Genomic DNA, 143,336 nt, shown 5'->3' with positions numbered 1-143,336 from the left:
AGTCATTAAGGGCATTGACTGCCCGGGCGAATGACCCAGGTTCAGTTCCCAACACCCACATGGCGATTCAGCTGTGACTCCAATTCTAAGATATCCAGTGCCTTCTCCTGGCCTCCAAAAGGACCAGGCATCCATGTGGTACACACGCATCCATGCAGACAAACACTCCTACACATAAAATAAATAAATTTACTTTAAAAAAATTAGCCTAGAATAAGTTCTTAGGGAACCTTTCAAGTTAATACATACATGTAATCCATACTTATAAAATTGATTGTTTATAAGCCACTGTTCTAGAATTCTCCAAATACACTTGAACATTTTCTTCTCTTGTTCCTTATATACTTAGTCCTGTCTTGCTTGTTATAATGGTCACTCTTGACATATATTGATAAGTAATGGCTCTTAATATTTTACCATCTCTGAGGGTCAGGACTCTGTATCTGGTTTCGGTGAGTCCCCAGAAAATGCCCTTACACAACGTTGAAAGAAACTGGCTGGGCCACAGTTAAGGATTAACTGGAGTGGAGCCACTTAATCTCATTCAAGTGGTTGTTGGCAGGATATTCACTTGTCAGGATGTTGATCTAGAAGATTCATTTGGTTTCTTGCCATGTGGGCTATTCACAGGACAGAACACAGCATAAGACAAGGTTAATTTGCTTATCATTTCAGAGGCTTTGGTTTCCAGGTTGCTTGGCTCTGTTGTCTTTGAGCCAATGGTGAGGCAGAGTGTGATGGTGGGAGCACACAGTGGCATGTGGTGAGGCAGTGTGTGATGGTGGGAAAACACAGTGGCATGTGGTGAGGCAGAATGCGATGGTGGGAACACACAGTGCCATGTGGTGAGGCAGAATGTGATGGTGGGAACACATGGTGGCCTGTGGTGAGGCAGAGTGTGATGGTGGGAACACACGGTAGCCTGTGGTGAAGGCAGAGTGTGATGGTGGGAACACACGGTAGCCTGTGGTGAGGCAGAGTGTGATGGTGGGAAAACACGGTAGGTAGCCTGTGGTGAAGGCAGAATGCGAAGGTGGGAACACACAGTGCCATGTGGTGAGGCAGAATGTGATGGTGGGAACACATGGTGGCCTGTGGTGAGGCAGAGTGTGATGGTGGGAACACATGGTGGCCTGTGGTGAGGCAGAGTGTGATGGTGGGAAAACACAGTGGCATGTGGTGAGGCAGAATGCGATGGTGGGAACACACAGTGCCATGTGGTGAGGCAGAATGTGATGGTGGGAACACATGGTGGCCTGTGGTGAGGCAGAGTGTGATGGTGGGAACACATGGTAGGTAGCCTGTGGTGAAGGCAGAGTGTGATGGTGGGAACACACGGTAGCCTGTGGTGAGGCAGAGTGTGATGGTGGGAGCACACAGTGGCATGTGGTGAGGCAGTGTGATGGTGGGAACACACAGTGGCATGTGGTGAGGCAGTGTGATGGTGGGAAAACACAGTGGCATGTGGTAAGGCAGAGTGTGATGGTGGGAACACACAGTGGCATGTGGTGAGGCAGTGTGTGATGGTGAGAAAACACAGTGGCATGTGGTGAGGCAGAGTGTGATGGTGGGAACACACGGTGGCCTGTGGTGAGGCAGTGTGTGATGGTGGGAGCATACAGTGGCATGTGGTGAGGCAGTGTGATGGTGGGAACACACAGTGGCATGTGGTGAGGCAGTGTGTGATGGTAGGAACACACGGTGGCATGGTGGAGGAAACCTGCTCACTTCCTAGTGACCAAGAAGAAGGAAGAAGAAGGAAAGAGAGAGAAATACAGGGACAAGACAAGAAATAAAGACAAGAGAGAGAAGGACGAAGGGATAAAAGAAATGTCTTTGAGGGCCAAATAGTCCCTTTGCATGTGTGATGCTTTCCCTACACATTGTGTTCTGAAGTGAGGAGTTTAATTAGGTCCCTGTATACAGTTGCTATGGCTGTCATCACAAGATGCCAAAGTCTGTCTAGTCACCTTCAGAAATGTCCTGTTGCCATTCCAGGGGCTGAAGACACCAGCTAGACTGCTGCTGAGAGATCCCAAGGAAGGGCCATTTCTGGTACTGGTAATATGCTGTCTGCCTTTGACATTGGTTTCTGGCTTTACACTCTTGTGGCACTGTGTGTTTGTGTGTGTGTGTGTATGTGTGTGTGTGTGTGTGTGTGTGTGTGTAAACTTTTCCTTTTCTTTCTTTTTTAAAAACATTTTCCCTTTTCATATGATATGAGTTGTCTGGGATTGAGGGCCAGTCTTACTTCAGTATGACCTCACCTTACCTAATTACATTGGCAATAATCCTGTTTAAAAATGAGATCACATTCTGATAGATCGAAGATTAAAGCTCGAGATTAATTGGGGGACGGGGTCGCTATTCAACTCCTAACATCATCTCCCATCTTTGTGAGCTCCCATGTTCTTTTTTTTTTTTTTTTTTTTTTTTTTGCATTTTTTTTAGATTTTTTATTAATTTATTCATATTACATCTAGATTGTTAGCCCTTCCCCTGTTTCCTCCCATTCTTCCCTCCCTCCCATTTCTCCCTTTCTCCCCTCCCCTATGTCCGTGACCTACGGAGACCTCCTCCCCCTATACATGCTCTCAGAATATCAAGTCTCTTCTTGGTAACTAGCTATCCTTCCTCTGAGTGCCACCAGGTCCCCCCATCTGGGGGACATGGTCAGAAAAGGGGCACCAGAGTTCCTGTGAGAGTCAGATCTCACTCTCCACTCAATGGTGGAGAGTATCATGTTCGTCGGCTAGGTCTTGGTAGGGGTTCGAAGCTTAGCTCCCATGTTCTTTAATCCTGGTAGAGGAAACACAGGAATGTTGGCTTTTGTGGTCCCCGGTATAGATTCAGATTCTGTTTTCCTTCTTCCATCAACCACTTTGGGCATTTTTTTTGGTCAGGCGAACATTATTTATCCTTCTAATACATTTCTGAGCAACTAAAGAGAAGATGGAGACCTTCTAAACAGCTGAACCCCCGATGAATGTGAAGAGTCAGCCGCACAAGATTCGTCACCTATCCTGTGACCCTGTAGCCACACAGGGTGGAATAGATGATGAGAATTAGCCAGTCACACCTAAGAGTTGCTGTGTCTAGACTAAGTCGGTTAGCAACCTGGCTGAGGCGGCAGCCTTCGGGTGCACAGTATGTTATTCAGTTAGGTCTGTTATATCGGATGCTTTGTGATGGATGGTTCCAGGAGGGGCTGGTGAATACGTTGGGAAGTCTTGATGTCCCTGAAGGCACCGTGAGCCTCAAACATACACAAGTGTCTACTGTGAAAGGGTGCTACCCCCCTCCAAGTCACCAAGTTTGTCTGAAGGGTTCTTCAGTGTGGGTCTCCAGCAACCCTCATCAGGGGTCAAAGGTCAGACATCAAAGCCCCAGCCCACCTCAGAGAGCTGGCTTTGTGAATGCAGGCAGCCTATCACCCCTCTGCTCAGTTTGCTGCCTTTATTTTGCAAATAACAAGTCTTCTAAAGGACTTCTGCCATGACAGTGATCCCAGCAGCTTGTCTTGGGGCTAGAAGATGAAATACTTTTGTCTTCTTTTTAGCTCTGTGTGGGTACGCTGTGTTTGCTGTTTCTCTTGTTTTTCTATTTGCTCCGTTTTTGTGTTTGTGTGTGTGTGATATGAGTGTGTGTGTGTGTGTGTGTGTGTGTGTGTGTATGCATGCTTGCTTGTGTTTACTAAGGTTCTTATGTATGTAAAACGCAAGCACGTGGAGGCCTGAGGTTCATGTCAAGTGTCTTCCTTGATCGCTGTCCACTTTATGAGGGTGCAAGAAGTCCCCAGGAGGAAGCTGGGCACACTGCACATTGGCAGTCCCTGGAACCCTCACCACAGCTGAACACTTAGTCCAGGCCTCCTTTTGGATTTCCATGGCCTGAAGGGTCCCTTTCCATTTTAGCATTTCAGAAACCTAGGTCAAAGACAGGCCCTGGCTCAGAGTTCTGCAGCTTAGCCTAAGACTGTGTGTGTCTGGCACAGTGCTCTCCAGCTTTGTTTGAGAGGCAAAGGAGGAAAAGCCAAAGGGAAGAGATGAGAACCACATGGGTGAGATGACGGCCACCAATGCAATGGTGACAATCACGTGGGTAGGATGATGATCATCAATGCAACAGTGACAACCACATGGGTGGAATGACGGTCATCAACACAACAGTGACAACCACATGGGTGGGATGACAGCCATCGACGCAACTGTGACAACCACGTGGGTAGGATGATGGCCATCAACACAATGGTGACTTCTATTGCTACCTTGTCTCTGACGAACTACAGATAGCCTGCCATTGTGTCCCTAGCCTTGATATGACCATTACAAAAGGAAGGAAGGAAGGACAGAAAGAACAGAACAGAACAGAATAAGAAGTAGTCAATGGTATCTGTTTTGCACCATTATAGATTGGGTCTTGAATACTCCTGGAAGACTCTTATGCCGAGTCATGGTCTTTAATCTGCAGCACTGTGGGAGGTGGTGCCCAGTGGAAGGAAGCTTTTGAAAGGATATTGGGATCTTGCTCCCACCCCACTTCCTGCCAGAAACCAACATCTGTGTGCTATCATGTGTCACCACCATGATGATGCACTGTCTCCACATAGGATCAAAATGGGCCAATTGACCATGGCCTGACTGTGAGGTGAAGTAAACCTCTTCCGTGTGTAAGTTATTTATCTCAGGCATTTGCTATCACAGTGGGAAGCTGACCAACACACGTACCCACTGCGTAGGAGGGCCTCTTCTGTCTCCTGGGACTCAGCAGTGAACCAAAGAATCTTCCTTCAAAAGCAAAAGTAGCATTCCAGAAACAAAACAAACAAACAGAATCTCCCCCAACATCTCCTTTGTTACCCACCTCAACTGAAAAGGCACACAAAGGAGGATTCTGGGGAATGTAGTTCAGTCTGGCAGGGTAACACAGTCAGGGTCTGAAACACGGGTGCATGGGAGAGCTGCTGAGTGGTTAGCTGGAGATGCGTCAGCGCTCAGGAAGGAGGTCAAGATTGAAGGGAGCGTTTGGTAGTCAATGTATGGTCACAACTTAAGACACCATCAGGGTGCATAACATCACCTGAGGAAAGCATTTGAAGAATAAGACACAGCCCTGAGATGCTTCAACCCTGAGGTGTTTGTATGGGGGTGGGGAGGGGTCAGTATAGGAGACTAGAAAGAGGCCGTTAAGATATGGATAAAGATAGGCAAGGGCGATTAGAGGTCTAGAAGAAGGGGAAGAAGCAGCCAGAGAGATGCCTCAGCAGTTAAGAGCACTGACTGCTCTTGCAAAGGACTACTAGGGTTTGAAGACCAGCACCAACATGGTGCCTCACGAACGGCTATCACACCAGTTCCAGGGGAATCTGACGCCCTCTTCTGGCCTCCGTGGGCACTGCATACACACACATAGGTACAGGGGGTAAGGAGGCAGCGGCTGGCTCACCACCCTGGCGACTTCTGAGAGTTCCAGAAGGATTCAGAGCGTCACCGTGATGATCCAACAGACAAGGACCACTTAGGGTCTCACCCAAGGGTAAATCCAGTGCTGAGGAATGGGAGCCACAGATGAAGGCCAGAAAGAATGAATTCACGTCTGTCCCTGAGTTATCGGGGCAGGCGGGATCATGAAGGTAGGTGGGCTTGGAGCGCTTGGGATGCGCAAGTTCTGCCGGGGGGCTTGCTCAGCTCTAAGCAGTCTCCAGAATCACTTCAAAGTCCTAAATTCCTAACCGTTTTTCCAACAGCCCACACAGGGACCTCTCAGGCTCCCGTGCACGTCTAAGAATAGCCCACTCGGCTGCAGTTGGCCTGGAAATCTTGCTTATAACGTTAAAACAGTTGGCCACTATTTTCAGGATGACACTCTTCTTCTAGAAACGAGCCGAGCCGCTGCTCACTGGACGTGTTCTCGCTGATTTGCCGTTGGCAGAGGAACGTGTCGGAACCTGGACTGTAAGTCAAAGAGCTTGCGGAGAGGAATTGCTTTGGTCCTCTCTCTGCCTGTGGGAGAATCTTGCTTTTGGTGGCTTTGGGGCAGGCAAAAGCTGGATGAAAAGAACTTAAACAAAAACAAAAACAAAAAACCTCCAAAGCTGAGGGGTTGTATGGCTGCCTGAAGTCCCTGAATTGGTGATAATTTGTTACAGTATAAAACATGTTTTAATTTCTTTCCAGAAAGAAAAATAAATAAATTCCAGGTCAAATAAGATGCCTACTAGATAAATCCTAAGAGTTGTGAAGTGAAACTTTTCATTGTTTTAGGGAAGAAGGAGCTCAGGCAGGCAAATGCAACACAGACTCGGGGAAGTCACATTGTGAGCCTGCTCTGAGCATCCGTGGTCCCCTCCTGTAGCGGCCTTGGATGGACCAGAACAGATCTGACTTGGAATTGAACAATTATTATTCGTTGATCAGCAATCTTGAAACAGCCATTCTGGAAATCTTTCCAAAAAGAAAAAGAAAAACAAACAAACAAACAAACAAACAAAAAACCCCAAGCCTCCAAAACTTGCCGTTTATTTAGCTTCAGAGTCATCTAGAGAGCTCCCAGGGAGTTTTTCAGATGGAAGAAATCTACAGCGGTGAGGAAAAGGATGCCAGAAATCCTGAAGAGGCTGTTTCTGGAGACAGGAGGCCCATGACCAAACCTCCTTGATCTTTAAGTCATTTGCATACATTTTGGAAAGTGGATTTCTGCACACCATTTCCCAATGATTTAAAAAACAAAAACAAAAACAAAACAAAATAAAACAAACAAAACAAAAAAACCAAACCAAAACAAAACAAAACAAAAAAAAACCACGCAGGTCCAAAAGTCTCACTGTGAAGTGCTGTGCTTGGCAACTGCATTTGACAGAGGCCTCTGAGTTCCTAGCAGCGAGCCGGTGGGCTATTAGTGGACTGCAGTGAACTAACTACCTCTTTCCATGCTACCAGAGGCCTCTCGGGACTTCGATTGCTCCCTGCATGTGTTGGGCGCTCGTGTGAGCACACCAAATCGTCCTCCAAAGACGACTGTCCTGGGTCATGATTCAGAAGGCCAAAGCTAGGCGCATGGGCCCAACCAACCAAGTTGGCCGATAATAAACCTGTCCACAGAGGTCTATGAGGAGAGGAAAGGAGCTGGTGCTATGTGCTTCAGAGAGAGCGAAGTTGTTAGCTGTGGCTCAGGTCAAGGGCCTGGCCAGCTCCTTTGCCTTCAAGACCCTTTCTCTTCCAACCTGGATTGATGGCTCTCCGGACTCGGAAGGCAGGGTGGTATGCTGGCATTTGTGGAGAGCTGGGAAGAAGGGGTTGAAGGCGGCGGTGGCAGCGGCGGCGGCGGCGGCTGCGGCAGCCTAATGAACACAGAATGTTGTTTTCACTTCATGCGTCCCTCTCCATCTGACATGGCAGGTGTGTAGAGGAAGAATGGTGTGTGTGAATCGATTCGGAGATCAGTGGCACGGCAGCGAGCCAGGCCGCGCCCCGAGCCATTGATCGCCTCCAAATCAATTCGCACACCGCTCCCTCTCAGGTCACCTGCCATTTCAGACAGGGCCGGGGACAGTGAAGTGAGAAGGAAACCGTTCCGAGAAGTCTGGGGACCCTCTCTCAGGAACGTGGCGGGTCAGCCTTCGGTGCCCTCCCTCTGCAGCCTTTGGAGGAGACGGTGCTCCCCAGCCAGAAGACCCTCTCTGCCTTGCTGGCCTCAGGCCCTGGAGAGAGGGGGGAAGCCAAGGCTGTAGTGAAACGGGGCCACTCAGAAAATCCATCAGCCTTGAGCTCACCTCTGGGGTTTGGGCTGCCACAGTCAGATCCTAAGAGCTATTTCAGAAAACCCAAATTGCCAACAGTAATAATCTCTCCGCCGCGGGACTGGTTTTCATTTGTGCCTCTCAATGCACTTCACAATTAATTCTCACCAACCTCTGCCTCCCACGAGCCCGCAGCCCAAGGGGACTCCAAGGCAAGGCTTGGAAACGTCATGGCTGCCCCATGGAGAGTGGAAAGGCTTCCCCACTGGGAAGATGAGGTGAGAAGGCCAAAGACTTCCACAGCGGTCTTCTTCATTGTGGTCTTGCTGTCGTTAGGCGGAAGGGAAGGCGTGGGGTGGTGGTGGTGGTGGTAGTAAGGGGCCGGAAGACCTCTCTGGCTCCTGATGTGTTGAGAAAAGCCTCAGGAAAGAACTCAATGGTTAAGACTGAAGACATGACCAAGAAGCAGTTGCTGTCCAAACACAGTGGTGTGGACGTGCTGTATTCTCCACGGTGATGTTAGTTAGTCCCAGCAAAACAAATGAGGGATTCTCTGCCTAACGTGGCTCAGGGTCAGGGTCTGCTGGAGGTGGGCCTGGGTCCCTTTCTCAGTCAGGTGCCTTAGATGACAAAGGCGTCACCTTCCTTCCATATCCATGGGCCATAACATGAAGCCAACTAGCTGTGAGGTGAAAATAGTTAACAAAATTGCATCTGTACCAGAACGCTTCCCCTGTCGTCATTTCCTGAATGCTACCACATAATAATTACTCACAAAGCCTTTACATCATCCTGGGTATTAAAAGTAATCTAGACATGATTTATAGTACTGGGAAGAGTATGTATAGGACACGTGCAAACACTACAGCATCTTCTATAAGAGACTTAAACAACCTTAAATTTTGGTATCCATAGGGGTTCCTTGAACCAATGCCCTGTGATTCTGAGGGACGATTTTGTTTTTCCCCTGACAAGGCAACACTTTCTACTTCTGTGAAAGGGTGTTTAGTTGTGCCAAATGAGGCAGGCAAGTGCACCCAGAGGGTCCCCTGCCTTTGCCAGGTTTTATTCCTGATACAAAGACATCCATTGCTTCAGTGTGAGTAGTCAGAGTTCTGGACAGTCTGTGTGTGTGTGTGTTGTGTGTGTGTGTGTGCAGGTGCTCGCATAGGTCAGAAGGAGGCACCTGATCTCCTAGAACTGGACTTACTCGCAGTTGTGAGCTGCCCAGTGTAGGTGCTGGGAACCAAACTTGAGTCCTCTGGATGAGCAGTCCAAGCTCCTAAGGACTGAGCTGTCTCCCCAGGCTCCCCCCCCCCCCCGGGACAGTTGTACACTCCAGTTAGCTGGGCAGACTTTCCCAAGGAGCAAACTACCTACTTTTGTATATCCCATTGGAAGCTCAGCCATGGACACTCAAGGTGGGTCTAAGAGACCATGGAAGGGTTACCCTTGCCTTAAGTTCTAAAGATGAAACAGGGAAAACAGTTAACTCATCTCATGCCTCGTGAGGTTTCTGGTTATATGGATCTGGCTTTCCCTCACCGAGAAGCGGTGCGGGGGTCGGGTATGGGGTAGGGTGGAGGATCTCTCCCCATGCTCTGCCCAACCTCCCCTGTCCATCTCCAGGGACTCATCTGAGATCTAGGACCAATTGTGTCTGGAGGCAAAGCCACAGCAAAACAGCCCTAACTCACCTGCTTCCCATATCACACCCTACACTCCAAGCTGGAAGACAAAGAGAAGTTTCTAAATGTTCACTGTAAAGCCCACTCATGTACAAGTTCATTTGTATAAGCATCTCTTCTCCACCTGAGGCCATGGCCCACAGTCCTGACAGGTCCGCTTTCCTGAGAGAGGCTGCCCCAGCCTTTGGCTCTTCTGCTCTCAGGATCCTAGCTGTTTCCCCTTAGAACGTACATCTAGTCTTCTTTAGGCTCAGGATAGCTTTGGCGCCTAAGGGAGCCATACTGTCCACATTCCCTGCAGCCCAACCACAGAAGTGCAGCCCTCACCTCAATATTCTCTATGCCCCTGATTAGGTTCTAGGCAGGCCACAGCTTTAGAGCTCAGTCCAGCATGGTGCTGGGCACTCCCTGGTTGGGGGTGGTCACAAAGAGGGGATAGCATGGCCTCTGCAGGTAGCATCTCTGCTGGCCCAGCATGCATGCCCTTGCTGGATGTAATGCCTTGGGGACTCGAAGGAGTTCTCTCTTGAAATGCTCAGTGCTGCAAATCTATCACAGAACCAATGTAACCAGTTCTTTCTTACTAAGTGGGCTCTGGGCTGCAGCTGTTGGAATGCTGTCCACCATGCTGGAAGGCAGGGCTGCCTTTTAGAAAGAAGGCTGGGTTTGAAGAAGCTATCTGGTCAGTTCTGAGCAAATCAATTCTAGCACTACCTTCTAAAACAAGCCAGCAGGAAACACCCCTTTCTGTAGGTCTTTCCAGGGGAGTAACATTTTAAATAAAAATCATGGCGGAGGGTCAGGGGTCAGGCACAAACACATTTCCCACCCCCACTAAGGCTACGAAGACTTTGCCTGCTGCACAGGGTCATTCAAGCTAGAAACACCTCTACTCTGAGTGGCCCTCAAAATACAGATTAATTTCATTTCTCTACCTTGTCAAACTTGTTCCTGTCTCCAGAGAACAGGGCCACAGAATTTTCACATCACATAAGCCTCAGACATATCTTTTATTTTAAATGAAATGCTTTAGTTTAGGAAGCGTGTATGCGGCCATAGCACAAACGATCATAAGACAGTTTCCTGGCAGTACTGGAATTTGGTTTTTTTGTGAGATCCCAGAGATATGCCACAAGGATCAGGCAGCCCTGCTAGCAATAATCTCAATCACGACCATAGATTTTTTTTTCACCGTACACAGACAAGTATGCCCGTTTCCTCTTTTTTCTTTTAGTGTTAGCTCATATTCCTTTGTTAGAAGTACTTTCATATTTACACAACACATAACGTGTATAACAAGGCATCTTTACAGCCAATGCAGTGGCCACCCTATGACACCAACATCCTGCGGTACTGCCAGGTCGTTCGTCCAGCCATGCCACCGGTGATGCAGTACTGGAATCTGGCCGCACGATGGCACCCGCCTCATGCAGACCCGGACCACGGCGGCCGACAGACAAAGGCGGGTGCCGGGCCTCCCGCGCAGGGGGTGGAGGCGCCCCGGGTGGCCATGGTCGCCCCCTGCGCGCTGTGCTGGGCAGCTGCCGCCTGAGCCTTTGTCCTGTGGTTCGCCCTGGTGCAAAGGATGAGGTGAGAGAAGGCTGGACACAGAAGGTGCTTTGCTTAGCCTGGAGACTTGTCCCCTTCATGCAAGTTTCTCTTTAGGGTCGAGGGAGGGAAGCTCCAGAGTGGGTTCAGCTCCCAAAGCATGCTCAGGAAGCTGCGCTCCCCTATATCCCCGAGCAATAAATAAATAAATAAACAAATAAATAAATACTGCAACAATAACAACAACGACAACAACAGCAATAATACCCCGTAAATCTGCTCTGTTGAGGTTTTTCCTGATCCCCAAATTTTAAGGTTAGAGGGCTCAGGTATCCTGAGCACAAGAGACTGGAAGGTAGCGGACATCTGGGCCTGCATTCCCCAAGCAGGCAGGTTCTGCAGGGCCCAGAAAAACTCATCTCTCTTATGTGACCGCTGAGCTAAAGTAGAATTTAAGTAACCACAGAGGCTAGCGGCCGCTGTTGCAGGCCACACCAATTTAAGGGTTAAAGCAGATCTGATGAGCAACTGAATTTGTAGTTTCGTTACTAAGTAAAAATGTTAAAGACTCATGAAGCACGTTTCTGTTACACGTGGAAATAAGGCCAGAAACTGCTTTGAGGGGAAGCAAACTCCACCTCTGAGTTAGCTGCATTGATTGGGTCTGAGGGGAGGAGTCACGGGTGACCTGCGAGGGTCAAGGGGGAAAACAGGGGGAAAGGAAGCGGGTCCTTGTCCCTTGTCGTATTCCACTGTTCTTACAAACAGGGACTACCCCATGGTTGATCTTATATTTAGGGAAAGTTTAGAGTGTGATCACCATCGTCTAGTAAGTGGCTAAGTCTGCCCGTCCACACCCTGAGTTTCTCAGGAGAAGCTAATCAGAGCCAGGAACACTTTTTCAGACCTTGGGACGTCGTCAAGCAGCCCCACGTGCTCATGAGGCGTTGGGAGTGAGGGGGGCGGGGGCGGGGGTAGCTCCTGGGTGCTGCAGTTCTTCAGCTTGGCAAAGCGTCCTGGGCATAAGGGGAGTGAGGATGCTGGGGATAACTGTTTGGGAGAGCTTTAGTGGCAAGCCTGCTTCCTAACTTACTACCATCAGAGCAAAAGTTGAAGCAACATTCAAAGTTGCCTGCAGGATCCATCAACAGGGCTTTGGTACCAAGACCAACCATGAACCAACCAGCCAAGAGTTCTGTTTATTTTTAAGGAAAATGGATGTGATTGTGTTTGGTAGATTCCCCCTTCTTGGTGCGTTGAAGGTTTGCAATTGGTGATACAGCTATGAGATTATTTTCTGAAGTCCGAGTTACATCTTCATTTTGATTGCCTAAGTCACGCCTTTACATGACGGTGGCAGTCAATGGTGGGGCGGGTGTAAGGTGAGGAAGAAAGCTGTGTCTAGCACAGCCCTGGGGACACAGTGTGCCCTTCATCTAGCCGACGTATCCAGAAGTGTATCTGTGACCACTGACATCTTACTTGAAGCACAGGTTCTTGGGGATACCCTGGCGGGGGCCCCTTGCCCATGCTAGCCACTCAACAATTATTTGGTGAATTTCAAGAGAGGAAGGAAAAGGGGACCACAGTCCCACACACAAGCTATCTTTTCAGGATGTCCATCCTTTTTGTGTTTTTTTTTTTTTGTGTGTGTGTGTGTCCCCCTTTTCCCAGATGTTCCCAACCACAAATAAGGGACAAGGGGGAGAAAACAGTTAAGCACCCTGAGAGGCATCCAAACAAAAGAGGCAAGAGACTAAACAAACCCAAGGTTTTCTATTCCTCCCTCAGCCAAGTAATCCCTTTGATTATATCTAATACCTGCCAAAACCCAGATGGTGTGCCCACCCATCTCCCGTGTGATAATGCCACATTGTGAAATCTACCCATTAATATTAATTGTCAGCGAGAGACTCTGTCTGAACTACTAAAGCTTGAGATTGCCTCGAGAAAGCAGTCCCTGCTTTGGCAGGGATTTTAAGATAATTCTCATCCTGTATCTCATATATGTAGAACGTTAAATAATAGCCTGAGAAGGCTTTTCTCGTTTCAGGGCATGGCTGTCTCTTGCTTTTCCGGCCTTAAACCATTGCTCATCTGGGGTCTACACCTGCTGACCAAACACATTGCCTGAAACTGTTGTGGGCTTGCCAGTGACGTGCAAGCCCACACTGTTCACCACACCGAGAGAAGGTGTGCTCCTTGGCAGCTGTTTGAATCGAATGTGCCCTAGCATGTGACATCCGACTTTTTCTTTTTCTGTTTCAGTAACTGACTTGGCAAACCTTGAAAAATACCACCCAAATCTCAGGTTCCCCCACCTCCTGCCCCTCTTTCAATTATTTTATAGGCATTCCTGAGGAAGGCAGGGGGAGCAGAAAGGCTTGTGAAGAGAGCTTGTGGGTTGGAGCGAAAATGCCCCAGTGGCAGTTTGGAGAGAAGTCCACGGGTGCTGCCTGGCTGCTTCTCCCCTTGGAAATATTTGTTTTGAACTGTGATCGGCCGCCTGCCCAAATCAGCCCACACTGTGATCTAGACTTCCAAATCACCGCTCTGGAGTACCTCGGTGCTGTCATCTCCGCTGTGGTCGAGAAGGGGGGCGGGGGGGCTTTTACAAAGCCACAAAATTTTAGAATCCATTTATGCCTGAAATAGATATGAAAATTTAGTAGGTGTGAGATTGCACATCTGAGCCCCTCCCCCTCGGTTCTCCTGGATTATGCTACAATCACCTTTTGCCAGTCGCTCTTGCAGCCAACACCTTAAACTTTATGAGTGAATGCAAAATCCAGCCCACACGCCGTTTTTGTTTTTGTCAGGCACACACACAGTGTTTGTGAGATGAATAGCCCATGCTTCTTGAGTGAAGGAGGCACTTCATCATCTGCTGTGTGATGTCCTGGGCTGGGCTGTGTGGGATAACAGACTAGCTGGGGCAGCCGGACACCAGGCGATGAAAACAGAAAAAGTACTGTTATTTTGGATGCATAAATGAGTGTTTACTTCAAAGTCTCGACGGTTCTTTTATTAGCAAAAATATTAATTTTCGCTGAAAAAAAAAAAAAAACACCCTAGAAGACCTTCCTGGTGCAGCATGTTTAAATAGACACTGAGATAATTTTAAAAATACCTATTGGTATGTAAAGCACCCTTCTTTGTGAAAAGAAGCAAACTGCACTAGTGGCAGAAGCCAGTTTATACAGTTAAATATTTTGATTATTTAATTTATTGCCATTATTTCAGAACATGTAAAAAAAAAAAAAAAAAAAAAAAAAAAAAAAAAGCAATTGAATTGAGATTTTGTTCCCGCTCCTCCTGGTCGACTCTGCAGCTCTGTTTATTTGCTTTCAGATGTGGGCTCAGGCAGAAAATGGCTTTTCCAGAGCAGAGGTGGGTCTTTTAGTGGCAAGCCTTCAGTTTCTGTCTGTCCAGGAACGTCCAGTGAAGGCACACCTAGGTGACAGGAGAAGGGCATCTCCTCGGGTGTTGGGCACAAGGAACTGTCGTGGTCACCTGACTCTGACTTTCCTGCAGATAGTCGGCACGCTGTTTCTCAGTGCCTTGCCAGTGAGCATGTCTGATGGACCCATGTGCTGGGTGAGGCGGCTGGCTCCTCTGTCAGGGAAGATAGGGGCACGCTGTTACAAAGGCACCCAGAAGGCAGAGATTAGTGCTTTTAAACCAAAAGTGAATCACAAAGCCTGTTTCTGCCTCGAGCGATTTTGTCCAAACACTAGAAAGACCCAAATTTCCTTTTCAACATGTCTGTTCTCTGCCCTCACCAGGGTGGGAGGTGCAGAACTCAGTCTGCCAAGCAGAGGCCCCCCTAAGAGGGTTTACACGGCTCTGCTCAGGTGTGTTTTTAGATGACCCCAAATCAGCGTATTTGGGGGCTTGAAATCATTTACTTGCAGGAATCTGATCCCATGATTCCTTAGTTTATCTCAGCAAATGTTCACAATCAGTTTAGAGACCTTTGAAGAAGATGCCCTTAATGGTTGCAAGGGTGGTGTTTGCGGGAGTCCATTCTCATCAGCTGAAGAAACGCAGCATCGCAGATGTTAGACAGAGAAGCCAGCTCAGCGTGGAAGACAGGCAAAGCAGAAGAGAAGCCACCGAAGGAAGGGTCAGCACGCCGCTGTCATCACAGGAGTCCTGCCTCAGCGGATAGCTCGGCATGCATCCCTACAGTGCTGAACTTGGAGTGTCCGTGCTTCCCGGTGGCAGAACTGTGGCATCCTAAAACTCTGTGTAAACTAGTTTTTACCTGCCTTTTATTCTGTTTGACCCCAATTTTCCAGCCACCTGCAAACATTCCAGACAGATATTCCAGCCTGCCCCAACCCCCCCACCCCACCTCACTTCTGCCCCGGGAGACATGCAGAGCCCTGAGTTTTCTGGGAACATCCTTGCTTGAGAAGAGCAGAGAAGTTTGCAAAGTCAGGGTGAAGATTCATCAGGGGTACCTATGGGTCTGTGGAGTCCACTGAAGCTCCACCCCCACCCCCCACCCCCCCACTCTCTCCTCGCACTCTCAGGTAGTGTCCAGTCCCCTGTGGAGGTCACTTACCTAGCTCAGGGTTGGAGCCACCAGCAGTCCTAAAAAAAAGCATCCAAGGAACAAAATGAGACATCCTAAATGTCCTGCCTGGACCCACTGTCTGCTTGCAGCTAGTTGGCACAGGACAGGATGTCCGAACTGACACCCAAGGGGTTCTAGAGACTTCCTCACTATGGTCATGGAGCTACTGCACTTTTATAGACACAAGAAAAGAGATCTAGTTGGTGTGTAGTCTTTAGTGTCTAAAACCAAGTTTCTTTTTGCATGAGTAAGAGGGTGGGGGGTGGGGGGTAAAATTCAAAATAGCTTATTTTCTCCCAAGTCAGAAACACAGACATGAAATCAACTGCTGTTTCAGGCCCAGGACCTAGAGAGGCTTTTATTGGCCAGTGGAAAGTTATTTAAATATAGTGGTCAGGACAAACTGAGCAAGCCACCCGACAGCCTGCTAGCAATCCTCTTAGCTTGCAAGGGGACAGTCGGTCTCTAATTTCCCCTTTGATTGTAAGTAGGAATCTAGTTTTATTAAGCAAAAACATAGATTATTAATAGGTAAACCGTTTGATTCCTGTAGAGCACTTGGAGGGTGAAAAGCTCCTAGTAAATGGCAAATATTATTATTTTTATTGCAAGCTAACGGGAGGAGACTGAGCTAATGAACGCTTGCCGATCTCTAAAGTAGTCATCACACTCAAATTGGCGCATACTGTAAACTATTAAACTTGTGTCTTACATAGAGAGCTTCCACATTTTTAAGTTGATTCTTTTTAATTCTTGCCAAGGATGAAAAGCAACACTTATGGGTCTGTAATTTAAACAAGGGGAACTCAAGGGAATAATCAGTTTTCACATTTAAGTAGACGTTATCTATAAGACGAAACACTGGAAGCACAGCTAGCAAGGGGAAAAACAAGACCTGGGACGGCTCTCTGCGCCAAGTCTTCAGCGGGAATGTCGCTCCTCTGAGTACTAGCTGAGGTAAGAGAATGCTCCATCCATAGAAGGGAAGTTGGCTGATCAAGGATCAAACCAAAGCCTTTCTTGAGGAGTAAGTCTTTTGCATTTTCTGTGATCATGTGGTAGACACAACATGTAAGTTGAATCGAACACTTCCTCTCTGATGTTTGAGGCAGGGAGGGACCCATGTAGAAGCAGCACCAAGTTACAATGGAGTAATTAAGAAGAGAAGTAAACTTTTGATTTTTGATTTTCACAATATTTTTGTAAAGTCAGATGATCCACATTAGTGACAGCGGACACACTATATTTTATATTCATTTAATAAAAGTTGGTAGCACTTGTGTGAATATGTGTTCCCAACTATGTGAGATATCTATCTATCTATCTATCTATCTATCTATCTATCTATCTATCTCTTCTTGTTGAGAGGTTTTTTTGTTTTGTTTCATTTTTGACAGGATCTCACTATGGAGCCCTGGCTGGCCCAGAACTTGCTGTGTAAACCAGGCTGGCCTGGAACTCACAGAGATCCTCCTGCCTCTGTCTCTCCAGTGCTGTGGTTAAATGTGTCACCACCACGTGCTGCCTAAGAAGGTCGTATATAATGAAAACCAATAGCATAACAGAGAAACAGATAGCAGTGATAAACATTGTAATAGAAACTATCTCGCAGAAATCTCACATAAATGCGTTCTTTAGCTAAATCCTGCATGAAAAATTCATGAGTGACTTCAGACTCGCTTCACTAAAAATGTCAAAGCAATCTGCACTCTCAGGAGAAGAAGGTTCTAGCCTGGAATCACGGCTGAGGTGTACTCAGATGAAGTGTTTGGGCTCAGCTTTCTTGTCTGCCCACCTCCAACACAGGCATACAGACAGCCAGTCATCTCCCCCCACCCGCCCCGCCCAGAAAATGGCACCATTATGTTCCATGTCCAGGGCTGGAAAACAAAGTCTCCTCCTATTTGACAAGATTCAGCCTGCAGTGGTTTTAGCAGCCAAGATACAAGACTTTTAAATTAGGGCCTTCGGAATGGAATATTAGCAGACCCATATTAAAACAATGCTGGCAGCCTTTGCAAGGATACAGGCTAATTTTCTAATTAGCAGAAGGCTATTTGAAATGCAGCATAGTGTCCCATTTTTCAGACTGTTATCTTCTGCCGAGCTGCAAGATTTAGACAAACTCTCAGACTCTTGCAGTGAAAGCGCTGGGAGGGGTAGCCTTGCCTTCAACACCGGTTGCTCTTCCAGAGGATCTGACTGGGATTTCCCAGCACCCAAATCACAGGTCATGACCATCTATCACTCCAGTCCTAAGAGATCCCAAGGCCTCTTTTGGCTTCTTCCAGCACTGGCTAAGCACATGGTGCACAGACGTATATAGGTGCAGACAAAACACACAAGCACATTAAAGCAAACAAGCAAACAAACAACAAAAACCTCTGTAGGTTGTTTTCTTTGTCCCTGTAAAGGCAAACTCTCATTTTAAAGGGTTTTATTTTTTTTTAAGGGTTTTAATTTATATAATTTAGCTTTGTTTTTTTTCCCAGAAAACTCACTGAATGGGCAGTCTCAATCGTCATTTAATTCTAAACTATTCTTAAAATGCACAACTGTAGCCAGGCGTGGTGGCGCATGCCTTTAATCCCAGCACAAGGGAGGCAGAGGCAGGCAGATCTCTGTGAGGTCAAGGCCAGCCTGGTCTACTGACTGAGTTCCAGGACAGCCAAGGCTACATAGGGAAACCCCATCTCCAAAACCAACCAAAACAGAAAGGCACAAGTACACAACTGTGTGTACATTCATCTTTGTTTCGTTTGCTCTTGAGTATCTGTGTGTGGGTTTAGTTTTTAAAGAGAGCCCAGGGAGGGACTGTGTACAGAGCGGTGGTGCACTGCTGGGCTGTGTGGCTAGAAGGCTCAGGTACCGTCTGATGTTTATTCTTCGAGGGGGGCGAGGGGATTCTCCTATAAATTTAGGTCAGCTTTCAGCAACTTGAGTCAAGAAGAGGCCTAGGGGTTGGCAAAAATTTCTACACTGACCCAGGGAAAAATGAATTTGGTTCCTGGACATGAAGATTTCAAACACGGGCAGAAGCCTTTAGAGACCAGGCTTTACGTGTGAAGACTCCAAAGACCAGGCGCCCTGCGCGTGCAAGCAGAAACTACCAGCAGGAGCGTCATCTTCAGTTGTGAGGTAGGGATCTCGCGAGCAGCCCACCCCTCAGAAAGTCTAAGCCGCTGCGTTGGCATGTGGGCATTTCTGCAGATTGGCTGATAGAAATAGGTTGAGTGGCAGAGGGCAACTTGCCCCCTGCCCCCCCAGCCACAGCCAGTCTCCAGCTTTCCTCCAAAACCTCACCTTGTTTCCTGTTGCCTGTAGATCAGGCAGAGAGTGAAGGGTGACATCATTCAGGGCCTACCCAAAACTTATGCCACCACCACCTTGTTTCGAAGCACATCCTTGCTATCCACACTGTTTGTTTTTTTACTTTTTAATTAAATTTTTTTTTTTTAACTGCCCTGGGTAACCTGCAATGCCTCTCCCTACCTTAAATGGGGAGACTGCCACCTCGAGGGCCTTTTTCACACCTTTCCCAGCCAGCCCAGCCCTGCACATTCTTTTTCAGCAGCGCCCCCTGCTGGAGGTGCTTGCTTGTTTTCTCATGTACTAGTTGTCTAAAAAAAGCCTGACTTGGTCTGCAGTGGACATAAACCACTGACTGCATCTTTCAAAAGGTCCTGGCGGGGGGGGGGGGGGTGTTCACACCCTCTGGATGTGAAATACGGTAGGTGTGACAACATGACTTCCAGCCCTTCTTCCTCCCCCAGGCGCGATGTGACTGATGCAGCCACAAGCATGAAGTGTTGGTTTTTGGTTCACAGGGCCAGGGTGTGTCTCCGTACAACCAATCAACAATCAATCAATCAATCAAACCAACCAACCAACCAACCAACCAACCAACCAACCAACCAACCAACCAAGGCATTTCCCTGTCCCGCCCCCAGCTCAGCCAGTCAGAAAGAAAGAAGCAAAGAGGGAAGATTCTATTCCTCGGTGTGAACGGATTTCTGTATTCTTAGGACTATGGGGGTTGGCGGTGTAGATCAGTGGTAGAGCACTTGCCTAGGGCACATGTAGACTCCGGATTTGATCCCCAGCACCACCACTTAAAGCAGGGGTGTCCGCTTGTTCCTGCCATGCACAGCTTGAGACAGTATTCATGAAGCTGCCTTCGAGGATCTCCTGTTAGGACGCCTTGCACTCATGGCTCCCGGCTTGTCATCTTCATTGTGTGAAAACCAGCAACAAGGTGCATCTTAGTTCTTCAGTTTCCGGTTAGTGGAATAGTGAATCCCACTGGGTCCTGAGTGTGTGAACATCAACTGTTGTTGCCATGAGGAACCACTTTCTTTTGTTTGTCAAACATCTCCAAGACTTTGTATCTAATCTATCTGGTGGGTTGTACTTACTCATCAAAACCTGATTTTTTTTTTTTTTTTGGACTTTCTTCTTATCTCTCTCCCCATCTCTGACATAGTTGGCTAGGACTAAGAATGATGGCTAGATAGTGGTGGACAATATCATCTCCACCCATAGGCTGCAGTGCCTGAAGAGCCAAACAGATCTGCACAACACGGGGGAAAAAAACACCAGGACCTGAATCTTCCCATAGAACATATGCAAGTAATTAAGAAAAACATAGTTGCACACAGGAGAAGGTGGACTCACCAAGCACTTGTTGAACTATAAAAATGTAGCCAGTGTAGACAGTTTCTTTTTTCTTTTTTTAATTATTCAGGAATGTTGTTTATGTTATCATGAAAAAAAAAAAAAAAAAAAAAAAAAGGAGAGGTGAGAAAATATATTCGGTAATTTTTGGTTTTCCCCCATTTGAGCAGATGGCGATCTGTAGTTCAAAATTTGTAACTCAAATTATTTCACATTTTTATTAATCAGTACAATATGTTTTTAAAGCAACAAACTGCACTTAGAAATATCAGCGTAAGTCCCCTGTTTGCCTAGCTCCATCAGAGAGCAGTTTGAGAATTGAATTTTGTTAGCAATATTGGAAAACAGGGTATTCTGGAATATTCAGTCTTTCAATAGTGATTATTTTTATTCCAGTGTTCAGAGCATCCCTTGTGGGGGAGGGGCAGTTGAAAAGAAAATTGCAATGGGGGAGCTTTAAGAAGCTGGAGAATTTGTTTCAAGATGTTTGCTTTTTTTGGTAGAACAAAAAGTGCATTTTGTTAGAGACAAATATTTTTGTGATAAAAAAAAAACACCTTATGTGAAGTGTAGATTGGACTTTTAATATAAAAAAGAAATGCTAAGCCGCCATATTTTAGGAAGGCTTGGCGTCTTCGAGGGGAAATGGTTCCGCCTGCGTGTACTGCAGCGTCCTCACAACTGTTGTCATCCCCAGCTCCTCTCCAAACCTATCAAATCACACAAGTGTAGAAATGAGGGAGCATTTTTATTATTATTAATTGACACTCATTTTTAGCTGGCATGTGCTGGCAGGTCTTTCCAGATAAACCTCAGACTGCACCAGGCAGAGCTTTCCCCTGCAAAGTTTGGGAAGCATTCTAAAGCTCTGTAGTGTGGAGGCTAGGAAGTGCAATATTAAAGTGATAAATATCTTACATTCGTCGTAATTCACAGTTTCTTTCATTCTTTTTACTATCTATAGATCGAAATCAAAACAAATTCCGTAAAAGACGGGGTTATTTTCAAGCCTTCAGAAAGCTCTTGAATATTTTATCATATCTATTTCTGTACATATGCTATACATTTCTACATCCCTGTTGAACAAAATCCAAGGTGATGATAAACACACACACACACACATGCACACGCACACACACACATGCACACCCAACATACACAAGACTACGGCATTAGAATTCCTAGGCGGTATAAAGTTAGCCTTCAAAAACGAAATAAACTTTGTTTTGGCAATTAAAGAATGCACAGAGATATTAAGTTAAAGAACAATATGTCTGAACTATTAAATTTTTTTCAGGAGGTTATTAAAAATGTATTTCAAATTACCAGAGTGGCAGGGAAAAAGATAATAAAAAAAATTACTTAAAAGCAGTTACATTTTCCTTTGCTCATGAGGAAGCCTACTGAATTTCACTCAATTTGATTTCCACCCAAGAAGAGTGTTCCAGATCAAGGAAGTTCCTCCTGAAGAGCCGAAGGTCCAGCCCCTTCCAGTGGCGACACATTTTAAGTAGTCCCTGCAGCCAACTGTCGCGGGGTGAGCACCTCAGCCCTCAGGTGCCAGGTGCGGGTGGGAATGTATGGATTTTCTGAGTTGCTCCAGTTCTTCAGAAGCCACAGATTAGGACTAACTCGCCAGACCAGAGCCTGGTGCGGTGCAGCCCTGGAACAAATGGGGCAGGAAGTGCAAGCTTATGCTGTGAGCAGCACTCTGGTGTCTGAACAGCCAGCAGTCTGGGTCTTCAAATGGTTAATTCCCCTAGGCTGTCATATTGCATAAACAGATCCTCCTTTAATAAAATTAATTAGGTTCTGAGCTTTATAGGGTGATGCCCACTGACCCTTTACAGGCCTATTGTTCCCAGATCCAAGAGAAAGGAAAAAAGGAGAGGCTGCCCAATGCCCAATGGACAAGAGAGGGACAAAAGTTGAAAGATTAGAAACCCCAGTAGGAGCTGTGAGCAGAGAGAGGAAGCTCGTGTTTGCTTCTGAACACAACTTAAAAACAAGTAGCCCTCCGCCCCAGTGCCCACCCCCCAAAGAAAACAAGAACGGGGTGGTGGGGTTTTGTTAATTTTGCTTTTTTTTTTTTTTTTTTTTTTTTACACGCACCACGGAATCCAGGCTGTGCCGAGCACTTTAGAAACATTAGAATAATTGCAGATTTCGGGGACGCAGCTCTCGTTAAAAAACAAAACAAAACAAAAAACCCCAAAAACCTGAGGCGCAGGGCGGGGTGAGGTGGAGGGCACCAGGAAAAACCACAAGAGGCCCGCAGGACCCTGCAAACCTGCTGCCTCCTTACTGCGGTCTCCCACTTCTTCTGGGTGTCCACCAAGTGCTATACTGGGCATTTCATGTCACAAGTTGCTTCGGATGGTCTTTTAAGTTTGCTGAGGGAAGTCCAAAAGATGGGAGCAGAGCTGAGGTAGACAGCCGTGCTTCCCCCTCCGTCCCCCTCCCTCTTTCCTCCCTTTCTTTATTATAAGAGGGTTGAGGTGTGGGTCTCAGTCAGGTTTAGATGAGAGCACCCCGGGCACTCCTTGCAGAAAATCTTTAGGCACAACAGCAAATGTCGGCCGATTTTGTTGGTTTTTTTTTTTTTTTTTTTTTTTTTTTTAAGGAAAGGAAGAGGGGGAAAATCGCAGACCGGATGTTTCCAATTACAGCAGAGACAGAGAACAGAAGGGGGTGCGCAGGGGTGGGGGCAGCTGGAGAGATGGGCAAGATTTGTAGAAGGTGTAGGTTGGAGGTGGGAAGAGACACGGCAGGGCAAAAAGCAAGAAAACAAGCCTCTGCGAGGAGAAGAGGGAAATGGGAAAATGAAGCAGAACTAGACAAATGACAAAGTGTTGAGCGCTGATTTATCGCAGAAGCCTCTGGTCATTTCCATATATTGAAATGCGCCCAAGCGGCCAGTCAGTCAATTTCTCCAGAGCTGCTGCCGCTGCTGCCCATGGGCTGCCCACGTGACTCCCCCTCCTCAGTCAGCCTCTTACCACCCAGCCCCCGGTGCAGAGACGAGGAGGAAAGAAAGAGTGTGAGGCACAGGAGGCGGCTGTGTCCTCCGGTGGGAGGTGTGGACAGGGAACGACACATTGTGTGTGTCTGTGGGGAAGGGGGTGGGATGTGGCCCAGGCGGGGAGAGGTGGGATCCAAGCGTCCCTCCAAGGTTAACATTCTTACCCCTCTCCCTGCGCCCCCCCCCACCAGTACCTCTTCTCTCTGACGTTCCTTTTAGCCTCCTTATCTTTCCCTTCTTAATGGTTTAGAATGGGGACAGAATGCAGACGGAAAACCTGTTCTGTCTCCAAACACAAAATGGGGATGGGTGTGGAGGTGGAGATATTTAAGTCAGGTTTGATTTTGGTGTCTTTGATATTATGCGTTGCTTTGGTAGTTTCTTAAAGAAAGGCACGTGTATGTGTGTGCGCGCGCGTGCACACACACACGCACACACACACACACACACACACACAAATCCTAGATAAAAGCCAGTGAGTTGTTAAAAATGAATTTGCAGCGTTGGAGCTGTTAGCATCATCCAGCAAGCAGCAAGCTTGATAATTTCCAGGTGTTGGGGAAAGCCGTTGTCCGGGAGCTCTTACTGAGCTTATAAATCCCTGTTGGGAGGGAGAAAAAAAATCTTTGGAGGTGAATGAAATCTCAAATCACAAGACTCCTATGTAGATTTATGATTGCATAAGAGGCTTGATCATTTCCATATCCTGAAATGTACTGTCCTCCTGAGTCTGCCCAGCCCTTCCAGGAGACTAAGCGCTCAGTTCTGCCTTGATCAATGTTGACTATGAGGCGAGAAGGGGAGGGGAGGTTGTGGAAAGCAGGCTGGCACCAGATGGAGCAGGGTCTCGGCAAAGGTCAAGGTTAGCCCAGGCTGCTATTGAGTCGGTAGCTGCCTCACAGATAGATCTCTGCCTCGAAGGCACCCACTGGGGCTTCTCAAAATCAAATCTAATAGAAAAGGCAGTCACAGAATGAAATCGCTTCATCTGAATGCTAAAATTGTTATTAGGCTACATTAGAGAGATATCAGGCACGTGGTTACCAAAAAAAAAAGAGAGCGTGCCTAGCAGTTTGTGTCTGAAAGAAAAGCTATGAATATGTTGATAGCATCAATAATGGGCAGGTTGAATATATATATAATATATTAATACATACATATGTCCTGAACACCAGATTAACATATTCAATGAACATGTCTTTTTTTGTCTTTTGCAGAGGTGCTTGTAGTTTGAATTGCTCAGAATTCTTTGCAGGGGTGGGGGTGGGGGTGGGAAGGGGTGAAAAAAAAAATGTCATTCTGGAATAGGTGACCTGCAATGAGTCTGAAGTGTGACTCCCTTCAGGATTTTGTCGGTGGCTTTGGCCAGGTGTGTATTGGAGATTTAGTCCATGTTCGTCACATGGTAGACGACCCTGCCACAGCACCCAGCCTTCTTCTGTCTGGCTTTGGATCACTGGCTATCTGTCAGAAGCTTTTCTCCCCCTTTCCCCCCCCTTCCCCTCCTTTCCCCCCTTCCCCCCCCCCCCCCCCCCCCCCCGCTGCTTTCCTCTGGCATTTTTTTTTTTTTTGAGACAGACCTGTTTCTGAAGAGGAATTTTCTCTTCCGGTCTGACTCTGTCCCCCAATTATCATAAGGCAACCCAGTTTAGCTGTGTTTTTTAACCCACAGCCCTTACCATGTCTTAAAGAAGGATTTAGTCTTGTAAAATAAACGCGGGCTACACTAGATTAAACATGATGGCTGCACTCCAAGGGTTAATAAATTTAGAATTAACAGATCATCTCAGCTTGGTGCAGCTACTATTGATGATTTAGCATGCGGCCCTAGCAGGATGACAGTCAGCTTACAATGCAGATAAGATCTAACAGTTACTTGATTCACCAGACTGGATGGTGGTAGTGAGAGTCCAGAGGATGCATGGTGGAAGGTGTCTGCTGGGGTCTGGAAGCGAGCTTCCTTTCCCCACCGCTGTCTGCACACTGCCTTTCCCTAAGAGCTCACCTTCTACAGCAATGAGACCCAGAGGGGACAGGTTACAAAGCCCTTTACCAAATATAGCCATAGATGCTTGTTTGGATTTTGAGGAGGGAAAAGATGACATCCTTTAATACCAAGATCTATTTCCAATTAATTCTGCCTGGCAGTGGCCAGCCATTGCTTTTCTTCTCTTTCTCCATGGCTCTAAGGTCCAGAGCTCAACAGACAGGCTACAGAATTCCTGGCTGATGCTGATAAAAGCAGGCTCATTGCCGAAATGATGGGGTAATTTCCTCAGTCCTCTGCCTTGCTCCGACTGCAAAGATCTGGATATGGAAACGAGATGCAGAGCTAAGTTGAAATTCAAACTCCAGCACATCGGCCCCGAGAAGTGTTTACGCTAGGAGAATGCTCACAGTTCTGAAACGGATAGTAAAAAACAACCAAGTTGGGAGGGTTGAGACATTGGAGGAAGGCTAGGGAGAGAGCCCACCAGAAAAAGTTAGGTGTCCGATGGCAAGGCTTGCTTTGACGGTTGTAATCGAGAGTCCCTAATGCACACTGACTTGTGATTGTGCGTGTTTGTGTGTTTGTGCGTGCGTGTGTGTGTGTGTGTGTGTGAGCGTGCGTGCAGGTTTAATTTCTTTTCATCTGTTCCAACTCTAGTATTTAAACAGGAAGACAAGAAACAGTTTTGATAGAAATGTATGTGATTTAATATGATAGACAAGTTTATAACAGTTTTTATGATTTGATCAAGAGCAAGGACTCCTCCTCAACCCATTAGATTCTGTCATGTGAATATATATTCAGGCAATTTAAAAATGCATATTATGTATTCAATAGACCGTCACAGGTCTGAATTGTACCGTGTTATTCTGCTCTGTCGGTCTCCCCATCGTAATATGAAAATCTGTAAAGAGCGACTATGGAGCCACTAGTTTTTCTATGTTGATAACTTGACTGCTTCGAGTATTTATTTATTTCATAGCGTTGTGTTTTGAATCTTAAAATGTCCACTCTGAGCTAATGACCCACAAAATTTTCCCTTAATAAATAAAACCATTTGAAACTGTACAATGGCTTCACGTGCCGTTAGCACTAACTTTCCCCTCCCTGCCCCAGTGTCCTAGTCAGTGGCACGCTACCCTTCTAACTCACAATTCGTTATCATTCTGTAATTGGGTGGAAATTCTTAACACATCTCATTCTTCGAAAAGGCTGTATTGGATCTTGACTTTTCTTTTTTCTTTTTTTCTTTTTCTTTTTTTGCTTTTGAGAAAATCCATCTTGATGTAACCTGAACATTAAAAGATTTTGAGACAAAAATGAAATTTCCAAATTTAGATTGGGGAAAATGATTAAACTGGGATTGCAACCAGCAGGGGAGGCTCTGGACTTGGGCATGGCTGCTCCTGGAGCAGGGGGCAGTGGGCATTTATTTCACATCTTACCCAGATCTAAATGCGTCAGAATTTTATTTTCCCTGCCTTGGACAACCTGTGATTGCAGCAGGGGGCACCACCAACATGCGAATTACTTGGACACAGGCAGCTCAGCTCTTTGCTTCCTTTAGTACTTGGAGACACAGCCACTGGAAACAGTCATCTTGTAGAAATTTGCATATTTATGATGCCTCCTGCAGGCCCCTATGATTGCTTTACAGTCAGGAAAGGTAACAGAAAAATATATATCTTCCTTTAAAACATGAAAAAAGGATCATATAGAACAGTGATTGTAATAGGAGACTAATCCTTACAAAGCGTATGGCATAAAAAACTGTTCGCTGAACATTTTTGTTGGCTTTTCTTTTAGGATTTTGAAGGGAATTTTCTGGAAGTTATGGAGATCAGGCTTCAATTCCCTGAAAATGTATGTAAGAAAATACTTAAAGTTTTGGGAAAAATTAGCATACTCTTATCCACTGAATGTGTCTAAAGAACAGGAAAATTGTTACAGGCAGGGAAAGGCCACTCAGCAGATCATTTAAAGGCCCCGGCACGAGTGTTTTTTAGTTGTCTTCATAAGCAATGAACAAATGTGCAGTGTACCTTTAGATATAAAAGTTAATTAGGTCTCAGAAGAGAATAATTTCATTTTTATTGGCTCTGAGTTCCAAGGATCCTTTGATACACCTTTTATTCCAGGCCTTTTGACCTTCGCTGTGGAAATTGCATCGTGGCCTGGCCTCCTAGGCCTCTCAAATTCGGAATCCCAGAGTTTTGTTATTGTTTGTTGTCTTGAGGGGGCATCCCAGCAAAGTGGCATCATAATTAAAATCACACTCAGAGAAGTCTATTTTTCCCCCCAACTCAGGAGCAGAATTCAGGCAATGTTCTGTTTCATCAGGGATTTTAGTTCTTAGGGCTTTCAGTGCGTAATGCCTAACTGAGCACATGATGTCCCGGGAAAGTGGGGGCCGAAGCCTTAAGTCAGAGGCACCTTGCTTCTTCAAATCGTCATCAAATTCTCATCCTTACTTTATCCTAAGTCTGTTGTGCTTCATTTCCTCCTTTCTTTAAGGGCCAGGACCACTGCCCCTGGGGCTGGTACCACCAGCAAACGCCCTCAGTGGTTATCCCATAATCTAAGGCTTTCTCTGCCACTCATCTTTTCTGTGGGAATGCCTAGCAAAGTCAAGAGGGTAAAAAAGAGTTTTTTCCCTTGCAATTAGAGTTTATGTAATAAAGATACCATGCAGTAAAAATAATGTGTGCTATCAATAATACATGGTGACATAGATGCCTGATTGGCTAGCGGAAGGGCTCTCTCCTCACACATCAGTCACCAGTGTGAGCCCGGGTGCCTGGATCCCACCTTCCGCGGTAACATTAGATGATGCATCTGTCTGTTCCTCTGGCTGGGAAAACTCTCATTAAAACAACTATTACCATTATCTTATGCTTACAGTGCAACTTTCCCCAAATATTTAGCTGTTTGGTACCACTCTGAAAAAACCATCAGAATTGATACATAGTTTCTAAGCTGCCCATTAGTCTGTCATCCTTAAAAAAAATCAGAGAAAGGTATCAAATGAAGTCAGGGACTCTTTTGCCCCTTTCAGCTCTCCCAGTGAATGTTTTCTTTCCTCTAGACTGTTTAAAAATTGGAACTAGTGAATCACAACTTTGCAAGCATTTTCATAAGTGTATTAATTTTGGATGTTTCTACAAACCAGATACCACGTCAGTCCTGCTGAGGATAAAATAGCTAAGCATATAAATCTAAGACCGAGCATTTAAGTCTCTTGTGTCTCGTTGATTTGAAGAGTCTGAAACTCTCGTGTGTGCCGGACGGTGGCCATAGGAAGCGACATCCTGGAATTCCTAAGACAACGCTGAAGCCAAAGCCACAGCAATTTATTTTTTAAGTTGTTCTGAGGTTACTCTTGTAGCTTGATGTATTTTTGCTTCGAGAGTGTCAACTTATAAAATGCATGTTTTTAAATGAGTGTCTTTTGAATATTTCAGATCTGTATCACGGGCAAAACTCTTTACACATTTACTATTAAGATAAAGGTGCATTGCCTCTAACACATTTGCAATGAGAGGCTGGGTCAATTCTGAAAGTCTATCATGGTCATGTCTTATCCCACTTATAATCAGGCTCTGGGTTCAAGACTCAAGATTTTTTAAGAAGAGTATGATTATTTATTATACTCTGTATAACACATAACTGATGTTTTCCATGCTCTTGAAGCAGGTCTAGCACTTGCCTCCACCCCCCCCACAACCCCCACCCCACCCAAGACAAATCCCATTTCAGGACTGGTAAGGCAAGGATTGCCAATCTAAAGTTCTGTGATCTTACCTCAAAGACCCGGTCTAGTCTCTGGCTGAGAACTAGGTGAAGTCGGCCTTACCACATCCCAAGGATGTTTTTCCAGAGCATCAGGCTGCAGGCAGAATCTCACTCAGCATTTGGCTGTTTCAATTGCTTATTTAATTTCAAAATTCAAGAACACAGAATAATAATAAAAGAAGGTATTTTTGTCAGTGGTAGGGTGTTTTAAACCTTCTGGGAATCTAAGTAAATCGTTTTGTAAGTTTTTATTTATATGGCAGACATTTTCCTGATGTCCTACTCTGTGCTGAGAGGTATTGGGGGGCGGGCAGAGATGCTCCAGGCTTTCATAAGCATGGACCACCCAGAACTTGGGGCAATTCAGTGGCTTTTATAACAGAAGTAATTCTTGGGGTGTGCATGTGTGGCTGTTCCTGGTAGGGACAGATGCACACTTAGTTCACGCCTGGTGATATGGAAAGTGGTTCGAAGTCCTCATTCTTCCAAGCTATTTAAAAAATGAAAAAACATGACCTCCTGCCCTGTATCTGCATCTTCTCACCCACAGCATCAAGCAGACGCGCAGAAGCCGTTCCTTGTTCCGAATGTACTGAGTGCCGATTCTGTGTTAGGGGACAGAAACAGTGTCAGTGAAGGATGGTACCTCCGCAGCTGTGTGCCAGGGACGGTCCACAGCACTGCCTGTGAGACGAACCAGAGTACAGAAACCTCACTTCCCAAAGGCACCTGGCTGGGGCTGGGCTGGTGGCATTTGCCCATAAACTTATCATTTGAAAGGTGGAGGCAGGAGGATCAGGGTTAGCCTCGGCAAGTTTCAGGCTGGCCTGGACCACACGAAACCCTGCCTCAAAAACAAAAACCAACCAACCCCTCTGCCCCCAATTCACTAGCTGTTGGTGACATCACAGAGGGTATGTAAACATTAGATTATCATTGCTCTCTATGCCCAAATGCCAATATCTACACTACATTCTTATTTCTAGAAAACTGAGCTGTCCCTACAGAAAGAAAACATCTGGTATCACAAGTGACCAGAGCTGTCTTGCTCCACACAGACTCCTGACAGAGCTTCAGAACCTGTTTAAGTCTGTGGCATGATGCTCTGGCCACCACAGCAACGCTGCTGGTGTCCCTTTGTATGGCTTTGAACATGTATGACAGCAAACCTAACTTCCATAGCATGTTTGTGTGTCTTAGTATTTTAAAAATGAAAGCCACCTCAGGCCGGGACTATGTCTCCTGTTTGTTAGGTGCGGTCCTCCAGCTGAAAGGTGAGCATGACCCACAGAGGCAGGTTCTTTGTCATGGGGAACTAGGGGTTTAGATAACTGACCTGCAGAGACTTTTTTTTTAAAGAGAGAGAGAAAACAGGCAGGTTGTTATACAACCAGGAATGGGAGAACAGGGAGTTTTTTGCTTATTCTTTACCAAATTGTCAAACAACAGCAAGAAGAAGTTAGACATTTTTTTCTACTGGAAAATTTCCCTGAGCTGAATTTAGCAGGAGATTAGAAAATGAAAGAACCAGTGACTATGGGGGTGGGGGAAGATGCCTTCTAGCTAGCCTGTGGGAGTGACGGCCATGTGTCTGTCATGGCATGGCAAGGCATTAGTGAGGTTTATAAAAAAAGCTGTCAAAGGCTCTGTGTGGTGGCGCACCCCTGTAATTCCAGCACTTGGGAGGTAGAGGCAGGCGGATCTCTGTGAGTTCAAGGCCAGCCTGGTCTACAGAGTGAGTTCTAGGACATCTGGAGCAAATAGTGAGACCCTGCCTCAAACAAAACAAAACAAAACAAAAACAACAAACAAACAAACAAAAAACCACCACCACCACCACCAAAACAAAACAAACAAAAGAAACTGGCAGAGAAGGAAGTTAAGCCTGGTGATGCTCGGAATAGCGCTTCTCTTTTGTCACCTAGCTTATACCCGGGGAGACCAACTGAAGATTTTGTGAAGTGAGACCAGCTGAAGCCGCCTGGTTCTTGCTGGCCTGGGTTGGCAGTGTGCAGCGCAGAGAGTAGAGAAAAGGAACCACTCTTTGGGAAGTGGGAAGCTTCCACAAGCAGGTGTGGTTGCTGCCCAGTTTCGGGGCCTTTCTGTGAGAAGTCAGTGGCCTACTAGCTCAATGGAAGAACCCAGGCAGGCCTGCCTCTCGATACTGGCTGAGGGCCTCATGCACCTGAAAGCTTACCTTAGACTAATCTTCCGCCTGCCTCTTATGGAATGGCTTTGCTAAAGCAACCAAAACTGGAGATGTGAACATTTGAACTTTTTACTCCATCTTTTATCCCTTTTCTACTATGTATTGATGGCACATTGAGTCTAGAAACACCACAATCACAACTTCCCACTAGTACCATCTGCATCTCTGTGGGCACCGCCATCACCCATCACCATTTCTACCACTACCATCCTATCGCTACCATCATCCATACCATCGCCAACATTGTGCCCTCAGCCGCCACCACCACCACCATCTGCACCATTATCCTCCTCCTCCTCCTCACCACCACCACCACTGCCACCGTTACTGTCTCTATCACCTTCATCTCCATCTCTGTCACCAACACTACAATCACCATCATTAGTGCCACGAGCACTGTCACCTTTGTTGTCTTCGCCCCAGCATTGCTGTTATACTTTAGTTATGTATTATGGTGGTGATGTGCCGGGCTAATACTACGTACTTCGTTCTGGTTCATTAGTTAATTCAAGGCAAATCCTTTATGAATTTGTTGACAAAGCCAAGCATAGGCTTCATCGCTGATTTCACATACTTGTGCTCCCTCCTCTCCTGTGGGTCTAGAGATGAAACCCCACACAGGACCTCACACATGGAAGCAAGTCCACGATTGGGATATATTCTCAGCCGTTTAAAAATCCCACTCTGAGACAAGGTCTTGCTAAACTGCCAAGTTGGCTTCTATTTCATGGTCTTCCTGCCTTATTTTAACAGATGACTGTGATGATAGGCATAGGCCACTATGTCTGTCTCTAGCTACTGCTTTCTGAATGGACCAGGAAGTCCCCAACATTTCTGAAATACATTTACTATTACTTCTTCACATTTTCTTTTTCTTTAAAAAAAAAAAAAAGATTTATTTATTTATTATGTATACAGTATTCTGCCTGCATGTACATCTTTAGGCCAGAAGAGGGCATCACATCACATCGTAGATGGTTGTGAGCCACCATGTGGTTGCTGGGAATTGAACTCAGGACCTCTGGAAGAACAGACAGTGCTCTTAACTTCTGAGCCATCTCTCCAGGCTTTGCATTTTCACCTGTGTGTATACTCTTATGCATAATACTTTGTTATTATACAAATTGTGTATAATAATTAAGAGGTGGAAATTAAGTGCCATGCACAGATGCAGTGGGATGCAATTTAGTCACAAAAGAATAAAACTCTGTCATTCATGGTACTAGAGGACATTTTTTTAAAAGTTTATTTATTTATTTATTTATTTACTTTACTTCCCAAACACAGCCCCCTCTCTCCTCTCCTCCTGGTCCTACCCGTTAGAGGATATTTTGTTAAGCAAATTCCTCCAGGCATAGGAAAGCAAATGCTGCATAGCCTGACTTACACTCAGAAACAAATGTTGGTCAGAGTAGAGGCTAGGCTAGGGGCTACTGCAGCCTGGGGTAGGTGTGATGGGGAGGAGCCAAGATGAAGAAGCAGCTAGCAGATACAAGGGTGCAGTTGGACAGGCAGGGTCACTTTTAATGTTACTACTACAGTGGGTAAAAGTGGTTGACAGTAATTAATTAAAGAGAGAGTTTTGAGTTTTTTTTTTCTACCCAGAGAAATACGTCGGAGGTTCTAGATATGTCAATTATCCTGATCTGACCATTGCACACTGTATCCGTGTACTGAGACACCACATTGTATCCTGTAAAGATGTGCAAGTACAATGTGTCAATTAAACATAAAAATATGTTTTGAAATACCAACTTTTTCATTTTTACTGCATACTTGATAGATGAGCCTGTGCCATGAAATGCTTATTTCTCGGTATTGGGAAATGCATGTGTTTTCCTCAAATTGTGACTCAGAATTCATTCTCTCTCTCTCTCTCTCTCTGTCTCTCTCTGTCTCTCTCTGTGTGTATAATAATGTGGTAACATTCCTGGAATATAGTCTTGATTCCTTCTTCTGTGTGTGGATGGATGGGCAGGCACATATAGAGAGATAGAGGCACACAGACCCAATACATACATACATATATACTCTAAGACAATAAAATAATAAAAACTCACAAGGATAGCAAAGAGTTCTTGTCCAAATAAAGGACTGTCTATAAAATTCCTTTCCAGAGAGTGAAGTCATAACTAGAAATTGGCAGCAAGACCATCTGAAACTACTAAAAATCATTTTTGAGAAAGAGAGAGAGAGAGAGAGAGAGAGAGAGAGAGAGAGAGAGAGAGAGAGAGAGAGAGAGAAAGATCTCCAAAATCTCCCACAGCTGAGTTATTTTGCCTTTTATAAAACAACTTCACATCTGGACTGATAACTTGAATTCCACCCAGTGCCATTTAAACAGCCCAAGTTATAAACCTCTTAAACTTGGGGTTTATAATAGAAACACTGACAGACCCTTAACTATAGTGCCTCGTAGTAATGAAAGCACAACTATTTCATTATAGCAGTGTCTGGCAAGGCTGCTATAATTAAGAGTCTGTCAGCGTTTCCATTATAAACCCAAATTTTAAGAGGTTTTTAACTCACATTGTTTTAAATCACACTGGGCTGAAACTTGCTGTACAAAATGTCAGGCCAGATGTGTGTATGTGTGTGTGTGTGTGTGTGTGTGTGTGTGTGTGTCCCCATACACGCATGTTGCTTTTCCTTTTGTTTACAAAAAGAAAAGCAGAAGAAAAGAGGAAGCAAATAGGCAAAAGTTGTTTTAAAGTTCGGGTGTGAAAAACACTTATTAAAAAGACAGTTTTCTTGTAACAGCACAAGATTTATGAGGAGAGGGTAGGGGATAAAGTCTAAGATATTTGTGATTGCATTTCTCCCCTAAATTAGACTGGTACCTACCCAAAAAGCAAGGTTAAGGGGAAAATGTATGATTTCATCCTGGGTTCTTGACACTGGCCAGTTTGGAAGATTGTTACAATGTAGGTTGCTGGAAGGGATATGCACATATGATCTTGTGTTTTTGACTGTCCTAGTGTCAGTATTTGGGATGATGTTCTTTTGAGCTGCCCTTGCTAGGAATCCCTTTAAGGCTTAGGTGAACTCTGACTATAGACTCCTCACCAAAGCCTTACGGGTTTCTGGGTAAATTAATACAGTTTGGAAGGTTATAAATTGGTTTCATGAGTGTGGTAAGAGGATTTGTGTTAGCTCATTCACTCTAAGACTGTTTATTGAGCATTTATTATGTGTACCAGGAATCACTCGTATGCAGGAATTATTATATGTACCAGGAATCACTAGTATGCATTCATTGGACAGTCAGCATTGTCTTTTGTTAAATTAAGGATTTTACTCAGCAATGTCCCAACCAGAACTTCTTGTCTCTTGAGAGGGTCCCCTTAACTGAGCTTATTGCTCCCCACTTTTCATGCATGATTGACTCAACACACAACAGCCTTGTCACAGGGCAGACCCACACTGTCCTTTCTTTTCCTTTTAGATAAGAGTGTCCAGGTATCTGAAACAACCTGCCAGCCCCCAGAAATGCAGGCAGTCTCTGGAGAAAGGCCAGACAGAGGCTCTTTCAGGGTGGGGGGAACTTGTGCCTTCCACCCCACCCCAGGGGGAGGGCTGAGCCTTTGAAGAAGGGACCTCCTTAGGTGCAGGCTTCAGGGTCAGGGAGCTGAGTTCCCCACTCAAACACAGCCTTTCAAATGCACTGTCTGTATAAGAGCACCCCAGCTAGCAGCCCTCCCTCAATAAGCCTCGGATTTAAATGCTGTGCTGAGTATAGGGTCCAAAACTAAAGATGACCGCCCACTCTCTATTTTCTGGTCTGTCAATTAGGGAGGGGAAAAAAAAAAGATAAAAAGAAGGAAAAGGGATGAAATAAAAAGCAAGATGGGACAATTGCATTTTAATCATTCACCTATTTATTTTCATTTATAAAAGTGTTTCACTCTAAAGGCAGACAGTGAATGTTTTATTTTAATCTTTCCATCGAGACAGACCTTGTAACCCCTCACTCTCCAGCCCATGGAGAGTCCCCGGTGTCTGGGATGCTCACAGGAGGGCTGGGGCTGTGTTAAGACTCCCCCTTGGAGCTGTTTGTTGCCCAAGTTCACGTTCAGAACCCTGAAGCTAAAAGCACTTTACACCATAAAATAAAAGCACTATCTTTTTTTCTAAAAGGTTACGTCTGGAGGCCACGCGGCTCATACTTCATACCGAAAACTACTGAAAGGACTATGAAACTCTCCATGATTTACACCCTCTCTCTGCATTAGAGTATAGATCTACTCGACTCTAAAAATACGGTGGGTTTCTAACCGACGTGAATATATGTGCATTATTTCAGAAAGTCTGTTAGAAAACTTGTCAACACATTATAAAGCATAAACCAGGACTTGGCTATTAAGTACGGAGATCAGAGGCACAATATATACTGCAGGAAGTATGGGGAGTCTCCTCCGCCGGCAAGATAAAAGGAGGGGGGGAGGGGATGGGAGGGGTCGTCTGCTGGCCTGGGGTTTACGCACTGTCGTCACTAAAGGTTTGGGAAAGAACCCACAGAGCTCTCTCAGGGCAAAGCAGCGAGGGCATCACAACCCCAAACGAAGTTAACAGAACGGCTAGAAAATAGTCTAACGTCATAATTTACTACTTTCTAAAAGCCATTTCTGGAAAGGTAAATAAATATACCTATTGTGTACCTGTGTGCATATTTAAAGTGACCTTTCACCCCGCTACACAACATCACCTGGCACCCTTACTCAATACTTATGCATTATTTTCAAATCTCTTAGAACACCACGTTTTTACTTCTTTAAACACTCATATAAACTTCCCCTCCCCCACCTTCGGGCGCTCGAGTGAATTTCCAGCAGCGACGAGGGAGGGGCGTCCCCGGTACCCTGCGAGCAAGAGGGACCCGGAGGGGGCCCCCGGCTAGGATAGACCAAATGCCTATGCACAGCCCTGGTTTTCTGGACTGCGTGAAATCTGGTTGGGGGAGGGGCGGGAGCGGAGGGCAGGTCCCATTTCACCCTAGGCATTTTATGATGGAGAATTAAATATATGTTAATCGTGAATACGTTGCCGCTTACCTCCGCACTGGCACCCAGGGCAAGCAGCTGCAACTGGCTTTTTAATGTACGTTTTAAGATGTGGCTTGCAAAGGAACCCCTGGAATCTGAAACAAGGGCAATAACACGGCAGACCTACTTGTAACTAAGTGCTTAATTCCCTATGATTTTTTTTTAAAAAAAAAGAAAATCAATAAAATGCTGCCAGTTATTTATTAGGAATAACCACAGATAGCGGCCCTGACAGGGTGCCGGTTTTAGAGAGCACACGATTGTGTAATGAATTGTAATTCAGAAGACTGTTAAACGTGAACCACAGAACCTTTCAGAGGTAATAAAGTCATTACTTTTTACACTACAGCCAACCCTGAAAAGCTTTATACACACCATTATATATAAATCACACATATACAGTATATATTCCTACAGCACAATTTGTCCATGCATCTGTCTCCTTTCTGTATAGACTTTTATGGACGAGAACACGATTCAAATCTGCCCAGCTTCCTCCTGAAGGAGTCTGGCTCACTATTGTTACCTGAAGGGGCATTTATTTATTTATTTATTTTTTCCCCCGAGGCCTCCAGGCTGCACTTTCTCCTACTCTCATCTCACCTACCCTTCCACCTCGGTGTCGCCCCCTCCCCTCCCACCTCCCGCAGCGACATTCATTTGGTGATTCTAAAGCTGGTTTAACAAGTAAAAAGCAGAGGAAGAGATGCTGACCTGCTCTGTAGAACTCAGTGAAAAGGGGAAACGGTGTCTTGTAGTTACGGCAATAGACTCTTCCTGCTCCACAAACAGAATTCAAGACAACCCCTCCTCCAAGAAAAACAGCAAGAGGGAAACAGCACCCCCCCCCCCCCCAGCACCAAACCAGTCTAGCCCACAGCTCTCCTAACGCTGAGCATCAAAACCTGTGTTTCTTCCTCAGAGGGGCCCGAAGCTTCGCCGAATCAGGCAAGCCATTTTCTAATAGGTTTGAAACTTTCCTAAGACACAGGAATAAACAGCCACAAGCCTGTGAGGCTGGGAGGTGGGCGAGCGCAAGCAAGCCCCGGGCTTTGCCTTAAAACAATACAATCCCCCGCCGGGTGGGTGAGTTTACGCAAACGACACCTCTCAGAGGAGGGGTGCGGGGACGCTGGGTACAGCCGCTAGAGCAGAGGGGAGGAAAGCTCCTAGCTCTGCAGAGACTCACAGATGTCCACCTGCAGCTCGGATCTCCACCCAGCACCCTCCGCGCATCCCGGGGACTCTGTCCATCCCCCGCCCCCGCCCGGGCGCTGCTAGATTTGGACTCGGAGCGCGGTCTCCCTGGTTGTGGCGGCGGCGGCGGCGGCGGCGGCGGCGGCGGCAGCGGCAACGGCAGCGGCGGCTGCAGGGTGGTGCAGGGAGGCTGGGAGGCTGAGAGGCGGGAGACGCCGGGGGACTTTGCAGCACGTTTCTGAATAAACTTTCCAATCGCAGGGGGTGCTGTTGCTGTACATTTTACGTAAAACTGAAAGTATCCCACGCCAGAGTGAAGCCCGCTTTTTGACAGCGGCAGTGCGCGCGCGCGTGTGTGCATTAAAGAGACAGGGGTATATTTCCAACAGGTCTTTTCCTAATTTCCAGGGAAGGGCTGCAAAGAGGGTAGAGGTGCCTTCGGGCTCCCGGATGTGCCGGGTGGCTGCTGGCGCCTGGGCAGAGCGGCCGTGACCCTAGGGCCTCATGACCGTGGCCTCCCCGCTGTTCCAGCTAGCTAGTTTCTTTCCTTTCCCCATTTTCTCTTTCCTTGAGTAACAATTGTGTTCTGTCCGTAAGAAACATTTCCTTTCCTTCGCTCAGTGCTTTTGCAGTTGCCTGGGAGTGGGAGGGGGTGTGTCCCTCCCTAGAATCAGGCTCGGGGACCTCCCGTTGCGCCAGGAGCAGGTTCCCAGAGGCCGGAGCTCTTGGGGCTACCGGTGCTTTGTCCTCCGGCCGGCGACTGCTCAGAGGTGGACGCCTGGGCGCCTCCAGCCCTGGCCCCGGGTGCTCCTCTCTTGGGACTGAAACACACCCGGAATCTTGGCTTCTCGGTCTTTATATTTCGACCTTTCTGTTTTTCTGCAACCCTTGGGAGCTGGGGATTCAGGGCTTCTGTGGCATTCAGACCCAGGCAGTTGTTGGGTCGTTCAGATCCCGGGTCCCTGACTTGGCCTTGGGGGCGCGCTCTCAGCCCTCCGAGTCCAAGCCTGTGCCGCCGGCCTCGCCCCAACCCCCTCTCTCCAGGCGGCTTCTGCTTCCCCAGGCCTCGGCGCTGGCCTTCCGGACACGCGACCCTCCAAACTTGGGCTGGATTGCGCTCTCCAACGCTCTCCCTCCCCTAGCCCGCCGCGGAGCTCTTAACTTGTTAGGCTCAGCTCTCAACTTCTGATTTTTTTCTATCCTAGCTTTCATTGGGCAAAGTTTCCCGAGCGCTGCCACGAGCTCCGGGCTTGCACTCCGGCCCTCGGCGTCCGCTGGCGGGGAGGGGAAGTGGGTGTGAGCACGGAGGAGGGTGTCCGGGACCTACTCTACCTGGTTTCTCTCTGCCCTCGCCTCTCGGGCTCTGGGCTCCAGCGTTCTAGAGCACTCCTGCTCTCCCCCCGCCCTTAAATAATTTTTCATTTTGAGGTCGGTGAGTGTGTGTGTGTGCCGGGGGTGGGGTGGGGAGTGGAGCAGGGCGCAAGTCTTGCTCCCCCTCACTCCTCCCTCCCACCCCGCCGCCCCTTTCTTCTCTCCCAGCCACGCCACCGCCGCGGCGCTCGCTGCGGCCACTGGTGAGCCAGCCGCCCCAGAGCCCCCTCCCCTCTGCCCGCCCCTCCCCCAGGGGCCGCGTCTGGCGTCTGCGGAGCCCCCCGCCCGGCACCTCCCCCGCCCCGCACTGGCCATTGGCTTGTCCTGGTCTCTTTTTCATGTCCAGCCCCTGATGTGTGTCCATTGGTGTGAGCTTCCCCTTCCCTCCTCCCCTTCTCTCCTGCTCGCCCTGCCCATGTTTTGTGTGTCTCTGTCCATCCAGACTCCTGACGTTCAAGTTCGCAGGGACGTCACGTCCGCACTTGAACTTGCAGCTCAGGGGGGCTTTTGCCATTTTTTTTCATCTCTCTCTCTCTCTCCCTCTATCCCTCTTCTCTCTCTCTCCTTTTTTTTTTTTTTTTTTTTTTTTTTTGCTTAAAAAAAAAAAAGCCATGACGGCTCTCCCACAATTCATCTTCCCTGCGCCATCTTTGTATTATTTCTAATTTATTTTGGATGTCAAAAGGCACTGATGAAGATATTTTCTCTGGAGTCTCCTTCTTTCTAACCCGGCTCTCCCGATGTGAACCGAGCCGTCGTCCGCACGCCGCCGCCGCCGCCGCCCGCCCCGCAGCCCACCATGTCTCGCCGCAAGCAAGGCAAACCCCAGCACTTAAGCAAACGGGAATTCTCGCGTAAGTAACCCAATAATAGTAATAATAATTATTAATAATCACGAGGGCGCGCGGGACGCTAAGCAAGAGTGAGGTTGAGAGAGGGGTGTGTGCATGCATTAAAATTTTTTTTCAGGTGAAAAACCTTCCGTAGTCGAAGTAAAAAGGAGATTAAAAGGGAAAAAGCCCCACATCCTCTCTCGAACGAGAACCGTATGTGCACTTTTGAGACGGCACGCACCTTTTAATTTTATAAAAAATTGACTCCTCCTCTTTTCTCCTCTCCGCCGCTTTATTTCTTCTTTCAAAAAGGAATGCAATGATTTCTACCCTAGTTTTGCAAAAATAATGAACAATGCTAAGGATGCGAACACTCGCTTGCAAATCTGGAGGTGGGCGCTGCAAAAAAAGGGGTTGTTTCGACTTCACTGTAGGAAAATGGAGGGGGGTAGGGAGGGAGTCAAGTCTAAAAAACAATTCCTGGGGAGGAAAGAGGTGAGACCGGCCTTAGGACACGAACGTGTGCACGGTCAAGTGTGCAGTGGGAAGAAAGTAGTCGCCCCCACAATAGTACGAAAGCGGGGCTGTAGAAGGGGACTCCTGGCGCTTCCCAGTCAGCCCAGTCCAGAGAGCGGCTGTGAGAGCCGGGCGACCGGTGAGGACCGGAGTCGCGCCCGGCGCTACCGTCTTTTGTTCCGGCCGGAGGTGGGTGTTTGTCCCGCCGCCTTTTGTGCGGGCTCCTCGCGCTTGCCCTCCTGCGCCGCCACCGCTGCGGAAAGGGCAGGAGCAAGAGCCGAGTGAGGAGGTGGCCTGGGGCACGCGGTAGAGGGAGGGAGGGCTCACGACTCGCCGCCGGCGGGTTGCAGCTGCCTGTCCTGCAGCAGAGGAGGCGAAGACGAGCAGAATAAATTTTTTAAAAATTAAATTTAAGTAACGCTAGAGAACGTAAAATTTCTTGCCCCTCAAAAGAAGCCAAACGTTCCGCTAGTGGTATTTTCACCTCTTTCCTGGGATTTGTTCACCCCCCCCCCTGCAGAAATTCCACAATCTTTAATAGAGAGAGAAAAAAAGGGGGGGGGGAGAAGAAGAAAAAAATCCCTGACACCCCTTCCCCAAAACGCCATCAAGTTGCAAACTTAGAACGCCGGAGGCATGGAGAGGGAGCGAGGAACTCCCTCCTCTTACTATTTTTTGGAAGATTTTCAAAAAAAGTGGAAGTGGATTTTGATTGGGAAAAATCTCGTGTCTGAATGTTTACAAGCACCGCGTGTGCGGGAGCCTCCTGCCAACAAACAGACAGAGGACCGAGCGCGCAGCGGCAGCCCGGGAGCAGGCGGCCGCAGCGGCTGGGCCTCGCCCGACCTCGGCGCGCCCCAGTCTGGAGTGGAGATCGCCCACCCGGCGCTCGCCGCCCACCCGCCAGGCGCCGCGGCAGGCCACGCTGCGACTCCGCCAGCCCGGCCTGCTCTCCAGTCCGCCCCTAGCACAATGCCCAACTCTCCCTCCGACCTCCCAGACAGCGAAAGCTGCTGGATGAAACTCGATTTTGCAAAACACTTTTATTTTGCAAAGCAACTGTAAAGGCGATTTCTGCTAGTCCCCTCCACGACACCCAGGGTACTCTTTTAGATCCTTAACTCTGGGCGGCGAAGAGGTTACCACGTGCTTTCCCTGCGGGCCCCCCCGCCCCCCAAATCTGGCCAGTAGCCTCTTGGACCTGAGCAGTTGCCTGGCTGGGTTGAGGAGGGGGCGGGGCAGGAGAGAAGTATGTTGAATATGTATTCTTGAGGGGCAGGGTCCCCGGATTCAGCAAGCACCCTTTGGATTCTTTGCCTCTACCCTGGGCCTGTCTTGGTCAGGGGTTTCTGTGAGTTTTTGTAAGGTATTAATGTTTGTGGCTACTACCTCCACCTGAGGTGTGCTGGGAAAGACGGGTGGTGGGCACTTAGGAAAGTTTGAGTCCAGTATAGAAAGTCCCCCCGCCTCCCCAACCCCTTTCATACCATCCTTTCTCATTCATGACTCTTAATTTTTGACAAGAGCTTGAAGGACCCCCTATGTTCTCGTCTGCATTTGTCGAGGGAGGGGTGCTCACTGGGAATTGAATTTTTTTTTTCTCCCTGGGCCCTGGAACTTGTCACACACTTCGGAAGCTCCCCCGCCCTGGCACGTTGCGGGGCCCTCCCTCTCCCCACCCCCGCGCATCTCTCCCTCTCCGCTCTCCCCCGCCCCCACTCCCACCGGCCGTGCCGGATACGGAGCAGACGCGGCGCGCGACGGTGTGTGAAGTTACAGCCCGGCCAGGTACCGGCGGGAAGGAAGGGCAGTGTTCGCAGGACTCGGGAAAGCCGGGACATTGGGACATTCGGAAGGATGCCATGGGGGGGGGGGGAGGTTGCAAGGGACAGTCTGGGAGGCTCAATCGGACTGCTCAGTACTCCCCTCCCACTTGGGTCCTTTCTGGGACTCTCCAGGCTTAGTGGGTTAGTAGTCTCTCTGCTGTCCCAGTGAGGACACTGGACTAGGCGGACAGATGAAGGGGTATGTGCAGGGATGAGTTCTTTCAATTTTCTGGGTGCTTAGAGGGCAGAAACCTACGGGGTCCTTAGGAACCCCCCCTCCTCTCCCTCCCCCACCCCGAAGCCCCGTCCTCAGCTACGTGGACGGAATAAGCCATTTGGTCGCTAGGAGGCAGACCAAGATCAAGAAAAGCTCCGCGAACTTGAACCTGTACCAGAGCCTCCCCCACCCCCTGCCCGGCATTTCTCGGCGGGGGAGGGACGAGCGTTGGGAGAGTGGGGGTGGGGGGCAACGAACGGTTAGGCAGAATTCCCTTCCTCCACCCCCCATTACCCCTTAGGTCTTTGTTCTTCATTTTGACTTTAAAAAAATGCTTTTGGGTAGGGCCGTGTAGAAGCACCGGGGCGCGTAGCCCGCACTCCCACGTGCGAGGGGACCAAGGAGCTCTGGGCCCGGAGCTGGGTGCACTTTAAGGTCCTTTCAGGGAAGGCAGTTTTGGTAACGAGAAGCGGGGAGTGCGCTCTCGAGCTTCGGGGCAAGGCCGAAAGGAGGGACGTGGGAAGTTTGCCCCTGGCTTCTAGGTTCACTTTTTCCACCCCCATCGCCGCGCAGAGCGCAAGTCTCGGCGGCCGCCGCGGGCTTACCGGACGCCTTGGCGCAAACCGACGCTCCCCCTCCCCGCCTCCTGCAGCTCTCGCCTGGAAGCCCGAAATCACAACAATAGTAATAGTTATCATCATAATGATGCGGGCTAGCAGCGTCATTAATAATGAATAACCGCGGTCGCCGCCTGGCGCGCACACGGTGCCCGGAATTGCGGGCGAAACACATTTGCACAGATCTTCCAAAGTAAAAGTGTTAGCCTGTGCCCGCAGAATGAATTTCTGGACCCGCGCTCGGGGTGTGCGCGATGAAGCTAAGACTTGATCAGGTGATCCTGCTCAGCTTTCTAAACCTTACTTCACCTTTTCAACAACTGGCGGGTTGAGGGAAACCCGCGCTCGGCGGCTGCCGGCCTGGATGGGCGTGGAGGCAGCAGCCTGGTCCCCGGGCCACCCGCTGCCTCCAAGCTGGGACTACTGGGCCCGGAGGCCGCTGCTGCACGTGTTCGCAGCGCGCGCGGCCTGAGTCTGCAGCCAGGAAGGAGGCTGCTTGCTTTTGCTTTGTGCCTCGGAGCCCGGACCCCCAACTTCACTTTCTGTGCGGCCTACTCCCGCAGGGCCCGGGTCCCCGGCCTGTAGCCATTGGCTTTGCTTTTGTTTCTTTGCTTTGCCTCTCAGATTCTCAGCCTCCGTTTGCTTTACCTTCTTTAAGGAAATCCACATGGAAAGCAAACTTGAAGACACAGCTCCCATGGCCCCCTCCCCCTCCTCCTGCGGTCCTGGTTTCCTTGCCTCTTCTCAACATTTCTTATAAGGATTTTGCCTCCTTTTTTTATGTTTGCAATGGGGAAGGGCAGCGGTGGGGGGCGGGGGGAGGGAGGGAGAGGAGAGAGAAACCAACACGAATATATAAATATATTTCAGTCTGATGCTTTGGGGGACACTGAGACCGTCCAGTCTATCTTGGTTTAAGCAGAAACATTTTATTTTGTCTCCCTCCCGTTGTAGAGAGAATTCGCGGCTAATTATTGTGATTATTTGTCCACTCCCTTCTACTTCAATCGAGGACTCCCCGCTTTGTACCGAGTTAGGCCCGAGCTTAGAAAGGGTGGTATTGTGGGGGAGAATTGAAGGGAGGGGGCAAGATGGCTGAGGTTAGGAATGTTTTTAGGGAATGAGGAATTTGCATTAAAATACAGAGAAATTATCTGATGCCCAGAAAGGAAATGTTGATTGCCACTGAGAGAAGATGTCAATGCCAATCAGTAGACTGCAGTAAGAGAATTGTATTTTCATATTTTCTTTGTGCCCCCCATTTGGTCTGATTTAAAAAAAAAATAATGCAGCAGCAATAATAAAAACACGTTTTGATATTTCTCTGAACATTGCTAGGCAAATGTTTTTCAGGGAGATGGATGTTAAATGCATTTCGTACATGAGGATAGAATTCTTGTTAATTAGCAATAATTTATGTTAAGAGCATAGAAAATGTTGAGGTTACAGGTTTTATATCTGTACATTTGATCATCTTGTTATTTTCAAGAACTTTGCCTCCTATAAAATTAATTAGGTGAAATGTGGAGGTGTAATCAGCAACCTGTGAATTACCACTTCATTTCCTGGTTCTGATTGTAAACCAGTTCAGTCACTATGTTCAGAAGACCAAGTCTGTTTTGTACCAAATTTCCTTTAACTATTTGATATCTAAGAGAACACCCCCTTTGCTCCTAAATACTGTTCCTAGGTTCTGAAATCCATCAGGCCCTGGGCATAACAACAATAAACAACAAAACCCCAAGTGAATCCTGATCATAGGATTTGAAGGAAAAAAAAAAAAAAAAGGTTTTACCTTTAATAAAACAAGATTTTTTTACCCCTTGAGTCTTTCAGTCTCTCAACCTCAGAACTTGTATCTAAACAACAGCAGCAAAACCAGTCACGATTGCCAATGTTCCTTTAAAATCCTTCATTGAAATAGCAGATAGCATGGATTATGACTTCCCACTCCTCACTTGGCCAAAATGAAAGCAAATGTAGGAGAAAATGACATAAAGGCACAAAGCAGGAGCGCTTCCGCCTGCCTCCTCTGTCTGCAATGCTCCTGCTTTCTCTATTTGTCTTTTTGATCAGGATGTTGGGCAAAGAAGCATCCAAGTGCTTCCTGTGCTGTCTTCATTAGTAGGGAGATAACCTTCTTATTCTCATGGTGACCTTATGTTAAATTAGGAGGCGTACCAAAGGCTAGAAATTATGACATGTCCTACTTGAGCACAGGTTTAGGCAGGGCTCTCTCAATATTATTTCACCCAGCACATCTGGGAGTTACTCCAGATCTCCCCCCTCAATATGCAGCCTGGGTAGGGTTGAAATAAATTTAACCTGAGTTCACTGGATTTTTTGCACTTTATCAAAATCTGTTCCAATATTCTACACTCAAATTAAAATCTATTTTTTGATTCTCTGTGGCTTTAAGTTCATTAAATGTGAAATTGGCAGCTTGCTAAAGAAGGTCAGACTGATTAACTGTTTAAGACTTGTACATTTTCTGCTTCACTTTTTATTATCCGCCAGCATCCTGGACATGTTTTGTATTTTGTGGGTTTTTTTTTTTTAAGTTTTAGTTTTTTTTTAGATGGTATAAACAAGATTTACCAGCTCTCTTTTCTCTCCACTTGCAAGGTTAAAAAAAATGATAGAAGCTGGTCAAATAGATATTGGAGTGCAAAGTTTAAAAAAAAAAAAAAAAAGGCAAAGAGGAAAGAAAGACATGTCTGTCTTGTTATAACATTTGCTGGTGATTATGTGTGCAGAAATAGTCCCGTAATGAAGCGTTTTGGAGCTCATTCAGAAAATTAGTCAACTTTGACTACATTAGGTGAAACGTCTCAACTCTGAAGGAAGGATGCTTAGCTTTCTGAAGCGTGGAACTTGGTGTCCACTCTGATTTTTAATGTCATGGATGCCACCAAACTCAAACACGTTTAGAATATTTTAGACATTTCTTTTCTTCAGGATGAAAAAAATGACTAATTGGCTTATTTTCTTAAGTACTCAAAAGTACCTCATTTAGCCAACGTGTTTGGGGAGAAGTGCCAGTGAATTTGGTATTTCTTTGATTTCGTGGAGTTGCTGAGAATGAGGGCAGGAGGATGCTGGCAGTGCCAGACTCACTGCGTCGTGGGTTAGGTGACTATTGTCACTTCCTTACAACTGCCGTGCAAATGTAGCAGTCCTGTGTGGTGCAGCAGCCTTCTACGCTATGAGGCCATGTGTGTGTAGTTCGTATAGACTCACACAAAGGGTGCGTGCGCCTCATTCACTTTTTTCTAATCCTGGGCACAATAGACAACCTACTGTGTGTGTGGGGTGGGGTGGGGGGAGGAGGAGGTGCATATTTGGTTTCAGTTCATGCTTTTCCCATAGTTATTATTTAAGCTTTTAAAAAAATATTTCTTGTATTAACTATTAAGTCACATTCTTTATAAAGAAAGGAATTTATAGTGTATGTGTGTGTGTGTGTGTGTGTGTGTGTGTGTGTGTGTGTGTGTGTGTGTTTTCTCTGGAGTTATCTAAGTGGGAGGGATTTCCTTCAGTGCATGATGGCCAGCCTCACTGATACATTTGATTATTGATATCCTCCATGTCACACGCTGCCTGTGCCCACATGTCCTGGGTGTCACATGGAGACTGCTATAAACACTTTTCATAGTGGGGTGGGGTAGGGTGGGGTTGAGAATGTATGTCCCCTTTTCTCTTCCACACTGGTTCCCTAATAATTGTGCTTTTGTTTCTTCAACTCCAGCCGAACCTCTTGAAGCCATTCTTACAGATGATGAACCAGACCACGGCCCGTTGGGAGCTCCGGAAGGGGACCATGACCTCCTCACCTGTGGGCAGTGCCAGATGAACTTCCCATTGGGGGACATTCTTATTTTTATCGAGCACAAACGGAAACAATGCAATGGCAGCCTCTGCTTAGAAAAAGGTGTGGATAAGCCACCTTCCCCTTCTCCCATCGAGATGAAAAAGGCATCCAATCCTGTGGAGGTTGGCATCCAGGTCACGCCAGAGGATGACGATTGTTTATCAACGTCATCTAGAGGAATTTGCCCCAAACAGGAACACACAGCAGGTAAATGAGAAGCAAAGGAGAAAAGCTGTTTGCATGTTTTCTTTTCGTTTGCAGAGGCTTTGTAGTCAAGCAGGAAGGAGTGGGGAAGTCTGTCTGTATTTCTCCATGTGACTGTCCATGACAGCCTTGTAATGTTAAAACCGTTCCCGTTGCTTCCGCCCAGAACGCTGAAAATAAATTGTTTTCTACCTTACTGAGTCAGAAGTAGGTGGGAAAGGTACACGTGCTTGACATCCTCTGCCTGGCTCTCAGGATCCCAAAGCACTCTTCTTCCCTTGCTTGCCTTCTCATCTTTAAGTGTTGAGCCTTGACTACACCTAGCTCAGTTGCCAGTGTCCACTTCTGGCCTTGGGGACCGCATCAGAGGCAAAGCATTTGTAGTAGAGCCAACGCCTTGCCTAAGGGGCTGGAAAGAGTTAAGTGAGGATCAGGGCTAGCCTTGGATCCATACTGGCTGTCAGCCTGTATGGGGCTGTAATTAAACACAGCCCCGTGGTGGGATGACACGGTGACCTTGACTTTAAGATGCCATTTTCGACTGGCCAGGCCAGAGTAGAGAGGGCAGTTGCTGAAGCGCACAGACATGCTTACTCGAAAAGTTTAAGGGCATGTTGGAAATTTCAAAAGGTTGGTTTGACAGGAACGGCTGCTCCCTGCAGCCTGCCTCTTCAGCTCAGTGATAAATGCTGCTCTGTGCTCTCTTGTCTCTGATGTGGTTTTGACAGATGTATCTTGATTTTGTTTGTGGTTTACACAGTCACCCTTACAAATGTCCAGTCCAGACTCCACTGTTCTTTCTCTAGCCTAATGTGAAAAATTTCTTGGAGAAAAATGCATGCACATATTTAGTAGCTCTCTCTCTCTCTCTCTCTCTCTCTCTCTCTCTCTCTCTTTTAATTTTTCCAAGGAGGTAGCTAGGTGTGTGGGTTTCTCAGCAGCTCCAGGGAAAAGGAATTAAAAGCTAACAGAGGGACTGTAATTCCCTGCTGTAGTGGTAAACAGCAACACTAGGTAGTGGCTCTTAAAACACTGTTTGCTTTAGCACGCTACACAAGCAAAAGCAGAAGCGGAGGCTGTGGTGACAGGACCACCACATCTGGCAGACAGTCCCCTTCCTGCATTGCCCCCACCTTCCAAAGCAGGTTTCTTTCTTTTTGGAGGGTGGTTTGGATAATCACAGGACTTATTGGAACTTGTCTCTCGGATACAGTTGGACCATAGAGTTGAACCATAATAATAGGTCAGTGATCCAGAGGGGATTAAATGCCATCCCCACCCCCTACATCTGGATTTTGATCGTTAAGATCAAGTGTGGCATTTTCTATCTTTTTTTTTTAAATAATGCTTTTTTGCAACAATACTCAGGTATTTTCCCTTTAGTGAAATGAGAAATCTGCTTGCCAGGAAAGCTTCATGCATAGAGTGTTTTTCTAGAGGCCACCACATTTAGCTTCTGAGACATGTAGGTTATGATTTTTATCTCCCCTGCCCCCCTGTAGGATATGGCAATGACCATTTCCATGTGCTGTCTTGTGACTGAAAGAAAAATGAACAGAAGTGTAAGGCATGATTAATGAAGCAAGAGCAGGCGGAAGGGGATTTGTCGTCGTCTTTGGAGATCCAAAGCCTTGCTAAATCACCAAATATGGAGTAAGGCTTGTGTGATGTAACATCATATTTACATATTGGGCTGCTCGTTTAAAAGACAAAACACAGTGTCTGTCAGGCAAGAATTAAAACCACACTTATCCGTGAGGGCCTACATAGGTTTTCAGTTTCAGGTTTAGCCAGTTTGAAAATCAGGGCCTCTGTATTTAGAAGAGGGATCTGAAGGCTGAGGAAAGCCTTATAAATAGTTAGGGCTTTACGCTGTTGCAGTTGTGACTCTACGTGGATGTGCAGGCAAAGAAATAGTTCTTAACTTCCTGGTTGTCATAATGATTGCATGATATTTTGAAACAATTATGATAGCAGTATCTAAAGAAGAAGGGAAAAAAGAAAGGAAGAAGAAAGTGAATTTGAAATATATTATTTCCTAGGGCTAGTGATACATTGTTTCTCTGAAATGGAAAGTTATCTAAGGCATCTAAGATGTTCACTTAGTATACACATGCAATTCAGGTGAGGCAAACGTTTCATGCACAAATAATTGCAACATCTTGATTCCTTTGCTTGTGTTTAATCACCTGTTCTTACCCTGGTATTGGCTGAGAATAAAGAGCATGGTCACATCTCAAAGTGAGATGTCAGCAATTAGAATCATGATTTCTCGTAATTCACGGTAGTGAAGTAAGGGATGCCCACAGTGAAATTAACATTCTGCCAGTGCACATAACTTATGATGCTCTGGACCTCAGATGCTCCTGAAGCAAAGATCTGGAAAGAGGATGATGTACTCCCAGCCAGTCTGTCTTTGCCAGGTCTCACACAGTTCCTAACAGGAACCATTCAGTAGCCATTTGAACCATGTGTCATAAAGACAGAACGCAGTGGTCTCTATTGGAGAAGAAATAGATTGATGAGTGTCTGTAAGCATATGCTTGGCAGCCACATGAGAGACAGTCACTTAAGCAAGCTGGGTAGGCAAGACTTCATGAAATGATATAAGTTAGGTTTGAGTTCACTACAGGCTCTGTGCTATTTTATAGGCAGGCAGCAGGAAGGAAGGAAATCTTCGTAAGGAAAGCCTAGAATGTGGGGACTTTGAGACAGGAGGGTTAACTCTTAAGATCTGCAGTACAGTAGCATGCATTCCGGCTGTGCTCAGGCCTCCCAAAGCTGACTGGTTTTCTTTTGCAGGATGCTTTTTACATGATGACTTGATGGATGTGTGTTCTCATATTTCATGAACATGCGTTGCCTATATCCATAGACACTGGCCAAGCTGGCTTTCCCATTTTGTTTAGATAGTCAGAGCCTTATATGATTATGAGCCACAGAGACCATTGGAATGGCACTCATTTAAATGGCTATTAACAGCTTACATTTTGTGGCCCAGTTCATCAGCATGCATGTCAGACACCCACCATCAGATAGGAGCAGCCTATGGCTGCTGGAGCTTTCTATATGGTTGGCTTTTACTTTTATTTTTCTGAGTCTTTTATTTTACGATGAGTAAAATATTCATTGAAGATTAGTGAGTATAAAACTGTTTTTCTTTCATAGAAAAGGCCCCAAACATTATCTCACAGTGTCAGTCTTGAAGTTTTGGCTCATTGCACGTGGGGATCTTTAAATTAGGATTAGCCTATCATAGAGTTAGCTTTTGGACAGAATGGGAAAACAGACGTCTGCTAAAATGCAAGGAGGCTGCTGCTACTGGTGCAGCACTGTCTTTCCCCTTGACACTCAGAACACAGGCATTTCCACTCGGTGTTTGGAGTCATCTGCCTCGACAGAGCAGCTGATATCCGGGTGATGGCATGTAAGACAGACTCTCTCGGGAGGAGGAGAACGTTAAAAGCAACGGTATTAGCATGTCACCTGCAGGCCAACCACACTAGTGCTTTTCACAATTTACAGAACCAACTTTCCTCTTCTCTTTGTACCCATCTTAATTCTTTCCTAGCACAAGAAAAAAAAAAAAAACCCACTGGAGGATGATGTATTTGTATATTAATTGTCAACGAGACTACAAATGACAGTATCTTATTATGACTACTTATTTTTCATTTCTCTTTATTTGTATGATTCTGAATAAAAAAAAAAATACTGATCTCTGAAGTCAATTTTCAGTGTGGCAGAAAACAGCGCCATTCAACAAACAAAGCAGAGCACTGCTGGACGTTTCTTTACCCTTCAGAATCCATAGACAGTGAGTGTTGTTTTGTAACAAATACTTAGCGTTTTCATAGGGAGGCTGTGTTTGTGAGGCCACTGCCCATAAACTGATGCTCCTGGAACTGGGAGTCCTGTACACAAGCTGTATTTGTAAATAAGGCAGGGAAAGGTTGTGGACTGGCAGCTTGGATGTTTTGTCGAAGTACCATGTCAGAGAAACTCTAAGACACGTTGTAAATAGAACTGTCACAGTGATTGCATGATTGAGCTGCAGAAGTGTCCTGCAATTGCTGGCATTGTCAGAGGACTTTTGAAAGCTTAATTAAACACAGTGGCCCGCATGGCTGCTAAATTTACTTTGGAAAGCCAAAAAAGAAAACCAGAAAAAAATTTTTTAAATGTAGAAGATCCCAAGGATCTCAAAGTTCCTCTGATCCTACCCTCTGGGTGGTGCAGAAAAGATGCCCTGTGCATCTTCCTGAGCGTCTTTCAGAAATAATAGTTTTGAGAATAGGCCCACGTGATATGGAGAGCTTCCTCTGTGTGATGTGGACATTGTGTTCGGTCTGCTGTCTCCTGCTGTTACAGACAGTTAATGTAAAAATGGCCTTTTATTGGAAACACAAATATGTATTCACTTCAAGAATGGGAGCAGAGGGGGGGACAAAGTTTCCCTCCCATCCTCTGTTTATTCTGTGAAAACTAAAACAAACAAACAAAAACCCCCCAAGTGCTGTAATTTCTCAAATCAACCCATCCTTTTTTTTTTGTGGGCAGGTTGTGCACTTTCTTTTTAAAGGATTTCGAGTACGTTCTGCACACCTTTCTCTCAGGGAATGTGGCATTTAATTTGTGGGGCTGTCCGTGGGGTGGAAAATACAACTGGGCATAGACATGTCAGCCTGGGTCAGGACAGGCACCTTCAGCTCTGAGGAGAGGCGAGCTGGATGCATATTAATGGCTTGTTTTAGACTCCTGGAAAACCATTAACTTTACACTGTAGCCTCCGTATTTGGCCAACATGGGAGAGCTAAGTTGGGGTGCATACAAACATGGAATGCAGATGTTAGGTTTTCATGTTGTCTTACTGGTGGTATTTAATAAAGGACAAGAGGCAAATAGCTTTGCACGACTGTCACTGAGTAAGGAAGTTTGGGTTTCCTATGGAGGAAGGTGCAAGGTTGGAGCGGGAGGAAAGCCGGGGAACCTGTCACTGGGTGTCAATCTGATGATCTACCTTGGTTGGTCGGTTTGCATCCTTTATTATACAAAGACATCACTTGGCAAAATTCTCCTCCAGCCCCAGTCTGTCCTTCCGTACCGTAGTACTAGCCCGGTCCGTGAGGAGCACTTAGCACCAAGCTGGACCCAGGGTGGCACCTTGCCACAGGGTTATCGCGAGATTTGATCGCTAAGGCTTTTCAGCACCTCTCTGCTACCACAGATTTCACTCGGGTCATGGCTATGTCAGCAATGTTGTTATTTCAAAGACAAAAATACATATATTTTTAGTGTAGGGCCCATTTTTAACATCTCAAATCAAACAGGTTTTTATTGTATGTGTCAATTTGGAAGACATTAATGAAGTTCATAAGATATGTGCAGACTATATAATTTAATGGAGAATGACCGCTATTTCTGTTTGTAATACAAATAGAAAATTGACCATTGTATCTCTCCTCTGTTCTTTTTTGTGGCCCAGGTAAATCAGCACTCTTAAACTGCTTTTCCCTTTTATTGCCAGGGTATGGAGCACTGGCCAATATCTGTAAATTTACCTTTGTAATTTGCCATGTAGTTTTTACAACAATGACCTAATTAATTTGAGCACGAACCATATTATTGCTTCTGGAGTCATTTTCTGTCACAAACTTAATTTCCAGGAAATGTAACCTGACGAATAAGAATTCTTTAGCTCTCCACATGTGTTCTCTGAGACCAAAGGCAAATTTAAAATAATAACAATACTAAAATGCCAGCGTTATTAAAGCCAGTATGCTTGATGCCAAACTCAATTTAAAGGCAGCAAACATCAGGCCGTATTTCTAATCAGTCTTCGAATGTAACGTATTCCATATTGAGTTCACCGGAATCTGTCTCTCTGGTTTTTACTGGCCAGCTGCACGCCCTGTGCATTTTTAAAACATTTTCAGCGAAGGATTTTGCTGTTCTTAGCAGGGTTAGTAACTTGGGGTCTATTTCTGAGCTCATTCGTCATTCTGCAATGGCATTGAGTTAGGTTGGCAAGGGAAGGATTTGAGGCATGGGGGGTGGCGAGGTCACTTCTGATCCCAGCAGGGAATAGGCGGGTTTCATTTGCCTTTACAATAGGCGCACAGTTACTGCACCTTGGAGGGGCTCTCAGGTGCCGCTCAGATGGGCGCATGTAAATGCCCTGTCAGATGTGGAGTCGGAATATTAATGCTTCCTCCACCACTGCACCATAATAAAGCTGTACACAGCAAGCTTAATTTGCAGCTAGTCCAGGGAACTGCATAAACTTAGATAGCCCAGTGTGAAAGACAGCAACGGAAGGATGCTGCTCTGCCACCGTTCCCATCATGGTCGCCTCTGATGTACAGCAAAATGAAAACATCATCCTTTCCTCCTCTCAGAGTTTGTCTCCCCAACTCTGCCACCTCCCAATCCATCACCGGTTAGGTTTTTTTTTTTTCTTTTTCTTTCCAGTTTTTCTTTTCTGCATGTGCTGGTATGGAGAAATGTGACATAATTTGTTTCATATGGTAAATGGCAGGCATTTGAATATTTAAAAATTTAAATAGCCACAGTTCCAGCTTTTTCTGTTAAAAGTATGTGATTTGAACAAAGGGATTACAGTGTAAATATTTGTGGTGATTTGCAACACCCTTCTTCTCTCATTAAACACATACATGTACGCGCATGCGCGAACACACACACACACACGCAGACACACACGCAGACACACACACAGACACACACACACAGACACACAGACACACACAGACAGACACACAGACACACACACAGACACACGCAGACACACACACACACAGACACACAGACAGACACACAGACACACACACAGACACACGCAGACACACACGCAGACACACACACAGACACACACAGACACACACACACACACACACACACACACACACACACACACCCCACAGTGCTGATTTAAGGACTCCTATACCTTTATTTGTTCTTTTTAAAAAACCTACTCCCAATTGGAGCTCCATTAAAATATTTTTCCATTATACTTTTGAGTCTGCTATTGCTTGAGGTTTTCTAGAGAATTTTTATGTGTTCATTTAACAGAATCAACAGCTGTCAGAACCAGTTGTGGTAAATCCACAAGACATACAAAGAAAAACACACAGGTTTCCTGAAACAAAACACTGGGAAATATAAGCTGCCAGAACCAGAGAGTGAGAAGTTTGCCGACAGGGAACTGAGGTGCCTCGTCTCTGGGGCGCCCTAGAGACTGAGGTGTCTGATGCAACTCTGTGGGAAGGGTTAGTTGGTCGCTCAGCTAAGGCAAGGTGCAGCTGATGTGCACACTGGAGGTGAGCTAGGCTTGCCATGGCTCCCTTGCTCCCCCCTTCGCCTGTTTTTGATCTACCTGGATAGGCACCAAGTTCTTAGAGTGCTAAACAACAAATTATACTCACCCAGAGGTGAGATGATCAGGTGGAAACTTCCGTAAAAGAGGTGAGAAAGGGACCTTCCACACCCTTTACTAGACAGGGTTGGCAGCCTGTTGCTCAGAACCAAGCTGGTCTCCGCCAAGCAATTCCCAGTGGGGCCCTGGAGCAGGTATGTTGACGAAGGGGATACCTGGGGACCTTTGGCTACTCACAATGAGTTTTCGTTTGTGTCCTCGCTGTTGTTAACATTAGTGAGAAACAATCACACCTACAATTTGATCTTGCTTTTAGATAGAGGCAAACCCACCGATTAAAAACTCCCCTTAAAATCAATAACGGACTGTCCGTGAAACCTGAAGAGGTGCTTTCAAAACCAACGCAGGTGTTGCTGTGCCCTGCCCCCTCAAACCCTCTCCTTCATTAAAAAAAAACCAAAACTTTCTAAAACATGCAGGGATGCCTTCTAGTAAGCACAGGCCACTGAATTTTATATTCATTGGTCATTTATTTTCTTGCTATGTGATGATGCTTTCAAGAGTGCCGAAGATTCTTACCCAGTTGGAGCACAACCTAGCTTGCTGAATCTGGTCTTTTATGTTTCAAAGACAGAACACCTCATTGGACAAAAGAACTTGGCCTCTCCCCCATCGGGACCCCAGGTCTATCCTGAGTTCATGACCCTGTTTACACAGAAGGGGCTGGCACCCAGTTTAGTAACCCCTGCTCCAGCCAGAAACCCTTTTGAGTTTAAGGTTAAACAATGCATTAACCAATGTTAAAATTTAAATCTCATGAGTTTTTCCTACTTCATCCCACCTTAAGATTAAAAAAAAAAAAAAAAAAAAGAATTATTCTTTTACATTTAAAAGGGAGCATTGACTACTGAAAAATCATTTCAAGGCTAAAAAAATTTTTAAAAAATAATAAATCATAACCTTCTCATGTTATGTTTTTGTTATGTTGAGGGGGAAAAATCAATAAGGAAAAATTTAATTCTGATAAAGATACTCATGGATCTTTGAAAACAACTGCTGTCCTTTTAACTAAGACATTTGAGCAGCTTCAAAGACGATGTATTTCTTCTGATCTTAGAGCTGTGTGACTGGTAGCAAGCAGGGGGAAAAAAAACCTTATTCTACATACAAGTGGATTGCTTAACAAGTCAGCACAGACATGTACTTGTTTGTACAATAGAGATAAAAATTCCTGTATAAAAATAATGCAGCTGCTGACAACAGGCATTGTCGCTGGACCTGTCTTTTGTGCTCGTCCCAGCTCTGCGCCCTCCTCCCCAGCTATCTGCTTGGGGCAGCCTGCTGCCTGCAGACTCCTGACCACAAGTTAATTGCTATAAAGTATATAGGTATTGTATTTAAAGAGGGCTATCCCAAGTCCTGTGTGCACGGTCCGGTGTGACTGTGGCCAGCAGGGGGATGGTAGGCAGTCGCTTTAACAGGAAGACCGACTCCAAGGCATTTAGGGGAAATTTGGCCTTCAAGTCCTATTTGCTCTGCAGTGCGGCATCAGTCTCTAAACTTTTGTTTTTAATCTAATTCTGATTTACCCTGTCACATCCCATATCGGCACTCAGTGAATTCCATTCATGTGACTAACATTAGCGTCAAACAGAATTGGTCAGGACTGTGGGCCTGTGGCTTGTACAGATGGCTGCAGATGAAGGGTCCATCCAGCCCTGTGTCCTATTATTTCTGATAAACACTAAAATGTGGCCCCCATTAAAGCTGGGCCTGCCAACATGAGAGTCAAGGAACCAGGACTCAACCCTGAGCTTTCCTCTGGCCCCTTCCTTACTTCTATACTTCAAAAATGCACTCACATTTTTTGGTAAGACTGACTATTTTAAAAGTCTGAGATGGTGATGAAGGGGTGGGGAAAGAAAGAGTGGCCGAGAAATCTCTGTAATATTTCTCAACAGGAGTTCAAACAAATCCCCATAGCACAGTGGAGCTCCCTCCTAGCATGGACGCTGTGGCCCTTGGAAAGCTTGCTATCCTCAGTGTGGCTAGGACTTGAACACACACCTGGGGTGTGGAGAGAGGGATACATTGGGAACTCTGCCACTAGGTTTTTTTTTTTTAAAACCTCGCAAGGTTGGTGAGGTGTCAGCACTCAAGGAGAGGCTTCTCCTCCAGACTGGTAATTGGGAAGCGAATGATGCTTCTCACTTACTGCCTGGGCTGGGCTCCTGCCGCTGAGTAGATGCACACCTTTCTGAATGTCAGCTGGTGTCTGCACAACCCCTTCGTCTTGAATTAAATGCTGCCAGTGTAGCATGGGGGGTGCGGGGGGTGCGGGGGGTGGGGGCAGTCCCGTATGACAAATACCAAGGGACAGGATGTTTGCTCCCAGAAGTAAACCAGACAGTGTTCTCAGCCTCGTCTTCCTTTTCTTTCCCTTCTTGCTCTCTTCCTTTCGGAAGCAGAAACTTCTCAAAGGCACGCCACTCCAAGCTGATGAAAAAGCTGTTTTTCTACCACAGTGGATGTTTACACAGGAGAGGCAACTTGAGGGGGAAAAGGCTTTCTGGGAGGGCGGGGGACGTCTGGTAATCTGTGCTGTTGGAGGACCGTGTAGTGTTGCCTATGAGCAACTCTGGGCTGTTTTTGATAAATTACCATGTTTAGAGATAGGTTTGGCTCTTAAGGGTTTAGTTTTATGAACAAAGTCCGTAACGATGTTTGCAGCCTCTGTCTGTCTCTCAGCCCCTTTGGCTTGACTAGGGGCTCTGTGTTTAGTTTAAGCTCAGTCTGGAAGATATAACAATTTTGCATTAAAAAAATGAGGAAATCATAGGAAGAAAAACCCTTTGCTTTTTGGATGAATCTTACTGATAATTTGCTAAAGCTCATTTGAATTTTAAGCACTTCTTTAATCTTCAAAGGCTAAATTGCTTTATGAATATGCATGGTGTGGGCAGACTTCAGTTCATTACCTAGTTGTAAATTCTAATGACCATTAGGTCCTTCCAGTAATTGCGAATTGTTTTGCATTTTTGATTGGCCTATTAACATGTACATTCGGTGCACATCAGGCTGGCCTGTCAGCCTGCTGAAGGAGAAAAAAAAGGTGAAAATTGTTTATAACACCAAGATTCTTAGATTTTCAATCTTGCAAAATTGATGATGTAAAAAAATTAAAGCCGTGTTTTTTCTTCTCAAGATTGAAAGTTCACCAAGAGATTTGACATATTTAATTTACATGATGACTTTGCACTCCTTCATTAATGCAATTTGCATATGAAGCTGTTGTTAATCACTTTTGATCATGTTTTGTGTATTGGCTGCCTCAGTGGCGCCCCTCCTCAGATGCCCCGCTAGAGCAGAGCAAAATGATGCATCTTCTTGCCAAGTTTCCTTTAGTGAATTGAGGAATTAGAAGTCTAACCTTGAGTAATTACATATGTTTTATCCGTTTTCTTTTAACGTTAAGTACAGTTTGTGGACGTGTTGGCTGGAGATGGTCCTCATTTGGGGAGAAGACTGTAAAATTTAAGTGTGTGATTGAGACATGTCCAGATTGGCTGTCCCTGTTCCCCCAGACACTGCTGGGCAGCTTCCTTGTTAGTCCTTGGATGGCAGGAAGGCCTGGATGTCTCAGTGCTGTGACCTCAGGTCCCCCTCTTGGAAGGGAGAAGCCTGCAAGCACCTGGAAGGTGCTTCTGTTGCTTTTAAATAAACTATCCCTCAGCTGTGTCTGGAGACTTCGTTAACATGGCTCTTTCATCTCATAGGCCCAGCAGATCTGCTGCTCTGAGTTTAAAGGGGAACTCTAGACTCCCCTGGTCCTCCATCCAGGTACATGAGGGCCCTGCTCCTGAAAACAAGGTGTTATCTAACGGTTTCCCATGTTGGAGAGCTTGGGGTTCTGGTGTTGCTTTTTCTGTGGGATAGGCTGTGCTGTATCACTGAAACCCGTCTTTGGCTTATAAGTTTACCACTGGTTAACAAGCAGGATCAGAATACTGGAACTGATATTCTGATGAAAAGGAATGTTTAATGAAAGAAGATAAATTGTGATGGAAAATGAACAGTGTATAAGAAACACAACTATAATGTTAACCTCTGAGGGCCTCTAGCCTTGCCCTACTGTGACTTCCATCCATACCATGCTAAAAGCATGCTTCAGTTCAAAGTTGTTAATATTCAGCTGGGAAACAGTATCCAGAACACAAATAAATTATTAAGTGCATGAACTTTTTAGGCAGTAAGATGAACTGATGGGGTCCATCTGTGAGATGCAGGGTCTTTTTATTTGTGTGTGTCGAACGATTCTGCCCTCTCCGACTTCACAGCCTTTGGTCTCCGGCCAACTGCATGCATAATTGATTCCACACGCACTATCATTTTCTTGATGTAATTGCTTTACTAAGATATGATGAAATCTAATGGATAATTTGCTATTTGAAAATGGGCAAAAAAATCTTCATATTTTTACATTATGGGCGAGAGGGGGCTGGAGAAGGGGGTGTTCAGGTGATTTAGTATTTAAGAAACAAAACAGAACGGGCAAGAGTCCCTTAGCCACTGTGCTTTGGTATTGTTGCTGTGGATAGGAGGGTCTTTGTGCCATGTGGATGTTGGTGTGTAAATCTCTCTTCCTCTTTCTCCCTTTCTCTCTCTCCAACCCCCTTCATTCCTTCTCTCTGTCTCTCCCCCCAAAACTTTCAAGAAAGCGGTCCTAACAAGGTAAAAAGTAAACAGTTTAGTCATCACAAGCCTTATTATTCAGTCTGTCCAGGAGTTTTGCCATGTCGGTTTATTTAACTTCTAGGAATGTAAATACTGACACAGCTCTGGAAGCAGTAAGAAGGAGGACAGCATGAGAGTTAAAAAACGTGAGCGTGGGGTAGCTGTGCTTTCCACCCGGCTACAATAACACTTCACACCGAAACATAGTGGCAAGTCAAAACCCACTGGAAACTTCTGCTTATATGGAGTACAAATTTCCTTCTAATAGATTGGCATGATCTAGTGTACCCAAGGTAGATTGTTATGTAATGGAGATACTGCATAAATGTCAAGCACGCAAACGATTCTGCAGGAAGTAAGTGAAAAGTCTTAGAATTTCTTAAATCACCATGAAATTTTGGTTGGTAGGACACTCTCATTAACTCCTTAAAAATCACGTGTGGTTTTGCACAAGCTGCTCAAAAATGTATTATGAGAGAATTTACAGATGTTGAGACACTGTTTTTATCCAAGCCAGTTCGTGCTTTAAATGTACCTTATAAAAACTGTCCTGTTTTTCAAAGTCCTCAAAGGGAGTAGAGGGGTGGAAGGTGTATGAAGTAAGTCCGTCTCACCGGGGCAAGTGACTTCAAGTAAAGTCATAATAATGAACAACACATCATCTGAAATTTGAACAGCAAACATACACTTATGCCTGGGAATTCTCTCTCTCTCTCTCTCTCTCTCTCTCTCTCTCTCTCTCTCTCTCTCTCTCTCTCTCTCTCCCTCCCTCTCTCTCCTCCTCTCCCTCTCACTCTTTCTTCCCTTCTTCTATTACATACCAAGGTTCTATACATCAATAAGCCAGGCAGACAGTAACTATTGTAAGGTTAAATCCTAATATGCAGATCGATGCAGAAGCCGTTGTTTTGAGGAAATATTAATATCACCATCCCCAAAAAAGCCAGAATAAAAAAAATACAAACAAACCCAAAACAAAACCATGATTAAGCCCCCCAAACCATCATTCTTACAAAACTTGAAATGACAGAATAATTTAAAAAAAGGGGGGGGGGGTGGTGAACACCCCTACCTTCTGAGTGCAAAACTTCAAACTATTAATAGACCACCAGTGAGAGAGACTGTCTTTGTGCCTTGAGATGCAAAACGAGGGGAATAATTAGCAGAGGAACAAAATTCTCAAAATTTGAAGAACTTGTGTGATTGCTGGGGTACAGTGAAAGGAAAATGCAAATTTTGCTCTCATCTTAATTAGATTCGATTGTTCTGTGGGTGTGTTGGATTTGGGGGGAGGGGCAGGGCAGCCTGTGCTGGGCTGAGGCAGAGGCTGGTGGCCACTTGGAAGACAGGTTGCTCTGGCCAGCGGCAGGGACAAAGGTGGCTTCCTGGGCTGGTGCAGGGCAGGCTGCCTTGAGCCCAGTGCTGGTGCCGAACCCTGATACTCAAAGCCAACTACAACCCTGTCCTGGGCTCTGGGTGTCTTGTTTGTCCATTGTGGGGGTGGGAGGGGGCTGGGATGTGTGTGGCCTGAGCAGTTAACCAGGCCTGGCTTAGGAAGGTGAGCTTTCCTTGACCATGTGGGCAATGTGTTTCCAATCCTGTCTTGGATAGAAGGGCCACCAGCTTCTCTTGGTGGCCTCTGCACCCCTCCCTGACTGACCCCCAATCCAGAGAGTAGCCAAAACATTGGAGTTTAATGGTGGCAGCCGGTCAGAGTTCTGCCAAAGTGCGTGGAACAAGTTTCCTTGGCTGCACCTTCCCCTTTCGTGAAATAGTAAAAGTCCAGGCCAAGGCTTGTGAATCTATTTTTGTTTCATTAATATTATTTATTATGCATTTTATTAATATTTTTAGGAGGGACTGTGCTCTCATTTGACCATTTGTAGTTGTAATTAATACATTCCGTACTGGTTGTAAAAAGTGTGCTTGCATTTAATTGCAAGTCAGGGTAAATTAATGGATATGATTTAAAACAAAACTCACTTAAAATAGTCTTGCAGGGAATGAAGGAAGGGGCAGTCCCTGCATTTCATCTATTTTTTCTGGGTGACAGTGGAGAGTGTGTGGGTCTAAGGGGATGGGAGAGGGGGTGGGGCACCTAAGAGCTTCTTTCTTTTCTTCGGATTTCTGAGGTTGCCAGGAGAAGCTTAAGCAACAGTGGTCAAGTCCATCTGCTCTGGCGAAGGTGGTAAAGAAAAGGTTAGTGGCGAGAGGGAGGGAGCACAAAGGGAAAATTGTATGTCGGGAGCCTTGCCTCCCTGGCTATGGTGTAGCCAGACTGGTTTAGCAGACAGAGTGATAGATTGTTTTGTCAAGGGTCCCAGGGTGCGCCCTGAACTTGAAGCACTTTGTTTATCTTGAATAGAAAGGGAAAAGCGCAGACATAATCGATGTCTAGTTTTTAGGAGCTCCAAAGAGGTAGGAGAACAGAGAAGACTTGGGGAGGGGCAGAGGAGGTGGGGGAGGGGCAGAGCTGGATTGTGGCTGTCCATTAACAGACGAACTTGGCCGTGGGCCAGCCTTTAGATGAGTGTGTGTCAGGGCCCCAGTGCAGTCAAGCCTTTTCAGTGTTTTCCTTCCCCCTCCCTTCTTTCTTTTTTTAAATACCTGCAGACTGTACATCAAATGCTCTTGGGTCTTTTGGCCAAAGGCAAAAGACACACACACACACACACACACACACACACACACAGAGTTCAATCCCCCCCCCCCCCCGCGCGCACCTCCCCCTCCGTACTAGTTGAGGCTGGTCTTTTGGCTACACACAGGGGTTCTATAATCTTTCCTGGCTTGCCATTGGGGGAAAAAAGACTTGTGATAAGGCCAGCACCCAGAGGGCTTGGGATCCAAAAGGATATGTGTGCTGGCAAGGCCAGTGCGTGTAAGCTCCTGTGTGCTGCTGGCATGGGCGTGCCCATTGGGCCTGTGTATGCAGGTAGGAAATTGGTGGAAACAATTTTTTTTTAATGGCTGAAGTTGAACTTGTTGGAAAGCACCTGTAAATTAATCTCTTGGTGGCTGAGAAAAGTAATGTGAAGGAAAGGCCCAGGGAGAGTCCAGGCATGGCAAGTGTGCGCTTGCTGGCAGCCCCACATTTCTCACACAAGCTGACTGCAAACCTATATGTTGGGGCTCTCTCTGATCGTCTTATCTTTTTCAGTCTGTTTCTGTGTTTTTGAGCTTATTGTGACATTATGCACTCCACATATGAGTGTTGGCAAGCATAAGCCATCAGCCCAATAACTTCCTGACATTTTTAGGTCTTTTAATGTGCCATCTTGGCCACGCCCCCCCGGTCCCATCATCCCCCCCCCCCCCCCCCGCAACAGCCACTAGTCAGGGAGGTAATTGAATTTCCCTGTTATGTGCTGGCAGGAGGCATGTTCTAGTCCCCACCAGAGGCACTGCTGGGGCTGGCTGAAGCAAAGCTTGCAGAGTCTCAGCTTGGAAACACCAGGACTTCCAAGTGGTTTAGGGACCTGTCTCAAATGCTGTTCACGCTTCCCCCCCCCCCCCCCACCATATCTTTGCAAAGACATCATTTCAAATATCCCTATGAAATGAGACGAATCTACATTTCTATCCTCAGCCTCAGAGGGAGATGGATTAAAAAGAAACCTCCTTATTTAGTAGGAAATAGGAATTGGGAAATTTGGGGGCCTGTGGGCTTCCACCAATAGCCACCCACAAAACTCAGGCTTAGATGTGGCCCGATTCTCTTCCACCAGGGCGTCTTTGAAACTGAATTGGTAAGAAAGGGAAGCAGGACCCAAAGGGGGGAAATAGGCCTTAAAAATTGCTTTTCATCTGCTTTCTTTATTTCCCTAGTATCTGAGTACATCAAACACGGTGGATCGAGGGTATAGAGACTGTAGTTTCTAGCTCTGTGACCTTGAACAGGTTTTTTTTTTTTTTTTTTGGTCTCTTCAGGCCTCAGTTTCCCCAACTGTCAAGTGAGGAAAGCTGTAGGACCTTCCTCCTGGTGCTGGGAACACCCAGTGGGACAAATGGGGTCCTCGGCTTAGAGGCAGGCACTTGATAAAGGCCAGTTCCCGTTATAAGCACTAGTCGGGGTTAGAACTGGGGTCTCTGTGTAGTGCGCAGGTGTGAGGTTAGGAGGTGCAGGGTGAGAGGAGAGCACCCGGGTGGGATACCTTGTCATAGGTGGGTAGTCATTTTGGATCTGATGAGAGGGAGCGTAAGGCCGTGCTCACAGTACGTGGGATTTCTTTCTTTCTCTTTTTTTTCCGCAGACTTTGGTCACTTTATGAGGAGTAGGTTCGTAGGTGTGTGATGGGTATAGGCAGTCATGCTTGTTTCACATTTTTGCTACACTACCAACTGGCTGGAGAGTTTTGGTACCTCTGTGTGAAAAGGAGGCAGCCTAAAGTTCCTACCTTGTAGAGTCCATGAGACGGGCAAAGAAGAACACACACACAAACCCCAATGCCTCACACACGGAAACGTGCCTTCTCAAGGGCACGCTGGAGAGTTGGTGGGGTGCTCCTTCCACATCTGATCCCCGGCTGCTCCTGGTGATGCCATTAGTTCTGGGAGAAAACAGACCCATCAAGGTTGGGCAGCTTCCTTGACGAGACTGTTCCTGCCTAGTCGCTGGGGGGGATGCCCTAGGCATACCTACTGGAGGACTGTTCAGGACATGGGGACACTGATGAAGGCCTTGCTTCACATCAATCCAGAAGGACCGAGACATTGGGTCACGGTCTTCTGAACTAGGGGGAGGAAATGTATTATTACCTGCTGTTGTGTGACTTGGGTAATAGAGGGCTGACAAAGAAACCAAACCGGCCTTTGAGGGCTACGAAGTCTGGCCTGCGGCAGTTCTGACAAGGAAACACCTTGCTCCACCTCCACGGGTGCTTGGGGGAAAGAACTACGGTACGCACGCGCAAATGCGCATGCGTGCCTGCTTATGTGCTTACGTGTGTGCATGCGTGAGCGTGCAGGAGTGCATGCTGGGGTAGGATGGTTCCTGGGGAGAATGGGTCCAGGAGGCAATAGCCTGCTTCAAGGACTTTTGTTTCTGGATGAAGACAGTTATGGTTAGGCAAGTCAGGAAGGCAGACGAGAAGATCCGAGTGGAAGCGTTGACTGGGAACTAGAGTCAACAAATCCATGGAGTCCACCTCTGGCTTTCTCCGAGGCACAGTTTTAGCTTCATCGAGCCCTCTCCCAGATGCACACAAAGCTCTGACAGACACTCTTAACATTTGCGGAAGACCTGAGATTTCTGGTAGTGGGATTACTTAACGTATCCCCAAACCAAATGGTGCTTTCTTCATTCGCATACTCAACACTTGTTTAGAGGCACCTACCACGCAGGTGTGGCAAGCTGGCAGAGGGGGAGCCATGGTCTTTGGAAAGCTCTGCTCCACCGCAGGGAAGCTGGGCAGCTCCACCACCAAAGTGTTGCCTTTGGCTTGTACCCAGGGGGGCCCTATGAGTTGGCGGTGGGGCTGGGACGAGGCTGCTGAAAGACAACACGGGTGGTGGGCAAGGAGCGCCACACCTTCGGCTCAGTCCTGCTGGCTGACATCGTGTGCACCTTCACCTTTGGTGGCTTCTGCTCGCTTTACCTTGTATCTGTGTATTCCGGGCCAGGAGCTCAGTAGGGCTGCAGAATTGCCCCAGTAGAGAAGCTCTTGGTTTTGTCTGTTGGGACTTCTAGACTGGAAGACAAAATGACAAAAGGGATACAACTACTGTAGAACCCCTCCCCCCACTCCCCATCCCCCAAAACCTCTTACCCTTTCCATGCTACTTGTTCCTTTATTCCCTTAAGAACCAGGCCAGATCGCTGATGGTGGCCTTTTGTTTCTTTTCTTTTCTTTCTTTCTTTCTTTTTTTCTTTCTTTCTTTTTCTGCCTTGCTTAAAGGTAAGCATGAATTTAATGTCCCAAGAGGCAGGCTGGTGACCCTTCAAGCCAAGTGCCTGGATGTGGCAAAGCTACAAAAAATACCGACTGGTGAGCACAATGGAAATTTAACAAAGCCGTGACAGAGGAGACCTCAGAGGGGCCGTGGACTAGGAGGCTGCTGGATGGACTGGGTAGTATTTCTACTGCGACCTGATTGAAATGTCGACTAAAAAATCAATGCTCTTGACTAGTGATAATTTACAACGTTCCTGGCGCTAAGTAGTTCCCCGTTTAAGAACTCGTTGGCTGCACAGACGTTAGTGCAGGGAGTCGCATGTGTCACGATGAGTCAGGCGCATTATAGGTCAGTCCTTTATTTGTCTCATCATGACTTTTACACAGTTGTCATGTAATTTATGGCTGCTTTCACGTTGTCAAACATTGTCATTGCATCTTTTTCTTAACACACTCCTGACATGGACGCGATGCATCTGAAGACTTGGTATTGTTTCATAATCTGAGAGGAGGCCCAGAAACTACCACATCGCACTATCTTAGGGCTAATCTAAATGCGCTGCAGATTAAAATCAGAGCTCATTTGTCCCTGATGCAAATTATTAAGTTCTAATTATAAATATCCACTTAATTACCCCATACATTTTTGTTTTTCGGACGCTTTTGAGGACTGCTGTCTTGGGTGGAGGGAGGGTGAGGGAAGGCATAGGAGACAAATCTGTGGTAATTAACGTACACGTCCCCAATGGCAAAGGGTAAACATATGATGCTTTGTCTGGTTTATTGTTTGATTAGAGGTACAGAGGATTTGGCATGGGTACAACCCAAAGTTGAAAACCTCTTAAAAGTGGAAATTATTTCAAAGTCTTTTGAGGAAGAAAGAGGGAAATATAGCTAAAGAGGAGCTGTCTGCTGGAACACGTTACTTACAAATATGCGATTCTGCATTTGATCCAATCTCCCAGTTTGGAAATCGATCCCATCTAGATTTTGTAGAAGTTGTTAGTTGGAGAGACCGTGTCTATTCTGTACCTAGAATATGAAGTCACTGTTATGGGCGAAAAGAGAGCACTTTGCAGGGGGTTGGTGTGTGGGCAAACCATTTACCCTCTTCCCTTCCATGGCCCTCTGCTAGAAAATAAGTCAGCTCACCATGTGAAGAGATTTTAGTGATGAGAAACTATTTTTGATCAACAACGAATAAAGTAGGATGATAACCATACAAAAATCATCAAGGGCTTTACAGATACATATTTGCTTTTCCATAAAAAATAATGGGAGAATTGCCAAGACCTGCTAAGAGATCATGGTGATCTGAGGTCTTTTGGCACTGTAGATTTTTCTTGACAAGAAGTGTTAACTTCTAATGAAATTAAAAAGACACTGGAGAGATGGCTCAGTGGTTACGAGCACTTGTGCTCTTACAGAGGGCCCAGGTTCAGTTCCCAGCACCCATATTTACAACCATCCATAACCCTAGTTCCAGGAATCCAACAGGCTTGCACGTGGTGCACGTGCACGCATGCAGGTAAAACATCCACACATGTAAAATAAATCTAAATACAAAATTAAAACAACATAAGACACTGGACTGATAGCCAGTTATATCTGAGTTCTGACCCAGGTTATATGGGCTCTTATTACATCTATTTTTCTAAAAGATTAAAGAAGTCTATATTTTCTCCCTCAATGACGTGTCTGTGTCTGCATGTGGGTACGTGCACGTGACTGAAGGTGTCCTCTGAGGTCAGAGGCTTCAGGCTTGCCTGGAGAGCTGGAGTTAAAGGCCGTTGTGAGCTGCTCAGGGTGCAGGGAGTTGAACACTTAACTGCTGTGCCAGCTTTCTAGCCCCTCTATCACATCGTGGCATCCTGTTCTTTCTCATCTTTGAATCTGGTATTTAGAGCTGCCTGGCTCCCTAAGCCCCGTCAGGAACTAGCAGCCCGCCACTCTTCTTCCTTCTTCCTTTGGAAGTTACTGGCCGAGTGTGTCACCTACAAAGAGGGCCGAGCGTTTTCTTGATTTGCCTCAAAGGTGGATGCTCTGGTAGCAGCAGATCGTTCAAAGCAAAACCCGAAACACGGAAAAAAAAAAAAAAAACCCAAAACACGGAATAATAGAACGGTGACCGTCTACAGAATTTTCTGCCTTACGTAGTTCTCTCTTTTAATTGTCGCAAGCTGTTTTTTGATAAACTACAAAGAATATGTGTATTTTCTCGAATCTTGCCTTTTTTTTTCTTGGCAGCTCTAACTATATCAAAATAGAAATACACTTAAAAAAAAAAGTCATTGCATTCAAACAAGCAGGTATTTTAAATTCAATTAACTGGCTGAATTCAGTGATATTTTGCTCCTTCCTTCCCCTCAAAGCTGGCTTCTCTGTATGGACATAGCCTGCATATGCTGTGTTCTTGGAGTTTCACATTCGTGCTTGTTAAAGGCATCCGATGCAACGTGTTTAGAAGAACTCTCCCTCTGTTATTGTTGGAAGACAGCATAAGTTGATGGGAGCTGTTCTTTTTTTAATTCCTCATGTAGGTAAAAGCATATGGCCTGTTCTAGGTCACGTGGTCCTTGCAGTCCATCTCTCTGAACACCGTGTTTACAATGGACTTTTATCATGGATGAGTCTACCTCCCACCCTATCCAGAAGGTGCCATTTATATGTCACTAAGTCACACGTGAGACAATACTTTCAGAAGTGTGCCAAATGAAAACATTTGCTATTATTCTTTGGGTAATGATTGTCTTAAACTTTCTTTTATGCTACTCTGTGCTCGGAATAAGAGGGAAATGAGCTCATTGTGAAATAGCGTTTCTTGTAGGTCACAGCCACACTTGAGATCTATAACTTTAATTAAAGGTAATTTATTTAAATTGCTGCCTCGCTAATTTATAATGTTTTGGTTACTTTTTCTTAGATGGGCTCTGCGAGGGCACTAATGATAAGCTGTTTGAGATTTTGAATGTTCTTCTATCTCTGGCAAAAATTAAAAAAAAATTAAAATTAAAGCCCTCTGAACAAAGAAGAAAAACGAAGTTTAGCCCCAACCCAGACCAAAGGAAGATGCCAGGCCAATGAAATGTATGGTAGCATCATGCCACTAAGACAGCGAGGATACACGAAGCCTAGGACTTCAGAGCCCAGTGGCCTTCTTTCTTCCCAGCCCCTCACCGTGCAGCTGTCTCAGCCATGTGCTGTTAACGTGGGTAGGAAGCTGCTGCTCTGCCAGGCCTGGTTCACTGATGGGGTCAGCTGTGTCACGGTGTGATATATGGGTTATGTTTACGATGGCATGTTTTGTTTTCAGGCTGGGTGGTGAGATGGGAGCAAATGATAAAAAAAGAGACCTTCAGTTTTCACACTAGTTCCTGTGGTCCTGGGTTCCCGAAAACAATAAGGCACTGTTGATAACAGATACATGCTGGTGAGGATGCTGATTGGGCTTGCAGTTAGATCTCTGAAATCTAAGCTATACCAAGAGTCCATTAAATCAATAGCTTTTCGTAAGTCTCCAACTTGACTTCAGCAAATCATTTGGGGTTGCTGTTTAAACCTTGGTAAACTCATGAACTCGTGAGTTTGGCTGAAAGACTTTCCAGTGGCTGGTTGTGCTATGTGAGTGCTTGTGTGTGTGTGTGTGTGTGTGTGTGTGTGTGTGTGTGTGTGTGTGTGTGTGTATGAGAGAGAGAGAGAGAGAGAGAGAGAGAGAGAGAGAGAGAGAGAGAGAGAGAGAGAGAGAGATCAGATGAGCTCATGTGGTATGGCCATAATATCTGTTATCAATCAATCTCAGTCAGTCAGTCAGATGTGTAGGAAGGGCCTTAGAGCTTGTCATGATTCTGTTGTCAGGGTTGAAGTTTTTAGAACGTTAGCCACGGAGACACCATTTTTCCTCGAGCTCAGCTTAGGCCAGCCTTTCGTCATGACAGTCTGTTACTCACAGACCCTGTCTGAAAGTCCCAGTTGTGTGAAGACATAGCTTCAGGCAGAAGTCTGCCGGGCCTCCACTAAGTTGGGAAGACTTCCCCCTGAAGTCTCTCTCCTTGAGAGGCCAGCCCTGAGTTGATTTCCTGTGATCTGCTCCTGCATTTGGTTAAATGGACATCAGTAATCTGCACACAGTTACTTCTTACTGTATATCCCGAAAGATATTAAGTCCAATGTGCTTTTACCAACAGTGTCTACAGAGAAAAGGGCCAGGCAATTTTTATTTCAATCTGTGTCTCTCTGGAGCACTAGTTCCAAAGGCTAATCAATAAGTTTTACTGTAGACCTCACTGTCTCTAAAAGCACTGTGACCTTATTCTGTCTAAAAATAGTATTTGCTCTTGCCTGCAGAACCTTGACCTGTGAAAACCCATTTGGAACATAACTGACATATCTAGTCAGCTGTAGATCTTAGACATGCTCTGTGAATGAATTCTGTGTAGAGCTGCCCAAGAGAGCATGGTCTTAGAGGAGTAAAAGCCAGCTCTGAAACACTGGGAGTGTGGCTGCTTGTCGGATGCGCTTCCGGGGTGTGGTGGAGGGTGAGGTAAGCCCTAGGCAGGCAGGAGCGGGTGCTGGTGTGCAAGGTGGCTCGAACCAAGGTCGGCCGTGTTTTCCCACACACGATTCTCTGGATGCTTTCCTTGGCAGCAGCAGCCTCCAGTGTGGGTGGATGGGTTTCCTCCAATGCTTACTCAGATGGGAAGAGGTAGTTTTGAGTTTAGAGTTGTTGTGCTCTATTTGATAAGGAATTATTGCCACGTGATTATTATTTCTGGGTGTGGTAATGGTTTTGTGGTGGTGCATAAGAGGGAAAAAAAAAAAGAACCCTTATCTTAAAAAATACATATATTGGAGTATTTACTGATGAGATGATATGTAAGGGATCAACTTAATTCACCAGGCCACAGAGGCGATGGGTTGCTGATAAGACTAACACAGATGGAGTTGGATGGTGTAAGTGTTCGGGCACTGACTTATGTGGTACTCTCTATTTGTATATATTTGAAGTTTTCCTGAAAATACAGTGAGCACCCGACTGCCAGGATTTAATCTGCTTTGCCTCCTACAGGAAGTGGGCTCAGGATCAGAAGGACAAGGTGTCCTGTGTGGAAGCAAGACCTGTGAGCTAGTCCAGTACCCAGAAAGGCCACTGTTAAGGGGGAAGGTTGGGAAGAGGATTGCTCCTGGGGTCCACGCCACCATCCACGGTATTGTGTTTTCCTAGAAGAAAGGAGAAGCCCTTGCCTTATGTGGAAGAGCTGAGGTGAAGTGGAGCTGTGTCAGGCTGGGGCCTGTCTTCTTGGGGTCTTGGGAAGCAGAGATGGGCTTGTTGATGGAGACAAGGTTTTGGGGCTGTGGCACTGGACAAAGACAGAGACCAAGACCATGGGAGGAGGGACAGAGAACTCGGTCAAGAGTTCTGCAGCATCTAGTGGCAGATAGGATTAGGGTGCAGCCCCAAGCAGGTGTGGGGAGCAGGTAGGATTGGGATATGGCCTCAAGCAGGTGTGGGGAGCAGGTAGAGATTGAAGAGGCAATTTGTTCCCCTCTGTGGTAAAAGCTAGGACTCACTGCCCGACTTGAAAACAAAGTCGGTGATGGGGATGGCCTGGGATGGCCTGGGGTGGCCTGGGGTGGCCTTTGCCTACAGGAGCTGAGGTGGACTCACTCTTAGCAGTGTCTGCCTACTGGAAACTGAGGCTAGGTTTCCCAAGCCCTTCCTGGGCCCAGGGCCCTCTGGCTTCACAAAATGTCTGCTCAGGCTTGTTTCACTCGGAGGCTATTATTAGCTAGTGTCATTCAGTTATCTGAGAGTGGCGCTTTTAGCTGCCATCTAAGTGCCTGACACTTGGGCTTACAGCAGATTAAATTAAATTTTAGGCTGGTTTGGCCTCACTGGCTGTAGACAATAGGGAGCAGCTGCGGAGGAAATGTAACCTGGCACCCTTAAGGGCCAGTTGTGTGTGTGTGTGTGTGTGTGTGTGTGTGTGTGTGTGTGTGTGTGTGTGTGTGTGTGTGTGCGCGCGCACGCGTGCATGCGCATGAGTATTCGTGAACACGCATCCCTCCCTACCTGTTTCTTGTCTGTGTTCTCATCTGTGCATCTAGGATTTTTGAGCATGCAAGTGATTCTTGGGGGACTAGGGACCTGATTAACCTACCACATGGCTGGGGTAGTGGGGATGGTGCTGGTCCCTGGCTTACCCTTCCTTTTGGTCCTGTCGCATTCCAAAAAGGCCCAAGAACAGCATTTCTTAAACCACCGTGCTTGATTGACAGGGAATTTACGAAGCTGGAGTAGTATTTTCCCCCCACTGTTTCACAGTATTTCCTTGTTGGTGTTTTTTCTGCAAAGGAAGGTCTAGTTTCCCAGGCCAGTGACAGTGAGGACCAACTAGATGTGAGCGTAGATGGCTTCTGGCCTGAGACTGATGGGCAAGAAGACTGTGGTGAGCAGGGTGTAGACTTCATAGGGCGAGCAGGCAGGCTAGCATGGGTGGGGTGGGGGAACATCTGCTTTTTTTTTTTTAATTCAAGTTTTTTTGCTCTCCTTGGTGTCCTATGGCTGTGCCTGAGGTTTTGGGACCTTTGTGTTTCATCATGTTGAGTTGGAGTGGAGCAGTGTACATCAAAGCCACTTATTTAAACATCTTCACAAAACTCTGTGAGGATAATTTTCTTCTTGCAAACAGAATGCAAATGTGTATATTACTCCTTCAAAGGGCAGTGCTCTTTATCGCTATGATCTGGATTTTTAAGAATTCTGTGGCACTTGATTTCACTTCTTCAGATACCAGAATTTACACTCACTGATTAGGAATGCATTATGCAAATAACTCAGTTTACATATCCAAATACTGTTTTGCATCATTCACACCTCATGTCTTGGGGAAAAAAAAAGTGAAATGTTTCCTCAAAATAAACAAAACCTGCAGAAGGGTCTATTGTAAGGGTGAAAATGAGACAAGCACCCATTTGCCTGGGAGCTTTTGAGAGAAACTTTAATGGTCTTGCTTAAATAACTTTGTAAGTTTGGGGGGGGGGCATAGCGCTTCAGCCCATAGAATGTGCCATGTAGAGTGTATTACATGAGCATTGGCTTTTGAATTGTTCAATTTTAGATGCCACAGCACGATGTCACATACACGCTTGTGCATAGATGGCTATAGCTACGCATGACAATTCAGGGGAGAATTGTGAAATACCATCGAGTTTCACTGGTGTGTCCTGTGTAAGAGAGGGAGACTATGAAGATGCCGAGAGAGAGAGAGAGAGAGAGAGAGAGAGAGAGAGAGAGAGAGAGAGAGTGAGTTAGCCAGGCACAACCATTAATTCCTAAGTTATGGGTTGGCAAATGGTAGTGCCAAGGCAAAATGTTCTCTTTGCTTTCTGTGGGATTTACAGTTCCTGGAGCGGCAAGCAGGATGAGACCAAGAGCCTGTTTCTGAATAGGTGTGTCCCCATGCCCATGGAAATCTCTGCACCAGTTGCTCCCAACCTCAGGTGTTGGAGCAGAATTGGCCCTGGGGTTCTGCACCAATTACAATGCTTCCCGCCTCACTATCTTGAATGGCTCATCTGCTATTGCAAAGCATGTCCAATTTCAGTAGCACTTTCCCTCACATGGAAGGAAGAGGAAGAGGAAGAGGAGAAAGCCAGTAGGGACTGTGGTTTCCTCCTCAGCAGAAATACTTTGTCTTCCCATTGCTACGCTTGAAACCCATCTCTCTTTACAAGTTATGGACACATTTTTGGCACCGCATAGAGTAAGCGTTCCGACATGTTTTTAATCTTTAACTCGCACATTGTTAAAAGTCTGATGCTCCGACTTTCATCTGCCTAAAGATGGTTCAGGGCCCAGCACCTGACAGGTGTAATGTTCTGTGTTTTATGCTGCTCCACACAGAGGGTAAAGAAATTTAAAAAACATGAAGTGCCTTAAAGATGTTGATGCCTAGGGATGGAAATGGCTGTGTTTCTTGCTGCACTTTCCACCCCCAAACCCTTCTTAGCATCTGTACTTAAATTGTTCTTTGGTGCACTTGGTTAAAAAGGAGCTTTCTGGCTTGGTGCCCCCTATCACAGACTCCCTGCACTCTGCAAGCAAGCATTGGGTGAAAGCCCCACATCCCTCAGCTGTGAGAGATGCACCATAGCATGGGTGATAGTTACTCTGGTGTCAGGTCTCAATCCAAGTGACATCATCATAATCTTTACACTCTGAGCAGGGACATTTGCATGGAGTCTGCCCAGATCATCATGAATTGTAACTCTTGGGTCCTAGGAATGCCCCTCCCAGCATTCCCTGTGGCACCTTGTCTCACATTCTGAATCTAGATGGATTTCAACCACCTGCCCCCCCAGCCCTCCTCCCCTGCCCCAGCTCCCTCACTCCCTCCCCAACCCCGCCGCAAGGAGGTAGGCAGGCAAATCACTGTGAGGCAACCCTGGTCTACATATTAAATTCCAGGCTCAAGGTTACAGAAGGATACCTCTATCTAAAAAAGAGTTTATTGGTTTGTTTTGGCACTTGAGGTAGAGTCTTCTTTTGTAGCTCTTGGCTGGCTTGAGCTTGTGAAAATCCTCCTGCTTCAGGTCTGGAGTACTGACTGGGGTTACTGGCACCCACTACTCCATTAGACTATGTCTAACCTTTTAGGGGGAATGCCATGGTGAAGAGCAGACTGCCAGAACCCTAACTGCCTTCAGCGTATCTTCGGAAGGCTAGTGGGTACCTCCACCCACTCTGGTGCATGATGAGGTCTAGTGATGCGGTGAGATTTGCCTTGTCCGCCATGATGTGAGAGGACCTGGCATTCTCATGGGTGATGCTTTTTCCATTCACAGATGTCACCTGGTTCCCATTTCTAACTCTTTCCCTCCACTGTGGTCCAGATCAGTCGATGCATTTTTACAGGCATGGTTTTAAATCTGCTCTGCATAATGCATTTTCGCAAAGTGTACACTTAAAAAAAAAAACTTGGTACCCAGCAGTAGCAGTCCTGAGACTTGTTTCAGATTGTAGCTAGATTTGATGTCTATGCAAAATGGGAGCTCAGAAGACAGCAGTGAGAGCACAAGGAGATGACCATCCTCGAGGCTTGCTGGGTAGAGTGGAGAAAATGTGAGTCTCAATCTTAGGTGAAGATGGCTGAATCTCAGTAATTATTTCAAACAGTTGTTAAAAACTGCTGCTCTGTCTTCTATGAAACTGACTTTTAGGGCAAGGCTCTTTTGTTCCTGTCGTTGTCAAGAGCACCTGAGGGATCATAGAAGAAAAGAGTAGGTGTTTGAGAGCAGGTCCTTTCCATCACAGAAGCCCCAAGAAAATGTATTGAATATTAGGGCTGGAATATAGCTCAGTGATAGATAGAACTCTTGCCCACCATGTGGGAAGCTCTGGGTTCCAGCTGCAGTAACTCTCTCTCTCTCTCTCCTCCCCCGTCCTGCCCCCTGGAGGGAGTGGTGGACAGCAAGATGGCTTGATAGGCAGATGTAGGCCAGAGCTAGATCGCCACACTTTGCAGTCTGGGTGCACAGGTTCACAGCCTTGTATCCAGCAGGAACCGGGAACGGTGGGTGTGTTTCCTCTTGGGTAGCCTTCAGTGTGTGATGGCTGGAGCCAGCCCCGTTCTGGCCCTGAGCTTTTGCAGTTTGCAGCGTTTGTGCCTAACCCGGAAAGACACTAGTTTGTTCTGAGTAGTCTCGCCTAGCTTCCGTCTTCTCTGTTTGCTCTGCCTTGCTCAGTCAGTGTCCCACCTGACACCTTTGGATATCTCTAGGGTTGGCAGTCCTGTTGTTTGCACAGCGTACCTCTTGGGAAGTCCGTCTTTCTTAATCAGACTGTTGGGCTTTGGGGGAGGATGGGGTTGGGGTGGTGACGGAATTGTGCCTTCTCTGAAGCAGACAGGTCTTGGACTCAGTCAGCCTGACCTCTTCCCAAGCATTTAGTTCTATTTTTAAAGGCGCCCCTCAATGGCAGGAAATGCTTCCTTTTTCTCTACCTTCACTGCCTCTGCATTCCAGAGAAGACGAAATATCTCTTCATTGTCAGCGGGCTAAAACCCCCTCATATTTCAGAGTTCGCTCCATTCTCTGCCATTGGGTCTTTTTGAATAATCTCTCTTCTCTTGGATTTGTTCTTCTTTACATCCCTTTCTGGAGCCTTCTGTTTCCTCCGAGCTGCTCTTCCCACACTAGTCACATGACTGTAGACTGCAGTGGCAAGCCAGCCACCCGAGTGCTTCCCGTGACCCTGCTCTGGACTCTCACCTCCCACTTGCTCTTGACAACCCAGCTCGGCCTGATGTCTGCAAGAACCCGGGTTCTTCATGGGCCATTCCCAGCTAGGCAGAAGCCTCTCCCTTCTGGTAGCCCCCTCTGTGACCTAGCTCATATGAACTTGGCTCTTCTGTCCTACCTATCTCTGGTGGAGAATTACGATCCTGTCCCTAAAGGTACCTCCTCCTCGGCTGCTCGGCTAGTGACAGCTTCACGGAGATGGAGAAATACAGAGTGGCCTTTCTTGTCTGCGCTGTAACTCAGCTCGGGGGAGACTCATTCATAACTTTCTGCTGACATGTGGAGAACAAAGGTTTTTGGAGAGGCAGAGCCCAGAATCCCCTGGAGCAGGCAAGACCAACCTTCTTCATTTCCAACAAAACCCGTGTTAAAACAACAGGAGTTGGTCATTGTGCTTAGTGGTACAACAAAGCCTAAACGCATGGAATAAATACATCTTTTCTGTGTGCTGGGGTGAGGAGAGGTGACGGTGAGTGTGTAGGATGCTAGGAAAAGCATTACAGACATGGGAAAGCATTTCAGAGTACACAAACGTGGCATGAGTAATCGCAGGCTTATAGCCACAAGGCTGGCTTTTCAATTCCTGTTTTCAATTCCCTTGTTTGTTCTCAGTTCGGTGAAGACAGATTAACTGAAGGGTCACCTGCCCTCTGACTTCAAGGACCCTGGGACCCCTGCCCCAGTGGAGCCTGGAGAGCATCTCCTGATGGAAGCGTCGTCTGATTACTTCCCATCCTGTCCCGCCCGTCCCCACAGGATGACCTCACAGAGGGCTGGGGGACTTCTGCCTCAAGTATCAAGTCGGGAGCAGAAATGGGGGAAGCTGAAGGCGGTCAGCAGTTACTAGGAGTCCCCAAGTCTTACGTCTGCCCTGTGTACAGATGGCCTGGCTCCACAGGTGCCTGTTCAGTGCCTCCTGTCTTTTCACAGGCTGAATGGGTGAGGCTTGGCCAAGGCTTGTCTTGATCGCCAACTTCCCCTTTGAAGAGAGACTTCTCTGAGATCAATAGAAGGGTGACCACACAAGGAGAGGTGATCACAAGGCTTCACGGTGTCATTATTGTCCTCCTTCTAGACTGTGCATAGCCTTTTTGGAGGACAGAGATCATACTTGTATTTTTATTGCTATTATATATTTGTATTTTCGTACCACCCCTCAGAATTCTGGTTTGTATTTAGAATTCAGTTTGTAATTTTTTTTTTTTTTGAGACAGGGTTTCTCTCTGTGTAGCCTTGGCTGTCCTGGACCAGCTTTGTAGACCAGGCTGGCCTTGAACTCACAGAGATCCGCCTGCCTCTGCCTCCTGAGTGCTGGGATTACAGGCCTGTGCCATTGTGCCCAGCTTTCAGTTTGTAATTTACTCAGGTAGATCGATTAGAGGCCTAGCCTTGAATATCCTCGCTCCCTGTCACTGAAAGGTATGAGACTGGGACAGTCATTGCTCTATTTTGTGCCCATGTCTCCTCAAATGGAGGGACTGGGAACTGGGGTGGCATCTTGGAGGCGGTGCCTCACTTCATGGCTAAGTATCTCGCACCTTCTGCCTCTGAAGCCCGAGGAGCAGAGGCAGCAGCCTGTCTTGTTTGGGGGCTTGGGAGGGGTTAGGAACTACAGCTCATCCTGTCCACAGCCCCGAAGCTGCCTGCCATGGGAGTGGGGGCGGGAGAGACGTATGGGCTCAAATGGACTGAATGAGGCTTCCCTCCCTCCCCCTCCCTCCCTCCCCCCTCCCACCCCCTTCTCCCGTCCATCTTCCCACTTTCCCCCTCCAATACATCCCTCCCTCCCTCCTTCTTTCCCCCTTCCCTCCCTCCTTCCCCCTTCCCTCCATCCCTCCCTCCCTCCTTCTTTCCCCCTTCCTTCCCTCCCTCCTTCCCCCCCTCCCCTCCCTCCCTCCATCCCACTCTCGCCCACCTCCTTTCTTTGTTCAGGTAGGGGAATCCTCTTGTTAATGGAACTCACTTACCTACTATGTCATGTTGTATAGAGTCAGCCAGGCCAACTAGATTGACTTGGTATGTCTGACACCATTCTCGAGGGAAAAAGCCAACAAAATTTAGTTCCAGTTTTAGAGATCCTGTTCTCCAAGACTTGGTACCGTTCAAAAAAAAAAAGTTGACCAAGAGGGGCAGTGGTTTCAAACTAAGAGCCCAGGTACAACTGGCCTGTCTGTCTTCACCTGAGAGTGCTAGAGGCAGCCCAGTGCGAAGGCCCCTTCTTGGAGAGGCACAGGGGTCAGGCTGAGGTTCTCAGGGAAGGAAGTGGCTTGTATGGCCTGGAGGCCCTCTGCGTGCCTCAGCCTGAGCCTGGCCTCTGTTGTGGACACTACAGACTGTGACAAAGAGGTATGATCCAGGGAGATTTGTTAGCCGCTGCTCTGGACGTTTAGTCTTGGATGAGCTCTGTCTCTGCAGCATCTATGAGCTAAAGCTCCCTTCTCCTTGTATTATCAAGAGGAAGCCACGTAGGTGGGCAGTGCAGTTGAGTTTGTTAATTCAGATTAGGTATGTAGTAATAAAGCCTGCTTGTTCTCCTGCGCCCCCCCGAGTCCCCCCACCCCCTCCCCCTTTAAAAATGACTCATAGATGAGAGGCCAGAAGAGAATAAAACATTTTCATCAGGCTGTGAATAGCACCAGAATTTCAACCGACTTCAAGTAACATAAGACTGTCCCCCACAATTATGTCACTGAAGCCAACTTAAGTTTGACTAGCATTGAGCAGTCACCGGGGGCTTGAGTCTTCTTCAGATCTTCTAAGGGTTAGCTTGAGAGGGGATAGCCTCTCAGTCTAGGCTTGTCAGCAAACTCTCGTCCATTCAGTTACTGAGTACTCACTGTATGCCAAGAGTGATGGTGCTGAAAAGGGAGGTAAAGGGGTCAAGGCAGACTACCTATATTGATGCCAACTTTCTCATTTGTGATCTGGATGTGCGTGGGGGGCAGCATTGGGGTGAAGTGGGCAAATCCTTTCTGCCTGAGACCAGGACATGGAGACAGAAAGGCTAACGTGCACAGGCCAAGGGAAGCCACGTGGCCTGTTCATGGCTACCCAGTTACCTAGCAGGACTCAGTCACCAATCCAAGCAAGCCCAATCTCAAGGCCATGTTTTTTCTAGGACATCAGGTTGCCACCTCCAGCAACTGTCAGAGTGGAGGTATGAATGATCTCTGAGTTGTCGCCTCAGAACTAAGTGGGTAGGCCTCCTCTTTTGACAGCCATTGAGGGTGGCAGAGCACAAGTTCCTTCCTGGCTGGCTCTTCAGCTTTGGTGTTTTGCCACTTTTTGAACTGGTGGAATGGTATGGCTGCACACACACCCATTTTGGACTTTCTACAACAGTGGGAGGAGCTGCCATGTGCTTGGTGCTGTCAGTCCTGCTGGATTCCGTTTACTGTCCCTGTAAACAGTTCCCCTTCCTAGTTATTGGGGCCACTTGGGGACTGTGCCAGCACAGTTGACTACAGCAGATCACACCCCCACCCCAAACCTCATTGATCTGCTCATTGTGGCTGAGGAGATCTGTTCACCCACTGCTTTACCATTCACTCTTGTTTTTACTGGAAGGAGGGCAGAGCCTGGAGAAGGGGCGTGCCCCCCCTCATGTTTCCATCATGAGCTTTCCCTGATGCGTTTTCAGCCTAATACAGCTTTTCTGTGGCTTGGGAGGCTACAGCAGCCGAGGGATGGCTGTTTTCATGAAGTTGTGTGGCAGAGGCATGGTTGTCAGTAATAGAGCTTTGTAGAGATGTGTTAAGTCTTCAGTTTTGAACTGGATTAGCTCTCTGTTAACTTAAAACAATCCCCCCCCCATGAGAGGGGGGGGAAGGAGGGAGGAAAGGAGGTGTCAGAAATGAGAGTTATTAGCAGTGTGAAGCATGGTTAACAGGTGGCCATTAGCACCTTGTGCCTGAAGGACGTTTTTTATTGGTCAGGAACTAGAGTCACGCGAACGGTACTCGTCACAGTATTCACGGCACATTCTTTCAGTCCAGTTTATGCTCCTTCTTACCTATGAAGGAGCATTTATGTACCTGTCGAAACGCATGCTGAGGTGGAGATGGGCACCGTGGACCTTCTGACTGCGTCCTGCTCCTCAGGGGCAGGAACTCTGTCCCTTCACCTTGTGCCTCTCTCACTCCTCCAGCCTTTCCGGGAGGGTCTGAAGGCCCCAGTGGCAGCTGGCATCTCAGGGGTTTGTCCTTGGCCACTCAGGGCGCCTGATCATGAGGCGGCTGTAAGGGGGCCATGGGACCCAGGATGACCAGCAAGTGGTGTATTGAAGTGACTCCTTCCCTGAGTTTCTACCCAATGGTCTCTCCTCCTAATGGCTCCCCATAGACCTTAAGAAAGAGATTCTTATTTGATCTTTGGTGTCACCTCCCCCCTCACTTCTTTTCCTTTCCAGATGAACCCCTTCATTTATATTATAATGCAAAGAGCCCTTCCCTCTAGGCCTCAGGGCCTGTGGGGAAAATGGAATTTGGCTCCAAACCAAGCTCCAAAGCCAAGTGCCCCAGGTTGGGCTGCCTGACAGTTTTATAGATGCTGCACTGAACAGCCTCTTGGCAGTTTGGAATGGTGATGGGTTTCCTCATTCATTTTTCAACAAATATTTTGAACCCCTGCCACAGAGAAGGGAACTGTTGTTGGAGTTAGACATACAATGGTGGTCAAAACCTTAAAAAAAAATGCCTGTCCTTTGAGGGGGCACTTTTATTCTAGCTGGGAAACACATACACTTCATAAATAAACGTGTGTTGTTTAGCACGACAGTGCCTTGGAGGAAATAAGGCGAATGACGGGGCGGGGGGTGGGTGGGGTGGGGGGAAGGAGGGAGAGAGAGAAGGGGGGTGTACAGTGGTAGACTGCTGACAAAATGGGTAGGGAAGGCCCGTGATGTGAGGAAACCAGGCCCATGGATCTGAGAAAGAAGCTTCCAAACAGAAACGCAGACAAGCTCTGTGTGTAGCGGGCAACCGGGTTTCCGGGCTCTTTGGAGGAGGCTGAAGGAACGTCAGAGGTGAGTGGAAACTGAGGCCAGGGAGGTGGGAGTTGCTCCTTGAAGTCTGTTGTGTGGCTCTTGGTTTTGGTTGAGGGGAGGTGGAACTCACTGGAGGAATAAGCGGCATCACGTGACTTGGGTGTCTAGAAGGCTGCCTAGGCTCTGCAGAAGTGGGTAAAGCAACAGAGTCAGGGTGTGAGAAGGGGCTGGAGTCTGGGCAGATTTTGAGGATAAGACTGACAGAATTTGTCCACAGGTTGGGTAAAGGGGATGAGAGGAAGAACACTCAAAGCGGGGCTGGATTGTCTGGTGTGGTGATTGGAAGGGCAGGACTACACTTTCTGGGATGGGCAAGGAAGCCCACAGGAGGAGTGAGGGCGCATGCGCATGTCTAGGACCGGCGCTCCTCAGTGCAGGACTGCTCTGCCTCTCTTCACCGAGGGCTGTGGGAGAAAGCACGTGGCCTTCAAATGGAGCTGCTGGCCTCGCACCTCCAGAGCCTTCTCGGCTGCGGTGTCTCCGCACTCTGCTCAGGTGTGATGGTTGGCGTGGGCCTGGGGGGGGAACCCCTTGACTCCTTCCCACAGACTTGCTTCCCTTCCTGGTTCCTGAAAAGACGCAACTGGCAGATAGACCGATTTCCCTGGAAGGAGAGCGAGAACCTTCTCCTGGAAAAGTAAAATAATTCCTGGAACCCTCACAACACCCAAGTCAGCCAAAGCTGAGCTCAAGGAACTTCTGTGTGTGTGTGTGTGGGGGGGTAATTTGCAAGGACTAGAGTCGAATAAATTGCCTCTTTGTTCTGACCTCAGCTCAGCTCTTGAGATTAGACGATCATGATCTGGAAAATTCGGTGTGAAATGGAGGAGTCCTTGTTTCTGCCCAGGCTACCTTCCTCTCTAGGAAGTCTCCGTGTTTGGGGGCTGATGGGTAAAAAGCCCCAACAAGCTCCTTCCAGGGGAGTCACTCCCTTCTTTGTCTCAAGAAAGGCCTGCAGCAGCGCAGAGGCCCAACTCCTGCGCCCTTCACTTCAGCCTTGGTTTTCTGTGTCTCTCTTCACTGTGCTATACTGTCAAACACAGCAAAGGCGACCCAGAGAAAAGTCCATGAAGGCTTCAGGCTGCGGTTCTCAGGTCCAGCCTTGCTGCCAAGAGGCAGGCAGGGAAATCCAAGGGCCCCCGCCTTTCTCAGGGCCCCACTTTGGCAAGTGTCAAAGTCTTTGGGTGCATGCTGACCCAGCTTTCCGCCATGTTCCCTTTCTTAACTATGCTGAGACCAGTTTTCTGTGTGGCTGAGGTGAATTGTCATCCCTTGCTCGCCAGTCACTTGCTCTGCCCGCAGGAGGACAGCAAAGTGCTATCTAGAGAAGTAAAGACGCAGCCCAGTGCCTCAGTGTGCCCTTGTACCCTGACTTCACCAGTGCCTTTTGAGGATGCCTGTCTCATGGCAGCAGTGGGCATGCGCCTCATCCCTGTGGTGTCCCTTCCTAATAGAGCTCCTGGGCCCTGCCTTGGCTCCTTAAAGGGGTGCTGGCCTCGGGTGGATGCCCGTGGCCCCCAGGAAACCTTTCCTAGGTCTTCTTTTCCATCAGTTTTTGCATTCTGAACCAAGTGTGAGCGAACTTTTATTTTCATTTGTATAATTTGTTCTCGTTTAAGGGAGAGAACAGCTACCCTCTTGTTATCAGCATTTTAGCCTGGTTCTTTGAGATGCAGGGTGTAGTAGTCGCTCAACTGCTTGTGTTTGTGAAACCAGGGACAGTGGGCACCACGACGCAGGAGAACTCCAGTCTTACCATGACTTTGTAGAAGGTGGGGTTGGAGCATCTTGCTAAGTTAGGGTACATCAGTAACTGCTTGGCAACTAATCCTGAAGACCGTGTGATTTTCAAAGCTTTAGGAAGCCATGCACGTGCTGTGTCTTCTGTTTGCCCTAGCGATTGTAGTGCTAGCCCATAGTTCAGCATCTCCTGGCATGCTCTCCTTTGTCATGGGAGTACTGGATTTAGCATGGAAACATGCCTGGGGTGCAGCTTCAACAGCTTGATTTTTGCCCCCTTCCCATTTTCTGTCTGGTGCTATTTGGACGATGGTTTCCACATTTCTGCCATATGTCTTTGAAAAGCCTAGGACTTGGAGGCAGCAGTAGAGTGAAGACGGCGAGCTAGCTCAGGTGGGGAGGAGGCCGAGCGTGACAGAGTGCTCGGTGCAGTGTGGACAGTGAGCTTTTTCAACAGCCGCATTTGGAAGCAGTTCTGCCCCTCTTTTCTGGAGAGACTGCAAAAAAACATTTGGCAATGCAAACGTACTCAGCCAGGTTTTTAACTGCTGGCTCCGGCCGGAAGCAGCCTCATGCTAGCAAGCACAAGCTTCTCAGAGGTGTTGTATACATTTTCCATCTTTTTGAGAAAGACAGACGCTTTCCCTTCTTTGGTTCCTCCTTGCCTCCTCGCTGCCTTCCTTTTGGTGTCTTGTTTTGTGTTCTACTGAACTGGAAGGGCACGTGATCAGTGGCCTCCTGTCTGTGGGGGGATATTATGTTTTTTTAAAATAGTGCTTGTTTATGCTCAAGGTCAGAGACAGTATTTCAGAACAAAAATTAGAGTCAGCTCATAATTGAGTATACGTATGTACGTTACCGTTTATTTTTTATAGTTTGCTAATTTATTTTTAAGCAGCTCAGTTATACCAACATGTTTATAGCCCTGTGCATCGCATGCCTTACCAGTCAGGGTGTTAAAAGGCACATGCTAGTCAATAGTTTGGATCCCAAGGTAAATTAGATAGCACTACTAGGTAACAATCTAATTACATTAATTGAACCTTTAGGCAGAAAGGTAGCTTTGTGGAGACTGTAATGAAATGACATTTGTAAGTACATACATGTAAATCTCAGCATTGTAGACATTAGTTGAGGTTGCTGACAGAAAAAATGGACACATGTCAGTCATGGAGAAGAAAACATAAGTGGGTACGCTCGGTGGTAGTAAATGCTGCCTTCACAGCTTAGGAGGGTGCTGGGCACGGCGGTGTGCACGGTTGAGTGGCCTCCGTCATTAGTCAGAGGGCCACAGAAGCAACCGGGCACTGTGTTTCTGTAGTTTTCCAGGGGTGCAGAGGACCACCTGAGGCCCAGTGAGGCTTTTGTCACCTCGGAGGATCCGAGTGCTGGTGTCCTAAGCTTTATTCCATGGCCTGCCAGGCCATGCATCCTGAAGGCTGTCCCACCATTCAGGAGACCTTATATGTGGGGACAGGAGCCTCTGCAGAGTCCTGTGGTGCAAGTGAGACAAAGAAGGCTGCACCCACCTCCAAGTGACTCTCCCCTTAGGAAGGAGCTCAGTGAAGAAGCCAGAGTCCCAGCTACTGGTGAGCACCTGCCCCAGTGCTCTCTGGCAGAGGAAGACCTAACGTTTGGAGTCTCACAAGCTGTTATGGGCCTACGTGCTCTTCCCTCTCTCTGTGATTTAGACTGGTGGGTGTCAACTGGTGGCTAAAAAGCAGGCTCTCTAGGTGTGCTAACAACGATCAGCTGCCTATGAGTAATTCATTGCCTTCTCGAACCATCTGGTGTCACTTGCACTGCGAAGTCTAGTGTGGTATTCCATATCCAGCAAAAGACCTATCCGGGTTATTTGCCAAATACCACCACCCTGCCTCCACAGCGTCTGGGCAGATAAATGAGGTGTGGCTGCTGGAGCTCGTGTGTGTGTGTGTGTGTGTGTGTGTGTGTGTGTGTGTGTGTGTGTTTTGGTTGCACATTGTTCTGTTCATCATTGCTTGAGGGGTTCTTGGTCCCTACTCAGGGAGAGCTGGTCCTCCCTATGTTAAGTGCTAACCATGAAAGACTTAGTCTAAAATTATAGACTTTCACACGCGGGGGATGGGCCAGTGTGGTTGCTTACCCACTCTCATCACAGAGTGGCTAGCTTGACTGCCCTGTTCCTGGGAGATGGGGACCAGCATGAGGCAACATTATTTTACAGCCTTCCTGACTAGTGACTGAGAGGGTACTCTGCCCTCCGCAGAGCTTAGGAAACTGAAGGGGTGGTAGGAAGCCTGTGCGTGAGGTAAGGAGGAAGAGGAGGATGGCCTGGCCTCTGAGGCGAGACAAGCGAGCTGCTGCTGCTCCTGGTGCCCAAGGTGCCAATGCGGTGTTTGGTCTGCTGAAGGCAGCCCTGCTCGCTGACGACCCGATGAGTGATTTTCCCCAAGCTGACAGCTGCTCCAACACATCTTACCTACAAGTCCTGACAGAGTACTGTGTTCCTTTGGGGCTGTTATTATTGCAGCAGGCATTTGGAAAAATCTGGAAGAATGGAACTCTTAAACGACAACCTTAAATCAATTTCTCGGGGTCTGGCTTCTTCTCTTTTCTCCACCCATCTAACACTCTTGGTTTATGAAAAACCATGTCCATCCCAGTTAACAACCTTTGTGCTGTTAATAATGCAGAGAGAGAGGGGGGAGGGAGGGAAGGAGGGAGAAAAGGAGGGAGGGAGAGAGGGAGAGAGACAGACAGACAGACACACACACACACAGACCGACAGAGAGAGAGAGAGAGACAGACAGACAGACACACATACATACACACACACAGAGACAGAGACAGACAGACAGACACACATACATACACACACACAGAGACAGAGAGACAGACAGACAGACACACACACACATAGAGAGAGAGAGAGAGGAGAGAGAGAGAGAGAGACAGAAGACAGACAGACAGACAGACAGACAGACAGAACATTGTGAAGAAGCAGGAGATAGAGACATCTCAACCCTGAGAAGGCTGGTGGCATGTGTGTTTCCTCATAGCCACAGACTTGGGCCTTCAGTGGAAAGCTGGGTTTTGGCAGATGATAGATTTGTAACGGTTTGGAGCAGCAAAGTTGGTGGGAGATGCTCACTGCTGGCATTTTTTTAGGGTTTGAGGGGACGATGTAACATCAAAAAAAATTTTGATAAATCTTTTTTAATTAATTAGTTTATTTATCATCATGTATACAGTGTTCTGCCTGCACATACAACTGTGCACCAGAAGAGAGCATCAGATCACATTATAGATGGTTGTGAGCCACCATGTGGTTGCTGGGAATTGAACTCAGGACCTGGAAGAGCAGTCAGTGCTCTTAACCTCTGAGTCATGTCTCCAGCTCAACATCAAAAATTTTCTCACTACACTCCCAAAGCAGCAGCGGAGGTTTGGACTCCGGGGAAGCTCAGCGTGTGCCCCAGCATCTCCTTTGGGCCCTACCTTCCCTTGCTGAAGCCCTGAGGGAAAGCCATGAATGGGCAGCCTTCAGGGAGGCAGACATGGCACTGGGTGTTTGAGCAGACCTGTTCTTCCCTTTCCTTTTGCTGTGAACTTGACCCCCTGGCTTCCGGGCTGAGCTCCTGTTCCAAGGAGAGCATTTGTGGAAGTCTAGAAACACAGGCAGTCTGAAGTTGACTTTTCTTATTATAGCTTCCTCCTTAGGAGAGCAGGTTGGCAGGTTCAAGTGTGTGTAAGATGTTGGCTTTCAAATTCCGGTGGCTTCCTTGGCCTTTCCAGTGGGTGGCTGGGCTGGGTGAGGCCACACAGCCACTTAAAGGACGGTAGACTCAGTCAGGCCTGGAAGACTGTGTGTCTTCTTGATCGCTCTTCTCCTACCCAGGCCAAGGGCAGCAGTTCAGGGGGATGCTGGGCCTTCTGCTGTGTGGTAAGCACGGGGTCCTATTCTGCTCTCTGCTAAGACCCTCTGTTCCATGTGGGGAGTCCTGCCTGCCAGGCAAGTGTGAAGTGATGAGACCAGGGCCCTGTGGCATAAGGGCCATGCAGTCTAAGTGACATTTTCCCACATTCTAAGATGACCGACAGGTGTCAGGGAATGTGAAGTTCAGCTGGCCATAAGTACTTGGTGTTTTAGCTTCCCTTCCTCCCTCCCTCCCTCCCTCCCTCCCCTTCTCTCCCTTTCTTCCTTCCTCCTTCCACCCCCTCCCTCCCTCCTTCCCTCTCTCTTTTTTTGCCTTCTAGAATCAATAAGTTACTATTATCAGCTTCAGGAGGCTTAGAAGAATACAAATTACTGTCTAATTGAAAAAAAATTATACAAAAAGTTATACTCTGACAAAAGATTCAGAATATTGTCATCAACAGGTGCAAAGTTTATATACTGTCTTTCAGGCCTTCTACACAGATTTAATTAGTCCTCACAAAGTTGGTTTCTGTAGACAAGTGTTGTCTGGGTGCTTGGTCCAGGTTTCTCAGTCTTGGCCTAGTAGCTGTGAGGTGTAGACTCCTCCAAGGCTTTGCAAACTCGGGAACAGCCAGCAGCATCAGGAGAATGGTTGTTGCTTCGATGCAAGCTCATGGCTGTTTGTGTCAGATTAGGGCAATGGACAGGCAGGCAAACCTGTGGGCGGGGGAGTGTGTGCCCATCCTGGGAGCCAACGGAGGAGAGAGTACAAGGGAACGGTTAGTTCTCAGAAAGTAAGAGCCAGCTGTCCCTGGGCAGAAGCTGGCTTCTTGAAATGCCTGTCTGGACTGTGATGGTGGTGGTGGTGGTGTGTGGGGGTGTGTGTGGGTATGGTGTGGTGTGTATGTGTATGTGGTGTGTGGTGTGTGTGTTTATGGTGTGTGGTGTGTGTGGGGTGTGTGGGGTGTGTGGGGTGTGTATGTGTGTTTATGGTGTGTGTGTGTGTGTGCTTATGGTGTGTATGTGTGGTGTGGGTGTATGTGGTGTGGGGTGTGTGAATGCTTCAGATACCCTGAGTAAGAGAGACTCCCTTGCAGCTCTTGTTCAGCACTCAATCTGTCCTGATCCCTCTTGTGGGAGTGAGTGTGTCTCCCAACTGTTTAGAGGTCCTGCCGAGCTGCAGGGTCGGGCAGGCACAATCTGACTGAAGTGCCATCACTCTCCAAGCAGTAGGACCGTTCAGGATTGGAATGAGTGGGTCCTGGTCAGACACTGTCATGACTGGCCTTGACTTTAAAAACACATACCATGTATGAAGATGAGACACCTTGGTTTTGTTCTAAGCCAGTAGCTATCCATCCTTCAACGGCCTGGGCCCTGAAAGATGCGTCAGAGGTAGGTGTTGGGAAGCCTGGCCGGAGTGTTCCTCCTTGCTCTTTCCCTGTCTCGTGTTACTCTCATGAAACTCAACCCCCTCAGATTAAGTACCTTCTTAGTGACAGGACTAGAATTTCTGTTCATTCATTATCCGGCAAGTGCGTTCTGCCGCTTTGTTAGCCAATTTTATGGAGTCCCCCACATCCCCATGATAATTTTAAAAATGTTTCAGTAACATGTCAGTTTTGTGTCACACACACACAAGAATGCCATGCTTAGGAGACTTTTCAGAGACAAGCTCTTACTAAGACCTTCCTGCCTCTGTGTCTCCAATATGGAGATTATGGGTGTGTGATAATGACACTTGGCTAGAACACCTTTAAAATGCTATTTAACTCCTATCTTAGAGTAAGAATGCATGATTCAGAGGGAAGGACATGTTCTGCCTCATGAAGATGGTACAGGGCAGCAACCCAGGGGAAGATTCAGAAGCTATGGATGGTGTATGGTGGCCAAGCTTGTACGCATGCTGACACGACCATCCAGGTGCCGCAGGAGAGTTACTCTGTAATTTTATCACCCTGACACTTTCCCCAAGGATTTAGATGTCGGTGCACTCTCAGCCTTTTGAGTCAGGGCTGGCCTATTGTAAGCTCTGGCTTTGGGGCTCAGCACATCTGCTGTGCATCTTTCTGATGGTTCTGGAAAAACAAACAAACAAACAAACAAACAAACAAACAAACAAACAAACCCAGGACGGAAGGCCATTGGCCCAGGTTGAGGGACTGCTCTCTGCTTCTTGCTTGGATGAGTGTCTTCTGCACAAATATTTATGATTCTGATAGGGCTGAGTGGTGGTGTTAGGACATGCAGAGCTACCAGGTTTCCAGTGCCTGGCTTTTTTCTGTCTTTCTTCCCTGGGGCTCCGCTAGTCTGAGATTTCACCCAGGATAACACAAGCAGTACTGCTTCTGTCCTTCATTGATATGTTAACTGGACTAAGACACCATGCGGGAAAGCAGAGGCAAGTGTGAGCCTTCTGACTATGTCTGCCTGTTCCTTCCCCTAACTGTTCAGGTGAGGTGACTGCTTGGCTGTGTGAAGGTGTGGTGCATTTCTTGCCACTCAGGTGAGCACCTGAGGACACACAAAGCAGGACAAACATTTGGAATTAATTTGTCATTAATCGTACGACAGAAAGCTCTTTCATTCCCCAAATGCCGCAGGTTCCCCGGAACCCCTAACTCTCATGTACAGAATTGTCTGCCATCAACTACAGGCAGGATAAAGATAGCATTTCCTAATGAATAGTTGGAAATTAGCACAGGACAGTTTTCACCAGCAACTCTCTAGAAACAGGTCTGGTTTGGAATGACGCCACAGAGATGTCTCACTTGGGATGAGTTCCTGAAGCAGATGAACACCCCCACTTTTGAATGGGCCAAACAGTTCAGGTTTTCCCCCCACATTAAGGGTGAGGGTGAGGAGCCCAGCAAAGCTTGCATCCCATCCAGCTGTGTTCCTGAGTTCCAGGGACTAGGGGCCTCCTGCTCTGAGCTTGGCTCCATAGACAGTCCAGGCGGTTTGGCATAATAGCGCCCACACTTTTTAATTGATGAGGAAACCGAGGCTGGGAGAAATGAAAAAGCTGTTTTGAGTTCCCAGCCAGGAAGCATGGGAACAGGATTCCCGCCTGTCTGCCAAGGCTTGAGTAGAGAGTGCTGGTTCCACTCTCAGAGCCATCAGTTCAATACCTCAGAGGTGCTTGTCTGCAAGTAGCAGATGTCTAGGGCATCCTTCTAATTCAGAGAGAGTAGGTAGGAGGTGCCTGTGCTGTTTTCCCCCCCCATTTCAGAGGCCTTGCTCTTTCCTTGCTTTTGTGTAGGATCCCCGCTCCGATGCCCATACCACCTGGGTGATTGTACTGGCCAGGCCTCCAGCCACTCCCTGCCCTGCTGGGAAGGCATGTCTGTCAGCCCACAGAGGTGTGGTCCATGGGGTGGAGGAGTCAGACCTGTGAGGCCTTGGGAACTGCTCTGAGAGAACCTCACCTAACCCCTGTCCTCTCTTCACCCAGTATGATCTTGGGGATTTTCTCTCCTGGGGGCAATTTTTCAACCCACAGCTCTGTGCTACCCTCAGATTCTATCAGGCATCCTGATACGCAGAGTACGCAGGACACTGAGAGTGGCAGCCCTCCGTGCCCGGGGACATAGTCCTGACATGCAATCACGTTGGCAAGCAGCCTCAGGCAGGCCTGGGCAGAGGAGCTAAAGCCAGGAGGGACGGGAGCTGCAGCAGGGCGGACCAGAGACAGAAGCCAGCTGGAGTAAGCAGCCTGCGATGGGGTGGGTGCCCCTGGCTGAAGGGGCTCGCCCAGGCTGGCCTGCCCTGGGAACAGGCAGATCGGCGCCTGCTCTCTACCCTTCTTAGTCTCACTTGACGCCTGCCAGCTGCTGGAGGCGCACCTGGGGCTTGGAGATTGTTGCTTGTGGGGTAGGAGGAGAAGGGGGAAACTAAGATTACAGAGTGCTGAGCAGCTTCAGAAAATGTCACCTCCCCATGCACCATGGTCCCTCCGTGGGTGGCCCCTTAGTACATGGGGGCTTGTATTCCTGGGGCTGGCGAGGAAGTGCAGGGCTGCCTTAAAAACTGTCTTACGAAGGCGAGACTCACCTGGTGTGGTGGCACATGCAAGCCTTTAGTTCCAGCACTAGGGTGGCAGAGGCAGGTGGAATTCTGTGAGTTTGAGGCCTGGCTGGTTTACACATCAAATTACAGTTTAGCCAGGGGCCCAAGGTGGGGGGGGGGGGGGGCCACAGGGGAGGTGGTGCAGGGGAAGGAGGACCGCAAAGGAGCTTGGGCTCCACAACAGTGCATCTGATTTTTTCACTTGCTTCCTGGGTGGCCTTGCATTGGGTCTTGGGCTCCTATATGTAAAATGGAGCTAATTTCCCTTCTTACTCCCAGGAGCAATGTGTGTCTAGACTCCCCCTCTGGGGTGATATAGGCAATGGAGCCTCCACTGCAGGTTTCTCTCTGTCTCTGTCTGTCTGTCTGTCTGTCTGTCTCTCCTCTCTCTCCCGCCCCGAGTCTAGACCATGGAACAAGAGAAAAAAAGCGTATGTATGGCGGGGCAGGGCTACAAATGTGCCTGGGCCTGGCACAGCCCACTGAAGGATGCTGTCTGCTCACTATGTGTTTGGCTGACCTGGGCTTTGCCTGGCCCAGACACTGTTCCCCCAGCTCACTGGTCCCTGGAGAAGAAAAAGATAGTGGAAATGCCAACAACCTGAGTACCAGGGGCACGCTGGAGAACCACTCCAAGAAGAGTGGGTGAGCCGGAGCTGGAGCCAGAGCATGCTTCCCTTTGTGTCCCTGTGTGGATAGAGGCAGGGGAAGGGAAAAGGGGAAGAGACACTGCCCGTCTCGCTCCCTACACACTTGCTTTCCTTCCTGCTCCAGCATGGAGACATACTCTGTGGGTGAGCTGCACAGGTCTATGGTTCAAACGCATGCATGAGACACACCAATGTCAGGATGTGAGCCGAGGAGGCTTTCTCAAGTCTCCAGTCCTCAACTAATAGCTTTTCATGGCTAACAGTGGGACGAGTCCAAGCACCCATGGACTGGCAAGATGACCTCACTGCCTTTTAGCTTCTTCCTTTCTTCAGCTGTTCCATGATGGTATGCATTGGTGAGTAGGTGGGGAGCCCAGCTCACTTTGGCTCAGTTGGACCCAGTGTCCTAAACCCATTTGCTGTTGAAATCTGAGAAAACCAGGTGCCAGAAGTGACCAGGCCAGGTCACTGCCAGGAAAGGAAGTGGGTATGAGGCAGCCTGTTGCCTTCCTGGTACCATGGTAATGCCATGCTTGAAGACCAGGACCTTACTGCCTTCTCAGGGCACACCCTGCAACCACACAGGGACCCCTCTCTTCCAGCCCAGTTTGGGCGTGTGTCTTATGTATTTGTTTGGCACTGATAGGGGGTGCGGGTAGGGGAGGAGGCTTTGGAGGACACTGAGGCTCCTATGAGCTGTCCTTGTGCCCAGCCTGTCATGTCCAGGGCCCTCTGGTTATCGCTGTGGGCATTATCTGTAGCTAACACCTCTCTGCCCAGGCCTGTGCTGGCCCCCTGCAGTAGCTTCACACCCATCTCCCCAGAGGCCCATCATGTTAAGAGTCCAACCCCATTCCCCTGCCCACTTCTCAGGACTTTGGTCGTGCCAGCCCTGTTCAGAGCATCCTCTTCCAAAAGACCACACCCAACTCTTTGGGAGGGGGTGATCCCTGTGGCTCTCCAGGTCCCTTACCTTCATGATCTTCCCCAGCTCTGCGCATAGCCATTTCTGTCACACTGGAACCTTTGGGAGGAACCGCATGGTGATCACAAGGTGGTCACTCAGAGCAAGGGAGAAGCGGATTGGTCTGGAAGGACTTCTAGGCAGATAAAGATTGTTTAAATTGCTCCGCAAGCTGCAAAGTGCCATCCAGCGGAAGCTATTGTTATTATGGTCATCATCATAATGGCCATTTTCATTATCATTATAGGCTGTGACAGTGGGGGAGGTGATGACTGGTGAGCGCTGATCAAGTTTTCAGCTCAGTCGTGGTGTTACAGGCACATTCATCTGCCTGTGACTTTGTCATTTAATTTCTGTGCTGGTGTTTGAGTCTTCACCTCAGAGCTCTCTGGTGCATCTCTGGCCTGCTAGGCTGACAGCGAGTTTCCGGGATTGGCTCAAAGAGTCCTTAGATAGACACACTTGCATACTAGTTACTTATAGTCTAAAACAAATCCGAGTTTATAAAGCAGAACGTTTAACTGACTTCAGTTTATAAAATTTTCTCTCCCCCCCCCCACTCCCCAGTGGTATGCCTTTTCATGGACTGTTTCTCTAGCTCATTAAGCATTTATAGGTCATTAACTACGCTACCAAAGGTTGTCGGTGGAGAAAGGGAAGGCTGCAAGGAAAACGTCTCCAGTTTTTTAGGGGATGCAGCTCAAACAGTTACAATTGGCTGGCCATCAGGTGCCAGTCGAGTACTCTGGTATGCTCAGTGCTGGGTGCACGTTGGGGGACCACAAACCTTCCATCTGAGAATTACAGGTGTCTCTGGGGTAACCCTGGAGACAGGTATTGAGTGGTCAGCGCTATTCGCTCCTGTCTCATGGCTGTCTGTAGGGAAGTGGGTCGTGTTTCACAAAAATTGACATTGCAGACAGAACTGGAGATCTGAGGAGGAGCTAATCTCAGATTCCTCTTGGAAGTGCAGAGAGAGAGAGAGAGAGAGAGAGAGAGAGAGAGAGAGAGAGAGAGAGAGAGAGAGAGAGAGAGAGAGAGAGGGCGCACACACTGGCACCCAGGAAGTGAAAGGCTACCAACCTTCTAAAGGCCATATTCAGAAGGGGCTGGGCACAGCTCAGGGTTGAAGGAAGGATGCGGGCTCTTCCGGCTTTCCTGAAAGCAGCTTTTTATAGAGTCATTTTTGCTGTGTCCAGAGCTGACCAGAGGGCAAGAGCAGAGACTGTGAGACTCTCACTAGCCTACCACTGTGCCTCTGGTCTGTATGCTTGTTTCATGGGACTAACCACTGCCCCATTTGCAAGCCCCTTTGGATGGTCACCCCTTACCCTTATTGGGGCTCCTTTACAAAGGTCCTGCTGTTTTTCAGGCCCCAGACCCTCCCAGTCCTGGTGCTCTGGGGTCTCACGGACAAGCTCCAGTTGCCGACATTTAATGTCTTTGTGGAGCTTCCATTCTGGATTTTCAGGTTGGTCTTGCTTGCTGTTCCCAAAGCCTTCGTCCAGTGTTCATGCTGGGGGCGCCGCCTCTGACCACTTCCCTTTGGCTTATTCCCTCTTTTGTTGTAGATCTACAGCTATGTTTCATGGTTATTTGGTTTTTTCTTTCTTTTTTAATATTATAAGAAGACGGAAAGAGCATTGTGTCTGGAGCCTTGGAGACGTGACAGTTCTGTTGAAAGCTGGCCTCCGTCTGGTTCCCAAGTGTGTGTGTGCACTCTCCGCCTCAGGCTCCCATGTGGCAAGGGCTCTGTGTTGGGAGAGGGCTTTGAGTTACCTTTCTCTGAGCAGGACGGGGATTTGCCTGGCACCTCATATATCTACGTATGCAAAATTCCAACATTTACCTTTCATGGAATGCCCAAATTCAAACCACAGAAACCACAACATACATGTAATGTCTATACCCCACACAGAAAACAGCCTGGCAGTGCCCACTGGCTGAGCTGAACCCGAACTTGTGTTTCTAGAGTGTTGGGCCTGAGGTGCTTATGGAGCCCGCATGCTGTCTCTCTGGTAAGGAAGTGAAGGAGGCAGGATTTGGCAACTCTCTGTAGTGATATGGCTGAAGGGAGGTCCTGGGCCCATCTCTGCCCCAGGTATAGAGTTGCTGATTCAAAGCTCTAGCAAGTAAGAAATACCATATTTTTCGGACTATAAGACGCACCTGACCATAAGATGCATCCAGTTTTTAGAGCAGTAAAACAAGAAAAAGAATAAAGACAGCAATCAGACCATAAGGTGCACCCTATATCCCCCCCACCCCCCCGCCACTTTAGAGGGAAAAAGAGCGTCTTATGGTCTGAAAATAGTCTTGGCTAGAGAAGGCAGGCAGTGTGTGCTCATAGACATAATGAACTCGAATTGATAAACCTTTGGAGCTGGCTTATTGCAGGCCAATAGTTACTTTATCACAGGCTCCAAAGAAGGGTTTGCCCTCCTGTGGTCAGGACAGAAGATGAGTGCTTGGGTACCCTGCTCTGTGGCTCTTTCCTCAGCTGGCCTCTTTATGAAGACTCTTGCCAGTAGAGAGCTGGATTTTATTTCTTAATTGGAATAAAATTATTTATATGCCCTACTGGTTGAGCAGTTCTTCCCTTCCCAAATCGTAAAGAAGGCAAAGGGTCCCGTCTGTGCCCTGACATCTTATCGCTGCGCAGTTTTCATGTGTCCATCTGGCCGTCGTTCGCAGGCTCAAGTTCTGGTGCTGAAATCTGCGTTCCCATTTGACCTTCTCCCAATAGCCTTGTATTCTTGTTCCTTTTCTCTCCCTTTTCGAAGGACCCAAACTTGCTGTTGGGAGAAGGGCTGCTAACCTCATTTCTGCTGAGGTGTAAGTAATAAATATCAGGAGCTTAGCATTTTATCTCACAAGCTCGGAGCCTTCTTACTGCACTGTACATACTTTATAAATGTGCACTCGTTTTATTTTCCTAATAGCCCCATGAAGTGGTTACTATTATTATTTCTATTTTACAGATGAGCTTGCCTTAAATTAAAAAAAAAAATCTCACTGAAGCACCAAGTTTGTGGTTAATCATTAGGAGTGAGCCTGGAGCTGTTTGTCATCACAGAGCCAGGCTGTATCGCCCCTGGTCTGGCTGTGCCCCGCCGGAGATTAGGCGGGTGGGATGGGCCTTTTCTTCTCCTTGTATATCTCGGCTATCTCTGGACCACTTCTACTCTTCTCTCCCTATTCTCTCATCTCTGCAAATGGCCTGTGGTTTACAAGCCATCAGGATATGAGGTGTAATTTACTCCAACTCGCTTGTTTACTGTGGGTGCCTGACATCCAGTAGGGTAAAGAGATATGGCCAATGTAGAGGGATGTATAGACTAGAACCCAGTGTGCCTAGTCCCCGCCACAGCCGTTGTAGTTAGCACAGGTATGCCTCATTCCTGGGGCTGCACCCCATCCCTACTTTCTCTGTGTATTGCCAGTAGCAGTATCCTTTCTGTTTCCTTCAGCTGCTCCCTCTTGAGGTCTCTCTGTTTAAGGTGGCATCCCTGTTCTGTCCACACCCCATCTGCATCCCATGCTTTCCTTTAATCTTCTTCTGCCAGTGCAGTGGGGCCATGGCAGCTAGCCCTGCGTCCCTAGCTCTCTCAGAGCTCTGCCCTGCCTCGGCCGAGGAAGGAAGGGGAACAGGATGTCTTGAGGCTTGTGTACTGGTCCTTCACCATTCATAGCACCCAGGTGGCAGCTGTTCCTTGGGTGTTACACAAAGGCTTGAGGTTGTCTGTCTTTTCCAGGCCTTTTGGCAAAGCAAGGGTCTCCCCTCGGCTCCTCGATTCAACCTTTTTTTTTTTTTGCTAATGGGAGGGAGAAGCCAGCCACCTATCCTTTGACCTGACAGGGCCTCTTAGGGCTTGCGTTTTTTTTTCTATGGTTACATGTGGCCCAAAGGATGTCTACCATGTGGATGCTTTGGGCTCTGTGCCCTTCATTTCCTTAGTGTATTGGGAGGTTTCTGCTTGAAGGAAGATGACATTTGGTTGTTGAGATTAACAGATGGCTGGAGCATAGGCATAGGAGTTGAGCTCCTCGGGGACTGAGGTGGAAGTGGGGCAAGCAGAGGACGACACAGCGAGGCTCCCTGGGCTCTCAAGCCCAGCACCTTTTCTGTGTTCTCAAAATGCCTTCGGTATATGTACTTGAGGAAAACAAAGATACGCATACTTGTAAACTTAATATATTGGCAAAATGTTTATTATTACATGGTCATTATAGTCCAAAGTGTTAATAATTCAGGTACCAATCAGTAGATAAATATTGTTTGATAACTACTCCTTACCAATAAAAGAATTGAAATAGTAATATATTTAACAGCATAACAGACTTCAAAATCATTTTTGCTCGATGGAAAAGAAGTTACACATAAAAGGCGACAGACTGTATGGTTTTCATTTATGTGAAGTTCGGAAAGAGTCAAAACTGAATTGGGAGGAATCAGGTCGATAAGTACAAGGAGGCGGGGCTTGTGGGCGGGGCTTGTGGGCGGGGCTTGTGGGCGATCACAGCAAAAGGTCATAATAACTTTTTTTTAGAGCAGAGGCAGTTTTCTGTCTGGGTTTTGGTGGTGGCTACATGACTATAGCCAAATTCATCAAACTGTACACTAAAACAAGTGACTTGTATGTAAATTGTGCCTCCGTAAAACTGTCAAAACAAAACTACTAGAGCTGGATCAGGATGAAAGGCTGCTTGTCTATTAACTATTTGAGCTTTCTTAAGATTCAAGCCAACCCTGAAGGGACCCAAAGCACGAGGGTGCAGTTTGCATCTGAGGAGGAGCCGCAGGCACTGGCCACTCACATGAGTGAGCTGGGTTTGCTTATCCACCCTGCATGAGGCATGTGAGCTCCTTCGAAATGTGCACCTGTGGAGTGTGATAGTGAAGGAGAGAGAGAGGGACCTTATTTCTTTGGATCCTAGTGGGCTTCCCCCAAACAGAGACTGTCCAACTCTCACAGTCACCAATGGACACCGCCTTTCCATGGGAGAAGCGCTAACTGCCACTCTGTTCTCTTTCTGAAAGGAAGAAATTTTGTTTCTAATGTTAACCTTCTTCCCCAAACGATGTCTCATGCAGTTTCCAGTGCAATGGGCGCACATGTGGCATCTGAACGTCATTCGTTTATTTGGTGCACGTGGGTGGCGTACCTCCTCTGAGCTTGGCTGGCTGGATGTTAAGGGTTCTGTAGATTTGGGTCTCTAATGTGAAAAACCCCTGGTTGAGTGCTGAGTGCTACCTGACCCCTCTCCTGACCCCGGGTCTAGGCTCTCAAGGCTGAGTCAGGATACCCAGAGTGCTTTGCTGTGGACACTCGCCTGGAGAATCTCCCTTACATAATATCTCCAGTTACAGTTACCCACTGGCCTCGCTTCTGCCAGGACTTCCTCTTACCCTGTAGCCACTGAAGGACAAGATTATCTATTTGCTGCCTGCTGCCTACTGCCTGATTTAAAAGAATATTAAAAACACATTTTTAGGGCTGTGCTTGGTGGCCCATGCCTTATAATCCCAACAGCTTAGGCAGAGAGATTGCCTTGAATTCAAGGGCAGGTCACTTTACATAGTGAGTCCAGACTAGCTAGGGCCACGTAGCAAGACCCTGTCTCAACAACAAAACAAAACAGAAGACGAAGCAGAAACTATTCTCTCTGGTGTTGTACTCAGGACAATGTTCATGTAGAAGCTGACTTCTCTGTAGATGCAGATGTGCACCGCTCAAACACAGCTGCAGAGCTGTGCCACCCTGAGGTTGGGCTGCCCATAAAGAAGGTGCGATTTGGGGGACGGACTCTAGCTGGCTTATGAGCTTCATGTTTGCTTTTCCCCAGGCTGTGGGCCGTTGGAAGGGGGTGGGTGTTGACGCTAATCTTTATGTAACATAGCATGTAACTGCCACTTGCTTTTTTTTTTTTTTTTTTAATCTGGAAGTTCAAGCAGATATCGGATAGTGACTGTTTGTGGGGACTAAGAAGGTTAAAATTATGACTCTGAACAGAAGTGGTATTGGAAAGAGCCCTTTACTAAGGTGAAGCAGTCTCCAACCATGGTTTGTTGTAGTGCTTGGGTGTCATATACCAGATGCCATGCTTTTACTGTGAAATAAGGTAGGAGCAAGTACAAGACAGAGCCCCTGCCTTAAGCACTAGGTTGAGAAGGCACATACTTAATCAGAGGCAGAGGGGGAGCAGCAAAGAAGAACTTGGCTGTAAGAGAAGGAGAGGCTCTTGAGTGCTCTGCAAGGCTGGATGGGGTCTGTCTTCCTGACCAAGTGGCCAAGCTGACCTTCAGGGAGACTCTGAAGGAAGCACAACATTCTAGAAAGTTGGAGAGGAAGAAGAAAAGCCAGAAAGGAAATGAGGATAGACGGGTTTTCACTTGAGCAGACTCTTTTCATTGGTGGATGCAGGGAGCCATGACCAAAATAGTGATCTGGATGCGAATTACAGAAGGCCAGCCTCGGAGATGCTCAAAGGTGGCGTTCGCAGACGGCTCAAGCCAAGGGCTCTAGAGGGCACAGAATGGGCTCTCTTCTGTTGGCTTACCCATTCTAGAAGATGGAGTTAGTTGGGTTTCCTTCCCTAAGTGAAGTGGGAGCCAAGTGCTGAAGGAGGCCAAGACCTGACTGTTTGCAATGAAGAACGCTTTTCAGTCTGGGGGAGCCTGCGTGCCAGCTACTCTTGGGCATGTGGAGGGCCAAGACTCAGGTTTGGTAGTGAAAGTCCATCAGCTGTCTGTAGGTCTCACCTCTGTCCTCCAGTGTATCACGGTGGCGTTCATCTTTCAGATGGAGTGGGATGAAGCAAGGCAGGTACCAAAAATCTATATCCTTATAGACCCTCTTTGATAGCACCCTTCTACTTGGGGATGAGTAGGCTGGCCTGAGTGTGAGCGAATCACTGGACTGGGATAAAAGGGGTTGGTGAAGAAGATAGTAGATAAACAGTTGAAAAAAGAAAGAGGCCTAGGATCTCTAGAGATTAGCTAACAAACAGAGAAAAGGGATAGCTTAGAATATTCTAGAAAGGCCATAGTCCCCTTTGGATTTGAAATGTCAGAACTTCTCTCCAGCCTCTTTCATGCTTCTTTTCCTTCTAGTCAGGTTCAGCCAAATGAGTTTTTGTTTGTGGTTGGTCACTTGGACAGCAGGGCTGTCCTGGACAAGGAGGAAGCTGTTTCAATGTCAGGCAGGGCGGCTGTGTGCTTGCTGCCAGGGGACCAGTGGCTTCCAGAAGACATGGAAAGCATGGAAAAGCTTCCAATGGCAGAAGTGAGTTAGAAAGCAGGGTGGAACTGGATTCAAAGACCGGTGTTCCACAGGTTGTGGTGTACTGTGGGCCAAGTGGCATCAAGCAGTTAGGATGAGAAACAGTAGGACTGGCAAGACCTGCACTGGCAGTTGGGCTTGTGTGGGCCAGCTCCCCCAGTGTAAACCTAGTTGAGTATCTAGATTTTTGGATCTCCTACTCTCTGTGGCTCAAGCTAGTTTTTCCCCCCATTGTATGGAGATACATTCCTTTGGGATGGTGGTGTCTTTGGGCTAGTTTGTAATCTTTGGCTATTAATGTAAGATCTTATTGTTACTATTTTCACATCAACCAAAGCTGGAAAGTTCTACCAAATCCCCCCACCCCTGCAGTGTGATAAGCGCTTCCTTCATCCAAAAGGCAACTGTTTACAGCCATAACAGGGTTTACGATGAATTGTATAAGTGATGCTGACTTCTATGTCAGCAAGAAAAGGAAACACAGACTGATCATAGATGGCATTACCTAAATGACAGTACCTACGTGTGTCCTTTCTTTCACATTTGCTGTAATCCTGTTATGGCATTGTCCTATTACCTCAAGTACTGTCATCTTTAAATGCTGTCAAATCGTAACTGATTGCCAAGGACAGAGGAGAGGCATCCAGGAGAATGCAGTGGCGTTCCCACACTCAGCAGAGATTAAGACTGTATCCTTCTCCGCGGGGAGACTGAGTTCTTGGAGAAATTGTTGAGTTAAAACCAGAAATCCCGTCTTTCTCAGGTTTTGATGAATTAGTCAGATTCACTCCTTGTGTTCCTAGGAGGAGGACAAAAAAAAAAAAAAAAAAAAAAAAAAAAAAGAATCGCGCTCTTTTACAACAACCCAGATCAACTATTTTAGAATATCTTAATGCTTCTCCATAATGGGATGAATGGCGGGTATTACTACGTTTTCGAAACCAAAATAAAAAATAGCAGGGAAAAGTGAATCTGAGCTGTTCTACGCAGACCTACCTGTCTTCTTTCCTACCTAGTTAGTTGGGTCTCCACAGTGACGCTCCAGGGAGACCTCATTCTAGAGGCTGGGAAACTGAGTCAGAAGACCTTCAGGGGCTAAAAGTATGGGATGGATAGAGGTAGGAATAGCTTTATTTTGTTCTGGGGTCACCTGGCTATGTTAGTCTACATATATGACAACTAACTTCTTGCTCAAAAATATCACCCATAAAGGGTACATAAGTTTCCAGCCTTAGCTTTTCTGTACTTCCTTAGTTTGAATGGCCAATGGCAGCATCACTGATTAAAACCAAGTCTCTTGCTTCTTCCATTCCTGCTCAAGAAAGGGAGTGAGAAATGGTGACTGTAGACACCCTTGTTAAAGTCCAGTTCCAATTGTCAGAAAGCAAGGCCAATTTAAGGGGCAAAAACTAAGCCTTTTTTTTTTTTTTTTTTTTTGATAGCTTTGGGAACTTTAACTTGGCTTTGCTAAGAGTCTTGTTCAGTGTTCACTCTACCCAATTCTGTATTCACTTTTAGATCTCTAGTGTTGATTAGTATATTCTATTATTTATAGCCTTCCCCAAGAGCCTGAGGGAAGATGATCACCCTTTGAGATTTCCATGTGGATGGCAAAAAAAAAAAAAAAAAAAAAAAAAAAGTACCTGTCCACTGCAGTGTTCCCCTGCCGCGTTTGCTTCACCCCATCTGTGTGTGCGACGATCTAAGTGTGTAATGGCATGAGGTGCAGACACCAGAAAGCCTGGCTGGAGGGGCAGTGTGGCCGTGCTGACATTAGTGTGAGGAGCTTGGCTAATTGACTTGCAAAATATAGGTTAGGGAGTTTTTACAGAATAAATCGTCTTCCACTTTCCTGATTAAAGACAAAATATTATATTAAGTAGATCGTTACATGGGTAAAAGGTTAAACTTGTGTGCACTTAGGCCCTCCCCCTCCCGCCTATAGCAAGTGACAGGCTGGAGGCAGGCTGGTTTACTCTGCAGGGCTTTGGATGCCTCAGCAGCCAAGCTAGGTTGAAGGGAGGGCTTGAATTTGCTTTGCATTCCTCAGGTATTTTTTTTTTTCACCCAGATACAAGTTATCTTAAAATGAGGTATGAATTTGCTCTGATTCCATAGCTGTTGGCAAGGAGAGGGCAAAGCAGTGGCCAGGTTTGGGACACGCGGTGATACGTCTCAGGCCTCCCGTGATAACATTCATGACGTCACTCATGAAAGGACGTCGTTAGTGTTAGCTCTCATTCTTGGTGCTCGAGGTACCTGACAGAAGCAAGTTAAGGAAAGAAGTTTGTTCTGACTCGTGCCTCCAGAGAACCCAGCTCATCAGAGTGAAGAAGACATGAGGGCTGTGTGCGGGGGTGGGGGGGCGGTGGCTCCTTTTGCTGATAGGGGTTAGAAGTACTCTGGGAAGGGCCAGACTCAGCATCTACAGCTAGTAGCCCATGGACGTCAATAGACTCAGTGCCCATGGTTCTCAACTTTCCTAATGCTATGACTTTTTAGAACAGTTCCTCAAGTTATGGTGACCTCCCTCCAAGCATAACATTATTTTTATTGTTACTTCCTAACTGTAATTTTACCAGTTAGGAATACTAATGCAAACACCTGTGTTTTCTGATGATCTTAGGTGAATCCTGTGAATGGGTCATTTGATGCCCCCCCTCTTAACCCCAAGGGTCATGACCCATAGGTTGAGAACTGCTGCCCTAATTCCTACTGGGGACTAGTGCTTAAACATGGCAGCCTGTGGGGGTGGGGGATGGGAGGTGGGCCTTTCAGATGTAAACTATAACAGTGCCATTCTAAGTCTGTAGTCTGGTCCTCTGTCACCATCTTGTCCCCTAGCCAGTTGTCAGTTGTTATGAGAGCTGCCCTGAAAAACAGCTCCTGGGGCAATCTAGAGTCTGAGCTGGCACTTGCGTGTGCCCAGGGCTAAGGTTTAAACCCTGAGGCCCCAAGTCATGTCTACCACTGGGCTCATTGTGTTTGGACAAGGGGACAGGTCAAGGCTTCTCTGGGTCAGGTGCAGCCATTTTCTTTCAGTATCTTGGATGGCTAAGTCTTTAGAAATTGTTTTCTGCGTGTGCCCATGCTCACTCAAATCCAGCTTTTTGAGCATCTCACTTTAGCACTTCACTGTACACATGTGCGTGAAGTGAATTCCAGATGTGAGCCGCTGGCCTCCCTCTTTGGGTGAGAAGGCAGCTCAGCCTTTGCTGGCTGGCGACAAGGCAAAGTGGGCTGGGAGAGCTGTGATTAGCATTGTGATTTGATGGACGGGATATAGAACGAATGACTAAGTAGCTCTCTCGAAGTGAGCCGTGGTCTGCCCACAGAGCAAGGAAGGGCCCTTAGAGATCCCCGTGGCAGTCCCCCACAGAACACCTTGCCCCAGCAGCCATTTGGCCAAATCCATGTTTCAATGCAGAGGCACTTGTCTGCTCGAAAGTTCTTAGGGAGACTTTGGGTACGTGTTGAAGTGGGTTCTGGCTATACTAAAAATCTCTCCTGTCAGTTTATTTCTTCTCCTTCTGATAGACAAGGGAACCAGAGCAGAAGGTTGGAGAAAGAAAGCTGGGGGGCGAGGGGCGGGAGGTGGACACTAAAAGGAGCCATCTCATTCCTCCTGTTCATGTTGAAAATGGGAGCGAGATGTGGTGCTGTATGTTTCTGTGGAGAGGAAAAGCCATCCTTTTGGCGAAGGAGCATGTGTGGAGGACCCATAATTGCTGTGTGTCCTTAGGAAAATGCTAACATTCTCTGGGTCGAGCTCATCTTACTGTTCACAGGGGCCACTGAATGGCAGTCCCCAAAGAAAGGCAACTTCTCCTTTCTCACTCTTGGACAGTGAGTGCCATTTATCATCTCTGGGCTGCTGGGTCAGCTTCCTAAGGACCCGATATTTGGCAGCGTCATGACATTGGAAAGGGGGCGGGTCTTCTGTAAAGGAATCGACCGGGTTTTATTACTTTTGAGCCTAGGCTTGCTTTTTTCTCATAGGCAGGATCTACAAGATGAGGGACCTACTTTTGCTCACAGAGTCGCAGGGTTTTTTTCTGGGACTAGCGTTTACAAGTGGATGGCTGGGCCAACAGCAGCAAGACTGTCCCCAGATGCCTGGCTCCAGATTGCAGCTGGTGGCATCCTGGGTGTCCTTGTCATAACTGCCTTACCCATGCCAAGTATAGACCCTGAGCCATGCAAATGCAGAGTTTGTGTGATGCCTGCGGCACTCTGCCACATCCCAAGCCATTGCATGTCCTAAGATCCCAAGCCATTGCATGTCATAAGATAGCTCCTGCAAGGCTAAGAGGTCTATAGATACGCAGCAACCTCAATGGAGAAGGGGGCTGTTTAGGGAACCGAGAGGACTTGCAACTGTGGTCTCGACTTACTTGTTCTTCCTACAGAGCTACCTTGTTGCTGGTGGTGAGTGTTTGCAGACAGTTTTTCCTGTCCAGGCTCAATACCCAGTTCACTTCTGTCTGCATCCTAAGCAAAGACCTTGATTTAATTTATGGTCTAGGCACATGGCCAGAGTCAGTGCCCCATCTAACTGCACAGCTACATCCCACCCTAAGCTCTTCTTTCAAGAGGAGGGATCCTATGACCTCAGCCCCATAGGCCATTTTGCTCGAACTGGTGTTTTCTCTTCTCCTCCCCTTTTTCTCTGGCCCTTAAGAGAAAAACATGCGAGGCCATGCTAGAAGTATAAACTTGACCTCAACCTCACCAGGTGCAGCTGCTGACCACTGTGCGCACACCCCTCCCACCCCCACCAATTTTTTTTAAAAGAGAGAGAAAAGAGCTGGGGTGGGGGCCAGTTTCTGTTCCACAATCACTGCTGCTTCAATGGAAAGCAGATGGGCTGTCTATAAGTCTGAGTTCCCTTTCTCAGAAGTATGTCCATTTCCCATTGTTAGGGGACCATGGCAGGGGGAGGGGCAAAGGTGAGAGGGGAAGAGAGGATGGGAAAGAGAAGTGCAAGGACCAGAGGCACGAGAAGGCAGTTTGGAGGCTGGCGCTATTTCCAGCCAAATGTGAACGTAGATTCCTTGAGGCTTCAAGGCTGTGGGGAAACAGAGACTGTGCGACTTTCTTGTAACTTCCTGTGAATTGGCTGTGGCGACCGACCGTGAGAGTCTGGACAACCATGCCAGCTCCTGGAAGGGCAGCCCAACAACTGTCGCAGGCAAGGCATCAGAAGCGTGAGCTGTCGATAGTGACCTGCAGTCACAGAAAATCTGAGGGCTTCCTAATTAACGGAGGAGCTCTAAATGAGTAACGCACTCCGTGAGCCCCCTCACACACGGTAAGTGTCACGGCGCAGACAATCATTACATCTAACAAGTGTCTGGTTTCAGCCCAAGTGATGGGACCCACTTGCCTACCACGAGGCCGGTACAAGAGCAGGAAAGCAACCAAGGGAAAGAAGGAGGCAAAGAAAGCAGGCACAGGCAAAAGGGATGAGCAAAAATCTGCACTATAGGTAATTGGGGTACATGCTCCAAATACATATGCACGCACGCACGCACACGTCTTTCTATTGCTAGCTGAAGCATCTCGATACATCTTCTGCCTTAGGTTTTCCCTACTGAAATCCATAAGCCGCTAATACAGCAGCTCATTCACTTTGACGTTTCCTGGAGACGAGCACTCTGTGAGTTATTTCTGACCACTGCAGCCTTTAGTGAGATCTAAACTGTCACACTCAGTGTGCCGACTTGAGTACCACCATCAAAATGAGTGATGGAGACAATGATGATACTTTGGGTTCTGCCTCAGATGGGAAACGGCCTGGAGCTAGCTGACAGGCCCCTGCTGCTGTAGCGGGAACATCCCTGAGATTACTGGGGCCTGGCTGGATCTCAGACAGAACGCCTGGCCTTGCCTGGGCTCTCGGTTCAGAGCAGGAGAAAAAAATTGGTTTTAGTCACTGATTTCAATAATTCTCAAAGGCCCGAATGACTGTTTAGGCATCTTTTTCTTAGTTTTTCTCCTGTTGAGACCATTGCTCTGCCCTGTGACAGACAACAGAGGACCGAGGGGTGGCTCTGAGTGTCACTGGGGTTGTTCAGGAAGAGCGGAATTAATCCCACATCACATCTTCCTACTCTCCCCACTCTATCCTTAAGATTACTCATGGGAAACAATAGACATCATGCTGCCGATTCTACCCAAGTGTCTCACGAAGCAATCAGGGGCTGAAGTGCAGGTTTTCTCACAGTTCCTGTATCAGTAAGTCAGACTTTAAGCATTTATCAGCAAAAGTTAGATTTCAGCCTCATTCCTGCAAGGCCTGAAAGAAGACACTTTTCTGGGGGGGGGGGCACTCTGCCAATCAGCCTGACTCTGCCATCAATTAATGCTGCAATTATTTGTCTAGTTGGATATTTAAAATGTCATCAGAAAGAGATGATTACATATTCCAGAACGCAAGGCACTGTATAATCAGATGAACTGATTCCAGTTAAGCGCAGTGTGGGACCAACCTGTCCTTCAAGGCAGAATTCCTGAGCTACCACAGAGGCAGCGCCTTCCGCCCTGCGTTCAGAAACCCTAGCTTAAGCTTGGGACTCAGCATGTTGGGGTCGGGCTGTACTCAATTATGGGGAGCTTTCCAGATCTCAGAATGAAGTTGCCCCTCCAGAGACACAAGAAGTACGGTTTGGTTATCTTGTTCAATTCATCTGCAAATCTATAAATAAGCAGTCCCTCTATTCTTCTTGCTTCCTGTGGATTTAAATGCCAAATCCTGATTTGTGGCAAACTTGTCACATGCCCCGTCCCCACTCTCTGTGCCTGGTGCCCGGGAACTAAGCAGCGGTGTGGAAATTACAACTGTTTGGAAGCCAAGAAAAAGCTCCATTTCTCACTTTTTCTCCAGTTCCGGATATTCTCCGCCCCGCTCCATCTCTCAGCCCTCCTCCCCGCACACCTCCTCCCCTGCACACCTCCTCCCCTGCACACCCTCCTTCTGTCCGCTCCATGAGCAGGAAACTGAAAAACAGCTCCAATTTTTTTTTAATGGAGGAAGAGAAACCACAACCTGAACAAACAACCCCGCAAACTCCAACCAAACCGAACTCCCCAGAAAGAGTAGCCTTAAAATGTGTGCACAAAACCCCCTCCCCACCTTGTGTCCCCCCCCCCCCCCCCCCCCGGCAATGCCTCACACCTACATGTCACATCTGAAAGTGAGGGCCATGGCTGAGGTGGAGAATCACCAGGCCAGCCCTCTTCTTTAGGCACTGAAGTTAGGACCCACAATGGGTTGAAGGCACAGTGCTGAGTGTCAGCACTTGGGGGGGGGGCATCTGACCCCTGAGGCTTTCTCTAACTCACCTTCCCTACGCAACTGTAAGACACTCTGCTGGTTCCTAAGCCCCCTTGCCACGTGAGAAAATGTCTGTTAGAGAATTCATTTCATCTGGGGACAAAGAGAAGCCTCTGGGACCACTTGAGTCAATGGGTTATCTGTGCAGGAGAGTAGGGCAGGGGAAATTCAGAGTTGGGTGGAACACCAGAAAAAAAAAGTCAAAAGGCATCAAAAAGGAGATGGAGCATGTCTCCTCTGCCCCAGACACTTGTAGCAGAGGCCGGCGGCAGGCAGTTCTCTCAGCCTCGTCCCCTGTCCTCTGTGGCCATGCTCAGGGCCACCTTCTGAGCCAGCTTAGGGCCTGTTTGGCTGTAGATCTAGCTCAAGGTTCCCATCCCACTGCCTTTCTGGTGCAGACACTTCTTCTTTGGCCCCGAAAGCTGGGTGTGGTGTGGGTGTGGAGGTGTGGAGGCTGCTGTGGAGTGGCAGTGGGGAGCCCTCCTTAGCTCCCAGAAGACAAGGGGAGACCCTGTGAGGATTTTTACTTTTCTGGATTAACTTTCTGAGACTTGGCTTCTCTAGTCACACTTTTCAGTCTGTCCCAAGCAGAGCGGTACCGCTGGATGTGACATGGGGAAATACGTCCTCCTGGTGTGTATGTGGGTTTCTCCCTTAGACGAGTCTTCCCTCCCTGTGGCCCTTGCCAGTCATTTGGCTGGGAAGTCCCAACCTTCCTGGGGCACACTGAGGCCTCTCTTGCTTTCTTCCCTGGACTGTGATCTGGGGCAACATGAGTGACAAGAAGGGGGTGGCTGCAGGTGTCCCACTTGTGTCTGGGGCTACAGGCCACTTGAGTGCACCTTCTATGGCCAGCGCTGGCCCGACTTCAAGCCCCTTTTTGGAGTAAAACTTTATGTGATCCCAGCAGTGGTATTATGACAGATGGACTGTCATGATTCTGCCTTCGGGGGCAGAAAGATCAGGGTCCAGGTGAAGGTGAGAACAGAGAGGAAAGTTGGAGAACTGCTTTCACAAATTTGAGAGGGGGTGAGGTAAGTATCTCACACTAATAATTGGGGCGGATTTATCAAAGACTAAGGAAACTTGACAACCATTGCAGCTCCTCTAACTGTGTAATTACACAGCACTTACAAAGTGAATTATTAACTTGATTGTCCATAACAATCATTGAGTAAATAAATATACAATTAAAGAGTACCAAAATAGTCCAGTGAATTGATGGGCCAGTAGGTACTTCCAAGGGGCTGTAATCACCTCCTGGTTCAAAGTGGACCCAGAGGCTCCTTGGCTAGTGGATAATTTACTCCTGGAGACCGGGGTGACTTGAGGAAGGGAAGGCTCCCCTGTAGTCACTGTGTGGGAGCCTTCCAGCAGCTCTCCAATAGGAAGAAGCATTCTCTTCACTGGACTTCTGAGAACGTAATGAAGGGCTCTTCTTTGCCTAGGCAATATGGTGTCTGGCCATCAGAACGTCGGACACCACAGTTTTGGTTCTTAGAAGGTTAGAACATCAGCCGAGGAGCCAATTGTAGGCACATAGTGACGGCAAGGAGCTCAGTACAGCAAGCGAGATGAGACAGCCTTAGAGGAGAGGCAAATGCTTTGTGGCCCCTGCCTCGTCTAACCCGCGGGACTCGTACCTTCAGGCCTCTGGCCTTTGTGACACTTCTTCTCTTGGTACTGAGAGGGCCATCACCTCAGTGGGGGCCTCTTCCCGGGGAAGTCCACAGCTTGCTCCACACTGGAGGGACCATTCAAGTCAGCCAAGAGCCGCAGGCCATAAATGCAAAATGCAATTTAACAAAAGCAGCTTTTGAGTGGGAAAAGCTGAGTGCAGTTGTCCCAACCTGTCAACTTCAGATTTCTTTCCTCCTCTCCATAAATCAAAAAACGGTTGGTGGAAGGGAGGGATAGGAGCGTTTCACTTTCAGATTTTGTAAGAAAATAAAATCAAATCAAAAGAGCCTGTCCCACGCTGGTACCTTACATGCCAGGTTTCAGCCTGAGGCGAATTTTTGTGGCCATGTAATAAGCCTTTTTAAAATGGTGACAGACCCTTGACTCTTTGGCTTGAATTACATTGATAAAAGACATTTTATTGCGTGAGAGCTGGGGCAGGAGTACAGGACGTTTCTTGCCTGGTCGGCCTCTTTGAAACAGCGTCAGCCTGCTGTCCACACACTGCACCACCTGACAGGGCTTGAGTACCATGGCGGCAGAGATCTGTGCGCCTGTGACAGAGGGGGCTTTCTACTTGGCAGTTGAAGGTTCAGGCGCTGAGGAAAAAGGATTTCAGCCTGAGGGGCTTGTTAGGGGAGAGTGGAGTCTTTGACATTCTGAGCAGAGCCGAGGGGTCTTGACACTGGGGGTCTGGGGTCAGCCTCAAGGTTGGGGTGGTATGAAGCCTAGGGGTTTCTGGAGAACCTCCCAGACTCATTCTTCTAGATGCCTCAGAGATTTAAAGTGAAAAGTGCCCCCTGGGACCCAGCAGGGCCCTCTCAGTGCCTGTGGCAAACAGCCTCTTTGCCTGAGAGGTCAGATCTCCATACTCTGAGTTCCCAAGTGGATGATTCCAGGGAATGGAAAAGTTAGTCGATGGATGCCTAGTCTTCTTGTGAGGGATTTGGAGGTGTCAGGGGTTGTAGGCTACCCCTCTCTCTGCATCAGCTGAATCAGTAAACCTCAGAAGAGCCAGCAAGCGCCTCGACTCTGGGGTGACTGACTTGTACCTGTGGGCATCTCCTTTTTGCTCAGTGATTGCTTCTGGATTGACCAGTTGTAGAAAAGAGACGTTTGAATGGGTGAAAAGGCAGAAAAATAACCATGAAGCTAAGAAAACAGGCCTGATTTGTCCAAGAGGAGAGGGCTGCCCTGTGTTGCACCTGTGTCAGAGTGCTGAGGGCCCGAGGAGACAGAGTAGCTGCCTCCTGTCCAGGGCCAGGGGTGTGTGTGTGGCAGTGTGTGAGCCATCCTGGGAGGAGGCCCTGCCTTACAGGAGAACCTCCTAGATCGAGCCTCACCTCAGGCGAAAGGGCGGCCTAGTTCTGATCCTGAGGAAATGTCAGAACCTGACCTGTTAGACCATTTTCTTTTCTTTGCCTTTGGAGCATTGACTTCTTAAATTAGCTATGGTAATTTCTGAGCAGTTCGCTGTTAACCACAGGGCATACGAGGTTTTATTCTGGAGAATGGCCAGTTCCAGTTCTTAGACTCTCTTGGCCAAGAACAGCACACAATAGTCAACTCAGAATGGGCCTTCTCTCATTCCCCCCCGAACTGCAGGTACCATAGCAGAGTCCCAGAAAGCCAAGCAGTTGCCCGCAGTGTTTGCCAATGCAGTGCAGTTTGCTGCGGCCCACCCTCTGAGAGTCTTGAGGTGACTCATGAGGAGCCATGGCCTCCCAGAAGGGCTCTGAGAGCCTGCCTTGACCACACTACAGCAGGACATAGTGTTTTTAAGGGAAATCGAGTATAAAGCTCACAGGGGTAGGGCACACACTTTCCTGAAAGTGGTCAGCAGCGAAGACCTGATCTTCTGACCCTGTCTCCAGTTCGGGGTGCCTGCTTGGTCTTCCTGGGTCTTCCCATTCTTTAGGCTCAGTGCCCCCCACTCTTTTATGGGTTGTTCAGATCAGTCCTGGAGGAGACTAGAAGACTCCCCAGCCAACTGGGTTGTCCTGTTGCCTAGGCCCCCGTGTGTGTGTGTGTGTGTGTGTGTGTGTGTGTGTGTGTGTGTCTGTCTGTCTGTCTGCCTCTCTCTCCTTTGTCATCCTTGAAAAAGCAGGGGTCTTCTGGCAAGTTTATTCTTTTAGCTTATTCCGGCATTCCTCCAAGGCTGATTAAATGGTGACAAATAGGTATAAATGGCATTTGTTGTGAGCTGACACAGATAAAACGGCTGGGGGTGGGGTGGGTGGGGTGAGGGGGTGCCTCTTCAGAGTAACTGGGGAGCCGTGTGCTCTGCTGGCTTTGATAGTGAAACCCTTCTTTGCCCTGGCAGGTGTTATCAGAATTAAACGCTTGTTTTCCTGGATAGCGAGGCCCAGATACTTCTTCCTCACCTCAGTTGAAAACGGCTGTTCCACCATCCTCTGCCATCTAATACTTAACATGGGGGGGATGGGGGAGGGGGACATGGCTTTGAAGGTTCGCAGTGGAGAAGATGACAGACTCCTACCCTTGCACTCATTTTGGGGGCGTGGTATCCATGGACATAGTTGCTCAAGGCTAGACCCATTGACTGCAAGAGCTGTGCTCAGGGCTGCTGAGAGCCTGCATCCCTTCCATTCACAGGCGCACTGGCTGCAAACGTGCCCAGCTTTCCAAAGGTCCAGCACACAACCAAAGTTCCATCAATGGAAACCGATGAAGGGCAAGTTCCCATGTTATAGAAAGACCACCACGGCAGGGCTCCTTTACTAGGAAGATCCCCCACGGAATTTAAAGTGTTTGTTTACAGATCATTAACTACTCGACGTGGGTGGGGGTGGGGGCATGTTTGGGGAGAGTGCACACTTAAAAGGTAGAATGTTAGAAGAAGCCCTGCCAAGTTTTGGTGAGCTCAGGAGAGTGAGGAAACTTCTTGGAAGTTGTTTCAGTTAGCCCGTGTGATTCCATTCACAGGCATTTGTTTTACACCCGGTTTCCCACAAGCACTCCATGGTGGTAGAGGGTAGGCACCACAGGGCACCTGGGCCTTGCCACCCTTGTTGAAGGTGGCTGGGGGAGATGGTGCCATGCTCTACTGGGCAATGGCTCAGGCTTTGACTCTAGCCCTTGCTCTGCCACTGGCCTCTGGCATGGGCTGCAGGAACCTTTTCCCTTGACATTTAGCCGTGGGTGTGTGGGAAGTTTCTTCCTGGTTTTCTGGCCTCCCCTCTCATAGGCTCAGGACTCCTCCCTGGGGTTTCCTCTCTGCCATGCAGCGGTGAACCTTGCAAGTCTGTGCCCCAGGAGGTTGAAAACCAGGATCCCTTCTGTTCAAATATGTGATCTTGGTATCTAAGCCCACACTGTCCTGTGGGTCCCTCTAGGCGGCTGCCAGCTTGGTTACAAGGAGCCGTGCGTGGACAGGCGTGGGAGCCTGAGAGGAGTCACTCAGTTGATCCAGCCTTCTCTTTTTAAAGTTGAGAAGACTTAGTGCCAGAAAGAGGATGGGATTTATTCAAAGTGAGAAATGGATGGGATTTATTCAAAGTGAGAAATAGCTGGTGAGTTAGGACGGAAGCACCAAGGTTCCTGGCTTTGCTCCAACAAGGAAGGAATCTGGGGACAGGCTGTGGTGAGATTTAACACATTGGTTGAAGGAACTCTTCTTTCTTTCTTTCTTTCTTTCTTTCTTTCTTTCTTTCTTCCTTCCTTCCTTCCTTCCTTCCTTCCTTCCTACCTTCCTTCTTTTTTTTTTTTAAATTTTTAATTTTGAGACAGAATCTCATAGCTCAGGCCGGCCTGGAATTCATTATGTAGCCTAGGCTGCCCTCAAATTCCTGATTTTCCTGCATCCGCTTCCTGATGGCTGGGATTATAGGAGTAAGCCTTGATCATTAGCATCTTTAAAATAGTTCCCAAGTTACCTCCCTAAATGACCTGGAAAATGCTCCCAACAGAGGCACACACATAAAGTCAGTCCTCCAGGAAAGGCTCCCCGTGGCAGACAAAGGTCCTCCACTTTGGCTCCCCTCCTCATGGCTTAAGAGACGAAAGGGAAGTTTGAGGGGAAAGTCATGTTGGTGATGGAAGAGACAAAGTAGTGTAGGAAAATCTCAACTTTTCTCCACAACTGTTTGTTGAAAAGGTTTCAACAAGTACATGGCCATCTTAAACTGACAATGATACATCTGAAATAGATCATTTGGGCCAGGGAGGTAGTGCTTCAAAGAACAAAATGCCTACCGCCACTTGCTTGCCTGCCTCAGGAACAAAACAATCTACTCTGCTTTAGCAGGCCACCCACTGGAGTCGGGGTTGAGGGGTGGGGGTGAGACCAAACAGGGCAGCTGAGCTTTCTGGGAGTTTGAAAGTGGTCCACAGGGCTCTGTCCCTTATTTTAAGGAAACGTGGTATTTGAGAGGCTGGGGCTAAGGCAGCACACCTGGATGACCACAGTCCCTGCTGTTGCCTGGATGAACGGCTGTGCACTATTTCAGTTTGAGTGTGACTGTGTGAGGAGCCCTTTACTCTGTGTGTGATGCAGTCTGCACAGCACCGCCACCTTATTCTGGCTTTTGTCTAGAAAGCCTTTCTCTGGGCTTTCCAAGCCTACCTTGTGAGCCAGCTTCTTGCCCAAGTCACCTGTTCTCCCTTCCGAAGCGAAGGACACTCTCTTCAGTGGCTTCTGCGTTCGAAGATTCTTCCAATTTCAGATTAAAAGGACTTTAAAAAAAAATTACATATATGCTGAACATGTCCAGGTTTTTCTTGTCATTTTTCTCCCCCAAACAGTACATCTCTTTCCTTAGGCATCTGCAGTGTTTGAGAGACGATGCATGAATGCGGAAGGATGTGTGCAGGATATGTAAATATTATACTAGTGTATATGAGGGATCTGAGCAGCTGTAAACTTGGGAATCCACCGTCTATGGACACTGACACCCCACCAGAATGTCTCCTCCTTTGGGTTCTCACAGCACAGTTTCTATGCTGAGCGTGAGCAGCTTCTGTTCTGTGCTGGACGCAGGCTCTGCGGGACAGTCTACTCAAGGTTTCTTTGTGCTGCCCACAGAAGCCAGACCATAGCTTTGGGCATTATAGGCATTTGGTAAATATTTGTTGAATGAATGCATGTAAAAATGAATGAAGGAAGGAAATGTATCCTGGAGCACACATGTCTGCATAGTAAGGTACATAGTTAAACAAACCAAAAAAAAAAAAAAAAAAAAAAAGTAAGACAATTTGTCTTTTTATCCCACTGCCCTTACAGTCTCCTCAAAAAGCCCCACTATTCTAAGGCAAAAGCTTAAAGTGTAATAAAATTTATCTAACTCACGATCAAGTGAAAATACTTTGGGCCTAGAGCCAAGGAATATTATTGGAGTGAACTTTTTTCAACACCCTAAATTTAACCAGCTGGAATTCTTTTTTTAAGAACCATCCTATTCAACCTTTTGAAATGAAAGATTTGCCTTTTAGTGGGAAATCTGCATTTCAACACAGAGCTGGAACACAACGTCTCCCTGGTTTGTTATTCTTCAGAAAAGCAAGTTCTTTTTTTTTTATTTTATTTTTTAAATTATATGCTTTGCTTATGTTAAAGACACAGATTGCAGAAAATTTTGTTTAGGCCTGACAGATTGGTAGCTTGCATTTTTATAGATAAGGGGGCATGAAAGATGTCATCTCTTCTTTCTTCCTTGTTGAGAGGAGGCCCAGCACAAGAACTCTTCAAAGGTGACAGTAGCAACCTGTTTGGATAGTCACAGGTCTGACAGGAGAATTGGCCAAGAAATAGAAAATAGAGTTATTTAAATGAGCCATGCAAATCAGTACCAAATAGTATAAGGACCAACCAAGCTTCAAAGAAGAACATTCTAGAGTGTGATGCTTAGGATTCTTGCTTCCTTCTGCATCTGCAGAATATATTTTAAGAAACTCACAAGAAACATTATGGGGTTGGTGTGGTGGTGCAAGAATTTAATCCTAGCACACAGGAGGCAGAGGCAAGTCAATTTCTGTGAGATCAAGGCAGTCTGGTGTACGTAACAAGTACCAGGCCAGCTTAGGGCTACATACATTTTTGAGACCCTGTCTCAAAAACAAAAAACATAAACAAAGATCACCAGATCACCTTGATTTAGAAAACCCTTAGCCTGTGGGGAGAAAGAAATGAAGGATAAAATGCCCGCTCTGGAACAAAAAGCAGTCAGTACACCTTGACAATATCGGAAGGTTAATTAGGGATCCTGTGTGCAGTGATAGAACTGGCACGCGTTCATTCCAGATCAACACAACTCAGGACACAGACTGGATTGTTCTAGAATGCACTGGTGAATCAGATGCTCTCAGTGGAACTGGTAGCCAAGGTAGAAATGTGCAGGTCAAGAGCTAGAAGTAGCTGACCACAAACCCATTAAGGACTGGGCTTGCTTTTCAGTTAGATAAAGAACCTTCTAGACTACGTTACCTTCCAGGAGAAGGGTACACATGAGGGTCGTGGAGCTGAAAGGACTGATCAGGGCCTTTATTGGGGGGGGGGGAGGGAGAGAGGGAGAGAGAAAAAGGGAGAGAGGAAGATGATCTCCCTCGGGGACACAGCCAGATAAATGTGTGTGGTTAAGAGGAAGATACCCACACACGTTTTAGAGAACAGTACATTTCTTTGTATTCTGTGGAAAGGGCTGGGGTTTTTAAAAAATTTTTTTTACTTGAAGGGGGCTTGCTAGGGGCCAAACCCAGGGTGTTCCACATACGAGCCAGACAAGTGTCCCACCACTGAGCCTCAGCCTGTAGTTTGCTCCTGATAACAGCTGCGTTCCTGAAGCATTGACAAAGTGTGTCAGAAGTGACGCTCAGGCCTTTGTTGTTTTCCTGCACAGTTACACGGCTGTGAGCGGGCAGGCAGCCGTGTGGCTGGCTGTGTCACCTGCCTCCAGATTAGCTGCAGAAGCAAGCAGCACGGTCCTGGTCAGGAAATCTTTTGAGATGTTCTTGAGGAAACCCAAAACCTGATTTAATGATTCTCAACTTTCAGGGGCCTCAGTGAGGATTACCTTGTCAAAAGTGAGTATCCATCAGATACGGAAACGTAAAGTGACCGATGTACAACATTAAATCAGGATCATTCATTCCCAACTTGCTGTTCTTTAGTGAGACCTGAAAAATAAGTATTATTATTTTTTATTCAGTCATAAGGAAACCTCACAACCTAACAGTGTACAAACCATCTCTGTGACCCCCACATGGAACGGGTCTAAAGGGACCTTTCTGAAGGGGCAGTTTGAAAAGACTTCTACCCAAGAAGTGGCAGGAGGAATTTGGAAAGTCGGTTTCATAGAAAGGCAATGCATCACTCTAGGGAGTCTGTGAGGAGGAAGGAGAGAGTCCAGCCTTACTTGTGTCCATGCAGCAGGCCACCACTGCACGTTCTGTCTGCCTGGCTTATGCTGATTTGGGTGTTGGCTCATGGGGGCTTCCTACTTGAGGAGAAACCTGGACCAAGTGGTTGAGTGATGGATAGAGGGTGGGTAGGCTGGAACCTTGAGCTTCATGTAGAAGGACCTTTAGGGATTTCCCCAATTTTGACTTTATTAATCCTATAAGAGGAGACTCATGGAAGGGTTACCAATCTCATGGTCGACGGGTCTCTGCTTCCGTGAAAGCTTCTGGTTCCCTCTCTAACTTAAGTTGTATTAGACTTGACTCTAATCCGTCATCACCTGGAGGGACTATTTAATGTAGGTATCCCTCCACCCTCCTGTAGCTATGATCTGATTGATAACTCTGAGGTCAGCCCCAAGAATCTGCATTTCCAACAAGCTCTGCGGTGAGGCTGGTGCTGGGTCTGGGTCTGGGTCTGCACTTAGGAACCATTCCCTAAGAGCACCCACAAAAAAATAAAGCAGACATAAGTAAGACTGTCACTTCCCAGCCAGCTAGGAAGCCCATTTCTCCCTGGGGAGAGAAGAGGCAGGAAAAAGAGGTCCTCAGCCAGCGCAGCTCTCTTCCCTCTCTGCCTGGGGGGGGGGGGCAGAGGCGGAGCGGCTCCGCTGATGCCCAGAAGCATTAATTGTGATACTTTTCCTTTGCCTAAGCTGTGATGAAATAATTGAAGGCATCATAGCAAGAAGTTAAACCCTGGGGAGGCTATTAACAACTTAGCATTTCCAGCTCACATGAGAATGTCGGTGTCCTCCTTGCTAGGGAGAACATTAAAGAGTGGAAGAAATGGCAGAACCAGTCGGGTTCATAATCGGCCCCACTTGACCCTCTTGCTGAGAGGACATTGAAGCTGCTCCCACCCTCTTGTCTCTGTCACCATGACAGTGAGCTATTTTCTAAAATAAATTACTGGCTAGGGGCAACACGTTGTTTCTCCTTAGCTGAGTTCATCTGCAGAAGAAGAGGTAGAGGGTGTGACAGTGGGGCCGTCACAGGCTCTTGCTGCAGAGTGGGTACTGTGTCCCACATCAGGACACCAGGTCAGTGTCCTTGGCCTTCTGAAAGCCTTGCCACATTGCTAGCTTGCCCTTCTCCAGCAGAGGCTGGTAACTTTGCCCAGTGAGTTAGGAGGGTGAGGTATGGGGGGACATGTGGACAACTTATGGCAGTCAGTTCTGGGATTGGACTCAGGTTGTCGGACTAGGCAGCAAGTGCATGTACGCTCCGCTGGTCCAGGAGAACCTTCTTCATTGGCGCTTCCTAGTTGATAGAGAGCACAGTAGAGCCAAGCAGAGATGGGGCACGTGTTCCAGGAAAGAACACACACAACCATGGAAAAATCCTTTACTTTCACAGTCCCAGTCTCCCGATCTGTGAAATGGAGATCCAGATGTGGTGGGCACTGAGGTTTCATACAACTCAAGAAACAAAACTCCAGGCACACTGTGAAGGTGGATACTCACAGACTTTGGTCACTGAGACTTCCCTGGTCCCTGCTGCTCTGAGCTCAGCTTGTTTCCTATTAGCAGGCTGGTAGCTGCCCAGCAATGCACGTCCTCCATTGAGCTGCACGTCGACTGAGAGCTTTACCATTCTCTGCTGGAGGCACTGGAGTAGGGTCCCTTCCCAAAGTCTGAAGGCTTCAAGGGCCTTGCTGCTTTTGTGCCGGGGTCACGGGAATGCCCCCAGCTGGGTGGTTTCCTGAGAAAAGAGGTCCATGCTCTCCACCAGAGAAGTTTGCAGGTGCAAGAGTGGATTTTCTAATTTCTCCTTGAAAACTTGAAGAACTCAGACAGACAGTTGCTTTTTGTTGTTGTTGTTTTTTGTTTTTGTTTTTGTTTTTTTTTACCTCTACTCCCAATTTAGCACAAACAATCGAAGGTACACATATTTGTTTCTCGAGCTCAGTCTCCTGCAGTTACAGGTGCCTGTTTGTGGTTCTATTTTGGCGTCCGTCCCAGAGGAGACAGTGTCTTCACAGACAGTCTAAGGCAGTGGTTCCCAACTTCCCTAACGCTGCGACCCTTGATACAGTTCCTCATGTTGTGGTGAACCCCCCTCCAACCCCCCCCCCAAATTATTTCATTCCAACTTCATAACTATAATTTTGCTAATGTTAGGAATCACAGTATAAATATCTGATCTGCAGGATATCTGATGTGTGTGTCCTCTGTGAAAGGGTCAGTTGGCCACCTTCCTCCTAGGGTCATGGGCCACAGGTTGAGGACCACTGGTCTAAGGCTTGGGATGCCGGCACTACAGCCCAGGCCAGGGTAGCAGGTTTCTGCAGTACACCACAGTTACCCATCAGGGTACTCATAAAAGGGAACCAAGCTCCAATTGTCCTGTCCTGCACTTGCTTACATGTCTATTAAGCGACCACAATGAATTTCTTAAACTTTTGCTACTCGAGACTCCTTTTCACCTAAGTTTTCAAATGACTTTCAGTATGTACTTACAGAATAAATATAGAGACCAAACATTGACTTAAAGTAAATTATAAGAAAACTTATTTTTAAGCAATTATCTGGTATGCACGTAAGCTTAACATTTATTAAGGACTAAAGTAAATTTGCATACTAATGAGATGAATAAGTGTATTTATTTTTACATAAATAATTAAATCTTGGCTTAATAGTTGGCACTACAGGATGGAGAGCATCTTCAGTTTTTTCAGAGTTCACTGGTATTTTGATTTTGTAATCACTAATATTAAGGACTCTTTTCTCATAAATATGTAGTTTAGAGTGACAGGGACGTGTCTTGGGCGATTTCGGAAATTCTGTCCTAATTCCAATCCAAAATTAGTTTGATTTTCTTTTCTTTTCTGAAACTGAAAAGTTAGCAATTTGAACAGTGTTGAAAATACAGCGTTCTGTGTCTCACAACCCAGTGCAAAGTTAGACTAATCTGATGCGTACACACTTGAGGAATGCTGGTAGGAGAGTACTGGGCCTTTGTTTTCTGTAACTAAACTGCTGCGGTCCCTGGGAGCAGACAGCTGTCCATGTGGCAGAGATAATGCAGTTGAGAGCATACAGAGTTCCAGGCAGGTGACGCTCTTAGCGCTGTGAATGGCACGCATAGTGTGACAAACCACCACACAACATGTGGCCAAGCATGGCCAGAATGGCACGCATAGTGTGACAAACCACCACACAACATGTGGCCAAGCATGGCCAGAAGCTCTTGATTTTTGAAATACTTTTTTGGCCATTGTGTGTTCAGAAACCTTTAACTTGCCCAGTTTTCAGTGACCACTGCATTTATGTGGCCTCCTGTGGTATTGTGACCCGCAGTGTATGGCCCTGTCTTGGATACACTCACCAGCAACGTACCTGTCTCAACACCATCAAACTCGGGTTTTCTAAACTCCAAACCTCGAACACATGACCTTCGTGTGTCTTCCTCTATTGCAAGGCCATCCTCTCCAGGGGCAGTTAGCTGGGCCGTATTTGGGAAGCTGGGCACTGAGAACAGGGTCCCCTGTGCTAAAAGCGCTTATATGGCTCCATGAATTCTCACACAGTGGTGAGAAGTCACCTGACCTCAGCGGGTATGCAGTGAAGTGCAGAGCATGGGCCTTAGTTTCCGGGTGCTGCTGGTGGATGCTGTGTCGTACCCGCCCCCCCCCCCAGCCCAGTGTTACTCAGTAGCGTTATCCTTTACCCTGAAGGAATGTGTGGGGGGGGCTTGTCCAAAGTCATTTGAATGCTAAAAGTCTAATCTTCATTCCCCATTGCTTGGTATTGTGGAAAGGCATGCTTACGTGGGGTACCCACCGACAGGATTGTAGAGTGGGTCTTGAAATACCTCTAGTTTGAGGAAGCTAAACAGTGTTATTCCCTGAAAGAAAAGGGGGTTCACAAACCTACCCATTTCCTATTAGCCTATTCTTTGTATGAGTCTGAGTAAAGTCAGTGTATGCATGTGAAACAGCCTTGCAGATAAACTCCATTCTTTTCAGCCCACCCATGTTTCTTACCAATTTTCTCCTTGCTACTTACATATCTCTCGTAATAATCAAATAACAGCAAACAAGCAAAGGGACCCAAGAGCCAGCCCCTGCTTCACATGTTAAACCAACCCCTTCCATGTTGTCCAAAAAGAGCAAAATTAAAAACAAAACCAAACCTGTGGGGACCAGCTCTCCACTGTTGTTTGTTTCGGGCCCTGGGCCTGGTAACTGTCTGCAAGGCTGCTGTAATGATGTTAATCTATTTTAATGGAAGTGAAATGTGATATCCTGTGGTTTATGATGCACGTTGTTTATGGAGATTGTGCTTGATTCTGGGTTTCTTTCACAGATAAACTTCTGCACTGGAGGGGCCTGTCCTCCCCTCGATCTGCCCACGGAGCTCTAATCCCCACGCCCGGGATGAGTGCAGAATATGCCCCGCAGGGTATTTGTAAGTTGAACATTATCTCTTCTACAAATGTCCATGTGTATAGAGATGAGAGTTTCTGGAAACTGCCCTTAGTTTTTACGCACTGAAGAGAGTTTCTTCTACCACAGACGGGCACCCGCATGCATACTATTCTGTTACTCACTTGGCACCAGCTCCCCAACCACGGATAGCCCCTGAGAGTAACTTTCCCTCCCCTTTGCTTTGCTTTTCTCATGGGAGCCCTGCAGCTGACAGCAGCTCATTCTGGGAGACTTCTCCCCATGCCTTTGCCTGGCTCCGTGGTTGGTGGCTGGACCATGCCTGTGTTCATAGCCCATCTTATTGCTGGACACTCACTCCTACCTCCTCATAGACACTTTGAGGTGATTGTTAGGCATACATCTCTGGGAGAAGCCAGTGTCACAGGCAGTTTACTCCAGAGGTATTATCATGCATGTTAAGCATGCATTCACATGTATACCTAAACACGCTATACTTAAAGATGATACACGTCGTGTATTATATATGTGCATATACACATACATACATAATACATATAATTTCTGTTTTTCTCCTTATTTTAGAGAAAATTGTCCAGAAATGCAGGTGACATGTAAAGAGCCCTCTGTGGCCTTCCCACATCCATGTCTCCACCAGCACTAACTCTTAGAGTCGGGGAATCTCTTTATGAACTCCAGATTTATTCATTTATCAAAATGTTGTCAGAAAGATGTTTTAGAAAGCTTGGTTTCCTTCTCTGTGGATGTGGTGTGAACCACGCGTGGCCAAAGCATCTGAAGGAAGAGTTGATTCCACCCCAAACACACACACACACACACACACACACACACACACACACACACACACACACACACACACACAAATCAGGTTCAAGGGGGGAAAAAAGGGAAACACAACATGGCACCTAATGTTAATTTTCAAGAAAACAAAGAAAGAGAACGTAGCACAGTGTAAGGTGCAGAAGCTAAGGTGATGCAGGAGGCCTCCTTAGGTCACTAGCCTCACCCATCACGTGAATGCTGTCTGCAGGGCAGGCCATGAACCCCGAGAGAAGACTCAAAGCCAGCTGTTTATTTCTATTCACTCTGAGGTAATCCCAGGTAATAGAGAACTATTGTAGGATTTCACAAGCCCTTGGGTCCTGAGGGCTGGGTGGTGCGGGCGCTAAACACCTCATCTTCTCCCCCACCCGCAGCTGGGCCTGAGCCTGGTTAGGTCTCTCAGAGAGTTTAGGGGATTGGCTAGATGGGTGGGGAGGACTGTTTCTTTTGCTAGGGGTGCCTGGGGCCTCCACTTGGCTGTGGGAACAGAGACACCCTGGGGAGGGAGATTGAGTGGGACAGTGGAAGGTGGGAGTTCAGAGGCCAAGGGCTGCTGGTCAAGGACAGTTTGGGCCCTGTCTTGAGCTTGGTGCTCCTGAGGTCTGGGAAGGGGAGGCCCCACCCCTCCTCACTCCTTGAACAGTACATATATACCAGTACAGGAGTACGCAGAAGACAGCATATGGAAATGAGCTGTGGGATCTAGAAAGTTCTAGAACAAAGCTAGTTGTCAACCTCTTGAGCTGCATGGACCGTGGCTTCAGAGCCCTTGGCCTCGTGGCCTCCTTGGCTGGGAAACTGTAACAGTGACTTAAATTCCCCACTTGCCTCTCTTGCCAAAGACTGCATTGAGGCTGCCATGGCCTTTGCTTTCCAAGCCATGCTGAGAGTGTAATGTGGTTAGGCAGGCAGGTACACACACACACACACACACACACACACACACACACACACACACACACACATACACATCCATACTGGACCTGCTAAGGTACGTCAGGCTATCTATGCTTCTGCCATTTTAGACTTAACCATTCTTTAAAGGTCCTGTTTTTAATGTTTATTTCACATGTAGGAATCCTAAGACCCATGGAAATTTCATGTTCGGGGCCAAGTCACAAGCTAGGAAATGGCATTCAGGGGTCCTGTCACAGACCTCCTTGCTCCTTCAAATTGTGGTGCCTCAATCACACGCCTTTCTCACATTGGTGACACATTTAGAAATGGAGACCATTCATTCTCATAAAATGAAATAAAATAAAAGTCAGTAAGTAGGTGGGCTAGCAGCTGGGTTTAACCCCTTCAGTGCTGTGAGTTCTTGTACTGGGGAGGGGCAGGGCTTAGTTTATTACTTTAAATCAAAACAATCCTGGTAAATGCCCAATGAGGCTCTCAAAGTGAGAAGTTGATTTTCATCAGAGTAAATGAAGAATATTATTATATTTTACACATCAATAAATCAATGTAGCCCTAATTTTGCCATGCGGGAAATCAATTCTGGTCTTTCTAAACCATCAAAGATGTTATGAACAAAGTAATTTCACAAATTACGGCGAGTAACACATTTATTGATGACTGCAGTTTAGGAATTTAGAGTCTGTGCGCACTGTAATGTGATGTGGCGCACCAGCACTGGCCGAGTGAGACACAGATTATACGGTGAAACTGTAAATGCACCGTTTGCTATTAGTGGGCCGGTAATAATGACCAGTTTCAGAGCGTTCCTTTCCATATAATCCTTAGTCTCGCTAGCAGCAGCCCTTCTCGCTGGCGTGGTGATGACAGTAGCCGCCCTTATGATCTAGTCTATCTCATCGATGGGGACACAAGAATGCCATAGCGAAAGCCATGTGCCGTTTACTCATTAGAAGGTCAAAAGCCGTTTCCTCTGGCCAGCTGTACAAGGGGAAGGATGGCACCATAGTAGCACAGCCACACCAGCGGCTCTGAAAAGGTCATTTTTTAGGAAGCAAAGTAAAATAGACTTCCTTAAGCCTCACGAGAAGCACACGAATGGAGTTCTCAGTACACAGAGAGTTCAGTTCCTGTCAGGGCACCATCACGGCACATTTGAAGCCACCATTGTTAAGTATGGCTTCATTCCTAGGCTTTAAGAGATTATAAGAGCCACGCGTGATTTTAAGGCATTTGGAGTGACCAGGCTCCTTTTTAGTTATGGAGTCTCATGGTCAGGCTGAAGATATGACAATGGCCTGGAGTCCTAGGGAAAGCAAAGGGGGAAGGCATGGGGACGGCCACAGTGACTGTTTAGCACCCAAGTCATTGCTCAACACCAACAAAATTATGAGAACACTCTCAATGAAGCTTTTTATTTCCGTTTGAAGAAAAGAGGCAGCTAATGTGATTCTAATGTCAGCATTTTCTTTCAAAAACCTCCCTGCCTTTCCTCCTCCCTCCACATTAGACAAATGTTTGAAACCTAATTTTGGTATCTTACCATCTAATCTTTTTAAGGAGATTTCCCCAGGAGTGGGCTATATCGAGCGAGCTTATAAATGCGTTGTAAAGTAAATTACAAGGTCAGGCCAGGAGCGCTTGAGCGAGGCTGCCTTGTTTTGGAATATGAGTGTTTGGGGCTCCTGAGAAGACCTTGGCAGCTTTTCTTTCTGACTTGCTAAATGGAGGAATCGTGTAATTGATGAATTCTTGCTGCCCACTCCTTAGCTCCTTGGTGAATTTCGTCCCATGGAAAAGTTACTTAGAAATGCTGGCCATGGCTTAAGGGACTCTTTTAGCCTCAATTGGAAGAAAGTGCATTTCTCAGTTATATTTGAACCCCTGGGCTATTCTCATCCTTGTCCCTCGGCCACTGCCTCTTCTGCCTTTTTAAAGGTTGTAACTGGCTGGTAGACTCTTGGTTAGTTACACCATATAACCCATACATGTGTACACATACATAAACATATATGGGAATATATATATATATATATATATATATATATATATATATATATATATATTTCAGTTTAGCTATCAGGGGAAAAAATGAATGATTTTTGCGAAGTCAAACTGGCCCCTTCTTTGCCAAAATGGTATTTACCACCCTGGGTTCTTTTCAGTAAGAGAGAGATAATGTGACTTAAGCAGGGCCCTCTCCAGGCAGCTTGGCTACTGGCCAAAGAGTTGGCTAGCTGAACTGTATCTTTCTGTTTCTTTCTAGACCGGAGCCGAGTCTCCGCTCAGGCGCAGGATGTTGTATAATTTGGTTCACGTTGTTAGCCTCTCAAAATAATGAGGAGGAGGCTAGGGTAGCATTGCTCAGCCTGCCGCCTGTCACGGTGCTGGCTGCCTACGGTGCTGGCTGCCTTCGCTGCTCCTACAACCCGTATGCTGGGTCTGTGGACGTTGGCACCAGCCACTCCCAGCTTCTCTGCCCTCATTTTCGTTGCGCTGGGGTGAATGCCTAAGGATTTAATACAGCTTTCCAGTTAAGTCAGAATTAAAAATTTTTGTTGAGATTTTAATCACAACATCCCCTTAAGATTAAACATCCTCATAGGATTTTATAGAACCTGACACAGGCTGGGACAAGAGAACTTTGCTGCTCTCTTCTGCAAACACCTGCTTTTTAGTTTTGTTTTGTTTTGTTTTGAGGCGTGTCTCTTGCCATTTTAGCAATGCTAGCAATTAGTGTGTTACTGGCTAAGAGATGTAGGGCCAGAGAATTGTATTGATTAGACCTTCCCTTTTTGCTATCTCTATGCTGTGACTGCCTTGCTAGAACAGTAACTTCACTTGTGGCTCACGGGAAAGTAGACCAAGCCCATAAGAGTCAGGGAACAAAAGTTTCCCTGAGTGAAGTCACGCTGCCTCTGGCCTTGTCTCGGTAACCCAATGAGACAGTCGCGCAGAGCTGAAGTGACCTGCCCACGCCACAGCAAACGGATAGGAAGGTTGAGAGGACATTTGCTGAGGCCCCCTAGAATGGAGTGCTCCTTTGAACAGACCCTGAATTGGTCAGGACTTTGTGCTATGGGCCTTGGCTATAGAATTCTTAGAACCGAGTCGTTAAATGTCAAGAATACGGATTTGACAAATACACTTTGGGCAGCAGATGAGGAAGACATTATGAAGGCACCCGGGTAGAGAGGTGAAGGCTGAGGCTTGAGGGGTGGGGCCAGGAGATGTTGGGTACCCGAACATGAATAAGCAATTGCTGATTCCTGCCTCCTAGGTGATCAAACATTGATGTTGGTGTTGTGTTGTTTTTGCAGGTAAAGATGAGCCGAGCAGCTACACATGTACAACTTGCAAACAGCCATTCACCAGTGCATGGTTTCTCTTGCAACACGCACAGAACACTCACGGATTAAGAATCTACTTAGAAAGCGAACACGGAAGTCCCCTGACCCCGCGGGTTGGTATCCCTTCAGGACTAGGTGCAGAATGCCCTTCCCAGCCACCTCTCCATGGGATTCATATTGCAGACAATAACCCCTTTAACCTGCTAAGAATACCGGGATCAGTATCCAGAGAGGCTTCCGGCCTGGCAGAAGGGCGCTTTCCACCCACTCCCCCCCTGTTTAGTCCACCACCGAGACATCACTTGGACCCCCACCGCATAGAGCGCCTGGGGGCGGAAGAGATGGCCCTGGCCACCCATCACCCGAGTGCCTTTGACAGGGTGCTGCGGTTGAATCCAATGGCTATGGAGCCTCCTGCCATGGATTTCTCTAGGAGGCTTAGAGAGCTGGCAGGGAACACGTCTAGCCCACCGCTGTCCCCAGGCCGGCCCAGCCCTATGCAAAGGTTACTGCAACCATTCCAGCCAGGTAGCAAGCCACCCTTCCTGGCGACGCCCCCCCTCCCTCCTCTGCAGTCCGCCCCTCCTCCCTCCCAGCCCCCGGTCAAGTCCAAGTCATGCGAGTTCTGCGGCAAGACGTTCAAATTTCAGAGCAACCTGGTGGTGCACCGGCGCAGCCACACTGGTGAGAAGCCCTACAAGTGCAACCTGTGCGACCACGCGTGCACACAGGCCAGCAAGCTGAAGCGCCACATGAAGACACACATGCACAAGTCGTCCCCCATGACGGTCAAGTCTGATGACGGCCTCTCCACCGCCAGCTCCCCGGAACCCGGCACCAGCGACCTGGTGGGCAGCGCCAGCAGTGCGCTCAAGTCAGTGGTGGCCAAGTTCAAGAGTGAGAACGACCCCAACCTGATCCCAGAGAACGGGGATGAGGAGGAAGAGGAGGACGACGAGGAAGAGGAAGAAGAGGAGGAAGAGGAGGAGGAGGAGCTGACAGAGAGCGAGAGGGTGGACTACGGCTTCGGGCTGAGCCTGGAGGCTGCGCGCCACCATGAGAACAGCTCTCGGGGCGCAGTGGTGGGCGTGGGCGACGAGGGCCGCGCCCTGCCCGACGTCATGCAGGGCATGGTGCTCAGCTCCATGCAGCACTTCAGCGAGGCCTTCCACCAGGTCCTGGGCGAAAAGCATAAGCGTGGCCACCTGGCCGAGGCTGAGGGCCATAGAGACACTTGCGACGAAGACTCGGTGGCCGGCGAGTCGGACCGCATAGACGATGGCACTGTTAACGGTCGTGGCTGCTCCCCCGGCGAATCGGCTTCGGGGGGTCTGTCCAAAAAGCTGCTGCTGGGTAGCCCCAGCTCGCTGAGCCCCTTCTCCAAGCGCATCAAGCTGGAAAAGGAGTTTGACCTCCCCCCGGCCGCTATGCCCAACACGGAGAACGTGTACTCGCAGTGGCTCGCTGGCTATGCGGCCTCCAGGCAGCTCAAAGATCCCTTTCTTAGCTTCGGAGATTCCAGACAATCGCCTTTTGCCTCCTCGTCAGAGCACTCCTCGGAGAATGGGAGCTTGCGCTTCTCCACGCCGCCCGGGGAGCTGGACGGAGGGATCTCGGGGCGCAGCGGCACGGGAAGTGGAGGGAGCACGCCCCATATTAGTGGTCCGGGCCCGGGCAGGCCCAGCTCAAAAGAGGGCAGACGCAGCGACACTTGTGAGTACTGTGGGAAAGTCTTCAAGAACTGTAGCAATCTCACTGTCCACAGGAGAAGCCACACGGGCGAAAGGCCTTATAAATGCGAGCTGTGCAACTATGCCTGTGCCCAGAGTAGCAAGCTCACCAGGCACATGAAAACGCACGGCCAGGTGGGGAAGGACGTTTACAAATGTGAAATTTGTAAGATGCCTTTTAGCGTGTACAGTACCCTGGAGAAACACATGAAAAAATGGCACAGTGATCGAGTGTTGAATAATGATATAAAAACCGAATAGAGGTATATTAACACCCCTCCCTCAGTCCCACCCGATGCCCCCTTTTTTTAACCCCCATTGTCCTCCAGCCCTACCCCCTGTAGGATTTTTTTCTAGCCCCATGTGATTAAACAAACAAACAAACAAACAACAGAAGTAACGGAAGCTAAGAATATGAATGAGTGCTTGTCACCAGCACACCTGTTTTTTTCCCCTTTTTTCTTTTTCTTCTTCTTCTTTTTTTTTTTTTTTTTTAATTTTAAATTTCTTTATGTTCTCACCGTTTGAATGCATGATCTGTTTGGGGCAATACTATTGCATTTTACGCAAACTTTTGAGCCTTTCTCTTGTGCAATAATTTACATGTTGTGTATGTTGTGTTTTTTCCCCCTTAACTTAGACAGCATGTATGGTATGTTATGGCTATTTTAAATTGTCCCTAATTCATTATGAGCAAACATGTTGCTGTTTCCAGTTCCGTTCTGAGAGTGTGAGAGAGGGAGGGAAAAAAACAAACCATGCTGCATAATTCTGTAATACATATCATGTACAGCTTTATTTTATAACATGAGGAGGGAAAACAGTGTCTGGGTTAACTAGCCCTCTACAGACAGAAAGATAGCACTGGAAAAAAAGTATGTGCTAAGTGTCTGTCTCTAAAGGGTCACATGTATTAATTGGAAAGGGAAAAAAGGCCTTGAATTGGCAAATTAACAGAAAAACAACAAGATGATTCTATCATTTGGTTTTAAAATGAGTGCCTTGGATCTATTAAGACCATGTTGATGGTTCTTTCTGCTTGTTATAAACTCGTAGCTTAATCCAGAATTGGGTGAGGTAATAAACTTTAGGACCTAGCATGTGCTTATATGTTGTATTTCTCACAACAATGGCTACCTAAAGATATGGCCCATTATACCCTAGTTAATCATTTTTTCCCCCTTTAACTTTGGGAACAAAAACTGAATTTACCAGTATAAAAGCTACTTTGCTCCTGGTGAGAGCGTAAAAGAAATGGGCTGTTTTGCCTAAAGTCTTATTTTACTTTATTTTTTAATGATTATCAAATTGAATGTGAAATGTGCAAAGGCCCCGGAATGTGGTGAAATATATTAGTAAGGAGTTCGTTTTATGACGACACTTGTTGAAAATGATACATTTCACGGAATTCTGGCACCAAAAGAAATAGATCCGGCCCCATGTGGTTGTCAAATGGACAATCCAATGGAAAACTTAAGACCGACTTAGAAGAACAGGCTGATATGGTTTGACAGCGAGGAAGAGAAAACAGGAGGCGATTGATTAGCACAACATGGCACTGACGCCATTTTAACTAGAACAGGTGTATAAGCTAATAGCGGTACAGTGGTGACTAACTATGAATCTTGAAGACTTACTTCTAATGTGACGTTCTTCACAGAGGAAGAGAAAGGAGTCTAAGAGCAGCAGCATACGTCTGTGCTCCCTAAAAGTTGTAACTCATTTCTTTTCCATACACTGTGTGCTATTTGTGTTAACATGGAAGAGGATTCACTGTTTTTGTTTTCGTTTATTCTTTCTTTTTTTTCTTTCTACTTCTTCTTCTTCTTCTCCTTCTTCTTTTTAAAGCTAGCATCTGCCCCAGTTGGTGTTCAAATAGCACTTGACTCTACCTGTGATGCCTGTATCTTTTCTCTAATCAGAGATACAGAGGTTGAGTATAAAAAAAAAAAAACCTGCTCAGATAGGACAATTAAGTGCACTGTACAGTTTTCCCAGTTTACAGGTCTTTATTAAGGGAAAAGTTGCAAGAATGCTGAAAAAAAAAAAATTGAACACAATCTCATTGATGAGCATTAAAAAAAAAAAAACTAAAAAAAAAAAAAAAAAAAAAAAAAAACTGAGAAAAACTTTGCCAGCCATTTACTTGACTAACGAGCTGACTTGGACGCAACATTGCAAGCGCTGTGAACGGAAACAACATTTCACATAGAGATGAATGGTGGTTTTGCTTCTACAGTGCGAGGATTTTTGTACAAAACTTTTTTAAGTATAAATGTTAAGAAAAAAAAATTTTTAAAAAGACACTTCATTATGTTTAGGGGGAACAACATTTTAGGGTTCCGTTGTCTTGGTGGTGTTACAAGACCTGTTATCCATTTAAAAATGGTAGTGGAAATTCTATGCCTTGGATCACACACCGCTCTTCAGGTTGTAAAAAAGATACATGGGGAAAGGTTTAAGATTATATAGTACTTAAATATAGGAAAATGCACACTCATGTTGATTCCTATGCTAAAACACATTTATGGTCTTTTTTTTTTCTGTATTTCTAGAATGGTATTTGAATTAAATGTTCACCTAGTGTTAGGCACGATAGTATTTATATCGAAGCTTGTATTTTTAACTGTTGCTTGTTCTCTTAAAAGGTATCAATGTACCTTTTTGGTAGTAGAAAAAAAAAAAAAAGACAGGCTGCCACAGTATATTTTTTTAATTTGGCAGGATAATATAGTGCAAATTATTTGTATGCTTCAAGAGAGAGAGAGAGAGAGAGAGAGAGAGAGAGAGAGAGAGAGAGAGAGAGAGAGAGAGGCGTGACACTGTACAGAGAAGCCATACGATGGCGGTTTGGGGAGCCTGCAAGCGTCACGCTGCGGCTGTCATAGGTTGTACATAGCCTTGTTGTCCCTTCTCCTGCTGCCATGCTGTATGCAGTTCTGCAAGCTAATAGCGTTGGTTTGTTACGTAGTGTGCTTCTGTCCCCTTCCCCCACCACCCTGCATTCCAGCATCTTTACCTTCATATGCAGTGAAAGAAAGAAAGAAAGCAAAAGGGAAAAAAATCAACGATGTTTTGCAGTTTTTTTCATTGCCAAAAAACTAAATGGTGCTTTATATTTAGATTGGAAAGAATTTCATATGCAAAGCATATTAAAGAGAAAGCCCGCTTTAGTCAATACTTTTTTGTAAATGGCAATGCAGAATATTTTGTTATTGGCCTTTTCTATTCCTGTAATGAAAGCTGTTTGTCGTAACTTGAAATTTTATCTTTTACTATGGGAGTCACTATTTATTATTGCTTATATGCCCTGTTCAAAACAGTGGCGCTTAATTTGATCTTTTATTTTTTTTCTCTGTTTTTATTTTTTTATTTGGATGACCAAAGGTCATTGCAACCTGGCTTTTTACTGTATTTGTTTCTGGTCTTTGTTAAGTTCTATTGGAAAAACCACTGTCTGTGTTTTTTTGGCAGTTGTCTGCATTAACCTGTTCATACACCCATTTTGTCCCTTTATTGAAAAAAAAATAAAAAAAATTAAAGTACAATGTAAGCTTCTTGTGTCCTCATTTGGCACACTCTGTAGGTTCCTTTCCAACAAGATAGCAGGTTTTGAGAGAAGGCCAGTCAGTCTTTTTCAGGATTATTTCTATGGGCATTTTGATGTGTGTATTATATCCTAAAGGAACATAAAGTACTTACTATATTAAAATAGACATGCCTCAAGCCATGGCAATAGTTATAGGCACTCACAGTCATAGATCGATTGGAAGGTGATTTCTGTGAACTATTCAAGACTTCTCTTCGTCCTTAGCAGAGTCCACTAGGCACCTGGGAGCTGGGAGCAGCCCCGCTTTCCCCCCATTATTTCCCTTGGATTTTCTGCTGTGCTTGTTGTGTCTAAAAGTCCTTTCTGTCCTTCCATTATTTCCCTATCTCAGACTGTGCTGTGAAAAAAGGGGTTGGGGTGGGGGGGTCCCTAAACAAATAACTCCTTATTCTACACGATGGCCTTTCCTCATAATAAAAATGACCCTTCCCCTCAACCCTAAAAATGCAGAAACAAAGAGCAAATATACTAAACCTGTTAAGTAATAATAATAATAATAATAAAATAAAAATGAGGTGAAGGAAAAGAAAGGAAGAAAAAGCAGAAACCAGCAACTAAGGGTGGCCAGACCTAGCCATATTGAGCTCCTGAGGTGCATCATGGTTTGCCTTGTGACTTGGAGATCCTGTTGTCTGTGCATGCTACAGATTGTTTTAGGTATATATGTGTATATACACACACATATATGTGTGTATATATATATGTATACACACATACACACATATATATAATATTAGGTCTATCTTGCTGGTGACAAAAGAGGGTAGATAGATAACCCTTAGATTAATTATCTTTTCGTATTTCACAATTTGCATGAATGGCAGGTTAGGTCTGTTTTTTAAAATCCTCTCCTCAGAAATCTGTGTTGTCGGTTTTCCAACTACTGCATGTTGCAGCATCAATTTGCTTTATTATAGCACGTGCCTCTGTGGTGCGGTCTCCCTGTTGCCAGTGTAGATGGGTGGGTCCGACAGTGTTCTTATTTTTGTAAAAACCCAAGCAAAAGCTGTTCTGTTGTCTTCTCGTGGTAGCATTCTTGTTGCGTATTTCTTTATCCCTGGTGACTGTGAAGTGGCCTTTCCGTGTGATGCCTTTTATCCGAGGCCAGGAAAGTTTTCTCTTTTTCAGTTAGAGAGGAAGAAGGGTGTTTTTGGCTTTTATTTTTATTGTTTGAGTCAGTTTGAGCAGCAAAGGGGACTTCCCTGAGAGAGGCCTGGAGGACGATTGCACAGGTGCCGGATTGGGGCCGGCATCAAGCACCTTGGAGAAGTTGATGTTTATCAGTGAGCTGAGGAAAGATGCCTGTGTTTTCAGTTGGGTACCAAACTGATTCCAAGCCAAATAGAGATAGTTCCCTGTGCCTTGTCGTCTGCAGATGGTGACGACCTTTGCGCCACCATATTAACTGTCCATACAGCTTCTGTGTGGCCCCTTTGTGCTTTCAGAGGGAGCTGGGGTGCAGCTGTGTAGATTTTATATACAGTGCTTATTTTAATTCCTCGGTATACGATGCTCTTAGTGTAATTAGATTTTGCATCCTGACAGACAGAATTAATGGGGGGGACAGTATCCTTATAGGCTGAGATACCTTAAATCAAACCGGGAGTGGGGAGGGGTGCAAATATCCGGTGATAAATCACAGATTACATTTGATTTACATGGTCCCAAAGTTAAATAAATTTGTTGGGAGACAGCTTCTTCAGGCTCCTTCGTCTTCTGACTTATTGCATGCAACCTTCTGATAAAATATTATTTCTGAAGCTCAGCGAGCAACAGGGGCACGAAAACTTGGACACCAAGAATAGAACCTCTACTTGAAATTTTCTATCCTGAACCCAAACATTTTAAGTTGTACTAGAAAGGAACCTAAAAAAAAAGTTCCTACCATAACATGAATTACTGATTTGGTTTTTTTTTTTTAAATGAAGAAGTATCAAGACCAGTCGCTGTCACTGAGAATTCTGGCTTAAGTTTTTGTAGGTCTTGGCATACCAGTAGCATGTGTGTGAACTCCTAGGATGCTCCTTAGGATGCTCCAAAGGGAATTTTAGAAGAGCCTTCTATGTGAGAGAAACCTTAAGAAGCAGGAACACAGTGATGCTATTACTGCAGATCTTATTCCCTGAGTTCTTCCAGTGTCACCATGTCCTCCCTGGGACCATTTGCTGTCCTCTCACTTAGCATTTTCAGAGGAACTAATCCAACGTGTTTTAAAGGTTACTAAGAAGGGCGAGTGAGCATGGTACTTGTAGTGGTACCAGCCGTGGTAGGAAGTGTGAAGCAGTTGATTTCCCCCCGCCAGGGCGTTCTGTGGATAAAACTGTTTACTTAAATACCATTTTTGTATATGCAATAAGTCCATATTGTATATATTCATACTGGTTGAAGTGAGAATTCAAGAAGGGAGGGGCGGACTAGACACCATCTCAACTGGCAAAACAAGGAGACAGCCGCCTTGTTCACAGACCCTGGCTGAAAGGTGCCAGGATTATTTGAGACCATCCTGAAGAGAAAGTGTGAAGCCCCTAGGCTGGTCTTGACCTCCTAGCACGTTTCCCTGAGAGTTAGGGAGCAAATACAGGGTTTTCTGGTTTTACACTCTTTTCCACACACACACTAGCATGGATGCTCACGACAGTGCTCTTCTCTGGCCCGTTGTCACTCCACTGTCCCCTGCCTTAGGGTATTCAGAGTTTTTTTTTTGTTGTTGTTGTTTTTTGTTTTTAAGTTGTGGGGATTGATTTTGTTGCAATTGGCAGTGCTCTTTCAACCTACTTGGGGACTTTCTTGTTTGAGAGTGCTAACTTTGAAAAGGCACCATCTCTGCCCAGCATCTCCCCGAGCATCTCCTGAGGCTTTCCCAGAACCTTTATTTTTAGGAAACGGGTTCTAGAACACAAAGGCTGTATTCCAGGGCTTGCTACCTAGCAGACTGTAGACATGGGTGCTTGGCCATTCACGTGTGCTTTCTTGCATCTCATTGTCTTGTTAGCCCACCGTCATTTACTATAGCACAAGGAATTGGCCTTTGGCAAAGGAGTCTGATTCTAATTCCCTGTGTCATCTGTCATGGGAGAAGAGAATTTCCTCCCTCCCTCCCTCCTTCTCTTCCCTCCCAAGTGGGAAAAGGAGCCAATACAGTCCACAAGGGACATTGTACTCAAGTGACCAAACCTGGCTGAACACAACTCCACGATTGATCCAAATGTTGTTTTTCCTTTCGGTTACATGTAGATACACGAATCTAATCACATTTTTCATAGAGACAATGACAAAATGGCAAACAGTTTCCCCAACATTTCTTCTAATGCAGGGAGGGGCTTCTAGATCCCTGGGGGGGTGGGGTGGCTGGTGTGCTTTGAAGTATCCAGGAATACTGTCATGCCTATGCTGTGCTTTGTCTGCTAGGGCTTTAAATCTAAGTAGTAGGTCAGACACGGGGACGTGGAAGGGCATCCGCTAAAAGGGCCTCAAGGACAATGCTAGCACTGGGCCAGGAATGGGATTCCCCAGAGTCTGTTTGGTTGCAGCAGGCCCCTCAGTCCAGGTCTCCACTGCTCGGGGGATGGGGGGTGTTATGTGGGAACACAGCTGAGCTCCAGACCCCAGGCCTCCTGCCTCATGGAGTCAGGGGAGAGGAGGCCCCAGGCCCCTGCTTTAGGTCACCATGGCAACGAGGCCTGGAATGGCACAGTAGTAGCCTCCCTCCTCTGAACATCTGGACTCTGAGTTCGCTGCTTCAAGTCAATGCCCACAGCAAACGGGGAACCTGGAGGGACGTCGCCGCTCCTCTCCCTTCGCCACTGCCTTCCCCGTGACAAACACACAAAAGTAACAAGACAAACAAAGTCCCTGCACGATTGCAAGAAACTACAGGCAGTTTGGGTGCAATTGGAGGGCAACTCTTTCTGGGTTCCGGTTTTTTCTCCTGAGAGATTTGTTCACCTCTTGTGTATCGTTGGCTGCTTTGACATTGAACTTGATGACATTTCATATTTTCGTTGAGCTGTTTTACATCAATTTTGATTTTTGTTTCTTTATAATTTTACTATCATTTTAAGAAAATGTCTCCCTTCCTTCCTCCCTCTCCCACTACCCTTGACCAAAGGACTGTTTGTTGCTGAGTTTTCTCAGGCGTAAGGGAGAGTGTTTCCTTCTAGGTGTGTCCCCAAGCGCAGTAGGACTCCCTGTGAATGGGGTAGTGAGTCTGGGTCCTTCGGGTGACAAGGCGGGGGGTGGGATGGGGTGTGTGGGGATAGCCAGGGAGGGGAGATTGATTATATTTGAGATCATGCCAGTGGCTCAACCTGTGGTCGATTTAAGTCATAATTTTAAGAAGCTAGCAAGAGAACAGAAAATCACCAGGCCAAGTCACACCTGTACTTTTTTTTTTTCCTTCCTCTTGTCTCCAACCTCTTTCCAGGTTCTTCACACCCCCCCATTCGGCGTGGTACCCAGAGAGCTCAAGATGTGTGGCAGTTTTCGGATGGAGGCTCCAGAGCCCTTAAGTTCTGAGAAACTTTGAAGCCCGCCCCCCCCCAGGGGCGGGGTGGACATGTGTCGCCCAGCCGATGTCAGCGTGGTCCGTCATCCTGCTAGTTTGTGATGTTTTCCGACTGTACCCTCCAAGAAGCCGTTGTGCGAAGACAAGAGTCCTGCCGAGTCCTCCCAGCCTGGGCCTGCAGTGCCATTTTATTTATATTTTTTAATAAAAAGTAAAAACAAAAAAAACCAGACCCACATTGGACCAGTGACTCCGTCCCATTCAGAGGGCCCTCGGACTGTCCCTGTCAGAGTGGCGCCCAACCCTTTGGAAACCAGCCGACCCCACTACCCGCACTGTGGTGATGAGCATGAGCCCCGAACCCTTTGTTTCTATACACATCCTACGTTGTCTTTTAAAAAGTGTGCTTAACATTGACATAATAAATGTTGGAGCTTTAGGTGGTGTGTGCTTGTTCTTTAATTTTTAATGCTCATAGGGGAATGTCGCTGCTTCAGGCTTTCGCATTTGGGGACCCGTTTCCTTCCAGAAGCTCTTGGGGTGGGCAGGAGGACCAGACTCGAGGGATGGTCAGGAGACGTAGGAAAGGAAATAGGCTTTTTTTGCTTATCAGATGGCATACATTTTCAAAGAGACTCAAAATGCAAAAGTAGGGAATAAATTGTGGCAGTATCATAATTAATGTAGTAGTATTGCTGTTTATTAATGCTGACGTGTGGCTTTCCTGTCTGACTTATAATTTGCATACCATTAAATAATGCATAAATATGGCACACTGAATCCTCTTTTGCAAATATATGCTTTTGGTGACTACCATGTAGGGTCTGAATTTGTCTGTAATTTAGCTCAAGAAAGATAATATCGTCGGATGGGTGGTAAATGTCAGTAGTTGCTTATGAAATATTCTGATATTAGAATTCCAAATTTCCAGCAAAACAGTTCTTAGTATAGACAAAAAAAGTCAAGAAACTCTTTAATACTTACATCAGAAAGTTTGGGAAAGATTTTAACAAGGGGGAAATCATTGCTGGAGGACTGAGGGCCCATCAGAGTCGACCCGTTGCTATCATGGCGTGTCTCATATTTTAAAGATCAGTAACTCTAGTGAACTCTAAGGAGGGGTGCTAAACTCAGCAAGAACTTTCCTCACCCCAGTATTTTCCACTGTCTATAGATCCAGAAGAGAATTAGAAACAATGTGGCATATTAAAATAGGCTCATAAATAATAGATCTCAGACACCTGTGCACCGTGGATTTACATATCGGCTGTGAACCTAAGTGGAAAATCTTACCCACTCACCCTCTGGCTAGATTACCTACCCTAGTGAAAAGATAGCAAAATAATTGACACCTGGATTCCTTCCTGCTTATTCATCATAAATAACAGTGCTCTAATTTATACTTTGCGCAGTACTTTCGTGTGTATTGTTTCATCTGCTCCTTGATAAGGGCAGACCCCACAGCTTCCAGGGCAGAGGAGACCAGGGCTCTGCACGGCTAACGCTAGCTCAGCCCATGCTGGTAAGAGGCTTCTGACTCAGAGCTGATGCTACTAGGTTCTGTTCAGTTATAACCAAAGGTAATGCCTCTTCCTAAGTGCTGCTGCTGTTAGCACACAGGCTCTACATGCTCACACATGTGTGTTCCCGCATACCGAAACCGGGGATGTCCACTGATGGAGCAAGAGCTCCTCTTTGTCATCCCCTCTCTGCGACCCATCCATGACAAATAAATAACCCTGATCACATGCCTTCCCTTGGCAAGTTTTTAAGTGTTCCTAGGTTAGAATAGGACTTCCAGACAAGAAGTTATTTCCAAGAGAATCTCCTCCTTTCCGTGCCTCACACTGATTTGTCCAACAATAAGCCCACAGGGGATTCAGTGACCAGCATCTCCTCACATTGGTCCTAAGACTCCGCGGCTAAATGAACAGATAATTTTAAGAGTTAGAAGGGCGTGAACCAAAGTGGCCAATGAATATCCTTTTCTTCTTCCTCCTTTGGAAAAGAAAGACCCTTCACTAAAAATAAACAAAGACCTCCATGTGTTCGCTCATACCTTCTTTAGTTGGAAGAAAATTAAAATTCACATATATGCTTCCTTGCGAAAGGGTGTTATGTGGCGGGTGGTAGAAGTTTTGAAACCTCACATGGGATTGATGATTTGGGAAGTCATCTTGCTGTGTGATGTGTCAAGGTCATGGTTCTTTGGGGATGGCAGAAGCTGGGGAAGAGACTGACAAATCTGACCGGGGTCCTCATTGTGCCCTCTCTGGAGAGAGGGACTTCAAATTGCAGAGAAATTAATTGGCTACCCAGAATGCACTTCTCCCACACTAGAAGACACAGCATTGGCTACTTGATATAAAGGCATCATTCGTACCCTTTTCTCAACTCTGGTCTATGCACATTAGTTTTGTCATCTGTCCAAATGTCACACATAAAAAAGTTGGTAGGACTTTGGGGTCGGTGATGGCAGAGAGCCACGTAGAGAGCTTATTGTGCTAGCCTGTTAAGTGTCAGCAATACCTGAGAAGTAAGTACCAAAACCCAGTAATGGTTTGATGAAGGATCTTGATCAAGGAGCACAAATCTGGCTTCTACTCAGGCTACAGTGAGTGCCCAAACCATGGACGGACATTTCCTGTTCTTCCCATGGTCAGGATACTTGTCAGATTTTATATTTTATTTATTTATCGTTAGAGAATAGCATCGATCTGAAGAAACTGGCTGCTAATATTACTGCAGGTTTTAAAGCCTCACTAAAATAATATTTTCATCCCTATAAAAAATTTCCCCCAGCAAATCGCTGTCCAAACGGTGGTGGTGGGGTTCTGACTAGGGTTCAAGCACTGTATAGGCTGCTGTTTTTCTTGCAGTACCCGACACTGGGTTGGCTCCTTCTTGGGTCTAGTGTGAGAGCAACAGACTTGAGGGATTCTTTGCCTAGTGGAAACTCAGTTCAACACACACTGCAGAGCATGCCCGCCCACCCTCCTCAAGAATTCATCCTGGGGCTGGAGAGATGGCTCAATGGTTAAGAGCACCGCCTGCTCTTCCAGAGGTCCTGAGTTCAATTCCCAGCAACCACATGGTGGCTCACAACCATCTATAATGTAATCTGATAACCCCTTCTGCAGATAAAGCACTCATATGCAATAAATAAAATAAATAAATCTTAAAAAAAAAAAAAAAAAAAAAAAAAAAAGAATTCGTCCTGTCCAGGAGAGGCAGCATCACACCTCTTCCCTCCGAGTCTGCAGTGGAGGGACCACTGTTCAGCTTTCTTTTCTCTGGTTTTACATCAAATTGGAGAAGGCGTTTTCAACGGTGTGCAGAAGCACAGATTATATCCTTTCTGCCTCCACTTGAATTAAAACTTCTTTCTTTTAACCACACTGCCTTTTCCCCTAGTTCCGTGTTTTCCCCTTCTACAGAAGGCCTATAGAACACTTTCATGTACAGGAAAATCAATTTTCCTCCTGGTTGTATAAATTCATTATAAAAAGAAGAGACTAAAGCCAAAAGAAACCATAGTGACTATTCATTTTACAGAGCAGACTGGAGGTCTGAAGACGATGTGAGAACCTATGCCCACAGGGTGTACAGGACAGTCGTTACCAAACTGGGAAGCATGGTGCCTTAGCAGCTGAGCCGGATGGAGTCCAAACCGTCCAGCTCTTATGCAAAGGGACTCAAGTGACAGGTCTTGCTCTTTGACCTGGGTGGCAGAAAAAATGAAATGTGCACCTCAGAAAGAAGGAATAAAAAAGAAAGAAAGAAAGAAAAGGCTTGTTTGGTGATGCCAGCTCTAGTAGCAGGAACGTATGCCTGTTTCATATTTCAGGGTTTCTATGTACTGTCTGTAATTGGATAGAATGCTCAGGCTACTTTCTGGAAGGATTCTTGAATCTACACTTCCAACAGCTGAAATAAATGTATGGACCAAGAACTGCTGATAGGTGACTTTTAAAGTTAAAAGGTCATTAAAAAAAAAAAAAAAGAGCCACTCATCAAACCAGATTCATCACCAATGACTTAAATAGGTTTCACAATCTGTCCCATTCTCTGGATAGGATTCAAGAGAAACACCCACTTGATTTGAATTTCAAGGCTGCATCACATCCTGCTGGGAATCCAAAGAGCCAATAGTATGTCTTAAATCTTGTTAGTAGAGGCTGTTGAATTTGGAGCACAGAGGTAGTGGGGGGGGGGGGGCTGGCCTGCAGGGTGGGCTGACATGATGGCCCACAGCAAAGGACTGTGGGAATTGTTCCTCTTGCCTCTCTGTTTATGCTACTCATTCTTTCTCTGGGAAGGATACAGCCTTCCTCTTCTCTTTAGATCAGGCCTCTGGCTTTGTCCAGCCATACAGTCAGCCTCAACCTTACTTCAGTCTGGGGGTCAGCTCTTCTCTTGTTTCTCTTCTTGCCTTGGCATGGGTTGACTCTGTATGTCTTGGGGTCTGATGGCACTGCAGCTGTCCACAGCATTGGCAAAAGCAAAGCTCACTCTGCAACGGGAAAGGGGCTGGGGTTGGCAAGGAGCATACCTGGACAGCGGCTAGTAGGATCTCCCTGTCATGTGGCACGCCTGAGGGGAAAGATTTACCAGCTTAGCTTCCTAGGCTGAGGTAGGGGGCTCCGTGAACTTCCTTGGTGATAATGCAAGCAGGCAGCTCCTGCTGCCCTCTCTGGCCTTCTGTCTTCTCTCCTCAGAGAGCCAGCTGAGAGGGGTGTGCAGATCACCGGCCTTCCTCCGCACTTTAGGAGTTGCAGTGGTTCGCGTCCTTGCTTTGTTTCAGAGAGACGAGTTCCTGCCCACTGACTGCTTTGCTGTGTGATGCAAACATTCCTCGACAGAAACCCACCCAAAGCTCAGAGCTCGGGCACAGAAGTGCTATCTCCTCTCAGCTTTCCCACTGTGTGGACTGGTCTGGAGTCACTCGACTTCTTCTTGCTCTTCTGCTTCTCTGGGGCTATTTTCTCGCCCCTCGGACAGGAGTAGATGCTCTAGGACAGCCTCTTGCACTCTCTAGCCACACTGGTGAGTTGCTTTGGTCTGTGAGCCTGCAGCTCGAGGTGCTGTCCCTCCTCCTTGATGCCAATCAGGGTCTGCCCCACCCTCTTAGACCCCACTTCCCAGCAGCACGTGATAGTCACAGCGGTAAGGGATATCCCATGTTTCTTGACTCTGTAATTGATTTAGAGTCCTGGAATCTGCTACTCAAGGCTGCAAGAAAGTGTCCTAGGGGAGTGGGCTTCACTTTTGGCCTGGCAAACCCAAATTCTTTATCCATCTATGTTTCAGGAGGGAAAGCGATAGTGATTTTTTGGCTTGGAAACTTAAGCTGTCACTGCGAGGGCCTAGTTCATTGGGTCATTTTATCTGTGCCCTAAGGGTAGAGGTCTCGCTCTGGCTTGCACTCTGTAATAGAAGGCAAATCTCCATGCTCCTGCTGCCTGCAGATGGGGAGACTGGACATTCTCCAGAGGCCATCTCTCTCTGACTAAAAACATAGTCCTTCTCATCCTTAGCTGGTGAACTGCCTGCCTGGAGTGCAGATTAGAGGAAAATATAGGTTAAAAGGGAAATAATATTAGCTAATATTTATTGAGATTTTCCTCTACTCGAGGGGCAAGGAAGGAATGCCTGTGACTAGCCTTTTAGTTACATTCTTACATCTTCTTCACTTTTTTTTTTATTTCTTCACCACTTTTTATGGGCTGGAGACTATTATTTCTCCCAGTCTCCTGAAACTAAGAGAGACCAGACAACCTACACTGCTCTTACCCTCAAGGTCCTACGTCTTTCTGTCTGGGTGTGTTCACATTTGTGGCTCTGCGCGCCCACGTGTGCACATGTGTGTGGAAGTCAGAAGTTGATGTCGAGGGTCTATCGTTCTGAGACAGACTCACTGCACCGGGAGCTTGATCCCTCAGTCCAGCTAGGCTTAGTGGCCAGTGAGGCCCAGAAGTGTTCTTGCTCTGTTTCCCTTGTGATGGAGCTGTAGAGTCACGCTGTTGTACTCTCCTTTATGTGGGTGCCTATCTCTTCAGTCCCCCCAGCACCCCCACTTGTAAACTTCTCATCTCTCCCTCTGCATGTTGGCTCACACTATTGATCTCATCCAAGAGTTTTTGTCCACATTTATAACACCAAGACTTATGTATCATATTAAAAAAAAAAAAACCACAACAGCAACGGTAATTAGAGTTAAGATAGCCTTGCTTTGAAGGTTTGCTTCTGTTGACTGATGAGCAACACAGTCGGCTTACTTCCTGTGACGTCTGCACCTCTTTCCATCATCACTCTGAAAGGACCACTTTGGTTCTGTGGAGCTTATCTAGGAGTTGACTCATGAACCGTCTCCATCTGCAACCAGGGGCCGTTCATTTGTTCAATCAACAAATATTTATTGCATCCCTGCTATAGGCAACCGACCGAGTAAAGTGCTAGGGAAGAGATACAAAGAGGGAAAAGGCACAGTCATGGCCCATCAGAAATTGCCACCAGTGGAGAATTAAATTAATTAGAATCCCACTAAATAACTGGTCTCAGTCAAGCTGATGGGGTGAGAACAGTGGGCCTTTTAAGATGCTAATATATAATTCCCTTTGCCAATGTAGACAGCAGTACCAGGGGAGGGGTTTTTAGCACTGTGGGGTGGATGGGAGTGCTGTTCTTTATGTGGCATCATTGGTGTGCATGCTTTCAGACCGCTTTTCAAAGGGCAGAGATGGGTCTATCTTGAGGTCTCCTCATGTAGCTGGCTGGCCCGGTCTTGCTTATTAATACTAACACCATAGGATTTTTAAAAAGAGAGTAGTAATGGGGACATAGTAGTTGTCTTGTAGTTAAAGATAAGTATCCTAATCCTCCAGGCTGAACTGTAACGGATTCCCTGCTGCTAATTCATTCTAATAGAACATGACGAAGAAGCATCTCTCCCATGTCCAGTATCCTAATACCTCCCAGAATACCCACACGCACAAAGCGTCTCCAACATCCTCCAGGATGCCAGTGGTGTCCCGGTCACTATACGGACAATTAGGAGGTACAAGACCAGTGTTCATCCTCAGAGTGTTGTGGCCAGTCCTACTTGATGGATAAGGTTCTAACAATGGAGGGCTCTGCTGTTATCAGTTCAAACACAAGAGGCAAAAACGAGAGGGACGCAGAGGAGGGTAGCTTTCCAGGGTACGCACATCCTCAGAAGCAGGCTAGGATTTTGGTGACAAGTAGAAATGACAAGGGCACCCAGTTCAAGGAAATACTGTGGCACTTCACGGCCGACGGCTCGACCAGTGGGGCTGGAGGAGGCTCCCAAGTGAGAAAATGCTGGAACATTATGTTGGAAACGGGGTTGGGACTGTATTTTAGAGGTCTGTTACAAAAATACAAAGCTAAAGGGCTCGTGTTTTTGTTTTATAGCCAACACACTCAAAGCTATATGGCCAGCAAATGCTATTTCAGAACCATGCCCACAGGGGATATGAAGGGATTGCATGGCAAGACGTCAAAGGGACCGAAGGGGACTCAGGAAATAAAGTGTCCGATCCTTGGGAACATTGGCCAGTCACTCTGGCTTTGCTATGGGACCAGAACTCGGGTCAAATCATCTAGTCACTTTTGATAGTGATCACTTTCTAATGGTTATCTAATTTTCCTATTAGCACTTGTCTGGGCCCACACCACACTGCCCTTTAAACCACCCAAAAGTCTACCTGACCAATTGGATTGGCCCGTATGAGAAGGAGGAGGAGGAGCTTAAAGACAGATGCAGGGGCCCAGGCAGGCCAGCCAGTTCCTGGAGGGACGATTTTTACATACAGAAGGCATAGTTTCTCATCAAGCATTGAACCCTTTAGCATTGTGTCTGAAAGGAAAAACAAACAAACAAACAAACAACAAAAAAAACAACAAAGCCAACCAGAAAAACAACAACAGGCTAAAAGATTTTTTTTTGCAGGTCAATTGACTCCAAGAATTGTGAAGGGGAAGATTTAAAGACGGATTCAAGAAAATTCAAGAGTCAGAAGATTTGTGAAAGAGTCCGGTTTGAGAAAGTTGCGCCAAGTTGCTTTCTCTTAGTCATTCTTGTTGATATAAAGCCACATTCAGCAACGTTATCTCAGTGCCACTTGGCGTGTCATTAAATGGGTTTAACAGGGAAGGCTTGGACTAGCAGTAAACAAAGTACAGGCCACCACAGGAGTATCTTTGCTCAAAGTCAGAAGAGGCTGAGGCTTTGCCCTCTTGGAGGTGACGGTTCACAAATAGCGACTTTGTGCTTTTGTGTTGCACCCGTGAGCTGTAAAATCTGGTCCCCTTCCATACCTCACTTTCCCCTGCCTACCACTGTCCTTCTTAGACACAGGCTTGGTCTGCAACTGCCCAGCGCTGTAAGTCAGGATGTTTAAGGCACACAAAGAATTTGCTTTTTGGCACTGGGTGACGAGCTCCCTATTTCACCTTAGACTTTGTCCCAGAGTGCAGGACTGATTTCTGTGGCTCGTGGGTGACTTCATCCTTCAGGTGATGGCTTCAAGCAAATGATATGAATGAATACACACCGGTGGTCAGTTGGGGGACTGAGTGGAAATATCCCCAGAGATACAAACACATGAACATGTTACCAAGATGGCCCCAGCCTCC

At 47.0% G+C, this 143,336-nt stretch overlaps 1 protein-coding gene across 7 annotated transcripts; it reads left to right on the top strand.

The window, feature by feature from the left end:
- Nucleotides 1-39,494: 39,494 nt before the first annotated feature.
- Bcl11a (BCL11 transcription factor A) lies at nt 39,495-134,712 on the top strand. Of its 7 annotated transcripts, none has more exons than XM_051165374.1 (5): nt 39,495-39,707; nt 46,611-46,940; nt 119,647-119,748; nt 124,805-126,699; nt 134,598-134,706. In XM_051165374.1, the coding sequence occupies exons 1-5, from the start codon at nt 39,653-39,655 to the stop codon at nt 134,697-134,699; spliced, it is 2,484 nt and encodes an 827-aa protein (XP_051021331.1). In that variant the 5' UTR covers nt 39,495-39,652; the 3' UTR covers nt 134,700-134,706. The 7 variants fall into 7 exon arrangements, with proteins under 7 accessions (XP_051021331.1, XP_051021325.1, XP_051021330.1 ...); XM_051165368.1 differs by having other exon boundaries at nt 124,805-126,827; nt 134,598-134,666; XM_051165373.1 differs by having other exon boundaries at nt 39,500-39,707; nt 124,805-124,947; nt 134,598-134,712.
- The last annotated feature ends 8,624 nt before the right edge of the window (nt 134,713-143,336 follow it).

The sequence above is a fragment of the Acomys russatus genome, chromosome 22, assembly GCF_903995435.1.
Source record: "Acomys russatus chromosome 22, mAcoRus1.1, whole genome shotgun sequence".
In the NCBI taxonomy this organism is placed as follows: Eukaryota; Metazoa; Chordata; class Mammalia; order Rodentia; family Muridae; genus Acomys; species Acomys russatus.
The sequence above is the reverse complement of the archived record's forward strand: the minus strand, read 5'-3'. Positions and strand labels throughout refer to the sequence as shown.

Coding starts and splice junctions, on each gene's coding strand:
- Bcl11a (XM_051165368.1), top strand. CDS start 39,653: ATGTCTCGCCGCAAGCAAGGCAAACCCCAGCACTTAAGCAAACGGGAA. Junction 39,708..46,610: donor AAGCAAACGGGAATTCTCGC/GTAAGTAACCCA, acceptor CTTCAACTCCAG/CCGAACCTCTTGAAGCCATT. Junction 46,941..119,646: donor CAAACAGGAACACACAGCAG/GTAAATGAGAAG, acceptor TTTCTTTCACAG/ATAAACTTCTGCACTGGAGG.